General features: G+C 42.3%; 2 protein-coding genes and 1 pseudogene across 8 annotated transcripts; 1 reads left to right on the forward strand and 2 right to left on the reverse strand.

Annotated features, from left to right (window-relative positions):
- Nucleotides 1–13700: 13700 nt before the first annotated feature.
- HCFC2 (host cell factor C2) lies at nucleotides 13701–48159 on the forward strand. Its single transcript, XM_026013009.2, has 15 exons — nucleotides 13701–13942; nucleotides 15789–15937; nucleotides 17321–17481; nucleotides 23504–23712; nucleotides 24511–24595; nucleotides 26672–26778; nucleotides 26883–27071; nucleotides 32670–32837; nucleotides 33338–33390; nucleotides 34875–35046; nucleotides 38468–38671; nucleotides 39232–39305; nucleotides 41613–41750; nucleotides 43478–43663; nucleotides 44574–48159. The coding sequence occupies exons 1-15, from the start codon at nucleotides 13780–13782 to the stop codon at nucleotides 44886–44888; spliced, it is 2373 nt and encodes a 790-aa protein (XP_025868794.1). The 5' UTR covers nucleotides 13701–13779; the 3' UTR covers nucleotides 44889–48159.
- Nucleotides 48160–59860: 11701 nt separating this feature from the next.
- On the reverse strand, nucleotides 59861–80436 carry NFYB (nuclear transcription factor Y subunit beta). Of its 7 annotated transcripts, none has more exons than XM_026013049.2 (9): nucleotides 80256–80436; nucleotides 77666–77752; nucleotides 70999–71054; nucleotides 69253–69346; nucleotides 67371–67501; nucleotides 64491–64688; nucleotides 63135–63216; nucleotides 61937–62016; nucleotides 59861–61030 (listed from the first exon to the last, which is right to left on the reverse strand). In XM_026013049.2, exons 4-9 carry the CDS (start codon nucleotides 69344–69346, stop codon nucleotides 60998–61000), a joined length of 618 nt encoding a protein of 205 aa, XP_025868834.1. In that variant the 5' UTR covers nucleotides 70999–71054; nucleotides 77666–77752; nucleotides 80256–80436; the 3' UTR covers nucleotides 59861–60997. The 7 variants fall into 7 exon arrangements, 6 of the variants coding, with proteins under 6 accessions (XP_025868834.1, XP_025868833.1, XP_025868835.1 ...); XM_026013048.2 differs by lacking the exon at nucleotides 80256–80436 and adding an exon at nucleotides 79151–79697; XM_026013050.2 differs by lacking the exon at nucleotides 80256–80436 and adding an exon at nucleotides 79455–79650.
- Nucleotides 80437–82337: 1901 nt separating this feature from the next.
- LOC112930743 (U4 spliceosomal RNA) lies at nucleotides 82338–82452 on the reverse strand (annotated as a pseudogene).
- Between the last annotated feature and the right edge of the window lie 61727 nt (nucleotides 82453–144179).

Raw genomic sequence — 144179 nt, forward strand, 5'->3', positions numbered from 1 at the left:
TGAGCCAGAACATGAAAAGGAATCAGTCAGGGAATGAACCCCACCCAGCTCTGGGCTGTTCTGTTTCTGCTATTGATTCTCAGAAACCCAGGAAATGGTGCCAGCACATTGCCTGGGATCATGGAATTTATTTCTGCAACCTCTCTCTTAACTCCTATAAGGAAATGAGGATCCCTCTGCTCACTGGCTTTTTCTAAAGTGGTGTTTCCCAATAGAAATATAATGCAGGCCACTCTGTAATTTTAAATTTTCTAGTAGTCATTTTAAGATAAGTACAAAGAGGGATCCCTGGGTGGCGCAGCGGTTTAGCGCCTGCCTTTGGCCCCGGGGCGCGATCCTGGAGACCTGGGATCGAATCCCACGTCGGGCTCCTGGTGCATGGAGCCTGCTTCTCCCTCTGCCTGTGTCTCTCTCTGCCTCTCTCTCTCTCTCTCTGTGACTATCATAAATAAATAAAAATTAAAAAAAAAAAAGATAAGTACAAAGATAAGTACCTAGCTGGCTCTGTCAGAAGAGCATTCAGGTTATGAGTTTGAGCCCCACATAGGGTACAGAGATTACTGAAATAAATAAATAGATAAATTTTTGAAGAGCGAGGGGGAGAGAGGGAGAGAAGGAGAGGAAGACAGAGAGAGAGAGAGAGAGAGAATGAGAATAACTCTGCACCAGGCACTGGGCTGAGCATTAAATTAAAAAAAAAAAAAGGTCTAAAGAGGTAAAATTAATTTTAATGATATATTTTACTTAACCCAATATATACAAAATATTATTTCAACATGGAATTAATACAAAATATTATAACAAGATATTTTACATTCTTTTTTGTATTAAGTCTGGTGTGTGTCTTACATTTGTGGAAATCTGGTGTGTGTCTTACATTTGTGGCACATCTCAATTCAAACACTAAATTTCATCAGAAACAACTGGTATGTATTTATATTTCATATAATTTACAGATTAACAATTAGGCTCACATACTCAGGTTGTTCCAAGCATACTTAAAAGCTTTCCAATAACTGAATCAAGTATCAGTTTTTCAACCTAAATTCATTAACATGAAGTACAATTTAAAAGTCAGTTCCTGGGCAGCCCGGGTGGCTCAGCAGTTTAGCACTACCTTCAGCCCAGGGCATGATCCTGGAGTCCCAGGATTGAGTCCCCCGTCAGGCTCCCTGCATGGAACCTGCTTCTTACCTCTGCCTGTGTCTTTGAGCCTCTCTCTCTCTCTCACGAATAAATAAAGTTTTAAATAAATAAATAAATGAAAAGTCAGTTCCTTGGTTGCACTAGTCACCTATTACATGCAGAGCAGCAGTATGAGTAGTGGCCACTGTACTGGACGGTGCAGCTCTAAAGGGTGGGTTGATTGTTTTTTTCAGACTTGAACTTGGAGAGTGGGAATGTCTGAATACCTTCCCTTTGTACAGGACTTTGAACACTGACAAAGCATCTTCACATTTTCTATTTCATTTTCTTCTTATAACATTCCCATAAGGTAGGCTGAACAGAGATGTTGTTCACCAATTTGCAGATCAGCAAATTGAGGTCTTGGGCATGTTAAAGTCCTAAGTTCCAAAGTAAGATGGTGGATAAAGCCAGGACTGGAATTCCTCTCAGTAGGTCTCTCACCCTTTTCTCCCTTGAGGCACATGATTCAAAAATGAGGATTTTTGGCTGCAACTCTAAGGGTTAAACTGCATTCAGGGCTTTCGCATTCTTCAGTATCCAGTCAGGGTGCAGATGGAGTTGTCTGTTGCCCTGGTGGTGTTCCCTCACATACTCCTATCCTAAGGCCCTCATACGATCCAGCAAGAATGCCGTTTTTCTTTGGAGCAGGCTTGATATTATGCTATTCTTCTTTTCTCTTTACTTCCAGGAGGTGTGCTGTATCTTAAAGCACAACTTTACTCAACGTTTGAGCTAACAGACATGGTTGTGAAGTATTCATCTTTGGTTGCAGCAGGGGCACCTGACACATGGATAGCATGCAGGAAGTGAGAAGGCCCAGCAGCAGCACAGACAACTGTACCCTGAGCACTCCTGCTCCAGTCCTCCTGGCCCTCACGTGAGCAAAAATACCACCACTTCTTGGCTCAGGGCTTGCTGCTACCCTTCCAGAATCATGTGCTATCAGGAGCGGCAGGACGGTCAGTCAGATATGTCCCAAAGTATCATTGGGGGAAAGCCCTCAAGCTGACCCCTGTCTACTCCAGTTTCCTCCAAAGGCTGGGGCTCCCCTCCCACCACCTTTGCATCTCTCATCCACCTAGCAGAATGCCTGACCCAGTGTGAGACCCAGTAGCTAAGTAGGTTCAGAGAGGATGACAACCAAAGTACTCCAGAGGGGGGCTCACAACTGAAATGGTTCTGTTGTTTTCATAGACTCTGCTTGCTATTCATATTGGCTTCCATCTGGACCTAAATCTCTCTGCTCACTGTTCTTTGTACACTTTCTCTTTGATGCCCTACTGTCTCCAACTGGGGATTCTCTCTCCTTTATTTCTAGTGGACCATGTCCTGAGGATGCAAGAGGCTTATTACCTATGACCTAGATTTCTGCATTGTGGGCACATGTATCCTTTTCTGGGGAAGAAAAGAGGAGAAAAGAAAGAGACAGGTTTTAAGGGATACTCCGGTAAGTGCAGTGGCTGCCAGCATGGGCTCTGGGGATGGACAGACCCGACTGTTAGCTCAGATGTTATACTGCACACATCACTCAGAATCTCACCTGTGGTTTCCTCAGCTGTAGTGTCAGGAGCCTCCTAGTGAGCACTGAGTAAGGGAAGTACATGGAAGTCATCACAGTCATCCCTCCTTGTCTTCCGGGAGTCTGCTCCCAGACCCCCAGGGGGTGCATGAAACCATGGAGAGTTCCAAAACTCTATGTATACTATTGTTTTTGCTATACATATAAACCTACAGTAAGGGGTGATCTATGCATTAGGCACAGAAATTAACAACCATAATGATAAAGTTGAACAATTATAACAATATACTGTAAGAAAAGCTATGTGAATGTAGTTTCTCTCTCTCTCTCAAAAGATCTTATTGTACTGTTCTCACCCTTCTTGTGATGATGTGAGATGACAAAATGCCTGCGTGATGACATGAAGTGGACAAAGTGACACGAATGACGCCGGCATTATGACGCAGTGTTCGGCTACATCGTCTTCTGACCATCCATTGTCAGAAGGCAGATATTCCACTTCCTGACTATGGCTGACCAAGGGTAACAGAATCCTCAGAAGCGAAACTGCCAAAAAGGGCGGGGGGGGGGGGGTACTACTGTATTTTTACTGTTGGATGAAGACAACCCTCTTCAAGGTATAAACTAGGAAAAGGAATTATAACAGTAAGTTATTTGTAACTTTTTCTTAAAAAGTCCAAAAGAGTGATATGATGTTGCGAACGCCACCAGTAGCCTACTTAATAACCCTCTCTGCTTCCTCCTTTGAAATAGAAACACTCTTTCGTGTGGGGGCAGCAATTTCCCAGTTAAAAACACTTACCTCCTCAGACATCCTGCATCTAGGGTGGCACATGAGCAGAAAGAAGTCAGCCATCTGTGACTTCCTAAAAAGCTATTGTGTTCCTGGCAAAGAGCCGTTAGGGGCTTCTTGCCATTTCTTCCTGTCTGAAATCCAACCTTGATGCCTGGAGGTGAACTCTCCATCTTGCAGCTCTGGAGATAAAAGGTCCACACTGTACTTCTGCACATGGCCACACCAGCCATGCACAGATTAGTGTTGAACTGTCAGGGTCCTGGCAGGATACAGATGGCTCACTCCAGAAGGTTAATGGTGGAGACTCTGAAAAAAGGCACTATTTGAAAAGGTCAGTATTAAGGAAACACAGTAGCGTGGAATTAGCAACTGCAGGAATTAGCAGGTTGTAACCTGGAAGGATAAGGCAAGGGAGTGGCTACTAGGACTGGGAAAGTAGGTACATGGACAAGGCTACCCAACAGGAGCAGCCTGTGTTGACTAACAAAAGGGACCAGGGGACTAGTTACCCTAAGTTACCTCCAATCTCCTGTTAGTGGTGCCTTCCACTGGCTAAACCATACTGGAAGTCAGAGAGCAGGGGAGCTCAAGAGACATAATATCTTTAAGTCAGCCTCTCAGGGCTGTTCAACATGTTCAGTGAACATGTTGAAGAAGATTGGAGGGTGGATCTGTATAAGCAAATAGGAAATACCCTTGCACAACGTGCACAGGGTCCCCTGGTAGCCCTGCGCGTGTTAAGGAGGGCAGAGCAAGAACACAGGAGGAGCCTAATTCCCTGCTGGCACTGGGAGTCACCAGAGCAGCAATGAACTAAGTATTCTGAAACACCTAACCATGTGAGGAAAACAAACCATCACGTGGGCATGTCACTCTGGTCAGATTTCAGTTGTGTGTCTGAGTGCAGTTCTATGGGATTTATATGCATCTTCTTTTTGTGGTATCATCAGCTGACACGATGTATATCTGAGTTTATTTTTTTATTAGTTGAGAGTCAAATGTTCATCCTTACTTCTTACCCAATAGGCCTGCCTTGGCTGAGTGTACTACTTTGTAGATAAGACCTTAGATAAAATCTATTAAGGCTGATAAATGGACTAGAAGTAAGGAAGCAGCTTAGTATAGCAGCAATGAATCACTACACTGGGTCTGGCTGATGGCCTCGATTATCGCCTCGTCTTTCAGGGCTGGGCTCCAAGATCACCCACCTGGGGTAGGACGTATAACTAGAGGAGCCTCAGTTCCTCTCTTTTTCCTGATGGGACTCAATGACTGGTCATCTTTTCGTCCCATGCTGAGGCGCTCAGGACTCTTTCCTGCTACCCCCTAAGCTGCAGCAGTTGTGCCTGCACCTGCCTCTCTACCTGTTGGCCCTCTTTCTCACTCCAATGAAGTATTTTTCTTCCTTGATTCTGAGTTCCCTGTTTTGGGAACTGATGTAGGCTCTCTCTGGCTTAGAGTCCTGGCTTGCTCTTGCCTGCTGCCTTTGCCATGCCTTGGCCACATCTCTAGCCAAGACACATGGCCAGAGCCCTGTGATCTGTGAATAGGCCTCTCAGACACCATCTGCTTCTTTTAACTCAGGAGCACTGCCTGCCCCACCTCTCTGCTGTTGAGTCCTGCCCCCCTGCCGCCACTCCCTAAAACTCCCTCCTAAACCTCTGCCAATAAGACCTTGGCCTGAATCCTTAGTTGAAACGAAGGTATCCCTTGGACATGGCAATTTACACTCTTGGCTGAAAACACAGCCGTCTGCCACCTCCCGGTACCAGCCTCTTCCTCTCCAGCCAACTCCTCAGTGGCTCAGAAGGAAGAGCAGAAACAATAGTGATGTAATGAGAACGACAAAGATGACACAGGTGAGATAGCCTACTACCTACTAAGTGCTAACTACCTGCCAGGCATCACCTCGTGCAGCCTAGCCCTGGCTTTGTGTGGCAACGGCACAAACACCAGTTTTCATGGTTCAGGTCAATGACATCAGGCCCTCTGCATAGTTCACAGTTTGCATCTGTTACCATAGTACATTAACAGTGAGTACTTGCCCAAGGACAAACTTTGCTGCTAGCTTTTAGTCCATGAAATTACTATGCAAATAACAGACCCAAATCCTGATCCATAACCAATCATGTCGCTTCCATCAGTTAGCCAGTGGTTGGTCACTGGACATTTGCTATTCGGTTTATGTACAAAGCATGTGGTCATGTCACCTCCTTAATTCCTGGTGATAAACTCTTGCGATGTTTACAAAAATGAATAATAGAGAGAATTGGCCAACAAAGATAATAGGGTAGCAAATAAACAAAAAGTGATAATGACTAGAGTGGAGTTCAAATCAAAGGTAAATGGAGGTAGAGAAGAAATAGCTGGCTGTGGGATGACACTGTCACCAGGCAATTCTGGACATGCAGCCAGAAGAATTGAGTAAAGGTAACTTTATGAACATGAATGCAGAAACTGGTTGTGTAGAAAAGGATGAAGATGTTCCCAGGGAAGAGACATGGATAAAAAATTCATCTTAAAGGAGCTCTCAAAGATATTTCACGACATTGAAAGTGCAAAGAATAAAATATGGGAAGCTAACCCAAAGCTGGAAAAGAGTATGACAATTTGTCAAGGCACAGAAAAGATGCTCATTCTGTACAGTAAGTTTTATGATGGTAAGGCAAGCACTACTCAAACTACTCTTGATAAGTTTTATTTCTTTTTTAAAGATTGTAGCTATTTATTTGAGAGAGATAGCAAGCGAGGGAGGGAGTCCGATGTGGGACTCGATCCCAGGACCCCAGGATCATGACCTGAGCTAAAGGCAGACACTCAACCAAGTGAGCCCCCAAGGTGCCCCACTCTTGATAAGTTTTAAACAAACAAAAGTCCAAAAAACCCAAAAATGTAACTCTCAATGTTTCTAATGATTCAAATTATAGTAAAGTAAATAAATACTAGGTCTACTAATTTTATCATTTCCCTAGGCATTTAAAACCAACAGTAAGAGTATTAAATACTTTTATGAAAATGTTTAAAGATCACAGCACAGGGGTGCCTAGGTGGCTCAGTGAGTTAAGCATCTGCCTTGAGCTCAGGCTGTGATCTTAGAGCCCTGGGATTGAGCCCCACATCTGGCTTCCTGCAGAGCAAGGAAATCTGCTCCCTTCCCCATCCCCCACTCATGCTCTCTCTCTCTCAAACAAATAAATAAAATCTTAAAAAAAAAAATAAAAATCACAGCACAATTGCAATCTTTCCCATTGAGATTTAAGATCCCTTTGCAACTTATATGGTCATTTTACAGAACTACACTACTGGTGCGCCTGCATGGCTCAGTCAGTTGGGTGTTTGACTCTTGGTTTTGGTTCAAGTTTTGATCTCATGGGCTATGGGATGGAGCCCCACACCAGGCTCCAAGATCTGAGCTTAAGTGGGGGAGTTTGCTTAGAGGTTCTCTCCCTCTGCCCCTCCCCTTACTCTCTCTCTCTCAAATAAATAAAATCTTAAAAAAAAAAAAATACAATAGCCAAACTGTGGAAGGAGCCTCGGTGTCCATCGAAAGATGAATGGATAAAGAAGCTGTGGTCTATGTATACAAAGGAATATTCCTCAGCCATTAGAAATGACAAATACCCACCATTTGCTTCAACATGGATGGAACTGGAGGGTATTATGCTGAGTGAAATAAGTCAATCGGAGAAGGACAAACATTGTATGTTCTCATTCATTTGGGGAATATAAATAATAGTGAAAGGGAATATAAGGGAAGGGAGAAGAAATGTGTGGGAAATATCAGAAAGGGAGACAGAACATAAAGACTCCTAACTCTGGGAAATGAACTAGGGGTGGTGGAAGGGGAGGAGGGTGGGGGGTGGGGGTGAATGGGTGACAGGCACTGAGGGGGGCATTGACGGGATGAGCACTGGGTGTTATTCTGTATGTTGGTAAATTGAACACCAATAAAAAATAAATTTATTAAAAAATAAATAAATAAATAAATAAAACAAACTATATTCTATGAAAAAAATAAAATGCAAGGATGAAAAATGAAAAAAAAAATAAATAAAGAGCTACACTACCATGCAAACCAAGGACTGCTTGTACTTTACATATGCTATCTCATTTGGTCTGCAAAACAACTTTAATAGATGCTATTATTATCCCCATCTTATAGACAAAGAATCTGAGACTCAAAGAGGATAAATAATTTGACCAAGACCACACGGCTAGTAAATGGCTACCTCCACTGAATTCTAAATCCCATGATCTTAATTCCTGCTATGTGGCAAGTCCAGATACATGATGGGTGTTTGATATGGGAGAGCAGGAGTGAAGGAGAAAAAGTAGCGTGGGATGAAGGGACCTTCTCTAAGGGAATCTTGAAAGGCTAGAGCAGCACCATCCACTAGAGCTTTCTGTTTTCCACGTACACTTACACAATAGAAATAATTATGTAATCTAGAATCTATAGCACAGAAATACAATATATTAACCCTTGTGCATATGTAAATCTTTTTTTTAATAAATTAATTTTTATTGGTGTTCAATTTACCAACATACAGAATAACACCCAGTGCTCATCCCGTCAAGTGCCCACCTCAGTGCCCGTCACTCATTCCTCCCCATTCCCCCGCCCTCCTCCCCTTCCACCACCCCTAGTTCGTTTCTCAGAGTTAGGAGTCTTTATGTTCTGTCTCCCTTTCTGATATTTCCCACACATTTCTTCTCCCTTCCTTTATATTCCCTTTCACTATTATTTATATTCCCCAAATGAATGAGAACATACACTGTTTGTCCTTCTCTGATTGACTTACTGCACTCAGCATAATACCCTCCAGTTCCATCCACGTTGAAGCTAATGGTGGCTATTTGTCGTTTCTAATGGCTGAGTAATATTCCATTGTATACATAAACCACATCTTCTTTATCCATTCATCTTTCGATGGACACCGAGGCTCCTTCCACAGTTTGGCTATTGTGGCCATTGCTGATAGAAACATCGGGGTGCAGGTGTCCCGGCGTTTCATTGCATCTGCATCTTTGGGGTAAATCCCCAACAGTGCAATTGCTGGGTCGTAGGGCAGGTCTATTTTTAACTCTTTGAGGAACCTCCACACAGTTTTCCAGAGTGGCTGCACCAGTTCACATTCCCACCAACAGTGTAAGAGGGTTCCCTTTTCTCCGCATCCCCTCCAACATTTGTTGTTTCCTGCCTTGTTAATTTTCCCCATTCTCACTGGTGTGAGGTGGTATCTCATTGTGGTTTTGATTTGTATTTCCCTGATGGCAAGTGATGCAGAGCATTTTCTCATGTGCATGTTGGCCATGTCCATGTCTTCCTCTGTGAGATTTCTCTTCATGTCTTTTGCCCATTTCATGATTGGATTGTTTGTTTCTTTGGTGTTGAGTTTAATAAGTTCTTTATAGATTTTGGAAACTAGCCCTTTATCTGATACGTCATTTGCAAATATCTTCTCCCATTCTGTAGGTTGTCTTTTAGTTTTGTTGACTGTATCCTTTGCTGTGCAAAAGCTTCTTATCTTGATGAAGTCCCAATAGTTCATTTTTGCTTTTGTTTCTTTTGCCTTTGTGGATGTATCTTGCAAGAAGTTATGTGGCCGAGTTCAAAGAGGGTGTTGCCTGTGTTCTCCTCTAGGATTTTGATGGAATCTTGTCTCACATTTAGATCTCTCATCCATTTTGAGTTTATCTTTGTGTATGGTGAAAGAGAGTGGTCCAGTTTCATTCTTCTGCATGTGGATGTCCAATTTTCCCAACACCATTTATTGAAGAGACTGTCTTTCTTCCAATGGATAGTCTTTCCTCCTTTATCGAATATTAGTTGACCATAAAGTTCAGGGTCCACTTCTGGGTTCTCTATTTTGTTCCATTGATCTCTGTGTCTGTTTTTGTGCCAGTACCACACTGTCTTGATGACCACAGCTTTGTAGTACAACCTGAAATCTGGCATTGTCATGCCCCCAGCTATGGTTTTCTTTTTAAAATTCCCCTGGCTATTCGGGGTCTTTACTGATTCCATACAAATCTTAAAATAATTTGTTCTAACTCTCTGAAGAAAGTCCATGGTATTTTGATAGGGATTGCATTAAACGTGTAAATTGCCCTGGGTAACATTGACATTTTCACAATATTAATTCTGCCAATCCATGAGCATGGAATATTTTTCCATCTCTTTGTGTCTTCCTCAATTTCTTTCAGAAGTGTTCTATAGTTTTTAGGGTATAGATCCTTTACCTCTTTGGTTAGGTTTATTCCTAGGTATCTTACGCTTTTGGGTGCAATTGTAAATGGGATTGACTCCTTAATTTCTCTTTCTTCAGTCTCATTGTTAGTGTATAGAAATGCCATTGATTTCTGGGCATAGATTTTGTATCCTGCCATGCTACCAAATTGCTGTATGAGTTCTAGCAATCTTGGGGTGGAGGCTTTTGGGTTTTCTATGTAGAGTATCATGTCATCGGCGAAGAGGGAGAGTTTGACTTCTTCTTTGCCAATTTGAATGCCTTTAATGTCTTTTTGTTGTCTGATTGCTGAGGCGAGGACTTCCAGTACTATGTTGAATAGCAGTGGTGCGAGTGGACATCCCTGTCTTGTTCCTGATCTTAGGGGAAAGGCTCCCAGTCCTTCCCCATTGAGAATGATATTTGCTGTGGGCTTTTCGTAGATGTCTTTTAAGATGTCGAAGAAAGTTCCCTCTATCCCAACACTCTGAAGTGTTTTGATCAGGAATGGATGCTGTATTTTGTCAAATGCTTTCTCTGCATCTAATGAGAGGATCATATGGTTCTTGGTTTTTCTCTTGCTGATATGATGAATCACATTGGTTGTTTTACGAGTGTTGAACCAGCCTTGTGTCCCGGGGATAAATCCTACTTGGTCATGGTGAATAATTTTCTTAATGTGTTGTTGGATCCTATTGGCTAGTATGCATATGTAAATCTATGTGTACTTCTGAATCCACCTTTCCTTGATCCTTCAGGATCTTGCTCCAACAAGTGTGAATTCTCCTCCAGGTAGGCCTCGTTGTTTAGCTCAAGTAACTCTCATTTCCAACCTTATTCTCCCTTCCCTCCTTCTTATTATTGAGGCTGAAAACAAACAAACACAACTACTTTCCCAGACTTCTGTAGCCACCCTCCTGAAGATGAACCCCAATGTCTGTTCTCCTTTCTCTGTAGCAGAAACTTGAACATTAGCTGGGGACATGGCCATTCTAAATAAAAACATGTCCCATACTTTCTTTCTTTTTTAAAGATTTTATTTATTTATTCCTGAGAGACAGAGAAAGAGAGGCAGAGACACAGGCAGACGGAGAAGTAGGCTCCCTGCGGGGAACCCAATGTGGGACTCGATCCTGGGACCCCAGGATCATGCCCTGAGCCGAAGGCAGATGCTCAACCACTGAGCCACTCAGATGCCCTGTCCCAGACTTTCTTCAACTAACTGTGGCCTTGTGACTAACTTCTGGCTAATGGGATGTAAACAGAAATAATATATATAATTCCAGAATGTGTTCTGGAGAAGGGAACATTCTTTTCCCTTACTCTTTCCTGTTGGCTGGAATGTAGATGCAATAGTTAGAGCTGAAGCAGCCATCTCAGACCATGAGTTGGAAAGAGGAAATTTTTTTAAAAGATTTATTTATTTACTCCTGAGAGGCACAGAGAGAGAGGCAGAGACACAGGCAGAGGGAGAAGCAGGCTCCATACAGGGAGCCGGACGTGGGACTGGATCCCAGGTCTCCAGGATCACGCCCTGGGCTGAAGGCTGCGCTAAACCACTGAGCCACCTGGTCTGCCTGGCTTTTACTTTGATAACCACTTCCACTTCTGTGAAATTCCTTTCACCTGTGGCTTCTTAATCTCACCTGCTTCCCTTTCAACCTCTCTGGCTCCTCATTCTCTGTTTCTTTCATTAGTGCCTCCTTCTGTTTTTACCTCTTAAGTGTTGGGTTCTTCAGGGTGCTCTTCTGCCTCACTCTTCTCTTTCTACATTCTCCTCCTAGGTGGTAACTTCCATTCCTAGAGTTTCAAAGATTGAGAATCAGAGACCTATTCTAAATTCCTCACTAAGGGGGATCCCTGGGTGGCGCAGCGGTTTAGCGCCTGCCTTTGGCCCAGGGCACGATCCTGGAGACCCGGGATCGAGTCCCACGTCAGGCTCCCAGTGTATGGAGCCTGCTTCTCCCTCTGCCTATGTCTCTGCCTCTCTCTCTCTCTCTCTCTCTCTCTCTCACTGTGTGCCTATCATAAATAAGTAAATTCCTCACTAAGCAGAATTAAGCCAAAGCTGCTGTGGTAAAATAGCATCGCCCTCCGCCCCTCTTTTTTTAAAAGAATTTATTTACTTATTCATGAGAGACAGAGAGAGGCAGAGACACAGGCAGAGGGAGAAGCAGGCTCCCTGCAGGGAGCCCGATGTGGGACCCGGGACTCCAGAATCATGCCCTGGGCCAAAGGCAGATGCTCAATCACTGAGCCACCCAGGTGTCCCTGGATCCATCCTTTCTTTTTTTTATTTTTATTTTTATTTATTATTTATTTATTTATGATAGTCACAGAGAGAGAGGCAGAGACACAGGCAGAGGGAGAGGGAGAAGAAGCAGGCTCCATGCACCAGGAGCCCCATGTGGGATTCGATCCCGGGTCTCCAGGATCGCACCCTGGGCCAAAGGCAGGTGCTAAACCGCTGCGCCACCCAGGAATCCCTGGATCCATCCTTTCTAACGGAAACATTTATCTTTGTGACAAAGAAGCATTAATACATAAATATTCATAGACTCCTTTGTTTCCAGCCATCTTCCCTCTCTTTTCCAAAATTCTCTTTGACCATATTGCAAAATTGGGGTAATCAGTGACAGGATGAACTTGAGAAGCAGCAGCTGAAAGAACAGTGAGAATTGGGCACCTGGGTGGCTCAGTAGTTGAGCATCTGCCTTTGGCTCAGGGCATGATCCTGGGATCTAGTCCTACATCTGGTTCCCTGCAGGGAACCTGCTTCTCCCTCTGCCTATGTCTCTGCCTCTCTCTGTGTCCCTTATGAATAAATAAATCTAAACATATATATAAATAAAAATTAAAAAGGTAGAGAATCACTTCTGAAAGGAAAAGTTTAGAGGGATGAGGAGGTGGAGAGGCAGGCTCATGGCTGAGGGAGCTGGGGTACAGGGGATGATACAGCCATAGCAGAGAAATTGCAAATGATAAGAGTTGAGGAATTTTAGGAAATTTGCTGTATGTTGTGTGTATTTCCTCTCCCGTACCTTCTTAAGAGTGTGAGATAGATTTAAATTGCTTTCAAAAAAATTTTTTTTCTTCTGGAATTGTTTCTCTTCGAGTGTCTTTATAGGACCAGATGATAAGGCAGCTGTTAGCCCTACCAGAATTACATATATGACTGTGAGCAGAGGAGCCTTGTGTTTGATTCCTGGTCCCAATCTGCTTCTGCTGTGTCCATGGGAGAACTAGTCTACGTCTCTGTGCCTCACTCCCCCGGGCACGATGGGGAGACACCAGCATCCACGTCACTGGAGTGTTGGGATTATCACGACTTATACACACGGCGAGGAGGGCAGCGTTCGGCGACGGCAGACGTCCGCCAGCAACCAAACCACAGCTTCCCGCCTGCTGAAACAAACAAACAAACAAACAAAACGCCTTTCGCGGCGGGCTGTTGCTAAACTTCCTGGCACGACTCCCAACACAGCGTCCAGGGTCTGATGTGCCTCAGCAGGGTCAGCTCCGAGCGTCCCGAGGCGCGGGCGCCGGGCCCCCTTTGCAGTCCTGCCTCCTCGTCCCTCCCGTCCATTCGCCGGCGTCCTCGGCGCCCGCGGCCCAGGCTCTCGGCCTCCTCCCCGCGCTCCCGGTACTCCGAACCTCCACAAGAAGCGGTTCTCCCCGCGGCGCTGTAGCTGTTCCGGGGCTGACTGGCCCGCACATCCTCGGTGCTCAGTTAAAGTGGCCGTAAGGGAAAACGCTGAACCTTCTCCAGCAATACGACCCGGGGGGCCCTGGGTGGGGAGGGGAGACTCGGTTGGTCGAGGCTTTACACCCGAAGGCCCGTGGCCAAAGGCGCTCGGTCCGGACACCGCGCCCCGGGGTGAGGGCGAGGCGACCCTACCGGCACCCCGCGGCTCCGCGCCCCGGCGCCCGCGGTCACGTGACCCCGTCCCCGGCGCACAGCGGGAGGCGGGTCCCCGCCCGCCCCGGGAGCCGCGGCGCCGGAGCGGGCGCGGTGCATTGTGGGCAGAGGGGCGGGGGTTGGGAAAATGGCGGCTCCCAGCCTCCTCAACTGGAGGCGGGTTTCCTCCTTCACGGGGCCGGTCCCCCGCGCCCGGCACGGACACCGGGCCGTGGCCATCCGGGAACTGATGATCATCTTTGGAGGGGGCAATGAGGGCATTGCGGACGAGCTGCACGTCTACAACACGGGTAGGCGCGGCGGCCGCTCTACGGCCCCGCCTGTGGGAGCCGCGGAGGGGGAGGGGAGGCGAGGCGGCGGCCGAGGCCCTGACAGCTGTCACCGCCGGGTCACTGCCTCTTCGGGCGGGCAGCGGGGACTGCGGCTCAGCCGGGCGGCCGGGGTTCCGCAGCGTCCTGGGTGGCAGCTCCGTCTCCCCAGGGCCCGCGGGGTGGAACCGGGCCCAGAGCGGGGAGCGCCGGCCCTCAGGCGGGCCGCCCCGGACCCCCCCCCCCCCCCCCCGCCCAGGCCCTCGGGCGGACGTAGGCGAGGGAGAGACGGTTTCCACCCGCCTGGGCCTCTCCCCGAAGGCTCGCTCACTCCGGGGGCCGGGATCCCTCCCCTGTCAAAAACCCAAACCAACTCCAAACCCAAGCTGCTCTGGGCCTGTGTCGCCTTTGCCTGCGGTCTTTCCTTTGGAGGAAATGAATCAGGGCTGGGGGGGGGGGTGGCTGGGGGCCGGTGAGGCCTGGTACTTTCACCCCAAATACAACAGCGTATCTGGCAGGTGGGAGCCAAGATTTTTCCTCCACTGCTGACCCTCCTAACTGGCGGGGAAGTGGTTGGCGAGACCGGCGCCTGCTCCCTGCATAGGTTTGTGTGCTGAAGCTCAGCTGGGCGGCGCTCGCGGGAGGGGGCCTGTCCGCCTGAGCACCGCTGCAGTCACTAGTGCCTTCGAGGCCTCCGAGGCCTCCGGATCAAAGGAGGGTGGAATGTCATGCTCCCCAGCTTGTGGCCGGGCCAGCTATCAACAGGGAGCTGTTTCCTCGGTGTAAGGCTAATGGCCGAGTTTTGGGTCTATGTCATGATCAGTGACTTTGACCAAATAGCTTAATCATAGTGGTCATTTAAAGGTTAACGAAATAGTGCCGTAGGAGAAAGTTTATTTTTTTTTCCCCCCGTCTCCTCCTCTTGGCACTCTAATATATAGTTTAAAAGTTATTTGGCAATTCGGTATAGTGTAAAAATCCTGGCTTTGGAATAAGTTAGACCTGGTTTTAGTTTTGCTCTGCCAGTTGCCCAGGATCAGCGCTCAAGTTACCAGACTTAAACTTTTTTTTTTTTTAATTTTTATTTATTTATGATAGTCACAGAGAGAGAGAGAGAGAGAGGCAGAGACACAGGCAGAGGGAGAAGCAGGCTCCGTGCACCGGGAGCCCGACGTGGGACTCGATCCCGGGTCTCCAGGATCGCGCCCTGGGCCAAAGGCAGGCGCCAAACCGCTGCGCCCCACCCAGGGATCCCTAAAGTTACCAGACTTAAAATGTCAGATGTTCACTTGTAAAATGGAGATGATGATACTCAAAAAGTAGGATTTTGGTAAGAATTAAATTGTATAGGTCAGGATTGTTCAACAGCAGCACTATTGCCACTTGTAACCAGAGAATTGTTATCAGAGCGTGCACTGTACATTGTAAGATCTTGGGATCCCTGGATGGCTCATCAGGTTAGAGCCCGCCTTTGGCCCAGGGCCTGATCCTGGAGTCCAGGGATTGAGTCCCACATCGGGCTCCCCGCATGGAGCCTGCTTCTGCTCTCTCTCTCTCTCTCAATAAATACATAAAGCCTTTAAAAATAAAAAAAAAATAAAAAATAAATAAATAAATAAAAAAGATCTTTGGCACCATCTCTCGACTCTACCCACTAGCGTCTCTCCCCTCCCTCCAGAGAGACAACTACACATTTTTAGTTTGCTCCTGGGGGAAAAATCATCTCCAATCTCCAATAATCACTGATACAGATGATACATATAAAGTACATAGTCATAGTTTGTGATGACTTTATTATAATTGGTTTTAATTTTATTTTGGCAACTAGTTACAAATCAGTGGTTCCTACCAGCTGTTAGAGGAGACATCCCTCCAGGTTGCGCTGCCCATGGATTTGTCTGTGATGGTACCAGAATATTAGTATTTGGGGGAATGGTTGAATATGGAAGATACAGCAATGAGTTATATGAGTTGCAGGTAAGTGTATTTCAAATTTATTTCAATCTGTGGCTTTAATAATAATATTGCTCCTAATTCTTTGAAAGATCGCAAAATATTTCATTAACATATTTAAAATAGTATGAGCTTCACATTTTATAGTTTCAAAGAAAATGTTTCCACTGCACTAAAAAGTCAAAGTGTCTAATGTAAGTCTTTTTCTCCTACCCAGTGTAACAGTTGTAACATTAAGATATGTTACTTAGCATCAGTTATACATGTTACTGGTTTAGATTTTTTGTATCTTAGTGTCCTAGTTCTTCAATTTTAGCAGCAGCAGAAGCATTGGAGGGCTTGTGAAAACAGATCCCTGTGCCCTGCCCCCCAGAGTTTTTCTGAATGGGTATTGTCTGGTGTGGGGCCTCAACACTGGCATTCCTACCGAGTTCCCATGTGTTGCTGCTGGTCCCCAGACCATACTTTGAAAACCTCTGCCTTCGTTGTAGAGTTTGTTACCCTCAAACTAATAAACACTATTTTTTTTTTTACTGGCAAGACATACAAAAAAAAAAGGGTACAGTTTCACATATCCTTTATAAATGTGATTCTACTAAGCCACACTCAGAGCCCTCTCTGACAGCTGTGCATATGTTCATAGGGCTGCTATCATGAGCTGCTAATCGACAGATATAGGTGAATTATACCTACTTAAAAGCAAATAGTTTTGGTAATAGAGCCTCCATAGAGCATAAGTTTTGGAGTTTGGTTTATTAAATGATCTTTATTTATGCTTATTTAAAGGTTGAAATATATATTATCTATGGACTACCTAGTTTCAGAAAAGAGTATATAAATTTCATTTAATCTTCAAGTGATATATATTTAATTTTTCATGTGGTAAATATTTGGGAACTATTAGTGTTTATTATTATTTGCTTAGGTTTGCTGTTGAGGAAAGCTGTGAATATGAAAAACTAGACTGAATTCATTCATTCTTTCTTTCTCTCTTTCTTTCTTTTTTTCTTTCTTTCTCTTTTCTTTCTCTCTTGTGGAATTGGGGGGCAGAGAGGCAGAGAGAGGAAGAGAGAGAATCTCGAACAGACTCCAGGTCCAATGTGGAGCTCAATGCAATGCTGGGCTCGCTCTCATGTCCCTGAGATCATGACATGAGCCGAAATCCAGCGCTAACCACTTAACCGCTTAACCAACTGAGCCACCCAGGTGCCCCAGGAAGACTAGACTGAATTTCTATTGCAGTGTTTATTTTAGTTCCAGAAGTTACCTGTTTCCTTCTCATTTGTCCTCAGAATAGCTTATTGGAGCCTTCTGATTGGATTTTGATTAAAATATATTGATACGATGTTATACTATTGGCAATATAGGAATGCTTTCTTCATTTTATCTGATTGTGCTTTTTTTTAGGCAAGTCGTTGGTTATGGAAAAAAGTGAAACCCCACCCCCCTTCTTCTGGTTTACCTCCTTGCCCTCGGCTTGGACATAGCTTCTCTTTATATGGTAACAAATGCTATTTGTTTGGTGGTCTGGCAAATGAAAGTGAAGATTCAAACAATAATGTTCCCAGGTATGTTGATTCTTTTTCGAACCAAATGTTTAAGACTTAGATTAAGAAAATTTAATTTCTACCAGTTATTAAAAAGATAAAACTTAGCCTTTTGCATTTAAATCTAACAATAAACAAATTTGTGAGCAGTTGTGTTTTCCTTAGTCCCTGGAATGTGTGTTTTCATAACTATGCCTTTTCTAATCAGAAATCATCTTATTAAATGATATCAACATAATTGTTTATAGCAACCTATTTGTATATATTGAACCATAGTGTATTTTACTTGTCATAAATGATAATGAAAATAACAAATGATTATTTTCAAATTAGATGTCTCTGGGAATTTGGTGACAAAAATGTCACTATAAAATAAAGGCTATCATATCCACTTTTCATACAGGAAGTTGTTATGGTAGTTCACACAAGCAAATACTTTTTGAAACAATCCTCTCCCCCTTTTTCCAAACAGAACTAATCACTACCTCTTTTTGTATAGTGTTTTGATCACATTGTCATTTTGGCACTCAAGTTTTGGAGATTTAGAATCTGAAAGACTTTTCTAATTCACTACTTACCATGGGTGTCCTTTTGTGGATTTATTTTTATTTTTTAAAAACTAGTAATGAGTGTGACAACTGGGTGGCTCAGTCAGTTAAATGTGCAGCTCTTGATTTTGGCTCAGGTCATGATCTCAGGAGCATGAGATCCAGCCTCATGTTGGGCTGCAGGCTCAGTGCGGAGTCTGCTTGTCCTTTCCCTCTCCCACTACATCTCCCCATACATGTTCATGCACACTCTTGCTTGCTCTCATAAATAAACAAACAAACAAATAAATAAATAAAAATCTTAATAAATACTGATAATGAGCTTGATTATGCTTATCGGACATTTGCAATTCCTTTTATGAAATTGTTCATATCTTTATTTTTCCTTTTTGAATAGTTAAAACATAAACTTTATATGATAAAATTCATCCTTTTTATACATACAATTCTGTGATTTTAGTCAGTTCATTATGTTGTGTATCCATCACCATAATCCATAATTTTTCAAGTCTTCTATTTGCCTTTTTTAAAAAGTGTTTTCATTTTTGTTTTGTCAGGTTTGACAGTATTTTTCTTTAATTGCTTTGTGCTTTAGGAAGATTCTTCTACCCCAAAATTATTCAGTGCATTCATAGCTTTGTCTTTATGTTTAAAATATTAATATATTTAGAATATATCTTTGTGACTATTATGAGGATTTTTACTTTTTCTTCCTAATGGATTTCCAATTCTCTACCACCATTTATTAAATAAACCATTTATTTCTTCACTGAAGTCCCATCTCTATCATATCTTAATCCTCATATAAATGGGTCTTTTTCTAGGCTTTCTAGACCAGGGGTTATGAACTATGCTCTGTCTTTGTTAATAAAGCCTTATTGGAACACAGTCATTCCTATTCATTTACATGTTGTTTCTGGCTGCTTTCATATTAAAAGAGGAAAGTTGAGTAGTTGTGACTTGCATACTGTAAAATATTTACTGTCTGGCTTTTTACAAAAAAAATGTCAACTCTTGTTCAAGACTCTATTCTGTTTTATTAATATATTTACATTTCTGTCATTAATTGTGATGTTTGCTATAGGTTTCTAATATTTGCCTTTGATCAGATTAAGAAAGTTTTAAAAGATTTCTAGTTTTCTAATTAGTTTTTTTCTCTCTCATTTTAACCAAAGGCGGATGTTCATATTCATTTCTGACATGGAAATGAACTTACTTTTTCTTTTCTTTAGTCCATTGGTTGTGTGAATTATTAAGTTTTGAAATATAAGCCATCTTAAATTTGTAGTTAAACCCCAATTTGTTGGATTACAGTGTTATTTTCATACTTTGCTGAATTCATTTGCTAACATTTATATATTCTCTATAGTCTCTAGTGATTTTTCGTATATTGACTTTATTTAGGGTAGTGGTGTCCTATTCTAATCTGATTTGAGTATCAGAATTCTCTTATTCTCAGGAACACAGTCAGGGCTCTGTTCTGAGGTTTCAGGAAGCCTTCTATCTTATGCTTAAATAACACAATTTCTTGAATATTTAGTAGAAATTTCCCATAATTGAGATTGGTCTAATTTAGGAAGATGATCTTTGACTACCTTTTCAATATCTCTTATAGTTATTGATCTATTTAGATTTTCTACTTTCTTTTGAGTCATTTGGTAATTTATGTTTTCCTTGAAAAACACCCATTTTATTTAGATATTTATATTTATTGATAAAAATTAAAAGACAGTTTTCTGTATATTTTTAAAATCTCTATCTGTAGTCACAATCTCTTTTCTCATTTATAAATTTTGTTTTGTCTTTTCTCTAATCAGGCTCATAAGTGGTTTGGTGTTTTCAAAGAACCATTTTTCAGTTTTGTTAGTGATTTATTTTTATTTTTCACTTTTTTCTTTATTCCATTTCTTTAATTTTTTTTATAACTTCTTTTAAAAATTTTCTTTAAGATTTTATTTCTCTATTTGAGAGAGAGAGAGTGAGCACAAGAGCTCCCACCTGAGGGGGCAAGTGGGGCAAAGGAAGATGCACAGAAGCAGACTCCCTTGCTGAGCAGGGAGCTAGACGTGGTTGGGAGTGGGATGTGGTGGAGGTTCAATCCCAGGACCCAGGGATCATGACCTGAGCCAAAAGAAGACACTTAAGCGACGAGCCACCCAAGTGCCCCTCTTTTAAACTTTTAATAGTTTTGATGTTTTTTTCTAACTTTTTTCTAATTTCTAGTAATTTGAATGCCTATTCATATATTTTTTGTTTTATTTTCTATTAATTGCTACAAATTTTCCTCTGCTTATGGCTTTGGCCATATTCCATAGGTTTAGGTGTATAATACTCTTATTGTTACTACTTTTCATTAACTCTTTAACCCAAAAGTAATTTGACATAAATTTGTAAAACTTTCCAAAGGGAAAGTTTTGTTATTGTTGCTAATATGTAGTTTTATTATATTGTATTAAAAAATATGTGACCTGTTGGATTTCTCTTTTTTGGAGATTGTTTTTGTGGTGTATGTCAGTTTTTGTGATTACTCCATAGGTGTTCATAAAGATTTTAAGTTCCTGATTGATTGAGTACAAGGTTCTTTATTAAATCACTGTTTTACATTATTATTCAAAGCTTTTTTATTTTGTGAGTCTGGATTGTATCAGCTTCTGAATGACATGTTCAAACCTCCTAATATGATTGTGAATTTACTGTTTGTACCATCTATATCTACTTTTCAACCTGTGTGTATGATTTTGTTGTAGACTTATCTTTTGTAAATAGGAATAACCATTGATCACTATGAGCTAGTATAGCTTACTGGCTGGCATCCATTCTGATCTGTGTCAGTCTATGCCACATCAGTGGCATAGTATTAAAATAGTATTGTATTATCCTTGCTGTTAATTGGTTATAGCTGGTTTCAGGGTTCTTTTATTTTGTTTTCCTTATATACTTCATGCCCTTGAGAGAAGTGTTTTTTCTTACCTTTGTTTTTTGTTTTCCATTTATTCTGTTTGTTGTTGCTTCTCTACCTCCAACCCCCTGCCTTTTCCTGCATTTGCTGATTTTAAAAAATTAAAATGAGGTGAATATTTGTGTATGTATTTGTGTTTGTTTGTGTTATATACAACTTTTATTTCTCATTCTGTGAACTGTCAGTTTATGTCCTTTTATTTATCTGTTGTGTGATTGTTTGTAATCTTGATCTTGTAGGAACTTGTTACATTAAGAAAATTTTGCCTTTTTCTGTGATATGTACCAAATTTTTTTTTTACAGAGTGTCTTTCTTTTGACATTGTTTTATAATATTTTTCCCCTAACCATCTTATTAACTGCTTTCCATAGACTATGCTTTGGTTATGTTTCATTTTCCTTTTTCTTGATTTACTGTTTTTTTCTTCTAATGATTTGAAAGCTAAACATGCTAATTCCGTGCTTGCCTTAGTAGTTGCTCAGAAATTATCACATACATTTAAACTGAAAAGATCTTGTCATCTTTGAGAATAGATTAGTCTTTACTGTCTTTTGCTTATCCCCTTTTCCCATATGTTCCTTGTATTCTTGAGTCTTATTCCAGATTATAATAACTCTAAGAAGTTAATTTTTTGGTCAGTCTTTATTAATGATTATTTAGACCTCACAACCATACTTATAAGCATCAGTTTAAGCATATTACAAATTACTGGTTTCTTTGTACTACAATTTCTCTTATTTCAGTGTGTTCTTTCTTGGATTTCTTTTTATTTTTCTGGAATAATATCTAGAAAAATCATTTTCTCCCAAAACAATTTTATGGCTAAATTCTGAGTTTTTTTTTTTTTTTTTAAGATTTCTTTATTTATTTTGGGGGAGAGGGGCAGAAGGAGAGGGAGAGTCTAAAGCAGACTTGGTGCTGAGCAGGGAGCCCAACACAGACCCAATCCCATGACCCAGAGATCGTGACCTGAGCTGAAATTGAGAGTCAGACGCTTAACCAGTTGTGCCACCCAGGGACCCCTAAACTTTGAAACTTTATATGTCCTAAAGTGTTTTAATTTTGCCCTCATATTTGAGTAATAAATTGATAGGAAATATATTCCTGTAAAAGTTATTTTGCTCAAAACATTGGAAACATCCATGTCACAGATGAAAAAAAAATTTTTTTAATTTTAAATTTTACTTATTTTTCATGAGACAGGGAGAGAGAAAGAGAGACAAAGACACAGGCAGAGGGAGAAGCAAGCTCCATGCAGGGAGCCCGATGTGGGACTCGATCTGGGGTCTCCAGGATCACACCCTGGGCCGAAGGCGGCGCTAAACCGCTGCACCACCGGGGCTGCCCCACAGATGAAAAATTTAATGCCAGTTTCTAGAGTTTAAAAAAAAAAGCTACAGGGATCCCTGGGTGGCACAGCGGTTTGGCGCCTGCCTTTGGCCCAGGGCGCGATCCTGGAGACCCGGGATCGAATCCCACGTCGGGCTCCCGGTGCATGGAGCCTGCTTCTCCCTCTGCCTGTGTCTCTGGCTCTGTCTCTGCCTGTGTCTTTGGCTCTGTCTCTCCTTCTATCTCTCAAGAATAAATAAATAAAATCTTAAAAAAAAAATAAATAAAATAAAATTAAAAAAAGCTACGTAGAGCTTTGCTACATTATAGTGTGAATGTTTTAAAAGAAAAAAAGTTACAAAGGAACATTTGTAATATATCTCACTTATATATATGTGGATGTCGAAAGAGAGAGAGAGGTCAGAGGATATTTAGCAATTATTGCCAATAGTGATTGTCCTAGTTATCTAGTACCATGTAGTCAACTCCCCCAAAAGTTAGTGATGCAAAATGACAACAATTTATTATGTTCGGAGACTCTGCATTAAGCATTCAGACAGGACACAGCAGTGATGGCTAGGCCGAAGATGTAAAGGCCTAATGGTCACTCCCACATCTGGTGCCTCCACTGAGATGACTGAAGGCTGAACTGAACTGGGGCTGTCATCCTAGGACACTTCCACTCCACTTGCACATATTAACACCACTTGGTGTTTTTGTGGGAGTTGGACTTACGTGGTGCTTCAGGATCCCAAAACCAAGTGTCTAGAGTGAAGCTGCCTTCTGTGACCAAGCTTTGGAAGTCACCTAGTGTCATTTCACCATACTCTAGTTGAAGCAGTCACAGGCTTGCCCAGAATGGAGAGTGAGGATGGACACATAGACCCTACCTCCTGATGGGAAGAGTGTCAGAGAATTTGCAGCTATGTTTTGAAACTATCACAGCTGTAATAGACAAGAGTGTTGGTTAAAGGATGACAGGAATGTTTTTAAAAATTTCTTCTATTCACTACTGATTACCCCAGAAGAGTAGTGTTTGATAAATATGTGTTGAATGAATGAGGAAAGGAGTTTTTGCTCTCTCAATGCTTTTCTGTACTATATGAATTTTTCACAATAAGCATATATGATCTTTATAAATAGAAACAAAAATCATATAAAAGGTATATATTATGTTAATGTTTTAATTTATTTCATGATATCCTAGATATTTGAATGATTTCTATGAGTTGGAGCTACAGCATGGTTCTGGTGTTGTGGGTTGGAGCATTCCAGTGACCAAAGGGATTGTGCCTTCTCCAAGAGAATCCCACACAGCTGTCATATATTGCAAAAAAGATTCTGGAAGTCCTAAAATGTATGTCTTTGGTGGAATGTGTGGTGCTCGCCTAGATGATCTATGGCAACTTGACTTAGGTAAGCTTACCTTGATTTAGGCTCAGGAATTGGTTATGATTGATAAAGGCAAATACAAAAATTGCTATGGAAAAAAAATTTTTGATTGCAGTGTTTATTGAGTTACATTTAGATTTATAGAAGGCACTTGTGGCCAGCTCTGGAACAACAGAGATATGATGCAAATGGTTGCTGGTCAATGAAGTTAAACAAATGAATGTTTGGCTTATGACAGTAACTCTCCTGTGCTCCTTATAAGTAGGGTCTCCATATGTAATGGTTTGCCTGAGATGGCTCTGATTTATGCTTATTGTCCTGTGTAATTTTCAGTAGTACCAATTATCACTCTGTAAAGTGTCCCTCTTGGGGATGATCAAATTTATATGGTTACTGTGTCTCCAGGAAATGTAGCATTAATAACATTATGGCTGGTCCATAAAAAAAAACATGGCTAGCTTTTTTTAAAGAGATCCTAGAAGTGAGTGAGTGGAGGGTAGGTGTGTCTCACTTTTGACTACCTTCTACACAGTATGTTCTTACTTAAAATGTTAAAATCCCTAGTCTGGTTATAATTCAAAGTTGGTGGCACCCTAAACACACTTCTCCTTTACAAATACTAACATTCAAATATAAATAGATTACTATAATTGGCTATTTATGTCAGCTGGAAATGTTTATTTTAAGATGAAGTTCATGTAATGGTTTTGAAACACTTTTGCTTCTTTTTGATAAGTCCCTTTTTATTTTTTTAAATTCTTCAAGGTGAGGTAAATTGCTATTATTAAACCAAATTGCTAATATACTTATTTTTACTTCTAGAAACTATGTCTTGGTCAAAACCAGAAACTAAAGGGACAGTGCCACTTCCACGAAGCCTTCATACAGCCAGTGTTATAGGAAACAAGTATGGTTTTTGTTTTCCACTTTTTTTTTAAACCAACTCAAGAAAGATACAAAGAGCAGTGCTACCAATTTCTTAGCAATAGATTATTGAATTTAATAATATTTTATTGTGTTTACTAAAGCTAAAATTATAAGCCTATAGAAGCTAAAATATTTACTGTGCCAATTTCTTATCCTGCTGCCTCTTATATTTCTGTATATTTCTTACAGTGCCTTGCTCAGAGTAGGTAGTAAATGTGAGGCAGAGTGTTCTGACACTGATCTGTCCTCCATTGCCAGGTTTGACACACCAAACTCAGTGTTTCATTTTATTTATTTTTGGTAATGCTTGATTTGTATTCAGATGTGTACTCAGTATGTATGTTTGATGATTGAACTTGGGATGTCGCTATGGTTGGAATGTAAACTCTGTAACCAGATTGCCTGAATTCAAGTCTCCAGTTTTGGTACTTGTCATATATGATCTGGGGCAAGGAAATTTAATCTGTCTGCACCTCAATTTCCTCACATATAAAATATAGATAATAATAAAACCTATTCCACAAGGTTGTCTTGAAGATTAAATGGATTAATACATATGAAATGCTTCAGATGGTGTCTGGTACATAATGAGCACTCCATAAAGGTATTACTGTCATCAACAAGTTCCCTATTTGTGCATTATTGTGTAAATAGAATTTAATTAAATATTTTCCTTGTGTAGGGACTTTTTCTTATAAGTAATGTTTTAGGAAACAACTAGAACCTCATTAGTTCTTTTTTAAGAATAGAGTGCCTGGGCAGCCTGGGTGGCTCAGCGGTTTAGCACTGCCTTCCGCCCAGGGCCTGATCCTGGAGACTCAGAATTGAGTCCCACATCAGGCTCCCTGTATGGAGTCTGCTTCTCCCTCTGCCTGTCTCTGCCTCTCTCTCTCTCTCTCTCTCTCTCTCTCTCTCTCTGTCTCTCGTGAATAAATTAAAAAAAAAAAACAAACTTTAAAAACAAAAAAAGAGGGGTAGCCCCAGTGGCTCAGCGGTTTAGCTCCGCCTTCACCCCCGGGGCTGGATCCTGGAGACCAGGGATCGAGTCCCACGTCGGACTCCCTGTATGGAGCCTGCTTCTCTCTCTGTCTGTCATAAATAAATAAAATCTTTTTTAAAAAATAATAAAAATAAAATAAAATAAAAACAAAAAAAGAATAGGGCGCCTGGGTGGCTCATTCAGTTAAGTATCTGCCTTCAGTTCAGGTCATGAACCCAGGGTCCTGGAATCAAGCCTCGGATTGGCCTCCTCACTTAGCAGGGAGTCTGCTTCTCCCTCTCCATGTTTTTGGTCCCTTTCTCTTTCTTTCTCAAATAAATACATCTTTGGGGGAAAAAAAAAAGGAATACTCTACTTTGTTTAAAAAAATAGCCATAAAAAAATCTTAGTAAGATACAGTTTTTATTTTTTTTTATTTTTTTTTTAAGATACAGTTTTAGAATATCAGAACCCTTTTATAAAATGTAGTTTTTCCATTGGAACTCTAATATGTTAAATAGAAAGAAAATAGAGCTTCTCTTGTTGGCATAAGGTCACATGGGCCCTAAGCTCTACCTGATGAACCTTTCTCCTTTAGCAGCCATTAGGCATGTCTCAAGAACCCTTAGGGCCCTGAGGGACATAGTTTAAAGTATTTTATTTGAGTGATATCAGTGACCAAAGTTATAAGAGACTTAATCCTCTTTGGGTACTGTATGCATACAACTCCAAATTTGATTTTAGGTGTCATAGATCATTTGACTGTCTTTCTGACTGAGGTATACTGAGTATATTATACATAATGATTTTCAAAATAAGTGAAATATTCCCCATTTTAACTTGCTGGAGAGAAATAATTTGATTCTGTATTGCTTCATGAAATTGTAAACTTTTCAGAGGAGACCTCTTTATTCATTATCTTATTCCCATTATCTTGATCATGATAAGTGAGTAGTCCTGAAGCTTTGAGTCAACAAATAAGAAATTTAAGTCTATTGTTAGTATTTTAAATCTTAAAAAAATTAAAGCTTTAGTAAAAAAGTCAACCACTTTATGTTCTCTCTTTTTGTTGTTCAGGATGTACATTTTTGGTGGATGGGTTCCACATAAGGGGGAGAATATTGAGACTTCACCTCATGATTGTGAGTGGAGATGTACTAGTTCATTTTCTTACCTAAATCTTGGTGAGTATTTTAAGAGTTACTTACTGAAATATATTAATAAAATCATTTTTGTTACTTTATTTTTTAAGAACAATAGAGTAGTCATGGATATTTCTATCTTATAGATACAGCAGAGTGGACCACCCTGGTATCAGATTCTCAGGAAGATAAAAAAAATTCAAGACCAAGACCAAGAGCTGGACACTGTGCTGTTGCAATTGGCACTCGATTGTATTTTTGGAGTGGAAGAGATGGCTACAAAAAAGCACTGAATAGTCAAGTTTGCTGCAAGGATCTTTGGTATCTTGATACTGGTAGGTAAGAGTATTCAATAAATAAAAATTTTTCCTTCAGGTAAATAAATACTTGAGCACTACATGTCTCTTGAGATTTAGTGTAAATGCTACTGCGTCTCTCTTCCATAATTAAAAATGAATGGAAGAAATATTATATGTAGATACTTCCCACTCCAGGAGAGTTTCTTAATTTTCCTGTCCTTGAGTGTAAAGGACAGGATTTAGTGACTCTCTTCCAAAGCACAGAACATGAAAAGGGACCAATAGTAACTTAACAGTGGAAAGACCTGGAAAACACCAGCTTGATCGAGTAGTCAGTCTTAATAAAACTGGTGATAGTCACGTTGAATCATTTACCCCTGCCTCTAATATCATGTGAGAAGAAACTTCACTTCTGTGTTACCCCAAAACCCATAACCTTACTCTCACTGTGAGAACATACCAACACACCCAAATTGAGGAACATCCTAGACATTCTACAGAGTATGTGAACCATACTTTCCAAAAATTTAAAAGTGATGAAACATAAGGAGAGTGAGAAATAGTCACAAATCAGAGGAGACGAAGGAGACATAATGACTAAATGCAGGGTGGTACCCTAGATTGGATTGGAACCAAAAAAACCCCACATTAATTAGAAAACTGGTGAAATATGAGTAGTCTGTAGTTAATAGTATTACTCCAGTGTTAATTTCTTAACTTTGACAAATGTGTTAACATTAGAGGAAACTAAAGAGTATATGGGAACTCTGCATTTTTTTTTCTGTAAATCTAAAAGTACTCCAAAATAAAAAGATTTTTAAGAAAGATTTAGTTAGGGGTGCCTGGATAGCTCAGTTGGTTAGGAGTCTGCCTTCTGCTTGGGTCATAATCCCAGAGTCCCAGGATCAAGCCCTGCAACAGACTCCCTGCTCAGTGGGAAGTCTGCTTCTCCCTCTGCCCCTCACCCCTCTCATGCATTCTCTCTCTCTAAATAAATAAATAAAATCTTTCTTTAAAGGATTTATTTATTTATTTTTAAAAAGCATGAGAGAGCATGGGGTGGGGTAGAGAGAGGGAGAGAGAGAATCCGAAGCAGACTCCTGGCTGAGTGGTTGAGCCCCAAGATAGGGTTGTGTTCACAACCACAGCCAAAATCAAGAGTCAGATCCTCAACCAATGAGCTCCCTGTTAAAAGGGATTTCTGTAAAAGTGTTAGAACATGAAAGAATTTTAAATACAGAACTTATCCATTTTTCAAGAAATATTTACTGATTGACACCTATCAGGAATTGTTCTAAATTGTTTTACATGCTGAGATGTGAAATGCTACAGCAATGAGAGACTGATAATGTCCCTGATGTTAAGAATGTATATTCTTAGAATGTGGGCAGCAGGATGACAGGCACTAATCAGACAAATTAATAAAATAAGTTCCGTTTCTGGTAAGCATGGGAAGATAGTAAGATAGAACAGTGAGATAGTGATGAGAAGTACTGGAATGGAGAAATGAGGTTAACTTCAGAGTAGGTATATATGAGATGGCATTTGGGTTATAATCCAAATGGAGAGAAGACGCTATCCATGGAGAAAGCTGGGAGAGAAACACTGTAGGAAGAGTCAACAGCAAGGACAGGGCCCTGCGTTAGGAATATATGGCACATTTGGGAACAGATTTGAGCTGATTGAAAAAGGAGAACATAGGAATGGAGGTTAGAGAAGTGACCACAGGACAGATCATGTAAGGCCATGAACATTGTGGTAGAGTTTAGGTTATGAAGTACAAAGATAGTTTATTTATTAGTTTGAAGGAGACGTGTTGTGATCTGATGTACATTTTGGAATGGCCACTGCAGTTGTGTGGAAAATAAATTGAAGGTGGGCAAGAGTGCACACAGGGAGACCAGTTAGGAGACTTTCACAGGAGCCAGAGAAGTCTTAGACTACAGCAGTGCCAGTGGAGATGGGTAGAAGTGGATAAATTCAGAATATGTTTTGGAGTTCTTGAAAGAACCGACTGATGAATTGGGTGTGACATATGGTACAAAGAGAAGAATGGAGGATGAAGTTTTTAGCTTGAGTAATTTGGTGGTATTTCCATTTACTGAGATGGGGAAGACTGAGGAGAAAACCAGTTTGTGGAGAAAAGAGTTCCATTTAGACTATACTAATTTTGAAATAAGGAGATCAAAAACATAGTCAATGAATAAAGAAATCTGGAGACCAGTAGAGAAATCAAATCTGGAGGTGTAATGTGCGTTGTTAATGAGAAGAGAAGATTATAAAACATACTTATGAGTCCAGGTTTTTTTTTAAGGGTATAAACAGAAAAATCTGGAAGGATACATTGTGTACCAAAGTTTTATCTAAAAGGTGAGATTTAAAAAATAATAATAAAAAAATAAAAGGTGAGATTAAACATTTTCTGAAAGGTTTTTCTTTAATCTGTATTTCCTATAGGAGCATGTATTGCTTTGGTAATGTAAAAACAGTTTAATTTTAAAATTAATTTAAAAAGTAATAAATGGAACAACTAAGTTAGAGACTAAAATATCTTCTATGGAAGAAGCGCATACTAGCAAGCAGGAAAGAAATCTAGAAAATCCACCTTACTGATGCATCTTTGAAATTGAGAGTTATTTCCTGAAGTCCGAGGATAAACTTCAGTCTCTGAGATTGAAAGAAAAATGTGCGTGTATAAATTTTTCTTGGCAGAGAATACATCACTTTCAGCAGATTGTCTAAGGGATCTGTAACTTTTAGAAGGTTAAAAATTATAGACTGGCCAGTTTTCCCATAAACCTTTTCTTTAGAAATGAATATCTATCTAAAAGTAATCATGGCCACAATCATAAGGTCAAAATTTAGATTTTGCTTCTCGGTAAATTAACATTAATTTGGGGGATTGGAGAAATGAAGGCTCTTCATCTTGCTTTTTTTCCCACTTTATTTAATCTTTGTATATTTGATAACATTTAAAAGAGTGATTAATTCCATAAGGCTTTTTTTGAAAAATAGCAGTCCTTTGCTCCCACCTTCCTCTCATTTTCCTTGCTTCACAAGCATCTACTTTCAACTCCATTAAACAATTATTTTGGTATTTACTTCCATCTTTCCATATAACATGCATATATTGTTATCTTGATTTTTTTCAGTTTAGGCATAAAATGCTCACTTTTTACTATGGAAATTAAGGATTTATCTCTTCTTTCCACCATTCCTCACCTCTCTCCTATACACCTCTCCTACCCCCATTCTCTCAATATGGTTATACCATAATTTTGTTAGATGAGTATTCATTGTTTACCTTATGACCATATAAACACTGTTCACAGGTGAGCCATGTAGAATTTTGTGAAACTTTTTTTGTATAACTTTTTATTTACCATAGATTAATAATTGTCACTTTTGTTTATTATAGACTTGTATGTATCTACCACTAATTCAATCCATACTGTGTTATTTGTTTAAATCTTCTCTCATTATGGTTAGATGCATCAGATATTCTATCAGATTTCATCGTCTTGAAGAAATTTCTCCTGCTCCAATCTGGGATGGTTGTCCTCCACAAATCAAGCCCAGCTATCATCTTGGAGTCTCCCTTCATCATCTTCCTGGCGATATCTTTTGCCTCTCACCTGTGCCGGATTCCCGGTTTCCTGGATCCCATATTTTTCCCGTCCTTAGTTTACTGTTTCATTTCTTGTGGAACACATCCCAGGAAAAGGGTGCATAGGTGATAAATTTATTTTGAGATTTCACATTGTCTGGAAATATGTTCCATCTTTCTTACACTTGGCCATTTGCATAGAAATAGAATTCTACTTTGGAAGTCATTACCCTTCAGGATTTTGAAAGCATTGTTAAACTGTATTCAAGCTTCCATTTTTTTGTTAAGAAACCCAAACCACGGGGATCCCTGGGTGGCTCAGTTGTTTAGCGCCTGCCATTGGCTCAGGGCGTGATCCTGGAGGGCGTGATCCTGGAGTCCCGGGATCAAGTCCGGCATCAGGCTCCCTGCATGGAGCCTGCTTCTCCCTCTGCCTCTCTCTCTCTCTCTCTCTCTCTCATGAATAAATAAATAAATAAAATCTTAAAAACAAAAAAGAAAAGAAACCCAAACCACTTCTAATTTTTGTTCCTTTTAAATGTGATCTTCCCTCTCACCCTTGATAGCTTTCAGGATTTTTTTTTTTTTTTTTTGCTCCCACTATTCTTAAATTTCATGGTGATGTGCCTTGTGCATCTATTTTTAACCCATTGTGTTGAGTACTCAGTGAGTCCTTTCAATCTGGAAACTCATGTTCTTTAGTTCTGGAAATTTTCTTAATTTATTGCATTGATTTGCACCCTTCTGTTTTCTCTATTTTCTCTTCATGTAAATTCTGTTATGTGGGTGGTGTACCTCTTGGACTTGTCTTCTTGTTTGCTTGTATGGGCTGTCTTACTTTAAGAAACATAAACTGGACTATGAATAGGATTATGGAGAAATCCAAATGGGGAATAGTTGAAGGAACTGTGTTTACTTATCTTCTAAAACACAGTCATCAAATTTTTTCTGTAAAGAGCCAGGTAGTAAGTATTTTTGACTTTCTAGACCATATAGTCTTCATTATAACTATGCAATTCTGCTGTTGTAGACGAAAGCAATCATAACTAATACATAAACAAATGATCACAGCTGTGTTTCAATAAAACTTTATTTACAAAAACAGCCCATAAGCTAGCCAGTTTGCTGACCCCTTCTCTAAAAGATACAGAGATAGGTATTAGACTAGTTCTATAAGAATTACATTATAGCTTATAGATAATCAACTCATTAGAAGAATTACTTTTCTTATATAACTGTCTAAAGATGGAATGTACTCCTCTAGGAATTGTGAGTTCCCTGAGTTGGTAGGTAAACAAAAAGACAACAAGGATATTGTAGAAATAATTTTAGGTTAATTTCTTTTTCCCAGTTCTAAAAGTCTATGATTGGTATTTGTTTTGGAATTTTGGAAATGTTGGTAATATTTAATACCAAAGTAATTATTTGTTTGGGGTAGTACAAGTTTTGATAAGAGTGTAGGGGGGCACTTGATGGGATGAGCATGGGGTGTTATGCTATATGTTGACAAATTGAACTCCAATAAAAAAATATACAAAAAAAAAAAGTGTACTAACTTGAAGAAGTTATGTTTTTCCTAAATATCATGTCCAAATTATCTTTGGTAACATTGACAGTGTTTCTAACATGTATGCTATTGTCTGAAAATTGGTTCATAAAATTAAAAACTTACAAAGAAGGTAAAATAATGTAGCTTTAACTATAAAATACTTGGTTCCCTTCTCCCCCTCACTGCTATGATTAAACATTTCTTTCTGATTCTAATAACTCAAATAGCTTGGAACCAGATTGTTTTGTTTGTAGAACTATTTGTATAAGGAATTAAATAAATAAATAGAATCAGAACCCCAAACTGTTTTCATTTGACCTACGATAGCTATGTTTATCTGAGTAAATTTTCTCTCTCTTGGTAAACAGATGAAATACTCATTGCTAACATTTTCCAAGCCCCAGGCCCACACAAACTATATAGGCAAACTGTTGATACATTTGAAACACCAATGTTTAATATCAATATTGTTCTTTAGAGAAACCACCGGCACCATCACAAGTACAACTGATCAAAGCCACTACCAACTCTTTCCATGTCAAATGGGATGAAGTGCCTACAGTTGAGGGCTATCTTTTGCAGCTGAATACAGACTTGCCGTACCAAGCTGCATCATCAGATTCTTCAGCAGCACCAAATATGCAAGGTAACATAATTTCACCTTAAAGCATGCATGCTCATGCTTTTTTTAAAAAGTTACTGCAGGAAAACCAGTGATTATGGCCTAATTTAAAAAATCAAATAGGTTGCATTTCAACTCTGAAGCTTACCTGTCTTACCATTATAATGTGGTAGAATGCATAGATATGTAGGATGGAATGTTTTTTTCTACAGTTCATTCTGATGTACTTTCTTAATTTGACATACTACTTGACTTCAGGAGATGGTTTTAATTAGCTTTCATTAGTATTTCAGCTTTTTTCAAAAGTGTTTTTGTATAGTAACAGGCACTTAGTAAAAACATTTGATTTTACATGTACTTTTAGGATTGTAGTCAACTATTAAGCAAGCTATTAAAATAAACTTTGATAAAGATACTACTTTTTAACCTTTAATACATAACTTTTTAGAAATCCTTAATTGTAATATATTTTATTGAAGCTAATTTAGAGCGTCGTGTCAGTCTGAACTTTCTTATCCCTACAGGAGTCAGAATGGACCCTCACAGACAAGGCAGTAATAGCACCATTCCTAACAGTGTAAGTTAAAAAAAAATTATGATGGCAAATGAATGTTTATGGTTAGAATCCCAATTTTTATTAATATTTTTAGTATATTACCCTAGGACAGAGGTTCTCAACCCTGTCTGCATGTAGAATCACCTCTGAGATTAAAAAACAAACACACACAGAATCCTAAGCCTTTCCCCAGATTTAGTGAAGCAGAATCTTTAGGATGATGCCCAGGTAACTCTGGTTTTAAGGAACATTCCATAGATCACTATGACAGTAGCCTATATTAAGAACCCCTAACCAAGAGATTAAAGTCAACCCTCATTACACAGCATCAGAGGCTAATCCATTATAGTTTATACTTACAGTATCTTGAAATCTGTATCTTGACATTTGTAAATATCATACACATTTTAAATTTTCCATATCCATTGAAATATGGAATGTGAAATATATTTCTTTACTATGTACTTTGTTGACCAAAGAATGAGTTGCTAAGTTGAGCATTGATGTTCGTGAGGTTATTTTTTGTTTATGAAGTGCTTCACAATAGGTATTTGTAGAGACTAATGAACAAGCTTCCTAAAATTTACACTGGTTTTATATGGCAAACTGCTATTTAAATATACAGTAGATTCTTTTCAAGGAAAATGATAGGTATAAGTGCATGTGTTCTGAATATGCCTGTTATGGACAAGTGTCTTTAAGGCCATAAGAAGTTATAACTGACTCTAGAGTTCTAATTGATAATTAAGATAGAGATAAAAAAGTAACAAAAACAGGTAGGTAAAAAGGGGGCCACATATTGGGGTTTTTGAATGAAGCCAGATCACTTTTATGGCTCAGTAGAACCCTAAATATTGCTATATAGTAACTGATATTCACACTGATAACTTGAATTATCAAAAAGTTTAAATGTATTCATTATAGTGTATATAAGAAGACAGAAACAGAGTTAGAAGATTCCTATCTAAAATGTTTAATGGTAAAGAATATTGGTATGTGTATGTATTAAATAGTAATCTCTCTTTGGAAAACTTAGTCATACAGAATAGTTCATTTGCTTGAACTGAGATTTTATTTTTAGGAGTCATCAGATCTTTAATACCCATATTGACCTTGTTAAGAAAATTTGACAAAAATGTTAAGCTTGTTAGCTTTGATGTTGTCTCCTTTGTTACATACATATTTACTTGAATATTAACTACCACTTATAAAAATGTTGTGGTTTTTTTTTTGTTTTTGTTTTTTCTCAAAATATACCCTCTCATTCCCCTTCAGAACTGGTGTTTTGAGAATAGAGATTAAGTGAAGAAATTGTTCTCTTAAACTATTGTAAAATTTAAAGAATAGCCCTATACAAATTAAGAGTATAATTTAAACTGTTTTATATTTTGGTAAATTTATTTTCAAAAGCATTTAAGTTGTAAATTATTTTCTTGTTTTTTTTTATATGTATTTCAATTTAATTGAACATTGCTTGCTACAGTAAGCTATTTTATTTCTTATAGGTCAGTGATAACAGTGCAAAAACTGAACACACAGCTCTGAAAGGAACTTCTGTGAAAAACAGACCAGATCTCAAAGCATCAAGTGATTCTAATGCCACTTTGCATTCATCTTTGGCAGCTAATGCTTCTAATCATAATAGTTGTGTCGTGGATGTGCTAAGGAAAAATGAAGGTATAAGGATGGCGTTTTAAATAAAGCTAAAGCTTTTTATAATAATAGGGAATTTTAGTCTTTGGAGAAATAAATGTCACATGGTTTTGATCCATTTTCAAAATAATAATAAACCTACTGTATTGACCCTCGTTAAAATGATGTCAGGGTACTAAGGAACCACTTAACCTGAATAGAAATGCTTAGTTAATGAGCTATGGAATTCAGGCGAGGCAAGCTCTTGTGTGACATTTGTTGTATGACATTTGAAGTTGGCCAGTGTGTTCATTGTCCCTCTCCAATTACTGTATTTTCTTAGCACTTAGAACTATCTGAAATCATTGGGCAGGGATTTTCTTGTTCATCTTTATTTCCTTAGCACCCAGATCCATGTCTGGTTAATAGTAGCCACTTAGTAAATATTTGTTTCTCAAGTAACTGGATTATTCTCAGAAAGATAGTTCATTTATAAGAACTGTTGGTTACATTCATGGGACAGCTTGTAATTCAGTGAACCCTATGTTTAAAATGAGTTCATTTGAGTATCCTCATGCCATTTGAGATACATTAAGCATTATGCCTGATTTTAATATATGAAATTTATATAAAAATTTATATAAATTTTATAAATCTCATTGTGATAGATATATCTGTGACATAGAAACATGTGTTTGTATTCTTTTTTGAAGATTCTATTTATTTATTTGACAGAGAGAGAGAGCACAAGCAGGGGGAATAACAGAGGGAGAAGGAGAGGCAGGCTCTCTGCTGAGCCAGGAGCCCGACACAGGCTTGATCCCAGGACTCTGGGATCATGACCTGAGCTGAAGGCAGAAGCTCAACTGACTGAGCCACCCAGGCACCCCTGATTGTATTTTTAATTTGATAAAATCTTGACAGCTGATATAAATCTAAATCCTCTTCAATGATGGAAACTTAACATGATGAATATTATTTCACGTGAATATTTTTCCTCATTTCATTATATGTAGAAAAGGAGAAGTGTTGTTTTCTTGATTTTCTGATAGAATCATTTGGTCAAAATTATAAAAGCCTGGTCCTGGGCCTCCGCTTATCTTCCTTCTTCCCTCCCTTTCTTCCTTCAAACAGAGAGAGAGTATAAGCAACAGGAGTGGCAAGAACAGGGGAGAAGCAGACTTCCTGCTGAGTGGGGAGCCCAATACAGGGCTTGATCCCATGATCCCTAGATTGTGACTTGAGACGAAGGCAGATGCTTAACTGACTGAGCCACTCCAGGCACCTACTTCTTATAATGATTTTTTTTACGTCTGTCTTATAAAGAAGTTTATACTCTTAAAAACAAAAGGAGCTTTGAGATTTCAGAATCTTAATGTACTCTAAATCCTAGATCGGAAAGCAGTTTGGATAAAATTAGTACTAAGCAAATGTGAAAACTAGAGTGGTTGTACAGTGATAGTATCTGGCAGATCAAAGACATTCAAATATGTGAAAGAATGGCTACCCAATCTCAGGTTAACAGGAGATTGGACTTTTTCTCTGTAGTTTGAAAAGCTATATGTTTCCAAAGTGGGAGAGTGACATGAGTAGTTGTTTAGAAAGAAACTCTGGCCTCACTATCAGAAGAACTATAGTAGGAAATGATTGGGGGACCTGTTAAAGTGTTCTTTTAGGACTGTAAGAGACACAGAGACTAAAGCAGTGGGTAGGATGGAGAGGAGAGAATATATTATTTCTCAGGCTTTTAGAACCTAGCATCTCTTATTAGCCTTGGAAACTAGTTGGATGTGTGAAATAAAAATGAGTTGACCATGACTCCCAGTTTTGGGGTTGGAAGGTCAGTGGATGACGGTACTCTTTATCAAGATGAAATGTAAGAGCAAGAACAGACGTGGGGGAAAGGTAAGTTCAACTTTGAACTTAGTGTTTTTGAGGCACTTGAAGACCATATTGGTAAAGATTTCTAATAGGCAGTTGGATACTTAGGTGTAGACTCTAGGTGGTAGCTTTGGCTGGAAGTACAACTTAGAAGTTAAAGGCACCTGGGTGGCTCAGTGGTTGAGAATCTGCCTTTGGCTCAGGGTGTGATCCTGGAGTCCTGGGATCGAGTCCTGGATTGGGTTCCTTGCGGGGAGCCTGCTTCTCCCTCTGCCTATGTCTCTGTTTCTCTCTGTGTCTCTCATGAGTAAATAAATAAAATCTTAAAAAAAAAAAAAAAGTTAAGAGTATCTAAAATATAAGCTCCACAAGAGCAGGGACCTTGTCTGACTTGTTCACTGTGAGATTCCTAGTGCCTGGCACAATGCCCAGGACATATGTATTTGAGAGATATATGATTTGTGAATGGTAGTTAAAGCAAAGGAAAATGTGTCAATGAAGATAAGAGAGGGCTTGGGAATACCTGCATTTAAAGAGTCATTTGAAGAGAAGAAACCAGCTAAAGAGATTGAAAAGGGGTTGCTAGGAGGTCAGGAAAAGAACCAGAGATTGGTGTCCTGTTTCTTCCAGGCATCACAGATTGTGACTATATATTTATTGTGTTTGCATGTCTGTCTCTACCACATCATTATAAGTTGATGAAGTATTAACCATGCCGCTTTGTTTCAGCATTGTAGAGACAAGTACAGTATCTGTAAATAGTAAATCTTCAGTATTGTGGAATGAGTAATTATAAGTCATAGAAAGAAACGGCTTCAAAAAGGAGTATGTGGTCAGCATTGTTTACATTGCAAAAAAGGTCAAGTAAATAGAAATCAAAAGGCATCCCCTAGAAACCATTGACATTTGCCAGAGCCGTTTCATTAACCTAGTGGGTTAGAGACCAAGTTTGAGGAGGCCAAGGAAGTAGAGACTGCTCTGAAGGGAATCAGTGAGGGGCAAAGGTAATGGGAGATTTGTGGAGTCAAAGAAGTTGTGTGTTTGTTTGCTTGAGAGACTTGATAATGTTTATGGATTAAAGGCCAAAAACTACTAATGAAAAAGAATCTGGAAACCTTGAGAGAGAGGACTGATTGATGAAAGAGGGTCCCAAAATATGGGGAAGAAATGAGACCAAGAGCACAGGAGGATAGATTATCCTTTCTCAACAGAGAGGTCAGTTCATCCTCTGAAATGGAAGAAAAGACAGAAAGTTTGGGCATAATCACAGACATGTGACTTCTATATTTTTCCCTAAAATGGTAAGTAAAATATTTGATCTACGATTTAGGGAAAGTCCGAGAGCAATGATTCAGTGTTTAGAGTGGACAAAAGAGCTGAGAAATTGGACATCTGTTATCTATGTAGTGCACTTTATTTTTCTAAACATTTTATGGCTGGTGGTTAATTCATGCAAATGACATTAGTGGTACTCATGTTTATAATTTTAAAATTGAAAATACGAAGAATTGTATGACAAGAACCATAAGATGGCACATTTATTGAGGTATTATGTTAATAATTGATCTTTTCACTTTAATTTTAGGTCCTCATACTTCAGCATATATAGGTGTTCTAAGTAGTTGCCTGGACTTAAGAACAGTAGTCCCTGAAACTTCTGTATCCAGTTCTGTTTCCAGCGCACAAACTATGGTAACCCAGCAGACCATTAAAACTGAATCATCCAGTACAAATGGGGCAGTTGTTAAAGATGAAACTTCACTAACAACATTCAGTACCAAATCTGAAGGTTTGAAATGTATTTCGCATACTGTATTTTGAACCATTTTTGTATATAAATTCATCAGGCTTATTTGTTTGGATGGGGATTGCATTTCATCTTGGATTGAATTATATATAAACAGATAAAACACTTAATTAAAATTATTCTGTAATATACTCTGCCGCCTTCCACAAAATATTTAAAGCAACACACACTGAAATACATTCAGAATGTATTCTCCTACCATGAATATATTCAGCAAATTTTTTTCCCCATAGAAAAGATTCATTCTTTAGACTATGGAGTAACAATTCTCCCAGCTTGATTTCTGTTTTTGTAAATTCTCATTTCATTCTTTTGGAGTAGGACTTGTGTTTCATCTTTGGTAAACGTTCTCTGCAGTTCTAGCTAGTCATCAAACCCTTGAGAAATGAACTTTGTAGATTAGTTCGAGTTAGAGGGTTCATATCTAATTATTGTGCCTTTCTCCTTCTGGCTATTTTTTGTATGTTTATAAATTATATTTTAATGTGTCTGTTTGGTAAGTGATTACATAAGTCTTACATGATGAATTGTTTGGTTTTTAGTTGATGAAGCATGTGCGCTGCCTGCAACTAAGATCAGCCGTGTAGAAGCACATGCTACAGCGATGCCGTTTTCTGTAAGTATATGACCTGAAGATCATATGTGTTTACAGGTGGAATTCTGAGCAACTTCAGCATGAATTCATGAAAAGATTCTTTGGTGTCCTCTAGTAATGACTTGCCAGAGATTGAGAAATGAAGGCTTGAATAGGGAAATGTTTACAATATAATGTTAAGTGAAAAAGGTGCATAAAAAATTATACACATATACACATATATATACACTGTGGTCCCAATTTTATTAAAAAATACACGTGATACATTCTCTTTTTTTTCTTTTTTTAAGATTTTATTTATTCATGAGAGACAGAGAGAGAGAGAGGCAGAGACACAGGCAGAGGGAGAAGCAGGCTCCCTGCAGAAAGCCCGATGTGGGACTCAATCCCAGGACCCCAGGATCATGTCCTGAGCCCAAGGCAGACGCTCAACCACTGAGCCACCCGGGCGTCCTGATACATACATTCTCACTCTCATGTGAGTCCACACATAATTCACACTACAATACCAGATAACTCTCTGCAGGCTGTGCGGCCACAGATAAGTTTTACTTTCCTCTCTAGACCTTCAGTATTTTTGTATAGTTAAATGTGCTCTTTCATAATCAGAAATACATGTCTGTGTGTGTGTGTACATATATATGTATATACACAAATTACGTTAATGAGTAAAAGGACACGTTACAGAATATAAAACTCTAATGACCCTATTGCTAGCTACTTATTAGGAGAACAGTAGAATATTGCAGTATGGGGTTAGATATACCTACAGGGTAGCCCAGTAATCTCTGACTTTGGGTTGTTTTATGAAAGGCCAAAATTGGTCTGCATGGCACCAAATTTAAAATGCTCAGTATGTACCTCACAAATATACCACAGTTGTTATAGTGAGGTAAATATAAGGGTCATACATATGTGTATATATACTTTTTAATTTATTTAAAAATTATCAGTCATTTCAACTTTATTGCTATGAGCAAGAGTTTTTATTTGACTTAATATTTACCTCTTAGAGACACCTAACTCTGGAAAATGAACAAGGGGTAGTGGAAAGAGAGGTGGGTGGGGGGTTGGGGTGACTTGGTGATGGGCAGTGAGGGGGGCACCTGGTGGGATGAGCACTGGGTGTTATGCTATATGTTGGCAAATTGAACTCCAATAAAAAAGTAAAGAAATAAAATAAATAGTAATAGAATCTTCAGGAATTGTCTGTAGTTTTAATTTTCTTTCAATCATTATTTTATGGATTTTGATCATATATTTACCTTATTCAGCATTCATCTTTCCAGAATGTTAAGTCCTAGTGTTCTTAGACTCTCCTCAGGGAGGAATTATTAAAGGGAACTTTTTTCTCCTAAATCTATTTTGCAACACATCAGCCAGAATGGTATTTGTTATTTCAGTTGGAGCCAGTTGTTTTATAAAAATTGTTGAAGAGAGTTTTTACAACTTTAAAAATGAAAAGTTTAAAGATATTCCTTTAAAAAAAAAAAACCTTAAAAGACTTTTCTAGTTAGCTCACTTTGTCATATGTGATAGCTTAAATAACAAATAATGTGAATTATAAGCATGTACCTCTGCTATTATATATTTAAGACAGAAATAAATAACTGAAGTGCACATTTGTTTTGAGCTTCTGGAAACAGTGTCTCATTTATAAAGAAGATGGCTTAAAAAGGTTAGTTCCAGGGATAAGTATTCCCTTATCACTAAAAGTAGCTTAAGGTAGAGGAAGTTTATTTGTTTTAAAGCAAGGTAAAAAATGTAAAACTGTTTAATCTGCTCCTCTTTAGTATATACTAAAGTATATTCAAATTGCATTTTAGTTTTGAACATTTTTTCTCCTTTTAGGTTTGGAGAATCCCAGGTATTTCAAGTGCAAAGATCACTGAATTTCTGCTAGTTGTTTTTGAATCTAGAAATAAGCCAGCTTGGAATGAATTTTTCCTTATTTGCTCCTTCTGGAGCAAGGTATAATGTCACACTAAAGGGATTACATTTTCTGAGAGAGTCTCTGAAATGACAATGTTCTATAAAACAGCTGGCATTTTAACATATCACTGATTGGAAAGCATGCTAACTCCAGCTAGGTTGATAGTACAGAGCTACTGACTTGGAGAATGCCTGTCACTCCCTGTGTTTGAATTGGCATCCCTGTTTCACTGTCAGTTGACCTAATCTGTTAAGAGTTTATTTACTTATGAGCTATTAATGTTGTGGTGTTTACCCATATACCTACTTGTAAATCACTGCATGGATTTATTAAATCTTGAAGTGTCTTATATGCACAATAAGAGTCCTGACAAATTTTTCTTTCTCTGAAATTAGAAGGAGACTCCTTCAAATCCAGTGGCCACAATGAAAGCAGGAGAACGACAGTGGTGTGATGTAGGAATTTTTAAAAATAATACAGCTTTGGTGAGCCAGTTTTATTTGCTGCCAAAAGGAAAGCAAAGCATCTCAAAGGTAGCTATTGATATATTTCCCACGCTGTGGGTTATAAGTTTCACGAATTAGATCTTTTTTTAAAACCCTGATTCAAATCGCTTGAATGCATGAAATTGGGATCTGTTTACAATCTATAATTGAGAATTTTATATGCCTCATTATCTTGTATTCCTTTTTAAGGCACTTCTTATGGAACATATCATAAGCAGGTCACTTAAAAAACCTTATACAATCACTGGGCTGGATTCTGAGTCATAAATTATATGGCCTAGCCAGTATAGATAAGGATTTTCAAAAATATCTCTAATTTTGTAACCTGGTGTGTTTAGAGGATGGGGCATTTTTTTCTTACTAAGAAATTTTTTTAAAAAAAGATTTATTTATTTTAGAGAGAGAAAGAGCATGTGTGCAAGTGTGCACATCAGGGGAAGAGCAGAGGGAGAGAAGCGGACTCCCCACGGAACGTGGAGCCTCTATCTGAAGACCCTGAGATCTGATGTTATGACCTGAGTAGAAATCAAGAGTTGGACGCTTAACCATAAACTGAGCTACCCAGGCATCCCTTTACTGAGAATTTTTTAAATTCTCGATCTCACAATTTAAAAAATGTAAAAGCCCTTGTATGTTATTGAATACAATCTAATTTCTCTTAATTCTGAAACCCCTTAAAGAAGAACTCACATATATAAAAGAGACGTTAACCCTTAGAATTATGAAAGAGGTGACAGCTCCAAAGCACTTTGAACTAATTTCTTTTTGGCATGGGATATTTCAGAGAGTGAATTGCTTAGACCTGGACAAATGAAGAACTTACCATTTGTCGTTACATTTTAGTTTCTCCAGTATTACTTTTGATATCTTTTTCATACAGAATTCTTCCAATTCTTGACAAAAATAGAAATCCTGGTAAATAATTCATTAGTATTATACCTAATGAAATTTCTGGCTGTAGTTTAATTTCACATATAAGGAAATAACATATCTAAGGACTAATAACTACTTGTTTTTCCCCAAAAGAAAAACAGAGCATTAAATTTAAAACCAGTAAACTTTGGTTTGAATTATTAGTTCCTGTGCTCAACAGTGTGACTTTGGACAAGTCATCTATTTAACCTCTCTGAGACTCAGTTACCTCATCTATAAAATAAAAATGATATAGCTCCCTTAAAAATGGGAATGATGCATTAGCACTACCAGTCTCATGGTGGTACAGTGAGAGTTAGGGAGAACATGTAAACATTGTTTGAAAGTTGTCAATGTTATGAACTTCCTACCCAGAGTATGCAGTCCAGTAATTTAACATTTATTCAGCATTTACTGAATATTAATTTTTAAAATGATATATACTACATGCTAGTCACTTTTCTGTCATTGTTCCTGGTTAGACTATTTGAGAGTAATTCTTCTGAGATCTGTACTCTAATTAAGTTTACATGGATAGTTGTTACTTTGTTTATAGTGGTTGTCAGTGTTTTTCTACCTTCATATTCTTCATGTGCAGAATACGCTTACATTTCTCTTTATAATCAGTGGTTTTTAACTGGAAAGAGCACTTTTTCCTCTGGGTAAGAATCACCAGTTTATGGGCTTAGTTGCTTTTGGATTGGAAGGATTATTCCATGTGTAAAAAATGGATATAAAAGTGATTTAGAACCTTAAAACAAAATTCATTCTTTTAAAGTGTTCTTGTTTAATGAAAAAATGATTAATTGCACCTTTTGACTTTTGCATATATTACATTTTAGATAGGAAATGCAGACGTACCTGACTACAGTTTACTTAAGAAACAAGACCTTGTTCCAGGCACAGGATACAGATTCAGGGTTGCTGCCATCAATGGTTGTGGAATAGGCCCTTTCAGCAAAATCAGTGAATTTAAAACTTGTATTCCCGGTTTTCCTGGAGCTCCTTCTGCAGTCAGAATTTCAAAGGTGAGATGTCAGGTCAAGCCATGGTGATTTAATTATTGATATTTTGTACATGAAGTGAAACTGTCAGTTTAGAGATTCTTGTTAATATCTGATGAGAGATATCTAAAAGGGATGGATTAATGTACACCTGAAACAAATGTAATATGTGTCAACAGTACTTCAATTAAAAAAAAAAAAAAGTTAAGTCTTAAAAAAATAAATAAATGGCATGGAATTAAAAGTTTAAAAAGGGCAGCCCCGGTGGCTCAGTGGTTTAGCGCTGCCTTCGGCCCAGGGCGTGATCCTGGAGTTCCGGGATCGAGTCCCACATCGGGCTCCCTGCATGGGGCCTGCTTCTCCCTCTGCCTGTGTCTCTGCCTCTCTATCTCTGTGTCTCTCATGAATAAATAAATAAAATCTTTAAAAAAAATAAAGGTTTAAAAAATGTTGTTTGGTAATCATTCATAATTTTAAGGACCAAATTTCAAGCAGAATTACAGCATCCAAATTATAGAAAGTTAGGCAAATATATTTCATATTAACTTTGTTCATGTTGTATGGAACCAAAGAGTTTGTGCTGGAGAATTTTAATAGAACACATGAAATTGAATTATATTTTATCCTAAGGTCCTGCCCCTCTTTAGAGAAGAAAAGATCTGCTTTCAGGTAAGAAAAGTCCCTTTCTTAGGATGGTACAGGCAGACATTTCAGCCTAGTTATAATATTGAAATGTGAGCATGAATTTAAACATTGTAGGTCCAATTGAGGTAGGTTTTTAAAAATCATTAATAAAAGTTCTAGTACCTAATGAAGTTACTTTAGCAGAAAACAGTATTTTGTGTTCTAGAGCTAAACTCAACATTATACGTGATATTAGAGAAAATTTCAGAACTTTTACCTCGTTTTGTTTTGTTTTTCTCCTCTCTTCAAGAATGTTGAAGGTATCCATCTCTCCTGGGAACCTCCGACTTCCCCTTCTGGAAATATTTTGGAATATTCAGCCTACTTGGCTATCCGCACAGCACAAATACAAGATAATCCAAGTCAGCTTGTGTTTATGAGGATTTATTGTGGTCTTAAGACATCATGTATAGTAACTGCCGGGCAACTTGCAAATGCACATATCGATTATACATCCAGGCCTGCCATTGTGTTCAGGATATCAGCAAAGAATGAAAAGGGATATGGACCAGCTACGCAAGTTCGATGGCTTCAAGGTAACAATAAAAAAGCACCTTTAAATTGAATTTTTTTTTTTTTTTACTGAAGCTATTGTGATGATTATTTATTAGTAACTGGTTATGAAGATTTGTCATTTAAAAGAGTATTCTCTGTATTTCTAGCACTTATGAGTTTGAGTTTGTAAGTTGTTCTTAAAATGTATTTGCTCAATTTTAGATTCAAATAAACATAGAAAAGAAGCAAAGACTCTCTGAAAATCAGTATATGGATTCGTCCTTACAGTTATATAATTGCTTTTCTATAAAAGAAAATAGTAAAATTAAGATAAAAGCTAGAAGGCTTTATTACCCCAATATCTTTTCTAAAGGCCATGTAACTCAGTCATCCTAGAGTTATTGAGATGATTCTAGTAACTGGCTGTTGTACACTGTGCTGTCTTAAATAGTAGTAGATGTTCTCTCCATTGTAAAAGGCCCCGTCTTTGAGTACTCCCTCTAACTTTATTATTCTAGATAAGCAGCAGTCCTCTTAACAACTGTCTTCTACTGAATAATATTTGTGATACTAATTTTAATAAGCCGCTATTTGATTCATTTCTTTGTCTATAGTTAGCAAAGAGCTTAAGAAATTACAAAAGAAAGAAAGAGGTGAGTTTAGAAACTCTGGTTTTGAATTTTTATTATTGTCCAAGAATCATAGCAAAATACAAAAAGAATAATGGGTTTTCTTGATTTATACCTGATATATTGGAATATATTTTTTGGCCAAAGCACTTAACTTACCTGGTTCTCGATTTCCTCATTAATAGAAGAGAGAGTTAAAAGAATTTACACTTAAGGTTTCTTTCAGCACTAAAACTCTCTATTTTCATCAGAAGCAAAGTGTATCTGTGAACATTTTAACATCTTTCTTAATGGCTCTAACTTTGCTTTTGCTGAAATTAATAAAATGTTCGAAATTTAAAATTTGAAATTGAAGTATTTATGTCCTTCTTATTGCAGAAAGAAAGAAGCACCTTAACAGGACACAAATTTTGAAATAGTGTTTTAAACATTTGTAAGATTTTTGTAAATGCTCTAAATGTTTTATTTTTGCATTGTTTTTACCTCAAAATTGTATAAACTTTTTTACAACCGAAATATAAGCATTAGACAGCTCACTCAGGTCCCATTGCAACCTTAAAGATATAGATAGGCATTATGAATCCTCTGCCACGGGTAGCTTGTTTTGAACCTTTTCGGAATGTCACGGTTCCACTGCCTGTTCAGATCTGGATTGGAAATACAGAGCAATAACTTCACATAAAGTATTTCACACTAGGAGCTGCAATAACTGCACAGGCCCAGGCCTATCTCTTTTATATCATGTAACCTTATGCCAGTTTAAGTTGACTGAGTAGCTGTGTCCTCGAGCTTCACATAGAATACTCCCAGCCAAGATGGATTTAATTGTGCAGAATTGATATATATGTATGTTCCAGTTACTAATTTAAAGTGTATAGAATATTTTAATATATAATTTTTGTAAAGAACTGGGATTTTTATACTACAGTATTTGTAATTAATGTGTCTCACTAATTAAGTTTCTCTTGAAGAAAATATGCAAACTGTTAGACACATGATGAGTGATTTCCAAACTCTAAAGGTAAAATAAATGCACTACTATGGTGTTGTTAGAATACCTTTTTTGTGGCTGTATGAATCTTTAATCTTTAAATGTGTATTTTTTAAACAATGTTTACAAGGAGCTTCTCTGGTTTGTTATGTCAGCATCTCCCTTGGTGAGAGCTTCATTCTGCATTTGTTAAATTCATATGCTTTGCTTTTAGCATATGCTTGCTTTTTGCACTAGTAGAATTTTAACTTACCTCATTATTATGTTTGTAATCATTTGTATAGCTTCCATAATATGTCTGATATAGGCTAAACAAATACTTAACCAAAGTTAAAATAAATGGTAAGCAATTTTGCACATATTAAATGCTAGGATTTGTTTTGTATATGTGTGTGTTTAGTTATAAAAAGAGTAAGAATGGAAAAAAAAGAGTAAGAATGGAAAGGGATAGTATATGTTTCAAGTCCAATTATTTTAATGATCTGTTGGCTTTATTAGAAAAAGGTCTCACTTTTAACTCCTTATTCTCTGCATTAATTAACAATTTGCATCTTGAAGCACTTCTCTCAATGACAAGGACGAAGTTGACTTTAAGCAAAGAATAGAATATTTGTTTGAGTGTGCACATTTATACCTATTTAGTATCTGGTTGTTTACTTTGCTTACATGCCTCAACTGTGCTGTGAACCTGTAGTTCTAACATACAGCTAATTTTCTAGTGAGAAAGGCAGTCTTTCTGTACCAAGGGATTTGTGAAAATAACAAATGTTTTTTACTTTGAGAACTAGCCCAGATTCTGTCACAATTTTTTGGCATTTGTACATGAAGCACTGGTCACATTTAGTGGTGACTGAAAAATGCCATTGAGAAATCTCTGTGGCCGGACATTCATAGTTAATAACAGAGCTTTGAGCTGCATGTTCATGAATAAAATGGACTAGCATAAATAATAAGAGAAGTACATTTGGCTTCCTATGATTGGCACATTTTCTAAGTGAGGCTACCTGAGTAGCAGTGGGCTAGATCATGCAGATATCTTTCTTAAGAGGATTTATGCTGAGTTAAAGGACTTTCTCTACTCCTCCCTGCTGGATAAGCAATTCAGATGTACAAGCCTTTGTGCCACAGTCCTCTCCCTGGGCTCTAAAACTTTGGTTCACATAGGTAGTAAGATTTTGATGTTGCATGCTCTTAGAATTACATTTTCTAAAGAATTGTATTGGCTTCATTTTAGTTTAGTAAACTGTTTTGGTAATTTAACTAGAAGTAGAGTATTATAAACTCACTTTTATCTGCATTAAAAAAAAAAAACAGAAATAATCTGATCGCATGTATGAGGCCCCCTTACCCTGTAACCCATTTATATAAATACAATCATCTATAAGAGGGTAACACCGTTGATCTATTATTTCAAAGACTTGTAGCGTCACAGAGATTTGTTCTGCTTAGAGATATGGTCTATAACTGAAGGTATTTTTATTTTGAAAAATTGCAGCACTTGTAGCATAAAAATCATTTGTAACATTGGCTATGAAGAGACAATTAGTATTTAAAGTTACTGTAGTAATATGACCATGAATGAAATAGGTTGCAAAATAGACTTGGTCTCTGACTGCTTAAGGTATAACTGACAGTTAAGTTTTCCAAGACTGATTTTAGACAGTTTTATGTATCATGTACCAATGATGTGTAAAATAAAGCACCTTTCCTATTATAACCAATTACAGGTGTTATTATTTTGAGCTATATGAGAGAAAAATTAGTGATGGCAGAGTAAATCTGTAGAAATGTTGATTTTATGTTGTTCACTTAAAAGAACATAGGCAGTCTCGTAAAAAATAGACTGTGTCCCAAAACTTTTCATGTCAGTGGATTGTGTTTGGAGTCATATTCTCATAGAAATGTAAGGCAATATATTCCTAACCCTTATTGTGGCTGAGTTAGTAAATGAAAAGGCACATGGCTCCAGGAAACCAATCTGAACTGTTGTCACCTCTTTTTTGTTCTTTATTCACTCTTAATCTTTGGTCTTTATGCTTACCCATTTTAATTTACAGCAGTGAGATTTCTGTCGTGCTTCTCCATCAAAATGGCTCTAGCAAATGTCAGGGATAACTTCTCATTTCCCAAATCCAGTGATTACTCTTGTCTGTCATAACTTAACCACTCCCTGGACACTTGGACATTTTCTTGGTTTCTGTGATACCGCTTGCTCTCTCTGTACCTTCTCCTGTCTGTGGTCCCCTTTTCCACTTGCACCTGCCTCCATTTTTTCAAGAGTCCTGTCCTTTTTCAAGATTTCACTATGAAGCCTTTCCTGACATCCTCCAAATCTAGGTAGATTTGACCACTTCTTGTGCTCCCACTACTCTTTGTCGAGCCTTCTGTCATAGCAGCCTAAAAAACATTGTATCTGTACTTGTTATTGCTTTCTCCCTCTCCCAGAATGGTAGGTCTTTGAGGCAGAGACTGGGTCTTTATATTGCTTACATATCAGCCATTTTAGCTGATACTTAAATAAGTTAACACATAATTAAAGGGAATTGTCACCTTTACATCTCTACATATTCTCCCTCTCCTCTCTCAAATTGGGGTCAAAATGGGAGGGAGGCTCTGATAGGGAAAGAGATTTTTGCAGACTTAGTAAGCCTCTGGAGGAAATACTAACTCCAGCTTTGTCTTATCCTACCCTGCTCTTACTTAGGTTCCTAAGAGAAGTTCTGGGATAAATAAATGATGTGTCACATTGTGCCTGGCTAAAAGAGATGTAATATAGGTATGTATAGATCTCAGGCAAAAGTGTTTTATCTAAAAAGATCTGAGCATTTAGTGAGATTGGTGCATGTTGCTGGGATTATGATTTTTAACATTGGATGATCCAGAAAATGAGCTAAATATATTTCCAAATTATTTCCTTGTAGCAAAGCCATGGGCAATTGTCTAACATTAGAAAAAACCACGTACCTACTTAATGTTTAAGCATGGGGATTGCTGCAAGACATGGGACACCAGCATTAGTACGTATCAAGTCAGAACACTATTGTCACCTCTGAGCTTATAGAACAAAGGATTCTTACCCTACTAGAAAACAACATGACACTGGCATAACTTCCTTACACATTTCCCAGTTACAGTTGGGAGTCCCTGTAGCATTTCTATAACTCAGAAAGACTTTTTTTTTTTTTTAAATCATGCCTGGAAAAACATGAACTATCACATTCTGGGGAGAAAAAAATTCTATGAACTGAATGAAAAAAAGAAAAGGCTGTAAAATCCAAGGATACCAGCCTCCTTCAAGATAGATTCCTGTATCTCATTAGTGTCTCTTTGCTTCTTTCCTGTCCTCTGAGGAACTAAAATTTTAAAAATGTCTACTTGTGAGATTGTTAATTTCAGCAAGGTCATCTGAAACTGTGTGAGGTTCTTTTGTGTATTTAGTATCTTGGATGAATTGAATTGAGCAGCCTGGAACTTAAAGGTCATCATATTCGTAGTCTGATGACCACTGCTGCCATGAACCTCACATCCACATCTTGAGAATACAGGGTTATAAGGCATTTGGCCTTAAATAGAAAGCAGGCTTGGAGGTTATAGGTATGAGAGATGGAAGCAATGGAAGGATTCGTTACTTCCTAATTAGATTTCTCTGGTTCAACCAAAAGTCTTTGCAGAGTATTTAGAGATATCAGAGTGTTTACCCCTGAAGATAAAAGTGTAAAAAGTATGAGTTGATGGCATATCAGATATGAAAGCAATTGCAGAGAAGGAAATGGTCCCCTTTCTACCCACTCCCCCTTTTTGGTCTCCTTACCATTCAGAGACAAGAAAGCTAAAGGAGGGATCCTTGGGTGGCTCAGCGGTTTAGCGCCTTCCTTTGGCCCAGGGCGTGATCCTGGAGTCCCGGGATCGAGTCCCACGTCAGGCTCCCTGCATGGAGCCTGCTTCTCCCTCTGCCTGTGTCTCTGCCGCTTGCTCTCTCTCTGTGTCTCTCATGAATAAATAAAAATCTTTAAAAAAAAAAGCTAAAGGATCCATTGTTCCTCAGTGTGAGCAGTGAGGAAAGCAAAGGAGAACCTGCTGTGTCTGAGCATATACAGGTTAAAATTTTGTAAAAGGTAGGAGCTGGTGTTTGTTCTTGAACATGGAATAATTCTATCCACTAGTATAAATCATGGTCTAGTAAATGTCCAGCTCTGATCTAAAGGATTATTCATTCCTTGTATCTGAGAAGATAGAGTGGAAATTCCTTAAGAACTTGAGAAAGGTGCCCTCCTAATTTCTCTGTTTCTTACTGCAGAGGGAGGAAAAAGCTGCAGATCCAATACTGGCCTTCCAGAATAATAAAAGTGCAGATGTCCCACGTATAGGGCAGCATAGCATGTGAGACAGTGGGCAGCGTCCTGAAGGTCTGACTTTGTGACCCTGAGCGCTCCCGCTGCCTCTGGGGGTCCAAGATGGTGGAGTAGCAGCACCCTAACTCACTGTGTCCTGTGTTTACAAAGGTGTCTTGCCACCAGTTGCAGTATAGCACCCCTGGTGGCCTTGTCCCTTCCAGTTTAAAGATGGGTGAGATTTTAGGTCTTGTAGCAGCTGCCTCTGGGACTTTAAAAATAGCTACAGCAATGTCTGGAACTTTCTGATGAGTTGGCACACCTGTGTTAGATTAGACCCAGCTGGGGAGTTGGGACCTGGAGAATACTTTTTGACTTCCCCATTTCCTGGGAATGGGTTGCAGGCCTTTTGTTGCCAGGCCTAGTCAACCTCTTGAAAACAACTGCCTCACCCAAGATAATAACTGTAGCTTGCCCTGTTTGGGTAAAGGGGCTGGATCAAATGTTTCAAGATCTTTTGTTTTCTTTTTTCTTCTTTTCAAATTTTGAAATTGTATACCAAATTAATAATTATTTTCCTGAATCAGGAAAAATTGCACCTTAACTGTGTCTTATTTAATCTGCACGATGGCACTGCTAGCAATGAGCCTGGCAAAGACATGATTGCAAAATTGTTCTGACATTTGTGTGACAAACCTAACACCTGTTATTGATCAATGTGGAGAAACAATAACTACCATGCACTTTCTGTATTTTTGGATTACTTTGTATGTAAGCACACTATTAGGAGAATGTGCCAAAGGGAATCTGTATTATTGAAAGTCAACAGAATTCAGTAAAGAGGCAGGGTCTTTGTCCATTATTTTGGAATTTGCATCACCTGTCTTTTTTCTCTGCTTTATACAAATGATTATATCCAGTGAACAAAGTAACCAGTTAACCAGAATCAGACTAGTGACTGATTCAACTTGGCAGAGCAGTCCTGTAATGCTGCCATCTTGTGGGATCCTGACCTTTGGGAGCCTAGTTAACTTCTGTAAGGAATAGCCCATACTCGTTCCTCTTTTCCTATTATCGGCTACTTCTCCCCATCAGTTGAAATAATTAGCTGATAATCAGTACACAGCAGTGGCTAAAATATGGGGAGATATTCCCTTTGTTGATGAAATTATGTGGTAAATAATCGTATCTTTTTTCTTTTAAAATATTTCTTGCAAAAAAAATATTTCTTGCAAAATAAAGACATGTGTTCAACTTTCAGCATAAGAACTAGAACATTCTCAGATACCCAGAATCCTCCCATTTGTCCTTCCCCATACATCACACAAGGCAAACATTTTTCTGGATTTTTTTGTTAATAATTCCCATGTTTTTATTTATGGCTCTACCATCTCTATATGTATCCCTAATAGTATATTGTTTAGACTTACCCGATTTTGAACTTTCATGTAAATGCTTTCATGCTGCATTATATCCTTCCGTGACTTTTCTGACATTGTTTTTGAGATTCCTATCCCTGTTTATGCATGTAACTGTATTTCACTTGTTTTCACTGTTGTGTAGCATTCCATTGTATGCTAAACCACGGTTTGTTTATCTGTTCCTCTGTTTGTGGGGTTTTGGATGGTTTTCCATTTTGGGCTATCAAACAATGCTGCTCTGAACATTCTGCCAATTACAGTGTAAGCTCCATGAGGGTGAGGATTTTGTCTATTTTGTTTGATCTTGTCTGTTGAGACATTCACAATGTCTGGAACAATGCAGAGCACATGGTAGATGCTCAAAAAATATTTGAGGAATGAATGAGTTCTTGTATATGTCTCCTGGTGCACATGTACAAGATTTGCTCCAGGGCACTTGTTTTCAAAGTGTGGTTGAGGTACCCTTAGGTTCCCTGAGACCCTTCTAGGGGGTTTGTGAGGACAAAAATATTTTCATGAAAATACTAAAACATTTGTCCTTTTCACTCTCATTTTTCATGAGTTTAAATATTTTCCAGATATGATGACATCTTTACTCTGAGAACTAATCAAGTGCATTCTTGTGTATAACTGTGTTTTGAAAATGCCTCTGGGGAGATCCCTGGGTGGCTCAGCATTTTGGTGCCTGCCTTTGGCCCAGGGCGAGTACCAGGATCGAGTCCCACATCGGGCTGAGCTCCCTGCATGGAGCCTGCTTCTCCCTCTGCCTGTGTCTCTGCCTCTCTCTCTCTCTCTCTCTCTCTCTCTCTCTCTCTCACTGTGTCTCTCATGAATAAATAAAATCTTTAAAAAAAAAAAAAAAGAAAATGCCTCGGTTTTAGTTTCTAATATGGTAAAAACGGATAAATAACCCATGGGAAAAACATCTCTTTGAAGTCCTCAGTACTTTTTAAGGATATAAGGAAACCTCCTTGCTTGAGACCAAGCATTTGAGAACCACTGCTCTAAGAAGCAGGTTTTACTTGGTCATGCTAAACTGTTTCTTAAAGCATTTGTACCAGTTGGTATTCCCTTGGCGATGGTTGAGCTCCATTGCCCCATATCTTAGCAAACACTTGGTCTTGACTCTCTTTTATATTTGCCAATTGGGTGGTGATTACATTGTGTCTTACTGTGGGTTTAATTTGCATTTCCCTGATTACTAATGAAATCGAGTGGGTTTTTTTTTCATATATGAATGTGTTTTCTCTTATGTGAAATATTTATTCATATCTCTTCCCCATTTTTCTGTTAGGTGTGTGTCTTTTTTTCATTGATTCATATGATTTCTTTATACATTCTGGATACCAGCCAGTCCTTTGTCATGTATATATCTTCTCCCAGTTTATGTATTACCTTTTGTGATTATATCGAATCTGTTGATCAGCCTGGAGAATATTGGTATCTTTCCAACAATGTCATCTTAACCAAAAACACTGTTTCCATTTATTTGGTCTTCTTTTAATAACTCTCAATAAACTTTAATGATTTTTCTCCACAAAGGCCTTCTTGTATTATATTAAATTTATTCCTAGGAATTTTATGTATTTTTAATGCTATAGTAAATTTTTTTAAATTATAATTTCTGTTCTAACTGGTCGTTATTAACATAATGTTGCTATGTGTTGATTTTGAATCCAGCAACCATGATAAATTTTTATTTATTTTAATAATGTATCTAGATGTTCTTTTGAGTTTTTTTATGTAGTTATTATCAGCAAATAGTGACAGTTTTCTTCCTTTCTGATCCTTCTACCTTTTAAAAAATTTCTTCTTTCATTTCTGCACTGGCTATAACCTGTAGTGCAATGTTGAAAGGAACTGATAGTGAACATCCTTGTTTTAGCCCCAATTTTAAGGGAGTACTTTCAGATGTCAACTCAGTATTTTTTCATAAATGGTCTTTATCAGTTAAGATTCTGTTTCTGGTTTGCTAATAGTTTTATTTTGAATGGATGTTACATTTTATTGAATGCTTTTTTCTCATCTATTTAAATGGTTTAATGTTTTTTAATGTTATGTATTAAATTATGGTGATTGACTTTTTAATATTGAACTAGCCTTTAATTCTAGGATAAACCCAAGTTGGTTGTAGTATGTTTTATAATACATTGCTAGACTCAATTTGTCAATATTTTGTGTAGGATTTTTGCTTCTGCATTTATTAGTAAAACTAGCTTTATAAGTACTCTACTTTTTATATCCTGTCCTGGTCTAGATTCAGTATTCTAGCCTCCTGAAATGAGTTTTTTGATTGTCTGGAAGAGTTTAAGATTGGAACTAGTCTTTAAAACCATTTGATCATTAAGAGATTTTTAACTGTTGATTCCATTTCTTTAGAGAGCACAGGAACATTAGAATTTTATATTCTTGAGTCAATTTTGTTAAATTTAATAAATTTTGCTGAAGATTTCACCACTTCATTAAATTTTTTTTGATATGAAGTTATCCATTTTACTTTTGTTTTTAGTTTCCACAGCATGTGTAGTTATGACCTGTTTTCACTCCTACTTATTTTGTAAAGTGCCTTCTCACTTGATTAATCCTTCTAGACGGTTGAATATTTAACCCATTGTTATTTTAAAAGTAGATTTCTAAGTGTTAAGGTGGCTTATGCTGTCTTAATCTTTATATTTTGCCAGAGAATATGAGCTACAGTATTTTAATTTTCTGAAATTTGAGACTAGCTTTATGATTTATGTGATCAGTTTTCATATATGCTCCATGTACACTTGAAAAGAGTACATATGTATGTATGTATTCCCCAGTTGAGAACTTTATTCTAGATTTTATAGAAGTTATAGGATCTCATTATGATAGCTAGATTTCTCAATTTCTCTTTAAGTTACATTTGCTTTTTCTTTGCCATTATTATTAGATGCCTAAATTTAGAACTTTTGGATCGTCCATGGTGAATTAAACCTCTAAGAATTACGTAGTGATTCTTATCTCTATGAATACTTGTTGCCTTCATCTTCGTTGTTACTTACTGTAGAAATATTTGGTTAGTTTTAATCTGAATATCCGAGATCTTTCTTTGGCCTTATGTTTTGAGTTTGCAAGAGACACATGCAAAGATAAGGCCAAAGAAAACCTGCCTTTTTAACTAGATAAGTACATTTGTATCTATAGTGATTACAAACATAAGTTGGATTTATTTCTAGGTCCCTGTTGTCAAAATGTCTTGTTTTGTTTTGCCCATTCCCCACTTCTGCCTTTTCTTTTTTCATTTTCTTATTCTTTTTTTCCCTCCTCTATATTTGTTGGTTTATTTTCAATTCTTATTTTTTCTTACGAGTTCTATCTGGGTTATAAATCTTGCTTGTCCTCTGTGTATTCTTTTGTTCCCTATTCATATTTTGCATGCTTCTTTCTATTCCTTTACTTATAATCAGTTTTCCTGTGTTGATTCCAATATTTTTAAAAATATTTTATTTATTAATGAGAGACACAGAGACAGACATAGGCAGAAAAGAAGCAGGCTCCTTGTGCTCCTCACGGGAAGCCTGATGATGCAGGACTCAATCCCAGGACCCCAGATCACAACCTGAGCCAAAGGCACTCAACCACTGAGCCCCCAGGTGCCCCTGTTGATACCAATATGAAGAGTCTTTGTGGGCATTTCTATTGTCTATTGTATAAGCTGTGTTTTTCCCCATTCATGGTGCCATTTTACTTTAAACTTACTTTCGATAGAAAATAGGGATTTTTTTTTTTTTAAGTATGGGCTAAAATTGACACCCATAAGAGAATGTTTGCTCTGCCAGACACCCAAGGACTACCAACCTGAGTGCACTTTGTTATCAACTGGAAGGTCTGGGATTTCAGATCATGAACCTTGAGGGCTGGCCTGTGATTATGAATTTGAGGGAGGTGGTTATTTATCCTCCTCCACCCAGCACCGAAATTGAGATTGGCAATATTCCTTGCTGCCCACTTCTGTGGTGGCCCTGCCAGACTCCAGCCTAAGCTTTATGTCCAGTCCACCACCCAACTACTGCTAGTTTAGTCTCCAGAGTTCAACAGAACCCTTCGGGCAAAAGCAGGCTTTGGTGTGATGACTTACCTCACAGGTTTCCTATTTTCACTTCATTTTTATGGATTTTTGCCTTACTTTCATAAAGTGTTGTATTTTAAATATTTTATACTACTTAATGGCATGTTTTATTCAGCATCTGTTTTTTGTTGTTTTTAGCATCTGGTTTTTTGAACCAGGCCTTATCGAGCGTGTCTAGACCACTTTACTCTCAGAAAAGTAGGCTAAGTTAAAATTTGTGGCCTCTGTGTGGCTCAGTTAAGCGGGACACTTGGTTGTGAGATGGAGCCCATGTTGGGCTCAACACTGCCAGTGGAGCCTGTTTAAAATTCTTTCTCCTCCCTCTGCTCCTCCCCTGTCTCTCCCCGCCTCTAAAAATTAAAATTTGTTTTACTTTGCCCTTGACATGAGTATTCCTACTCATGTGGGAGTCTGTAGTCTATAAAAAATTATAGGATGCTTAGTTCTGCCTTTTGTGCTGTCCTGCAAGGTAGCACTCCTATGCTGTGGGCACTGCTACTTGCAAGGTTAGAATGTACACAAAGAAACCATATTTTTAAAGTTATACTTTTCCTCTGCCATTTTCTTAAATGTCAGCCCAAATATATTCCTTTGTGTTCTTTGATTAGTGATTGCTTTGGTCTGAAAAAAGGATTTGGTCTTGGTTTCTTGCAAATCAAACATTGGGCATTGGGCATCTAGAATGATGCATGAATAGGCCTCTTGGCATAGCTGCTCTGGCTGTAAGGCACTGTTTATAATGGTTCGTCTTTGCCTAGCTGTGTATTTTCAACCAAGTACCTAGTGCTTAAGGTTCTGAAATCTCTTTCATTCAGATGTACTCTGAAATTGTGCCCTGGAAAATAGGTGAAGACTTACTATTTGCTCTTAGAGGATGCTCAAGGAAGACTCAAATTATACCTGGAAAAGACAAAGTTTATGCTGCAGTGTCAGAATATTTTAATCTTCAGTATTGTTGTGCAAGATGGAGGAATTACTTATCAACTTGTAATTTCCACCCCTAAAACTAATACATAGCCATTAGGTTTCTACAGACAAAGCCAGCACATGTTGACTATTTGGCAAGCTTGCTGGCATTCACCTTGGCAAAGGAGGGTTTACAGTAAGGTGCCTTGCATAGATATCTACTTTGCAGCGCAGAAGGAAACGTAACTGTGTCACGAGGCAAGTTTACATTCTTTAAAGGTAATGGCTAGAAGCCAGAGAAAAGCATCCATCCCAGTGCCATCTGTGGCCATGATTTGAAGAGATTCTGCCTTATGGTTTTAAAATCCCTAAAATCAGGTATAAAGAGAAATGTAATCTTGAAAGAAATTTCTGAGGGGCTGTGGCAGCCAGCAAATACTGTGTACAAACCTACTCAGGTTTAGGTGGTGACATTTTCCTGTATTTGGTAATTAGTATGAAACAAAAGTTTTAAAGGCTTTCCTGATGAAGCTTAAACTAAAACCTGAAGGATGAGCGAGACTTAGCCAGGCATAGGAAAAGAAACCATGTTCTAGGCAGAGGGAAGAATACGTGGGTAGAGGAGGCAAAGAACATGGCAGAAGGAGCCAAGAGATTGGGGTGATTAGAGCATAACAAGCAAGAGAAAGCTAAACTTGATGAAGAAAGCAGAGGAACATTTCCAGCTTTAAAAGAAACCATGAATTAAAACTAAACATTTTTCAGGCAATATAGTATACTTCTTTAAGAAATAAAATTAGCTGAGATTATTCTATTTTTTACTCATGAACACATCATGACTTTATACTGAGCTTAAGATCAATATACATAAATTGTTACATAAACATAAATAAGTTGCCTAATTCAGAGAAACCAAAAATATACATTTAGGATAGCTCAGCTATTGGTATAGATCTTACCTGATATCATTTGAATGATTCAGAAATGTACTTTATCACCTAAAGCAACATATATTGTCTTGTTTTGGACTGTTGTAAAATAACTTTCCCTAAAGAGAAAATATATAGATGTTTAAAACCTTCTACTATAAGACTTTATTCCTGGCAAATGGGAGAAGCTATTTAGTTTATCATGCTTAACTTCTACCACTGCAGAAATCTTTTAGTTGGGCCCTCAGAACTGTGTTCAGTTAGTATCAGTAGAACTGATACTCCTTTAAATCACTAAGGCAATCTAGAAAACAGACAATAAGGCATATTTTTGAAGAAAGGAAAATACTGCATAGATATTACACTGTAGAAGGAAAAGAAATACAAACAGCTTAACACATCATCATACCCAAATGTATGACACTGGGAAGGTAGCATTAAAAAATAATAATTCTCTCTAGACTAAAGCATCTGTTACAAGGTAGTGAGGGGAGACAGGAGCTATTCAAGTCCTGTTACGACTTAGTCACTGAAGCCCATTTCTCAGATACTCAGAAAAGCAGTAGCTACAAAGTTATAAAGAAAACACTTTTAGGTTATTGTAGGAGTTTATCTACTTAAGTTCTAGAGGAAGAAAACATGACATTTAATGAAATGTAACACAGGCCACGTAAAAAGGTGACAGTACCTCCCAGATGCATAAAAGGAGAGCATGTGTGTGACACATGCAGAATGTCAGTGTTCTTTCCTAGGACAAAGGCCATATAACCCAAAGTTGACCTGATTTCACCTAAGGTTTTATTACTACCATCAAATTATTAAATTTAGAAATTTGTTTCAGTTTATATTGATAATTAAACATAGTGCAATCTTTAATTTTAGAGAAAGAATCTGGTAACCAAACACCAAATGCTTTTATCAGTTATGTACTGGATCAAATGGAAACTATTTCAGAAATACACTACTATGGAATTATCAAAAGCATTAAAATTTTGTGTGTCTGTTAACCTTAGCAATTCTATTTCTAAGAATTTAAGAAAATAGTCATGGATGTACACATGATTCAGTGAAGTATTTTTAACTGTGAAAAGATGCATATAGTCAAAATGTCCAATAGAGGATTAAATAAATTATAGTTCAGCCATACTAACAGAATAATAAATGAATAAAAATAAAAGACTATGTAATGACCTGGGAAAGATGTTTACAATATATTGTTAAGTGAAAAAAAGCAGGTTACAAAACAGTAAGCAAGTATGAGCCCATTTTTATAAAAATATACATATTTAGCAAAGTAAGAGGACAAGTGATATTTACCAAAATATTAACATTGGTTATTTCAGCATAGTAGGATGATAGTTGATTTTGCTTAATGCCCCCTCCCCCTTTTTTGCCTATTTGAATTTTCTATACTGAAATTAAATGGGAGGGTATTGAGGAAGTTATTAACCTCAGATTAGCCCAAATATGTGCCCCAAAGTCTCCCTCTGACAAGGTAAATATTTCTGTTCAGCCCATATCTGTGAAATTGCTTCTATCTTATAAATTTGAGTGTCCTTCCAGGATGACATTTAAATCGTCTTTTAGGCAAACTATTATACAATAGCAATTGTTGATATTAAATAAAAAAAAAAAAACCCAAAACAGGTTAATCATCACCAAAAAAACCAGATGAGAATATACAAATCCTCATTTTAAAAAAGGAACAACCCAAGTACATACTACTAAATTATACAAAGTTACATTATCTAAGTTTAGTTTATTGCAAAGATCAAGACAGCACTAGAAGTTGGGGCTTCTGTTTCACACCATCTGTAGCACACACTCTGTTCTCCACTGCATTCACTCACCCATGTAGAGAAAGGTCTGTACACACACAATGATGTCTGACGTTTCTTGGTTCCCATAGTATAATTAGGAAACTTGACATATCAATTAAAAAGGTAAAACGAGGACATTTACCATCAGACTATAAAATTCCTCTTCTGGAAGAGGATACTTTAGTATTTGAAGATATGCTTTGGAAAAATCATATAAAAATGAAAATGGCACCATTTCAAGAGCACTAGGACTACATTAAGCTTTTTTTTTTTTTTTTGGACTACATTAAGCTTAAATGAATTCCAACACTCATAATAATGTAACTCAAAAACAAATCTGATCTTAACAAAAGCTCCAATAAACTGAAACTATCTTAACAGGCACAATGAACAGTGTAAACACTGTTAACGGGCACCAAGTTTTTAATAGGGCAGACAATGTTTGCTTCTGCATTCACACTTGATTTTTCAATTACATTTTTAAAAAATGGTGCTGCTTAAGCTATGAATGTTTTACAAAAAATTAATTTTAATAAATATGGCAAATGCTAAAAATCTAGCTAGGTTACCATGCAAGATATTATATAACCAAGACAAACTCAAATTTATAATAAAGGCAACTTGCATTCAAAATGAACTCTACCCTTATATTTTATTAAAAGGGCAAACATCATGAATTAACCCAGCTGCTTACTTGAATTACAAAAGTAACATGATTCAATATGAAAATAAGAAACTGTCTACAAATCTCTGACAGTAATAAATTGCAATATACAATGCATACAGGAGTCATACAGAGCAACAAACTCTCGTACAAAACAAAAATATTTTAATACCTTTAAAATCCAAATTTTTCTTTAAAATCATTCATGAAAAAAGATTCTCAAGTCAGAATTAACACCTCAATTAGTCAAGCATCAGGAAGCTACATTACAGCTATTTAATATACAAAGAGACATCTTTTCCCCAATCACTTCCTTATAAGGTCTCTGTTTCCAGAATCATACAGACTCTTTTGCTTCTTCTCTCCACTCCCCATGCCACCATTTCTTCAGATCATGAAAACTGAATTTGTTGAACACCAGAAATCTAAGAGCAGAAAATTTAAATTGAGCAGAATTAAAGAAAAAAATATTTTAAAATAACATATATATTTTTTAAAAATAACATATATTGTAGATATTCAAATAAAAGCAATAGACAATGGAAAATAAATCCACTTCTCACCCCCAAATCTCCATTCTGTCTACCCAAGGGAGCTACTTTAATAATTTATGTATCTCTCTAGAAATCTATGCAAATATGAGTATATGTGTACATATTTTTAATCAATAAGAGAATATATAATTTTATGTTTTGAGAAAGCAATTTTCAATAACGTTCTTTATTAGGTCCTTTTTTTTTTTTTTTTAAAGATTTTATCTATTCATGACAGACACAGAGAGAGGCAGAGACACAGGCAGAGGGAGAAGCAGGCTCCATGCAGGGAGCCCGATGCGGGACTCGATCCTGGGACTCCAGCATCACGCCCTGGGCTGAAGGCAGGTGCTAAACCACTGAGCCACCCAGGGATCCCCTATCAGGTCCTTAATACAGATGATCCTTGAATGACACTAGGGTTCGGGGCACCAACCTCTGCAGCTGAAAATCCTCACACAACTTTTCCCTCTCCAAAATCTTAATAGCCTCCTATTGACCAAAAGCCTTACCAATAACATAGTCAATTAACACGTTTTGTATGCTTTATGTATTATATACTGTATTCTTCCAACAAAACTAGCTAGAAAAAGTAAATGTTATTAAGAAAATCATAAGGAAGAGAAAAACACATCTATAATACTATTAAAAAATCCACATATAAGTGGACCTGTGCAATTCAAACCCATGTTGTTCATGGGTCCACCATAATGTGCTGCAATTAACTACCTGTAATAAAAATCAATGACTACAATCAATTTTTTAGATAACTTAAAATACAAAGAAGGTTGTATTTACCTGTTGATATGATGTTGTATAAACCATAACATTTTGCTGTTGACCATCTGCAGTTATTAACCCAGCTGGTAACTGGTTAGCTATAAGACAAAAGTTAAAGCAGGAAGATATTGCATTGACTTTGGGTCTGAACCCTAAGGTTGTGCCATTAGTCTCATTACAATTCTGCCACTAATCAATGTAATCTTGGACAAAAATCATAAACCCCCAAATTTAGCATTTTAAAAAAAGTTCCCTAAAAAAACATTTTTCCTCATACAGTTTTCAGTTTTCTGAATCTTCGTTTCTCTAAAATGTAGCTGAGCTAACTGCCTGTGTGTACAAATCTGCAGAGAGACTAGATGGGGTTTCTAATTCATAGGCAGACCTATATCACGAGGCTTAGCTGGGAGCAACACTTACATTAACTAAGCAGCATGTATTTTACATATGAGAAATACAAAATATATACCTATAAATTTTATATGAGAAGTAGAATCACCATAGACCTTTTATTTCACCAATGACAATATTGCTTTTTTTTTTTTTTTAAGATTTTTTATTTTTAAATAATCTCTACACCCAATGGGTGGAGGTCAAACTCAAATTCCAAGATCAAGAGTTACATACTCCTCCAACCAGCCAGGCACCCCATTCAGTTTTTTTATTTTTAAATCCTTCAGTTCAATTTATTTAAATCACAAGATTTTTTTATTACAAGCTACAATTCTCAATATTCCTATCTCATGTGAATCTTTTATTATTAAAAGATTTTATTTATTTATTCATGAGAGACACAGAGAGAGGGAGAGAGGCAGAGACACAGGCAGACACAGAAGCAGGCTCCACGCAGGGAGCCTGATGTGGGACTTGATCCCGTGACTCCAGGATCAGGCCCTGGGCTGAAGGCAGTGCTAAACCGCTGAGCCACCCGGGCTGCCCTCATGTGAATCTTAAACCAAAAACTAGAAGCTATGGAAATCAGAACTATGGGTAAAAGATTATAATGTCTGCAGAATTTAAATTTCTATACTTATCCCTCACTGACTTCAACTAGAAGATCATGAACTAGTAAGAACTAATCAAAATAGTATTATGTCAAAATAGTCGGGGCTGATATTCCAAAAGTACCATTACATTTAGTATTAATAACTGCTAACAAACTACAGGACTTATAAGAACAAATTTAGTTGCATAAATGTATCGTAACACTGCTTACTAAATGCCTCCTCTGTAAGTTCTTCACTTAGCCCATCTGTAGCTGTGACTGTTCCACCAATTCCTTTCTCTCCTTTCATAGCCTGGGGAAGGAAAAATTTAACAAGTAATCACTGGTATTCAAAAGAAACTGTTTTCTAGATGAAAATGCTTGTTTCCTAAAATTAGGAGCTTCTATTATTACAAACACTGCATGAAATATTTATTTACACTTATGGTTAATTATATATGAAGAGGTCCTTCAAAATGCTAACTTTTTATATAAGCAGTATTCATCACAAGACAGTGTTAGTAATGGCCTAGAAAATCTAAAATATTTATGGATAAAAATAAAATTATTCTAATTCCACACTACATCAAAAGGAAAATAGAAATCTACTTACAGATGAAGTAGTCTGCAAAATACTATAAATGTTCAGCTCATAAATCTACTATAAATGATCCAAATTATCATTTAACTATATATATATAGAGAGAGAGCTCTCAGCCAAGTGGGCAGTACTATAACAGCAAGTTTAAAAGTCTTAATTCCTAAATCAAAAATATAGTTTGGACCAAAAAGCTCTAAGTTTCCATTCATTCACTCTAAGATTCTATGATGAAAAAATTTGGAAAAGTACTGTGAAGAATTTTTACATTCTCTTCATACTTTAATCATTTGATGCATAGATCACTAATTTAATGGGATTCTAACATTAAAGCTAATAAAGTATTTTGAAAGCAACGTGAATCTGACACCCAAGTTGGAGTGTAGAAATAAATATGCTGATCTCAATTTATCTCCACAAAATTCATACCATGGGCAAAGATAAATCCAAAAGGAAATGCAAAAGAATTTAACTAAAAACAAAAAAAAAAGAGAGAGAGATAGTTATAATTCCTTTTTTCTTATCTAGAAGGCCCCAAGCTTTAAGATGCTACCTCTTTTAAATTAATAATAACCACAGCATGTTTTACCATTACTGAGTGCTCACTATATGCCAAGCTAAGGGCTGTACATAGATTATTTTACTTAGTTCACTCATTAACCCTGAGAGATAGGTACTATTAGTAACCTCACTTTACAGACCAGGAAACTACAGCCTAATGTATTAAATAATCTGCCTGATGTCACATGTGGAGCTGGGACTCAGCCTCAGGTGGTTGTAATCCAGAGTCCAATGCTCTCAATCATTACCCAACTATGATGTCATTAGTAACAAAGGGAAAAAGAAAGGACATACTATTTACTTTTTTGACATACTATTTAAATGATTAAATGATTACATGCTTCTTCTGATGGATGATACATTTAAAAAATTAAAGTAAATAGTATATCTTAGTTTCTTAAAAGCATAATGGAAATCATCTTACTTACCTCTCTGAATTTCTGAAGGTATAATTTTAGAGGTTCTACATAACTGTCAAAGCCTAAGGTTGACATGGCAAAGAGAATATCTTCTCCATTGATTGTCTTCCGTTTTTCTTGATGACATCTTTCACTTGCTTCAGATGTTATAAAGCTGATGAACTCACTCACACATTCCTGAACACATTCTTTGGCATCTTTTGCAATCTGAAGAGAAAAATCACAGGTAAATTTGAAGGGAATATAACCATCCCATTCATAACAACCTACAAAAATAAAAAGCTATTTAGAAGAATACAGATTTTAGTTCATGGCTGTTGACATTTCATCTTTGAAATAACATGCTAATTACATTGACAAAATGTGTACTATCAAAATCCCAACCCTCGGAGTGAGAATAAAAACTCAAATGCCAGTGAAAGAAGCCACTGTAACAACTATTCACAGAAAACAGGTAAGTTTAGGTTATAAAAGCAACCACTGGGGATTGCCTGGGTGGCTCAGTGGTTGAGCGTCTGCCTTTGGTCAGGGCGTGATCCCAAGATCCGGAATCTAGTCCCACATTGGGCTCTTCACAGGGAGCCTGCTTCTCCCTCTGCCTATGTCTCTGCCTCTCTGTGACTCTCATGAATAAATAAATACATCTTTTAAAAAAAAAAAGCAACCACTGGATGTCCCTACCATCCCGTAAAAATGAAATCTTACTAACCAAGTACCCCAAGAGAATCAATCCCATAGTGTATATAGTATAGTGTGGGCTAGATGCAGGTATCACCTCCTTGCCCTAGCACTTCCACAAATAAGGACAAGAGAAAATTTTTAAAAGATAAAACAATGAATTCATGTAAGGCTTACAGGGAGTGAAATAATGACATCTTGTGACATTTTTATTACTGAAGATATTAAGTGTCAGGTACAGATTTTGAATTTATTAAAAAGCAGCATACACCTGCCACTTTACTATAAAAGCAATTCTTCTCTTAAAGGTGTGGGGTTTCAAAGTTAAACTAATGAATTAAATCATGCAATTCCAAAGCCATTTATTTATTTATTTATTTATTTATTTTCTTCCTTTCTTTTCTCCCTCCTTCTTTCCTTCCTTTCCTTCCTTTTCTTTCTTCCTTCTTTCCTTCTTTCTTTCTTTTCTTTTCTTTTTTCTTTTCTTTATATTGGAGTTCAATTTGCCAACATATAGCATAACACCCAGTGCTCATCCCATCAAGTGCCCCCCTCAGTGCCTGTCACCCAGTCACCCCCACCCCCATCCACCTCCCTTTCTACCACCCCTGTTCGTTTCCCAGAGTTAGGAGTCTCTCATGTTCTGTCTCCCTTTCTGATATTTCCCACTCATTTTTTCTCCTTTCCCCTTTATTCCCTTTCACTATTTTTTATATTCCCCAAATGAATGAGACCATATAATGTTTGTCCTTCTCCAACTGACTTATTTCACTCAGCATAATACCCTCCAGTTCCATCCACATCGAAGCAAATGGTGGGTATTTGTCATTTCTAATTGCTAATATTCCATTGTATACATATACCACATCTTCTTTATCCATTCGTCTTCCAAAGCCACTTCTAACAGGAACAATAAAAGCCTTGCTGAAACGTACTGTCTTCTACCTCCTTGCCCATTTTACATCCAGAGAAAAGTAAAGAAGAGCTGCATAAATGCAGGTGGGCAAGATAATATGCTAGCTGTACACACAACTTTAGATTTTCTAGTAGCTATGTTTAAAAAAAGGTGAATTTTAATAATTATTTTAACCCAATAAATCAAAATAAACACAATCTATTTTAAAATTATTTTCCTTTTTTTCATACTAAGCCTCTACAATCTGAAGTATGTTTTACATTTACAGCACATCTTAATTCAGACTTACCACATTTCAAGTGCTCAATAACTGCATTTGGCTGGTGGCCTGAGGTACTAGACAACACAGGCCTAGCCACAGAAACAGTAATCAGCAGTTGTGCTTTATTTCCCTTTAGAACATAAGGAGAACCTCTCATATTGGAATTTCTAGGCTTAGCTATGTATTTTAATAATATATTTCTTTGTGAGCTTTATTACTTTTGTAAGTACTTTATAAGCTACAATGAGAAAAAGTTTATTGTGCAATATAAAATATTAAAAATGTGGATTGTAATTCAGAACAATTGATGAGTAGAGTGACGAGTTTTTGTAAGTTGGTATAAATGTCTATATGGTTATCTCAAGACAGAACTACTTTTTAAAAAAATCATGCCAGTTAAATTTAAATGTATGTTAATATTTATGATTATATAAAAATAGCTGATTCCAAATCTAAGGATTTTTTCATTAGACCAAAGTGACCCAATTTTGCTGCAACATCATAGAAGCTACAACTCCATATACCCAAACCTGATAGTTCTCATAATGCACCTATTTTAAAGGAGATTCTTAATTTTGTTTTATCAGCTTCAAGTCAGGAAGGGGACACAGTGTTGTTTGGGGTGGGGGTGGGGGGGCACGGGTGTGAGAACTGCAAACAGAACTGCTCAGTAACTAAGTGTGTAGAACTGGGGCAGCCCAGGTGGCTCAGTGGTTTAGCACCGCCTTCAGCCCAGGGCCTGATCCTGGAGACCCGGGATCAAGTCCCACGTCACGCTCCCTGCATGGAACCTGCTTTCCCCTCTGCCTGTGTCTCTGCCTCTCTCTCTCGTTCTGTGTGTCTCTCATGAAGAAAAATAAAATCTTTAAAATAGAAAAAAAGTGTGCAGAACTGTAGGAGCTACTGGACTTGCTGGAGGGCTGAATGGCTGAAATCTACAACTGACCGTATTCAGGAACTACACACCCATGTAGGTCTATGTTCCCCTCTTCCCTGGAAAAGGAAACTGGGTAAAATGTGTCCTCTGCATTACCTTTCCCGTTTGAGGTATGGCATTTTTCATTATCCTTGCTACATTTGCAATTGGAAGATAGATATCTTGTTCTCTGAAACTTTCTTTTGAACCATTTGTGTCTTCATGATCATTCATGCTGTCCTCAGTATCTAAAGAAACAAAAAGGACTTGGTTTAAAGTTTCTCATCATCTTCACTTCAAGATAGAGAAGACTACCTGAAACTAAGAACCATTCTGGCTAATTTCCTAATCACTTTTGGGGAGGACAATAGTAGTTCTTTTCACATTCTCACAGCCATAACCAAACCTAGTTATTAGTTTCAAACCCGTGGCCTCAAGTCCTTTTATCCTCAGCTCAGCCTGCTAAAACCTTACGTATCTGTTCTCCAGAAAGCTCAAAAACATCTCCACAGCACCTTCAGAAGTGATCTCTCCTTTCAAAGAATATCACAAAGTGCTTCTCTGAGCCTTTTCTGACATATTTTATAATTCCTTTTATTTCTCATCCTCCCTATTAGATGTTTACTATCTGAGGCCAGGGACCAGCTCTATATACTTCCCAGAACTTGGTAGATTATCTTCCACAGAAGAGGTACTCATAAATATTTGTTACATAGCTTAACTAGAAAACTTACAGACTATGACCTATGGTTCCTTGCAAATTGCCAGATTATGAGATTATATGTTTATGCAAAACCAAGTTTATATAGAATGGAAAAAGTGGACTTGAATATTACCCAATTGGATAAAACTAATGTAAGTTTCTGAACAAAGCTGTAGTCTGATCCAATGTTTATATAAAAAGCGAATCCTCAAATTATACAGACTTAGATATAACTGCAGCTTTCACAGTACCACTAATATCCTCTTATAATGAAATATAGTATCCTGTAAGTAAATTTCCCACTCTTTGTATGTATTAAAAAAAGAAAGGCACTTATGCTGATTTGAGCTACTTTTTTTTTTTTTTTTTTTTTTGCGTTACATTTTTATGTGTGTCTCTGTTTCAGGATGAAGTAACTAATTACCCACTTCCAACTTCCTCCTAAAAAATATATCTTCGGGGTGGCTGGCTAAGTGGCTCAGTTCAGTTAAGCATCAAACTCTTGATATCAGCTCAGGTCTTGATCTTATCATGAGATCTGACCCCAAGTTGGGCTCCACTCTGAGCATGGAGCCTGCTTGGTATTCTCTCTCCCTTTGCCCCTCTCCCAACTCACACACAAGCTCTCGCTAAAAAAAAAAAAAAAATTAAAAAAAAATTTTTAAAAATGTATACATCTTTCTCTCAAAAACAAACATCTCTCTCACATTTTTTTAATATTACACATCAGAATGACACTGAAGTACATCATTTCTCATAGGCCAACATTCTGCCATTCTAATACCTAACATAGTTCAAACTTAATATTGAATAAACCCCAAAAATAGTCTGTTCATAAGTACTAGAAATACAATAGCTAGGAACTCACCCTCTGAAGAACTATTTACTCTACCAATTAAGTAAGAATTTGTCATACTTAATACTTAAACAGGACATCAGTAACAAATCTTAAACTGTGCCAATTTTAAGTATGCCCAGCATGGAGCCCAATGAGGGGCTTGAACTCAAACCGTGAGATCAAGATCTGAGCTGATATCAAGATTGGATGCTTAACTGACTGAGCCACCCAGGTGCCCCCAAAACATACTTTAATAGAATTCTTTTCTAGACTTCATCTCTCTTTTGATGACTATTTCTAATAAAAACAGTATGGTACATCTTTTTAGACTATCACTGAACTTTGACACAAGACTGCTAATTTTCCTGTAAAGATAAAAGTAACCTGGAGCATCACATTAATATAATTCCCACTAAGTTGTTTCTGCTAGTGAATGTCTTTAACCGTGGCTTTCTTACCATCATGAGGCTGTATAACATAGTGGCTTCCTCCGATGTAGTCTGCAGAGATGCCTAGTTGAGAAGCATCTGTGGTAGCACTGTCGCCATCCATCTACGAGGAAAGAAACTTTATAATACTCTTCAATAAAACGTCTAAAAAAGCGTAATAGATTCAATGCTCATAACTGTCATAGGATGGGTCAATTAGTTTTCAAGACATTAAGCTTACTAAAAGAAAACATATCTCTTGATTTGGAAACCTTTTGATAATTTTCCAGTGATTCAAGATTCCCCTATCTACATACACTCTCTAAGTGATAGGCATAAGACCAACAAGGAAACAAAATGAATCTAAAACACACACCTCTTTCTTTTCAACTGCATACTCATCATAAGTGCAGACAACCCTGACTTACAACCTAGCTTGTCCCTGGAGTGACAAGCAAAGCCAAAGTCAGCTTAGCAGTCACCTAAAAGTTACCCATTTCCAACACTTTCTGCTGTCTTGCTAAAGCATGACAGTCCTATGCAAATACTTTGCTCCTGCTGCAAACTTTCTCTGATGTCTCACAAAAGCTCCACGAGAGGCAATGCCTTGGTTCAAACTGTTGTTTGGTATGGGATGCATATGGATTCCTTGGACAAATCTGTGCCCATGCAACCCAAAAGCACACTAATACTTTAAATGAGCCTATCACCTCTAATTCTACTCAACAGTCCTACCCCTGTCCTCAAACTTCAGATTCTTTAAAGAAAAAAGAAAAGGGGCTGCCTGAGTGGCTCAGCAGTTTAGCGCCTGCCTTCAGCCCAGGGCATGATTCTGGAGACCCAGGATCAAGTCCCACATTGGGCTCCCTGCATGGAGCTTGTTTCTCCCTCTGCCTGTGTCTCTGCCTCTCTCAATGTGTCTCTCATGAATAAATAATTAAAATTAGAAAAAAAAAAAAAGGCAGGGTCAGGGAGATTGAAGATCTACATATGAAAACAATAAAATTATAACCATAGACAAGAATGGGAATTAAAATGACTATTTTAAAAGAAGTCTGCTAGGGATGCCTGAGTGCCTCAGTCAGTTGGGTGTCTGTCAGGTCATGATCTGGGGAATCCTGGGATAGAGCCCCACATCGGGCTGCTGGCTCAGCAGAGAGTCTGCTTCTTCCTCTCTCTCTGCTGTTCCCCTTTGTGTGCTCTCTCTGTTAAATAAATAAAATCTTTAACAACGAAAAGAAAGAAGCCTGATTAAGTTTGCTTAGAGCTAAAAGAATTCTAAGAGGGAAAATCTAGAGAAAACAACCATAAGCCCTGAACTGTCTCCATTCCATTTCACCAACATGGCAAATCCTGGAAGTCTTTCTGCTTTGCAAATACTACTATACAAAACAATAAGGGACTAGCTATTTGTAGGTGGAAAAATTGTAAATGCATTACCTGAATAAAAAGAGTAGTAAGATTAAGTACAATCTATACATGTTTTCAGGCCAAATCAAAAAAACACTTGACCCTAAATGTTTATCCAGGCCCAGGACCTTGATAACAAGTTTAATGTTATTAACTGCACTATTTAAGTCCTTGTGTAACATGTCCTTCTCTGGCTGTTGGGATTTTCATCTACTAGGAAAACAGCAGGCTAGTTTCCAAGTCTTCAATAACATGGCATTTCTTTGATACATCTGTTGACTGCAGTGTCTAATTTAATTGTTGATAAAGATACATTTCCATAATCTACATAGTTTTCTAAGAGGCTAGAGAATAGAGTTTACCTACCTTTAATAATTTGCACAAGTAGAGGGTATCTATTTATTGATACTTCTTAGTGGCTTCTAAAAGGTAATAAACAACAGTTAGTGAGCTCTGATACTGACTCTCCAGCTGATCCCTGAAAACAGCATCCCTACCTGTTAAGTGTATTTCTATATAAAATGGAAATAGTATCACCTTCCCCATATTAAACAGCTAATGTGAAACATTACCCAAAAATAAAATGCCATTTTAATCCTAAAATATCAACAAGATACTAGAAGAGTGCTCTTTGATTTGATGATGGATTTATTAACCATAAAAGCTCAATTAGGATAGCTGTGAACTGACTAGTTTTTACAATGCCCTAAGGGAGATTAGAGAGATCAAGGTTCAAGAGACAGGACCAAAGCGGCTGTTTCAGAATCTACAACTGGAAACAAATCTTTGTTGGGGTGGGGTGGGTGGGTATCTGGGAGATTTTTTTTTTTTAAGATTTTATTTATTCATGAGAGAGACAGAGAGAGAGAGAGAGAGAGAGAGGCAGAGACACAGGCAGAGGGAGAAGCAGGCTCCATGCCAGGAGCCCGACGTGGGACTCGATCCTAGGACTCCCGGATCAGGCCCTGGGCTGAAGGCGGCGCTAAACCGCTGAGCCACCCAGGCTGCCCCTGGGAGATTTATTAATTTATAAATAGAACACTAAAAAAGTATTAAAGGTAAAAAGTTCAAATCACATTACCTTTGTCATACACTGGAATTAGTAGCAAGATTATCATTTGGATTCACAGCATTAGCCTCGAAACCTCAGTCTTCTAAGACATACTCTGCAAGTATTTGTTGTCAGAATGAAAGAAAGGGAACCTGCTCAAGAGCTATGTTTGGTGCGTAGTGTACCCGGGAGACAGCAATCCCATCCTCCCTCCCTGAGGATAAGCTGCACATAGCAGGCTTAGCTGTGTGTTTCTTTAGGTCTACAAGTCATAGCTCCTCTTGTCGTTTCACCCCATCTCTGTCTTCCTCTCCTCTATCTTTCTACCATTAAAATCCTGCCATTAATCCCAGTGTTCTCCCATCCTCCTGAAATCTTTGATTTACTCCATCCTGCAAGTCCAAAATTAGTGTTCCCTTCTTTGAATCCCCAAGGATTAGTACCTTCCATTCAACAAATTGGCCTCATCTTTTATGTTTACAATAGCTAGCCACTCAAACATCTGAGGGGGGAAATGAGGCAGGGAAACTTGCTAGATACATCCCGAAGGCTTTTACAAGGTCTAAACTTCCTATTAAAATATTCAAAATAGGGACGCCTGGGTGGCTCAGCGGTTGAACATCTGCCTTTGGCTCAGGGGTGATCCTGGGTCTGGGGATTGAGTCCCACATCAGGCCCTCTGCAAGAAGCCTGCTTCTCTCTCTCTGCCTATGTCTCTGCCTCTCTCTCTCTCATGAATAAATAAATATTTAAAAAGTTTAAAAAATATTCAAAATAAACTGGAGATTGTAAGCCAGATTGTAAGTAAGCCAGTTAACAAATATTTACCAAGTAAGCACCTGGTATTTATCAGGTCCGTGCTATGTGCTGGGGATGTAGCAGTCAACAGCATAGACAAAATCTCTGTCCTCATCTTGCAGGGAAGACAGGTATTATGCAAACTAGTGGCAGGGGAAAGGAGTGGGGAGTGTAGTCTATTAATATTTCCACAGCACAGGCTCTGGAATCTTATCACCTGGTTTGAATTCCTTCCTACCTACTTGGCATGAGACCTTGAGCGAGACGGGACTCCCCATGGAAAGACAGCACAGTATTAACAGGAATACCCAGTAAACGTTATGTATATAGCTATTAAATAATTACAACTGACTAATTGCTAGTGCCAAGTGTTAAGGGAAACAAGTGTTTTGTTGTATGCTTTGAGAGCTTATTGCAAAAGGGGCCACATTTGTCTGGGGAGTCAAGGAAGTGGTCACGGGAAATGACATTTAAACTGAGATTCAAAGACAGAAATTGGTCAGGCAAGGAAAAAATGGGAAAACAATGTTCCAGACCAAGGAAACAGAAATCTACTACTGGTGGACCGGAATGGACAAAGTAGAGACTAGATCAAGCAGTGCCTTGTGCATAAGAACAAATCAAAGGGAAGTTTTTGCATAACTGTGCAAAAAAGATTTTTTGAAAAGATCACTCTGGCTACAGTCCAGTGTCTAAATAGGCAGAACAGGGCAAGAATGGGGGCAGAAGACCACAAAGGACCATGAGGCCATAGTCAGAGCATGAATTCTGGCAAGATGATAACACTCCCCAGATGCTGTCCAGCAAAACGGCAGTAGGGATCAAGGGGACTGATGAAAGAGCCTTTCAGGAGGTCAGATGAGCAGGCGTGGGCACTGAGTAAAAACAAAGCAGACAAGGATGGAGGGGACGCTGCTGGGGTTCCTGCAGCTGGAGACAGAATGGGAACACTGGGCAGTGCGAAGAGCTGAGCAGGAGCTGACGACCACAAATGCACAATGGCACCAGCATGGCCAGGCGTCACACATGTACCCGGTTTGAGAGTAGAGAAGCTACAGTGTCAGGTTTTATCCAGACAATGAAGAGGAAGGGCATGTAGGAGAATGACAAGACAGTAGGTGAACTAATGAATCATTAGATGCAATCCCTATCAAAATACCATGGACTTTCTTCAGAGAGTTAGAACAAATTATTTTAAGATTTGTGTGGAATCAGAAAAGACCCCGAATAGCCAGGGGAATTTTAAAAAAGAAAACCATAGCTGGGGGCATCACAATGCCAGATTTCAAGTTGTACTACAAAGCTGTGGTCATCAAAACAGTGTGGTACTGGCACAAAAACAGACACATAGATCAATGGAACACAACAGAGAATCCAGAAGTGGACCCTGAACTTTACGGTCAACTAATATTCGATAAAGGAGGAAAGATTATCCACTGGAAGAAAGTCTCTTCAATAAATGATGCTGAGAAAATTGGACATCCACATGCAGAAGAATTAAACTAGACCACTCTCTTTCACCATACACAAAGATAAACTCAAAATGGATGAAAGATCTAAATGTGAGACAAGATTCCATCCAAATCCTAGAGGAGAACACAGGCAACACCCTTTTTGAACTTGGCCACAGTAACTTCTTGTAAGATACATCCATGAAGGCAAAAGAAACAAAAGCAAAAATGAACTATTGGGACTTCATCAAGATAAGAAGCTTTTGCACAGCAAAAGAAAGAGTCAACAAAACTAAAAGACAACCTACAGAATGGGAGAAGATATTTGCAAATGACGTATCAGATAAAGGGCTAGTATCCAAGATCTATAAAGAACTTATTAAACTCAACAGCAAAGAAACAAACAATCCAATCATGAAATGGGCAAAAGACATGAAGAGAAATCTCACAGAGGAAGACATAGACATGACCAACACGCACACGAGAAAATGCTCTGCATCACTTGCCATCAGGGAAATACAAATCAAAACCACAATGAGATACCACCTCACACCAGTGAGAATGGGGAAAATTAACAAGGCAGGAAACCACAAATGTTGGAGAGGATGTGGAGAAAAGGGAACCCTCTTGCACTGTTGGTGGGAATGTGAACTGGTGCAGCCACTCTGGAAAACTGTGTGGAGGTTCCTCAAAGAGTTAAAAATAGACCTGCCCTACGACCCAGCAATTGCACTGCTGGGGATTTACCCCAAAGATGCAGATGCAATGAAATGCCGGGACACCTGCACCCCGATGTTTCTAGCAGCAATGTCCACAATAGCCAAACTGTGGAAGGAGCCTCAGTGTCCATCAAAAGATGAATGGATAAAGAAGATGTGGTTTATGTATACAATGGAATATTACTCAGCCATTAGAAATAACAAATACCCACCATTTGCTTCGAGGTGGATGGAACTGGAGGGTATTATGCTGAGTGAAATAAGTCAATTGGAGAAGGACAAACATTATATGGTCTCATTCATTTGGGGAATATAAATAATAGTGAAAAGGAATAGAAGGGAAGGGAGAAGAAATGGGTAGGAAATTTCAGAAAGGGAGACAGAACATGAAGACTCTTAACTCTGGGAAACGAACTAGGGGTGGTGGAAGGGGAGGAGGGTGGGGGGTGGGGGGAATGGGTGACGGGCACTGAGGGGGGTACTTGATGGGATCAGTACTAGGTGTTATTCTTTATGTTGGCAAATTGAACACCAATAAAAAAATAAATTATTAAAAAAAAAGATCCAAGAGAACTGGTAAGAATGGACAAAGAGTAGTTCAATCGCATTTAATTAATGTTTAATGACTATTCTGATTACTTAGTTGAACTGATACTATTCTCTAAAATATTATGTGAAAGGAATGGTCAGCTGGCTAATATATTTTTATTCTACAATTCTGTGATGTAGCAGTTTTTAAATTATGTTAATAAGTTGTTGCCCAAATGGAGGAAACAGTTCCCTCTTTAACATGTTTAACATTTATTGAACACTTTCTAAATATCTCATGCAATGTTCATGACCCCATGAAGCAATGAGAGAACTGAGGTTACAAAAGGCTAATGACTTGCCCAAGGTGGCAGAGTAAATGAGATTTAAATCCAAGGTGTCAGATGCCAAGTACTTTACAGCATTTCTTCCTAATAATTTTTCCTATAGTCCATCAGCCTAAATGTTTATACTTTGCCCTCTCTAAATTCTGGGTCTACTGGTTGTATATTAAAAACATGTAAAGTTGCTTCTCAAGTAAGGACACTATGTGTGAGATGTAAGCAAGGCACCTGGTTTCGGTTCAGGATCAGGAACACTGGCCCTTAGGACGGACTACCCCGGTTGGTCTTGACTTACTCTTCTCTTGGTGCCTCGGCTTCCCCATTTTTAAAATGGAGTTGCAATGAGAAGTGAAGCTATTCTATAAAAAGTACTTAGCAAAGTACACGATACATAATAAGAACTCAACAAATGTAACCTAATATTATTTTTGTCCCTTCAAATGCAGTTCTCACCTTTATTTTCAGGCATAGTTTTCTCTCTCACATAACCCCTTCACCTGTCGTCTGGACCAATTCTTTTTTATCTCTTTGAGGATAAGAACATAAAGGTCCCTCACCTCTACTGGATCTTCTGTGCCCCCCTCCCCCACCAGCTGCTTCACTCTTTTTTCAACATGTTTAGGCTCCCTCACTGAACACACACAAGTACACACAGACCTGTAAAACCACAATTCTGCTCCACACCCTTGTCTAGCTATCACTGTCACCCCGACAGTCCTCATACACATTTTCATCCCCATTTGACTCCTGGCATGCGCTTCTCTACCCCATCAGGTACTGAAACTCTTCTTAGAAGCTGCCAGTAATCTTGCCTTCATCCTACCTGACTGCTCTTGGTAATCAGACCCCACACTTACACATGGAATTCCCTTCTCCCTTGATTTCAAAAGCTACATCATTCCCTGGTTTATTTTTTCCTCCAAGGTTATCCTTCCCTCTTTCTTCCCTCACTCTTAATGGATTCGTTAAATACCACTTCTATGCTTAGAAGTCCTAAACCTACAACCATATCCTGCCTGTAAACATGTCTGATATCCCATCACTGCCAACTTAGGATTCTGGAAAATGAAACTCACCCTCCCCATTCTTGCAAGGAGGCAAAAGATGAGAGCTCCTGATCTCCTTTTCAAATACTGCAATCCCACCCTCCCAGGCTAATTATACCAGTATCAGTATTATACCAGATACTTAGAATCTTCTATCTCCTCTAAGTTCTACCTAAGCTGTTACCTCTTTTAGTAAGTTTCCTGGATATGCCCTTCCTTTTTTTACTACCACTGCATTACTACCCAACCTACCAGGGTGCACACTGTTTTAAGACAGGGCTCACTAAAACACCATTTGTATGGCTCTTGAACCTAGAATGGTTCTCAAAGTCTTTAGCAACAAACCAAAACCTAGTTTTTCACAGCTTTTCATCAGTGGATCCCCCACTTAACCTAACTGAACTTGTTTCCAACTCTGTTTTCAGGGCTGATAAAAATCTTAGTGCTAGCATGTACCTGTTTAAGGATCACCAGATACAGCTCTTTTATTTTAGGAGTGAGGCATGATTCCTGGCTCAATGAAGCTGTAACATGCCTGACATCACAAATATAGTAGCAGATCCAGAACTAAGTATCCGGACAGGGCAAGCGGTATCTCTCACTAAATTACCCTATGAAATCTCCACTTGGACGATGTAGATCTACTTCTCATCCCTTAAACAAATCAGTTACTCATCCCTCCCTCCAGGCTTTTGTTTCGGCAATACCTTCCACCTATCCACATCCCACTCATCCTTCAAGGCTAAATCCACAACATTCCCAACTACCCGGGCCTACCACACCACTGGTCTCTTCACCTCTGCTACCCTTAGAACCAGCATTTCCCATTTGGTGCTCAACTAAAGTCCTAGCAAAAGAGACAAACTGTTAAGAGCTGGGACAAGCTTTTTATCTTGTAGTTTCCACAGCTCTTAGGAACCCACAACAATACGTGCAAGTCACTAAAAAGAAAGAAGCAACAAGAATGAGTAGAGATACTGTCTGTCTAGACTTGAAGAGCATTCATCCTACTTGGGATCTCCAATATACATTACTTATAATTTTGTTTCCAGCTAATTACTGTTTAATTGACAACCAAAATGATAAGCATACTTACTGTCATGAAATACTGTCAGAACTGTGTTGTCAGTGGTGTTCAGGAACACCTTTTTAAAAAGGGGTCCAATCTTCACCCAATTTCAACCTAGAAGATAAACAACTATTAGTAGTAACAACGTATAGCCTACAGGCTTTCTTCCTAGTAAAAATTTAAAAGGCATCTATTCTGATTCAACAGAGTGCAAAAAAGCAGGCACCCAGTCAAAGTTTCTTAAATTGGTAGATATATTTTGGAGACCTTGCAAAACAAGTTAATTCTATGGCAGGAAGGAACTGCTTTTCCAACATAACCCTGAATTTAGTCATGTTCATCATAAATATTCATCACAACATCCCAAATTATATGCACGAGACTAAAATTTACACATCTAAATTATTCAATTAAGACACAAACACCCCAATTTAATTTTTCGGTGATGATTTTCTTAATGTTTTAGAGTGAGATTTAGGAGTTCAAAAGCTCAAAAGGGGAGAAGAGTATCTCAGAATACAATGCTTTTAAATTAAGCACCTCAGATTATACTGAAAAGAAGATAGCTGCTGCCAAGAGAACATACATGGAACATAATCAATTAGGACCTTTATTTATCATTTTAAAGCACCACCATTTTGGACTAAAATTGCATCTGAATAGCACTTCATTTTCGCTGTAAGGCATAAATAGCTGAATAAATTGGTATCAATTACAATGTTACAATCTCCATTTTTCATTTGCTCCTTTCCTTCTTTTCAAGTGAAGCAATTAAATTGGGGGGAGGGGCAAAACAAAAACATATCCTTTCAGTGTTAATTTTAAAGGAAAATGATATGCATTCAAGCATGAAATCTAGTAAACAGAAAAAAAAAGTATAGCCATGAATTGAATTTTTTAAATGTCAGTCGGGGCAGCACAGACTGGCTGACATTGTCTACTCTGCTATAATCTTAAAAGCAATGTCTAATTTTTTTTTAAATATTCTCATCTAACCCCAAAACTGCCCAGAAGATTCCTTCCTTGTTTTTTAAAGTGTGTCTTTGAAAATGGAAATCCTCAGTACACTTAAATAATGGAGCTATATGTATTTATATATTTTGTTTGGGGGGGTTGGGGTGGGCACACCTCACCACACACTCTCGCCCAAATAGTTGACTCAGTATATATTTAAATTCAATATATTAAGGATAAACACTGTCACCTCATATGGTATACATTTTCCTAAAGGCAGGTTATGATATATGTGAAAGCTCAAGGGAATGCATACATCTGTTTAATGTTTGAAGAAATGCAAATTTGTATCCAAGAAAAGCAGCAGACCCTTCCTCCACCCTCCATTCTTTGGCATCAACAACCAGAGTTTTGCATCAATAGAATCCTTAAATTAAGCTACAGGAGCAGTGCGGGGAAGGAATAATTGCCTTTTAAGGAATTCTGGTTAAACTTTCAACACTTTACAAATAAAACCCTTATTTACTAATGCCACTAATATCGATCAGTTTATCTTACCACTTTATTTTGCCGATGAGTTTCCATACTAAGAACGCCCAAACCGCCCAGTGATTCATTCGTGGCCCGAACCAGGGCGCCGCGGACTGCGTGCGGGCTGGTGGGATGCTATGTCTTTTTAAGGTCGTACGCTACCTAACCTCGCTTAAATCATCCTGCTACAGGACTTTGGGCAAGATCACGACTTGTGGGTGCTCTGTAATTCTTTGTTCTCGGAGACTACCGCTCCTCGGGGCTGGCAGATCCTCCCCGCCTCCCACCGAGGATTAAAGCCTCAGTCCAACCCGAAAGGCTTCCTTCCCACCTTCGGGGCAAGTCCAGGGGCCGCAGGCCGCCAGATGGCTGCATTCTTTACGTGTAAGCCAGACTGCGGGGAGACCAAACGCGCTCCTTCCTCCCGGGGGCCTCGCTTCCTCCCCACGAAGGTGCGCGGGCTGGTCCCGGCCCCACCGCCCGGCCCGGCCGACTGTCAGTCCCGCGGGTGCGGGGCGGCCGCCCCCGGCGCGCGTCCCTCGACTCGCCCGCCCAGGCCCCGGGCCCGCGCCCAACGCCCGCCGCCCGCCGCCCGCCGCCCGCCCGAGGCGCCGGGGCAGACAAAGCGGCCCGGCCCCGCCATGCCCCCGCGGGCCGGCGGGCGGGAGGGAGGTGCCCCCGGGGACTCCGCGCGGCCGCCCGGTCAAGGGCGCAGGGTCGGGGCCGTGCCCCCCGCCCGGTTCCCCGCACAAAATGGAGCCGGCCGGGACGCCGCCGCGACGGGCCTGACGGTGCCCCTGCGCCCCCTCCTCGGCCTCGGGCCGGAGCTCGGCGGCGGCGAGCAGGAGGCGGCCTGGCCCGCGGCCCGCCGCTCCTCGGCCCGGCGCACAAAGAGCCGCTCCCCGGCCGGGCCCGCAGCGGGAGCGGCCTCGCAGGCGCCGGCCCGGCCCGGCCCGGCCCCGGCCCCGGCCCCGGCCCCGGCCCCGGGCGGGAGGGCGCGCGGGAGGGAGGCGAGTTGCCCCGGCCGCGGCGGCGTTGGCGGCGGGGACGGCGCCGGGAGGAGACGGACATTTCATTCGAGCTAAAGTGGAGTCGGTTTAGGAGCGATCATTGGCCGAAGCGAGACACAAACCTCCAATGCAGCCCTGGTTGGCTCCCGTCTCCAATCGGCTGTTTGGTTGGACAGAAAATGGCTGCGAAGGAACCAGTCCCAGCGCGGAGCTCCGCTTCCAGGACTCGGCCTCCCCTCCCTCCGCCGCGGGCCGCTTCCCTCGGCGCGACACCCTCCCTCCGCGCCTCCCGCGAGCCCGCCCGCCGCGGCCCCGCCCCCGCCCCCGGCCCCGCCCCCGGCCCCGCCCCGCCCCGCCCCGCCCCGCCTCCGCCGGGTGTGCTGAGCTACTGCAGTGGCTGGAGCCTGCAGAGCGGGGAGCGGGGAGCGGGCTGCGGGCCGCGGGGAGCGGGGAGCGGCGGGCGGGTCCTGCAGGGGCTGCTCGGCGGGGGCTTCTCGGGGCCGGGACCCCGGCACGCTCGTGAGGTCTGTGCGGGCTTTCAACCCCCGGTGTTTGCCCGGGCCCGGGCGAAGCGTGGTTTCTCAAGCTTCCCTCTCTTTTCAGCCCCCTCCCTCCCCACGGGAGAGCGTCCGCCCGCGGGAGCGCAGCCTGCCTGCGCCCCGGCTCTTTAGAAGGGGACCCCCAGGGCAGAGACCGCCCGCCGGGGCGGCCCCGGAGCCGCGGGGCGGCCTTGACCGACGGCTCTCCCGGAGCGGCTCCAGCACCGCGTGTTCGCCGTGTGTGCCTGAAAACGTTGCCAAATGCACAAGCGGCTCCCGCTCGGTCGTTGTTGAGATTTCATCTAAAGATACAATCGTCTCCTTCAGGTTTAACAGGTTGGCCAGTCTGGCCAGCCTTCACCCTGAGTTTAAAATGCTGCATTTCCTGTCTTCCCCCCCCCCCCGCCACGCCCCCCCCTGCCCCTCACTCCCCGTAGTTGCTCCCTGACTTGTGGCTTTTCCCAACCCGATGATCATTTGGGCCGCAAGAATCCACGGCCGGTTCCTGCCTCTGCAGCCAGGCTCCCCCGCCGTCCTTCCCTGGCTGCAGTGTGGGTCGGACTTCCCTGGGCCGCGACCATCGCAGATGGGCGGGGAGCCAGGCACCGCTTGCTGCAAAGGGCGGCAGGATTTCTGCCTGGGAGCCAGCGATCGCCCTCCCTTTACTTCCACTAAACAAGTGGCCCGGTGCCACATTAAACTTTCCAGCTTTAATCATTTAAAAATATATAGACATGTTTTATTTATAGAGCTCCTACTGTTTCTCCGCATATTTTAACATTTCAAGAGCAAACAAGGAAGCAAAGACAAGTGAGAGCCTCCAAGTTATTCCAAGAGTTAGAGTAAGTGGCAGTGCCACTGTGGAATCAAACAACCTGATCTGAAGTCCAGCTCTTCCTTGTCCTGGCTTGTGACCTTAGCCAAATTGCTTTGCCCACTCCGTGATGGTTTCCACACCTCTGTAATGACAGTAATAGTAGCTTCTTAGGATTGTTTGGAATTAAAGAAAATGCACATAGAAAGCCCTAAAAAGAAAAAAAAAAGTTGGCCAACTATCTTAAGATCTTTATATGATATGAATTTCAACATCCATCAAACTTTTAAAAACCGTTATTCGCTAAAAAGGAGTAAAATTGGCCTGCATTGGACTTCTCCCTTTATGATTACGCATAAGAGTGGGGTTTTCAGAGTGAAATGATGTGCTCAAAAGACAGGAAATACAAAAAAGGAAGTAGTAGGATTGAGAGAAATATGACTAATCCACACACTGGATGATGAACCAAGCGCTACAAGATGCCTGCTTCCCTGAGTTAATATGCTCTTACTTCAGTACTGTCCATCTAAATGACATATGCTTCATCCAGATTCATCAAAAAGGTGACTCAGCTCCCACTATTTACCTGGGGCAGTGCCAGGTGCCCCAGGGCCACAAAGGTGGATAAGGCACTCTCCTTATCCTTGGAGCTAATGCTAGAAGACGGGAGACCTGGTCAACATGCCTCTGATGTTGAACAACCTGTGTTCTCTGTGCCTTTTAAACCTGCATTCAGGAAGCCCCCCAGTAAATGTTAACCCCATTTTTCATGATCACATGGTAGAAGACATGGATCACAGTTTAGTTGTGGAAAAGACATTATCTAGACTAATCCAGACTTTCCTTTTTCCGCCTCTTGGCTGTTCAAATGTTTTATTATTTCTAGGCTAATCTGGACTTTTCAATTAGCAATGATCGTGCCTCGGATAAACCTCATTGGCTACGATACTGCCACTGTGCAAAGCTTAATCTGGACTTTTCATTAAAGGTTAGAGGACAGGTGATTGTCTCTTTTACTAGTCCACACACCATAGCTGCCCCATAGCTTGTACCATTATTTATATGAGTCATAATTCAGTAGACAACAAAGCAGAATCTTTGGCATGACAAAGACTTCCCAGTTGGATTTTACTTTATTATTTTGATGAGGCCTCATAGAATTTCCATAATGACAGTGTCTAGTATAGAACAGTCTCTGTTTCCAAATTCCTGATTCTATTCTTGCCCCTCTCTTCTCAGTCCATTCTATGCACTCAAGGCCTGGAAGGATCTGGCTTCTGCTTTTTTCTCCCTCGCTGATTTTTAACTCTCCCCCTACCCCCTTCCACCTTCTACTTGCACTGGTCTTGGCTCTGACAGGTACTCTCTCTCTTTCACACACACACACACACACACACACACACACACACACAAGTGCGCTCCTGCGGCTCTTGCCTTAAGGTCCTAGCTGGTTTTCCCACACCCCTCCTCAAGGAGCCCCACCTGGTTGCTCTGTAATGTCTTCTACCATATCACCTCGTGTGAAGGTAAATATTATTCTCTTCACTCCAATAATATTTAGCCGAATTGGATTATCTTCTCTATTTGTAACTATATCTAAAGTGGGGGCCCTTCTCATTGCCCCCCATTACTACCCTCATGGCTGAAGCCACATCTCCTCTCACCAGGATGACTGCCGTGACCTTTTTAACTGATCCCCCTTGCTTCTGCCCTTGCCCACACAGCAGCCAGAGTGATCCTCTGAAAATGTCAATTAGATCCTGTCACCCGTCTGCTCGGAAATCCTCTGGAACCTCCCCGCTTCCCTCCAAGTAGAAGACAAAGACTTTACAGTGACCTGGCAAAGCACAGAGTGACAAGTTTGTTCATTCTAAGTTGGACAAAGGAAAAGACTCATTGTTCTTTGGTCCGAGAATAAGTAACAGCCAGAATCTTTTAATCAATCAGCGACAACCTCTCACTCAGAGACAGCTCATCACTATAGAAAGTCAGCCAATCAGCCGCAGCCCCGCTTCGGTAATCCTGTTTCCTTAGCTAAAGGTCAGCTCATCCCCAAACAGTCCAGCTTCTGCAAGTGTGAATCTCTGAGCCTACACTTCCCAAAACACTATGTAAGACCACAGCTTTCTTTGTTCACAGGCTTTGCTTACAATGCAGCCATCCTTTGCTTAGCAAGAAATACATTCAGCACTTTTTATTTGTTTCTCTCAGAAACGAATGGTGGCCTTTTCACCGGGCCAGGCCCTTAGGGATCTATGATCTACCCCCTCTGCTTTCCCATTATAACTTGGACTTTTTCCTTTGCTCGCTCCACTTCTTGTTCTTATTTCTATCAGGAATGCTCCTGCCTCAGGGCCTTTGCATTTGCTGTTCCATCTGCCTTGGACATTCTTCCCTCAGAAATCCACATAGCTCACTCTCTCAACTCCTTCCATTTCTCAATGAGACTGACCCTGATCACTTATCTAGAAGTTGCAGTTCTAGCTCCCTCTTCCCACTCTCCTTTAACTGCTTTGCTTTATTTTTCAATGACACTCATCACCTTTAATAAACTGTAGAGTTGCCTCATTTATTTTGTTCATGATTTATTGTCTGTCTTCCCACTAGAATGTAAGCTCTATGAAGACAAGGATGTTTGTTTTGTTTATGCATCCCGAGCACCTAGTAGGTACTCAATAAATATTTTTTACATTAATAGATTTTTAATATTTCACGTTATTAGGATATAAACTCTCTGAGTGCAAAGACCTTGTGTTTGCCACTATATACTTGGTGCCTGGAACAGTGCCTGGCACATAATGGGAGCTTTCTAGACACGTATGGAATTGAATGCATAAGCAGGCATTGGATAAAACTGTATTTTAATTGATAATATAAATGACCCTGAAATTACTAAAGCCTGATATGTCATCTCTCTCTGGAGAAACAGTTAATAAACATATTTAAAATTCTTCAAGTTATTATGAAGTGTTAATCACAATATTCAAAACATATTCATCACTATTTCCTCATGGATTAGTGAGTTAATTAAATATCTTTGAAAATATCTTTGATCAATCTGAAAAATCAACAAGATCACTCCTTTCTGGGGCTGCTCAGGCCATGAACTAGAGGAAAACTTGTCTTGAATAGGAAAGAAGGCCAGAAAACTTCCTTTTGGCTTCAACTGCTGGGGATCCTCTGAACTGGTGGCCTTGTCTGCAATCTCTCCTTAATCTACTTCATATAATAACATGGCCAGATTTATCTTCCTGAAACACAGTTCTTATCATGTTGTTACCTTTACAGATCATGAAAAGAGCTCCAATCTATTGCATGTTTACTGTGTATCAGGTGCTTTGCTAAATCCTACATGTCTGTTTTCTCATTTCAGCCATGCATGCGGTGACCTCACGAAATAGGTATTATTATTATCCTCATCTAATAAAGACTCGCAAACAGGCTAAGATCTTCAGAAACCCAGAAATCACACAGCTAGAAGTTGGGGGAATGAAGTCTTAAACCTACAACTCTGTCTTGATCTCACCCCACCGCAGGTTCATTCTGGTCCCAATCCCTCCCATAAAATCCATCCCATTCCTGGGATCTGAACAGACATTTCTCTGAGAAGATATACAGATAGCCCATAAGCACGTGAAAAGAGGCTCAACATCATTAACCATAAGGGAAACCCAAATGAAAACCACAATAAGATACTATTTCATACTCATTAGTTTAGCTATAATAGAAAAGATAAACAGTCGCTGAGGACATGGAGAAATCAGAACCCTCATATGCCACTGGCGGGAACACGGTATGGTGCAAGCCATTGTAGGAAAGGGTCTGGCAGTTCCTCAAACAGTGCAACATAGAGTCACCAATTGACCCAACAATTCCAACTCCTAGGTATGCCCTGGAGGAAAATGAAAAAAATATATATCCACACAAAACTTACATGTGAAGGTTCATGGTAGTATTATTCCTATAGCCAAAAAGTGAAAATCACTCAAATGTCTCTCAACTAATGAATGGATAAACAAAGCAACGTCTATCTGTACAATGAAATATTATTCAGTCATATAAAGGAGTGAAGTTCTGATATATGCTCCACATGGATGAACCTTGAAAACATGATGCAAGTTCTTTCGAAGCTGGACACAAGATCACAGAGCACGTGATTTCATTTATATTAAATGCCTAGAAAAGGGGCTTCTGGGCAGCTCAGTCAGTTGAGTGTTCTGCTCTGGTCATGATCTCAGGATCCTGGGATTGAGCCCTGTTTGGGGCTCCACACTCAGTGGGGAGTCGGCTTCGTTCCCTTTCTCTCTCCCTCTCCCTCCACCTCCCCCACTGCTCACACTTTCTCTCTCTCTCTCTCAAATAAATAAATAAATAATTTTAAAAAGGTGTTCTTACCTTTCTAGTCAATAAATGTATCATAAGGAAATGATATGTAATGCAGGTAATAAGGTATTCAGAAGAGCATGTTAGCAGTAGAAAAATTGGGGGGAAACCTATGTGGTAGGCAGACTCCAGTATGGCCCCCATGATCCCCACCTCCTGTAGTCACAGTTTTGTGCAATCCCCTCCCCTAGAGTGCGGGCTGGACTTACTGACTCACCTCTAATGAATAGAGTACAGCATGCACAATTAGATTATAAGAAGACCCTGAATTCTTGAGTAGCCTTCCTCACTTTCTCTTTATAGATAGGCAGATGTCTCCTGATACCAAGATACCTACTGACATCTACCTATTGAGAGTGGGAGAAAGGAACTGATGTCTCCAACCAGCAGCCAGCAGGGAACCGAATTCTACCAACAGCCGAGTAAGCTTGGAAATGGGTCTTCCCCAGTTTGAACCTCAAGATGACCGCAGCCCACCCAGCATCTTGGTTGTGTCTTTGAGAAGCCCTGAGCCAAAGCCACTCGCAGATTTTCACCCTACAGAAACTTAAAACTTGTTTCGAGCTGTCTTGTTTAGGGGGGAATCTGTCACACAGAAATAGATAACTGATACAAACTAACTGTCTAACAACTTGAAAATGGTTAAAATATGTCATGAGCTAGAATAGAATACTACTATTTCAAATACATTTTTTTTAATACTACTTTTTATACTACTTAAAAAAAAGACTCTGTTTTGGTGTAACTTATTTCTTGATGATATCGTCTTGTGGTTTCTTCTATGGTGGCAGCACTAGAGACAGAGAGGTGGAGAGTAGGAATGCCTGGGTGGCTCAGTGGTTGAACATCTGCCTTCTGCTCAGGGTGTGACCCAGGGTCCTGGGATTGAGTCCTGCATTGGGCTCCCCTCAGGGAGCCTGCTTCTCCCTCTGCCTGTGTCTCTGCCTCTCTCTGTATGTCTCTCATGAATAAATAAGTAAAATCTTGAGAGAGAGAGAGAGAGAGAGAGAGATATGAAGAGTAGTACATAGACCGGCAATACATTTTAGAGGTAGAACATTTTTGTTCCAAAAATGGAATAGTTGAAGAAATGGGGTTTCCTCTCAAGGAATTAGCTTGGCTAACCTGAATGGAGGACTCTAGAACTAGACTTCTTTGTATGACATCCTGGAGTGGTCAACCGCCAGTGGGGGACCTTGTGTCCCTGGACCACACAGTCTCTGCTGCCTCAGTCTCCGTACCTGCAAATCAATGCTTTTCCTCAACTGTTTTGGAGATAACACTGTCATGCAAGGTTGTGGGGAGACATGCATTAGTATAAAGTGCTTAGAAGAGTGTCTGAAAATTGAAAATGGAAACATCAAAAAAGGGCCCAGATTGTTAGCCATTGTTACTATGGTTATAATTATTGAGATGAGGACAACTGAATAAAAAAATCAAAACCAAGGATGACATGATAGCCATCAATACTTCTTTATTATAGTCGAATCTTCCATCTTTTTTTTTTTTTTTAAGATTTTATTCATTCTTGAGACACAGAGAGAGAGAGAGAGAAGAAAGAGAGACAGAGACAGAGACACAGGCAGAGGGAGCAGCAGGCTCCATGCCGGGAGCCCGATGTAGGACTCGATTCCAGGACTCCAGGATCACGCCCTGGGCTGAAAGCAAGTGCTAAACCACTGAGCCCCCCAGGGATCCCCAATCTTGCCATCTTTAAAGGTTATCTGGTTTACCTAGTTATAGTCATTTATATGCTATGTCATCATTAACACCATCATCACTGTGGATTAGAGGTGTCTGGGGGAGGAATAAAAGGGCAATAAATTTTAATAGGGACTCTAGGGAATGGTCCTACCAGTGAGGGGTGATGAGGCAGGTTGAGCAGCAGGAAGGAACTGCTGACAGAGGTACCTGAAGGGGAGGAAACTGGAGGCCACATATCTCCCTCCCACTTCTGGGTCCAGGATGCTCCTAATGAGCTCCATTAGTGGCTCTAAGCACTGAAAGGATTATGATGGTGCCATGTCTCCCATATATGATTTAAAACAAAAAGGATGCTTCACTGTAAAATACATGGAGAAAGTCCCCAAAAGTTTTGGCTTTCTCCAAAAAATGGACACCTTGATACCTTGATATGTTTTTCAATATCAGATTCTTCCTCCCAAATATTTTCCCATTTTTTGTATCTATATATATATATATATATACTCCTGCTTTATTGCTATCTAAGCTCATTCTTGGTTTGCATAATAGGTAATTCCGCCTGGAAGGTTCTGGCCACTGACAAGGACCTGAGCAAAGTTATCTGGCAGGTTCTGTGGAGGTTATGATCACCTGCCTCAGGACTCTTACACTTCCCCTTGTCTCGGAGTCGGAGACCAGGCCACCACCCTACCTTTGTCTTGACACAGATTGAGTCCAATGAGAGCCCTAACCAATCAAAGGATACAAATTATAAGCACAGATTGAATTTACATGACTGAATTTTCCGAGCCTAGAGTGATAGTCTTTTTAAAAGGCATTTATGACCTCGCTTTGAGAAGTTGCTGAGTTTTACAAAACACAAAGGATGTCCCTCCCAACTTGGCATCCCCCGCCTTAATTATCTTTCTTAATTAGCATTGTCCTACCTGAAAAGGCCTCTCCCACCTTGGTTTGCTTACTGAAAATGTCACAGATTCATTTGCTGAATTGCGAAGAAAGGCCTGAAATCTTTTAGCTCAAAGGTTATGAACTCCTACCCAGCCAGTGCGGTCTTTGGAGGCAGCACACATATTTTTATTTGACCTCTAGAAGGGTTGGCGTGGAGAGTGAAGAATTTAAGTCATTTGGGAGTGATGGTTTCCTTCATTTGCCCCAGACCCCAACCCCTGGCTTCCAGCAGGCTATTCCTCGCATTTCTGTGAACTGACTGCCCCCCTGATGACAGAGCTGAGTTTTGTCCACTGTTGCTGGTTATACCTCCAACTACCCCAAGTAAAAACCCTTCCTTACCCAGGACTGTAAACTTGACACCAAGGAGAGCGGGGTGGGTGTCAGTCCATCTCTGGTCCAAGGGGGAGGAGCCTTCTCTGGCCTGGCCACCAGCCCTAGGGAGAGAGCCAACACACACACACAGAGAAGCAGAGAGGAGAAACAGAAGAGAGTCTGGTCTCTCTGGTTCTTCATCTAAGCCAATCCAAGTTGAGTTTCCCTCTCTTAAAAAGAAGTGTTGAGTAACATCACATGTCTAGTCCCTCCCAGGAATAATAACCACAAAGGGGAAGTTAATTTTGTCCATTGTGATGCTGCTTGCCATCTCCTTTTGTCTGCATGAATACACATACCCACCTCTTCACCAGCATTGTGGGTGATACACAATGCAAAAGAAGTCATTACAGAGCTTAGAATGAGGGAGATGAGGGAGACACACTGGCTTGCATCCGAGAGAGCCAAGGAAGGTAGCACGCAGACAGTGGGAGATGCCCTGAAAGGAATCAAGAAGGGGAGAACTGTGAATTGGACTCTCATTTCAGACATTTAATAATAACAGCTCTGGTTACCCATGAGGCAAGCATCCTCTCCATCAGAGAGCTGGCACTCAGAGACAAAGTGACAGGGTTTGACTCCAGTCTGGGTGACTTCAAAGTTTCATCTTCATTTCACCAACTAGGGTATGTTCCTGGCAAGAAAGGGAAAGCTTCCTATAACATAACATTTTCTCAGGAAAATGGAAATCCAGATGTTGGAGCTGGCAATCCTGCCTGCTCCCTTCTCAGAGTGGCTGGTCAGCTTCATACACCCTCTTTCTTGACATCAATAGGAATTTGAGCTGAATCTACTGACTCATTTCATTCCTGGTTCTCTGAAAGAGGTCCAGCTGCTTATCAGTCAGAAGGCAGACCTGGGCAAAGGCCCATTCAAATAGATACATCAAACCTATCTGAAAGCAAAATGATGAAAACATTCTTAAATGTCTAGGGCAGGGGTTGGCAAACTATGGCCTGCAGGCCCGTCGCCTATTTTTATAAAGAAAGTTGTGTTGGAACACAGACACACCATTCATTCAAGTATTATCTGTGGCTGCTTCCCCATGACCGGGGCAATTGAGGAGTTGTGTTGCAGACCTCTAAAATACCTGCCACCTGACCCTTTAAGAAAATGTTTGTTGGTCTAGGGCAATGCTTGAAACCTACAGAAGTACAGAAGTACAGAAGTCCAGGGCCTATACAGGAGTTTTTAAGCCACTTTTCCCCAAGCTGAACTGCCCTTTGGATCTGCCCCTCAGACAATATCCTGGTGCTCAGAGAGCAAATGTTATCACATCTAAATCAGCCGTATGTTTTGTTCCCACTCCCACCTTCTCTGCCACTCACTTTAATATTTCCTTCATTTGAATTTTCCACATCCACAGCCTACACAATAAATCTTACCTCTGCCTCCTACTCCTTAAATCACATACTCTCCTTTGCCCAGGCCTGTTTCCACCACCTTCTTCCAACTGTGAAACTCAAGCTCAGAGTTTGGTCAACAAGGGAGGTATCAGCAGAGAAGAGTGGGCTGTTGTATTTATTTCCTCTGTTATTTCCTGTTGGAAGCTGTGGGTTTGCGGCTTCCTCCTATCAAAGTACAGTCCTGTCTGGGCAGCCCCTTCCATTCAGCTACTCTCCATAGATTCTGGAACTATTCAGTCTCCTTGCTCCTTGAGACCTCTGGGTACTAATGGTTTCCTGATGTTGTAAATGTAGGGGAAATACAGTCTCCTATGGGTTTTCCTAAACCCCGCTCACATCTTTGGCCCTCTGTATATCTTTGGATAAATGTCTCTTTGGATCCTTTGCACATTTTTTAAATTGGGTTATTTATCCTTTTTATTGAGTGGTAAGAATTCTTTATATATTCTGGGTATAAATCCGCCATCAGATACAGGATTTGCAAATACCTTTTTTTCATTCTATGGGTGGTTGTTTTTTTGTTTCTGTTTTTTTTTTTTTTTTTAAGATTTTATTTATTTATTAGAGAGAGAGAGAGAGGGAGGAAGGCAGAGAGACAGGAGGGGAGAAGCAGGCTCCACACAGGGAGCCCAAGGGGAACTCGATCCCAGGTTTCCAGGATCAGGCCCTGGGCTGAAGGCCAGGCTCAACCGCTGAGCCACCGGGACTGTCCTCTTCTGTGCTTTCCTCTTCTGTGCTTTTGAAGGACATCATCAAGAAAGTAAAAAAACAAATATAGGCTTGGGCACCCCGGGTGGCTCAGTGGTTTAGCCTGGCCTTCAGCCCAGGGCCTGATCCTGGAAACCTGGGATCGAGTCCCACGTTGGGCTCCCTGTGTGGAGCCTGCTTCTCCCCTGCCTGTCTCTCTGCCTCCCTCTCTCTCTCTCTCTCTCTCTCTCTGTGTGTGTGTGTCTTGAATGAATGAATAAATAAATAAAATCTTTTTTAAAAAAGCATAGATTTTCATTTTCATGAAATACAGTTAAATTTATTTTTTCTCTAATGCTTTTGGTGCTGTATCTAAGAAGACCTTGCCTAACCCAATGTTTCAAAATTTGCTCCTGTGTTTTCTTCTAAGAATAGCTTTTACGTTTAGGAGAGTTTGGAGTTGATTTTTGGGAATGGTGTAAGGAGGGATCTAGCTTCATTCTTTTACATGTGAATATCCAGTTGTTACAGCACTGTTTGTTGAAAAGAGTAGTATTTCGTCATTGAACTGTCTTGGCACAGAAACAACAAACAGAAAATCAATTAACCATAAACATGAGGGTTTATTTTTGGACTTTCAATTCTGTTCCACTCATCTATATGTCTTTCTTTATGGCAGTATCACACTGACTTAGTAATCCATTCTTTTAAAAGATTTTATTTATTTATTCATGAGAGAGACACACACACACACAGAGAAAGGCAGAGACAAAGGCAAAGGGAGAAGCAGACTCCATGCAGGGAGCCTGACGTGGGACTTGATCCCAGGTCTCCAGGATCACACCCTGGGCCGCAGGCAGCGCTAAACCGCTGCGCCACCGGGGCTGCCCTAGTAATCCATTTTTAATCTATTTTGCAATGGTATCAATTCACAGTGGATTGAAAAAGAGAAACCCCACTGTGTGTGTGTGTGTGTTTTCCCCCAACACCAACAAGCAATTCTCCAACAACAGCTGAATATCACAATTCAACTGAATTCTGAACCTATCTCCCTGAAGATAGTGTCAGAGGCCACAGGTCAAGGGCTCAATCCCACAAGACTGTCTGTACTCCCTTCAAGTTGCCAGCCAGAAGTCCATGTTGTCACTTGCACTTCTGACCATGGATTATAGGTTGGAGATTTCCACGACCCCCTCCTTGGGTTCAATTAATTCGCTAGAACAGCTCACAGAACTCAGAGAAACATTTACTTACATTGACCAGTTTATTATAAAGGATATTATAAAGGAAACAGATGAACAGAGCGAGGAGAAGCCTAGGGCAAGCTGTGTCCGATGGGGCACAGAGCTTCTGTGGCCTCCCTAGAGGCTCCACTCCCAGCACTTCCCCATATTTGCCAACCTGGAAGCTCTCCACACCCAGACCTACTGGGGTTTTATGAGGCTTCATTACATAGGCATGATTGATTAAATTTTGGCCACTGGTGATTGAACTCAATCTCCAGCTCCTCTCTCCTCTCTGAAGGTGGGGGAGAGTCCAATTCTCTAATTATCTGGTTGGTTCTCCGGGCAATCAGCTCCCATCCTTTGTGGCTTTCCAAAGTCACTCAATGACATAAACTTGGATGTGTTTGAAAGGGGTTTGTTAAAAACATCAAGACACTTTTATCCTCTTCTTACTTAAAAAATTCTAAGGGTTTTAGGAAGACCAAATACCTATTTCTTATACTAAACCTGGGGCACCTGGGTGCTTCAGTGGTTGAGCGTCTGCCTTTGGCTCAGGTCGTGATCCCCAGGTCCCAGGATTGAGTCCCACATCGGGCTCCCCACAGGGAGCCTGCTTTTTCCCCTCTGCCTCTGTCTCTGCCTCTCTCTGTGTCTCTCATGAATAAATAAATAAAATCTTAAAAAAAAAAAATCATGAAACCTAACTGGATCCTCACCACAAATAGCTTGAGACACCTGTCAGGTGAATTCTCCCTGCCTCCTCCCAACTGATCTAGATGCGACTGTGAGTGATGCAGCATGAGGCAGCACATGCTCGTACCCTTATACAGCCTTCCCAGTAGCACTGTAATTGTGTAGCATTCTGTCTTCTTATCTTCACCATGAATTCTTGGAAGGCTAGGGCATCTTTTGTTATTCCTAGCATAGGAACAAATATAGACACTCCATAAGTGTTAGTTAAATGAATATATAAATGAATAAAATGATTTTTTTCCCCATGGGCAAACTAAGAAAACAGCCTTCACATTTGGATTTGAGGATTGTGAACAGAGCTTGGTTTACACACATCGAGATGCCCTGATAGAGTGTTTCTTAAGCATCTGTAGAAATGCTATGTTAGCCAAAACAGGGAGAGAAGGGAGAATCCTATGCTCCAATGAGATTGAAAAATCTGAGTTCAAAAGTAAGTGGGGAAAAAAATTATTTTAATTGCAGGGCTTTTTAGAGCTTGTATTATATAATGTGCATCATGACTCTCTAATTTGCTTGCAGCATTTCCCTTTTCTGGAAAAATATTCCTCTGGGACTACTGTTCTGTGGGCCACATTTTAGGAAATGCTTATCTTATCTCCATATTTAAATTTAAAAGAAGATGAAACCATCCTTTGCATTCAGTGAAGTTCAACAAACATTTACTGAGTGCCTACCCTGTGTCCTAGGACCCAGATGGTGCACTGCACAATGCCGAGGAGCACCACTCACTGAGACTCTAACGAATGGGATCCTCTGGAGTTGTGCAACATGTTGGCTCACCCCACTTCCTACACCTGTCATATCTCATTTTCCATTTTAACTCATTCCCCACCGTACCATACCACCACCACGCTCAGAGTGTGCCTAGCACACTCGACTATTTCACATCATAAGAACTGTAGAAAACTTAATTTGTGCACCAGTCCTCTCTCATTTGGAATGAGCGAATCACACCATAAATATTTACAAGATAAAATGCAGTCTGGCTTTGTCCTTTTCTTGTTTTTCTTCTTGGTGATATCAGGCTGTGTTTCTAGTGCTGAGTCCTATTTGCCTTCGGCCATTTTAAAATTGCCTAAGCTAGATAGGACTGAGCAGGCCAACTGTTGAATTCCAGAGACCTCTTAAGGTTCTAAGGGCAGTGCAGCGACCATAGAGGCAATTCAGGCAGGAGCCACTTACTTACTCACTAACGAAGGAAAGAACCAATGCTGGAAGGCCTGAGCCTTTGGAGTTGTCAATACACTTGCATATGAGATCACAAAACCAAAGTCCTTCAGGCTTGCTATCAATACAGATTTTTAAATACATATTTTGGAGGAAAAACTGATCTGTGGGGATGCTTGGGTGGCTCAGCTTGGGTGGCTTTAGCGCCTGCCTTTGGCCCAGGGCGTGATCCTAGAGTCCCTGGATGGAGTCCCACATTAGGCTCCCTGTGTGGAGCCTGCTTCTCCCTCTGCCTATGTCTCTGGCTCTCTCTGGCTCTCTCTCTCTCTCTCTCTCTCTCTCATGAGTAAATAAATAAAATCTTTTAAAAAAACCTGATCTGCAAATTCAAAGTTTCCCTGTTCTTTTGATCTTTAAGTCAGTCTATGTTTATCTTTTTTATTTTTTGGTTCATTACAGAATTCTCATTAAATCCTGCTTAGAATGCACTCTTATCCCATTTTCAGAGTTACCTTTCAGGAGGGTTCACAGCTAGTAGCTCTCCCTGGCCAGTGAGGGCCCAGGGAAGATTTTACCCTGTCCCTTCCTCCTAGCTCAAAACACTGTAGATTAGCTGATAATAAAACCAATGCACAGGATGGCCCCAAGTGGAAGATAAGACATCACAAGATGATGGAGGGGCATGAGGGAGTCCGGGGGCCCCTGGCCTGCCTGCCTGCCTGCAGTGTTTGAAGAATCCATGGGCAGACCATGGGCAGGCCTTTCAGTTTTTCTAATGCCCACTGGTTGAACTATTGCCATACCCAGGTGGTCACGACACAGAAGCTAGATCTAGGAATCCCACTGAATAGAATCCCACTGAATAGAATCCCACTGAATAGTCCCCAGTGGGGACTGGGAAGAAGGTTTGAAGTGAGATGTGTTTGGACCTTCTTGTGGCCTTTCTCTGGGCCACATGCTATATGAATTCTGACCAAAGGGTGGCCAGGCAGCCTGTGAGCCATGGTGGTGGGGGTGGGGGGTGTGGAGGAGGGAGGACGGGAAAGCCAAAACGCATTCTCTAAGTGCAAACCAATAGTAGCTGTTCAAAACAGAATCCACTATCAGAACAGACTGGAGTCCACTTAAGAAGGTGAGTTGTGGATATACTAAAGGAGGCTGATGGAAGCAATCCAGGATGTTGAAAGTTGACAAAACCTAGAGATCTGCAGGACAAGAGGATTAGGCTTAAGTACACCAGATAATTCATCAATTTCTGCCCTAGGTTTTGGGCTGCCTTGTATACTGGGCAGAAGAGGCTCTGGGCATAGAGCTTGTGACATACTTGGGCCTATGAAAATATTTGGGACCTTGCAAAAAAATATTGCTCTAAAATGCAAAGAAAAAAGCTCGAAAAGTTAATAAATGTTAAATAAATGTGTGCGAAGTATCACATTTGTCAACTTTGTAAGTTGTTCAATCTAGTGTTCATAAACATGTTCTTCTACAGGAAAATAATTCACAGGTTAACATAATAGTTAAGAGCATAGGCTATAGAACCAAATTGTCTGTATTCAAATCCTGACTCCTCCATTTACTGTGTGACTTTCATCGAGTTACTCAATCTCTCTGAGCTTCAAGTTTTCTCCTTCTTTGTAGTCCTATGTAAAAAATGGGAAAATTATGCCACCAACCTCAAAGACTGTCAACAAGATTTAATGAGCAAGGCACTTAGTTTGGTACATTCTAACTACTAGATATGTACTAATTGCTGTTATTACCATTATTTTTCCACTTGGACAGCATTCCAAAATATGAATGGATTTCTAACAAATCATAGCTAAATTAAATGAGCTACTCAAGTAATTTCAAAACAAAATTCTAAAAACTCTTTCCAAAGGATTTCTTAAAACATTTTAGCAATGAAATTTCCAAGCAAATACAAATGTAAAGAAAATAGTATATAATGAACCTCTGGACCTTTCACTCAGCTTCAACAGTTATCAACTCATAGATACTCTTGTTTCACCTATACCTTTACCCCTTCCCCTGCCCCTCAACCCAGGATCATTTTGAAAAAAAAAAAAAAAAAAAAAGTCAGACACCCTATCATTTCATTTGTAAATATTTCAACTAAAATGTAAAACCCAAAACCCAAAAATAACATAAAAAAGTAATACCATCAAATATCTAGCCAGTGTTAAAACTTTTGTGCTTATTTATAGAATTGATTTTTTTAATAGTGTCTTTGAATCAGGATCCAAATAAAGTCAATTCATTGCAAATGACTATCTCAAGTACTCTTAATCTATAAGTTTTTGCCTTCATCTCCCTTTTACTTACAGTTTTTCTTGTTGAATAAATCAGGTTGATTGTCTTCTGGAATTTACTATAGTCTGGATTTTGCTATTTGGCACCTCATGGCATCATTTAACATGTCCTTCTAAGACTGTACCTACTTGTAACTAATAACAGTCTAGTTAGTTACTTGATTGGATTTAGATGCAGGTATTTTGAAGCCTCCTTCAGAGGTGCATCCATTAGGGCCACACCACATCTGGTTGTTGTTCTTTTTGAGATATTTGCGACCATTGGTGATCTTTGCTTAGATCCATTAATTCATTAAAAGTTGTAAAATGGTGATATTTTAATTTTATCATTCCTTTAATAGTTGGGATACTATAAAAAGAAAATACCCCGTCATCAATTATTTGGTTATCCTGAAGTGGAGTTTGTGTAGAAAAGGCAAGAGAAATGTTTGATTCTTTCCTTTTACTTACTAGTTTTCAAAATCATGACTTGGTGACTAGTACCTTTTGATGGTGCCCCAAGAGTGTCGGTGGTTATCTTGGTCTTAGTTCTTCACAGTGTGGTTATGCTGGCAATGAAAAAGTTCACATGCAGTATTAGATATTGCTTCTTTATCATTTAGTTCTTTTTATAATTACATAAAATATTACATGGTTCCTTGAATCTACAAAACAAAGTATATTCAAAGAAGTGTAGCTTTTATTTCTGTTCTATTTTGTTTCTTCCCTTTTTCTATAGAAAATTGCTTGTTGGGGAGCCTGGGTGGCTCATTCAGTTAAGCATCTCAGGTCATGATCCCAGGGTCCTGGGATGGAACCCCGGTTCAGGCTCCCTGCTCAGTGGGAAGCCTGCTTCTCCCTCTGCCTCTCCCTCTGCTTGTGCTATCTCTGTCAAATAAAGAAATAAAATCTTAAAAACAACAACAACAACAAAAACTGTTCCTTTTGATGATGGTATGTAGTTCCAGTGCCCTTTCCTGTTCCAAATAAGTAAATATACACATTTATCGCTGTATCCTCCTCTGGTTATAGAAACATTGGTATAATCTGCTCACTTGTCTCCATTTTGATCAAATAACAGTTACAGCAAAACCCAAAAAGTATATTTAATGTGTGATGTGGTTGGGTGCTATTCTAATTTTGCCATAACAGGTAGGCAGGCCTACAACAGTTCAGAAAAAGTCAAGCCAGCTGCTTTTATCTTCCCACCCAGACAAAATCTACCTCAAAGTCAGGCCAGTTTGAGGTCAAAAGAGGGACTGCAATCAGCTGGCTGAACGTGGGAAGCATCCTGGAAGGGCAAGGAAGTGCAGCTCTTCCCAGAAGCAGTTCCTTTGAGGGTCAGGGCGCAGAGTTGAGTCTTCAACAACAGACCTTTGTGATGGGTTAAGAATTGAGGAGCCTCCCAACTCTCAGAAGGTAAGGTGGAGGCTCCCCTTAGGGGAACCACACTGGCTATTTGTCTCTGATAATAACAGCACGTTAGAATGAATACTTCCGGGTAATCTTGTTTTGTTTTTTTGTTTGTTTACAGACTCAAAACAATCCCATCTAAAGCTATTAGGGATAAGCACTGAGTGTTATACTATATGTTGGCAAATTGAATTTGAATTAAAAAAAATGTAAAAAACAAAAGCGATTAGGGGTGTGGATTATCAGAGCTGGAGATGGTCGTTCCTTGTAGTGAACAGGAGGCGGGTGGGGGCAGGCGCAGCTGGAGGCCCGCAGGGCTGGGGTCAGGTGGCCTGTCTCGCAGGTCGGACCTTTACCTTACCGGGTCCCAGCCAGCTCATCTCAGCCTCTTCCAGCCAGACGTTTTGTCTGGCTAAGCCAGCTCACTCCCCACCTCCCTCTGGGCCCTCAGAAAGCTGAGAAGGAGGCCAGGTCAACGGAGCAGAGCCAAGGAAGGGAAGGGGAAGGGGCAGGAGGAGAGCTAGAATAGTCTGGAGAATAGCCCTTTTCTGCAGTCTCAGGCTGCATCTTTGTGACCAGGCCTTGCTGGGAGATCTTGTCTTCTACAAAACATCTGCCCTCTCTTGTTCTAAAATCTGATTTATTTGCTCAGACTACCTTTGGTCTTCACTTAAAAGTGTATTTCCCCTGCTTTAAATATGACCCCATTTCTAATGAGAAGAGAAGAACATGGTAATTTGACTGTAGATAAGGCTCTGCCAGTGGGTCTCTCCCTGTGTCTTTTGCTGAAGAAAAAGGGTACAAGATAAATGATTATGGACAAAAGCACATGGATTAGGGCATATCCTATGTGGAATTCTATGTGGCCATGAAAAAGATGAAGGAAGACCTATATGTAATGATGTGGAAGGATATACATGGTATATTAATGGTTACAAAATAAATCAAGTTGCAAAATGGTATGTATGTTGGTAAATGTACTAGTAAGGCTCATAGTGAACTGTTATCAAAAGTTCTTTCTGGGAAGTGGGATTGGAGGGTAACTCTATCAGTGGCAATGCTTTCTGCTGCAAGTAAAGAAAATCCCAACTCGGTGGCTCATGTGATAAGGGAATTTATTATCTTGTAAAACAAGAAGTCCATGGAGAGAGGAATACTGGGGTTTACTAACTCAGCTGCTCAGGAGATCACTGGAGACCCCGGTTCTTTCCATCTTTTGGCATTGCCATTGTCAGCAATTAGGCTTTGTTCTCAGGCAGCTCCCCTCTTGGGGGAGAGGTACAGTAGTTTCAGGAGAAACACTCAAACTCTACGTCCCTGGCAGAGAAGGTCAAAGTCATCTGCAGAGGAGCCCCAGGTCTCCCAGAAACAAGCTTGTCTCAGTATCCCCGTCACACTCCCTCATGCCTGGAATCAGCCCCTTGGAAGCAGTGGCTCAGAGGCTCAGACACTGCAGCAACCTTCATTCACTCATGCTCCCTGTAGCTGCAGATCTGAGAGGACATTCTCATGACATCCACAAGCACTCTCTTTTAACACATGCTGCAGCTGATGTCTCCTATATGTCACATACGTCACACGTCCCTGTCTCAGCCAACAAGACCACTATGATTGATTTAAAAATAAATCAATCAGAACCACACCTTAGACTCAGCTAGTGCCCAGCTCCCTGGAATCATTTGGCTATCATTCTTATCGGAGGATAAGAAACTGAAAAAAATTGTTCTTATCGGAGGATAAGAAACTGAAAAAAAAAAAATCCAGGCTTTTCCTAATTAGGCTTCTTCCTAATCCAGGTTAGGAAGAAGGAAATGGGGAATGAATATTAGGTAAGAAACCTGTAGTGCCTGCTACAATGAGGGGGAACTTTTAAATCTGTATATTTCTGTGTAGTTTGGATTTCTATGAGTTTATCTTACTTATATAATAGTTATTTTGGTTGGGTCAGTTGAGACTGAGACTTGGCACCAGAAAGAAAAATATTTGATTACATGTCTATGATTTATAATCTGTAATCTTGGGCAAGTAATTTAACATCTTCAAATCTTTATTATTAAGAAAGTTTAAAGTAATTCTCAAGTTGCAAAAAAAGGACAGAAAGCATTAAAGAGATATGGGTTTCTCTTATGTCTTGGGAAGCAAATTATTTCCTATCTGTAAAGACTTAGAAATATATGTGTTAGATTAACCTACTTGAGGTTTGTTATTGTTTTAGTATTTCAGAGAACTGGAAAAATGCAGTCCTTCTTTAAGCATGTTAAAGAAAGTCAAAATGACTTCCTTTTAACAAGTTGAGTAAAATGTCCTTCTATTTCCTCTCAACTAGTTTGTTGTTTGGAATGATAAAATAATATTTTTCCCAAAAAGTTAGGAGATTTGGGTATGACATTGCACAGCGATTTTTTTTAGGTTTGTTTATTTATACATGTATTTATTTATTTAAATTCAACTTAATTAACATACAGTGTGTTAGTGATGCTTGGGTGGCTCAGAGGTTGAGTGTCTGCCTTTGGCTCAGGGCATGATCTGGGAATCCTGGCATTGAGTCCCACATCAGGCTCCCTGGGAGCCTGCTTCTCCTTCTGCCTATGTCTCTGCCTCTCTCTCTCTGTGTCTCTCATGAATAAATAAATAAAATCTTTTAAAAAACCATAGAATGGGTTGGAGGTCCCTGGGTGGGCTCAGCGGTTTGGCACCTGCCTTGGGCCCAGGGTGTGATCCTGGAGACCTGGGATCGGGTCCCACATCAGGCTCCCTGCATGGAGCCTGCTTTTCCCTCTGCCTGTGTCTCTGCCTCTCTCTCTCTCTCTCTCTCTCTCTCTCTCTGTGTGTGTGTGTGTCTCTCATGAGTAAATAAATAAAATATTTTTTAAAAAAACCATAAAGTGTATTATTAGTTTCAGAAGTAGAATTTGGTGATTCATCAGTTGCACATAACACCTAGTCTTCATTTCATCTTGTACCCTCCTAAACTCTATCCCCCAGTTACCTCGTCCTCCCACTCCCCTCCCCTCCAGCAACCCTCAGTTTGTTTCCTAGAATTAAGAGTCCCTTATGGTTTGTCTCCTTCTCTGTTTTCATCTTATCTTTCCTTCCCTTCCCATATGTTTATCTGGTTTATTTCTTAAATTTCACATATGAGTGAAATCATATATTTATCTTTCTCTGACTGACTTACTTCACTTAGTATAATATGCTCTAGTTTCATCCACATCATTGCAAATGACACGATTTTGGTGTTTTTTGATGGCTGAGTAATATTCCATTGTTATATATATATATATATATATATATATATATATATATATATACCATCTCTTCTTTATCCATTTATCTCTTGATGGACATCTGGTTCTTTCCATATTTTGGCTATTCTTGATAATGCTGCTATAAATATTGGGGGTGGCTGCATGGCTATTTTGAAAATGATCAGTTTAGTTTTATTTATTAATATACTTATATCTAATCTTGGTTCTTAATCATTTAAGATTGAATGAAAGCCCATTCTTTTAATATCACTTTGAGTTACCTTCTAAGAAAACTGGAAAGTTAGAGATCTATCATTAAATAGTAGATTAAGGTTTGGATATCTTCTTTTTTTTTTTTTTTTTTTTAAATTTTATTTACTTATGATAGTCACAGAGAGAGAGAGAGAGAGAGAGAGAGAGAGACAGAGACACAGGCTGAGGGAGAAGCAGGCTCCATGCACTGGGAGCCCGATGTGGGACTCGATCCCGAGTCTCCAGGATGGCGCCCTGGGCCAAAGGCAGGCGCTAAACCGCTGCGCCACCTAGGGATCCCCAAGGTTTGGATATCTTCTGAGAGATGTGGAAGTTGCAGAGATATAGTGGTCTTTAGTCTAGGAAGTGATGTAAGAATTCAGATCTACCCCCAAATTGTGGTGAGATCTTCAGAGTAATTTACCTTTCCTGCTTTTAAGTTTCCTCATTTGCAAAACAAAAATAGTTAAACTGTTTGAGGATTACACCCTATCAGTTATCTATTGATGCATAAAAAACTACCCTAAAATGTAGTGGCTCAAAACAGCAATCCTTTAATTTGCTCAGAGATTCTTTGTGTTAGTAATTTAGACTGAGTTCAGCTAGACAGATTTTCTGAACTAGGTAGTCTTTCTGCTGGGTTCATCTGATGTCACTCTTGTCGGTTGGCTGGGAGCTGATTGACCTAGGAGACCATGCTGGGATGCTCATCTCTGCTCCTTAATTTCCAGTAAACTAGTTTAGGATTCCTCACATGCCTTGCTTTGAGAGCAAGAGAAGAGACAGCAAGCCCAGTGGTCAAGGGCTGCATCATGTCTCCTAATGTCCCATTGCTCAAAGCAAGTCACGGGGCTACACGAAAGATCAGTGTGGGAGGGGTCTACCCATGAGGTTGGCTACAGGAAAACCTCCCTGAGTGAGAGCCACTGTGTTGTAGCAATCTACCACTGGGATATCACATAAGTCAATCAGCAGGTATGAAGATACATATTGTAAACTTTAAAATACCAAGTGAGTTATAGTCATAACCCCTTGATGCCAAAACAAGTGTTGTTACTCAGGGTGCAAATACTTGGGGAAAAGAGTGATTTGTGAACTCACAATGAAGCTTATCAATATATCAAAATTTTTGTTACTTTGAAAATGCTCTCCCCAGAGGAAGGAGCTGTGAACAGTCCCACTTATTTTTTTAAAAAAGATTTTATTTATTTATTCATGACAGACAGAGGCAGAGATACAGGCAGAGAGAGAAGAAGCCTCCATGCAAGGAGCCAGATGTGGAACTCGATCCAGGGACTCCAGGGTCATGCCCTGGGCCAAAGGCAGGTGCGAGACCGCTGAGCCACCCAGAGATCCCCGAACAGTCCCACTTAGAATCCAACTTCAGTTTGACCCCTCTTCCTAGGAAGTTCTCTGCTCCCTATCTCTTCATTTCTTCTCATTGCGCCCGAATCAATTGCCTTCATACACTTAATACCGTTTATAAAGTTTAACGATACACGTTTGTCATCCTTCTGCCCCAGGACGGTATATGGAAAGCTGCTTGATGACAGGACCGATGCTGGTTCCATCCCCCCCTTATGCCCGGCATCCAACACAGGAGCTGGCACACAATAGGAGCCTAATAAATATTTGTGGAGAAGTGAATGAAATGAAAAGCTACACTTACACAACAAGTATCTTCTGATGTTGTTTCCCAGGGTCAGGCTTCTTCTGAGAACACAATGAACTTTGTCTCTTATGGATGATTCATTCTATCAATAATTTGCCAGGGGTTGCAACTCATGTCTCTACCTCCCTCTTCTGTAAATCAGTTCTTCCCTCAGCTGTGGCAGAACCAGATCCCGTGGATTTTACCTGAGCTCGCCTCTGGAATCCCACTCTTAATTCCCGCTGTCTTAGGGGTCTCTGTCACTCCTTACTGGGATTCCCACCCTGGATTGCTAACTGGGCTCCTTGCCAACAGTCTTTCCCAATCCTGCCTCACCTCCCCCTTAGCTGTTCCAGAGATCATGGTGAAAATATTTGAAAAACCAATTCAGGGGTTAAAGACCTCCCCTGCTCTCCTGAACCTAGAGATAAGGTCAAGTTCAAATAATTTGGCATGAGGTTCAAGGAGTCTCCCCTGGGGCCCCTCCTCAGGCTCCTCTCCTGCGACCTCTCTTCCCCCCATGCAGCCTCTGCCCAGAAGGTTCCAGTACTGAATGAACATGCTTCCCCTGCTGCAACACCATAATTTGATGCCAGGCATCTCCTGTACAGGGCCTGTCTTCACCGTGCCCCCTGCAGCCAGCAGTCTCCCTCCTGACTCAAGATCTCATTCTCCAGAAGCCAGTCTCCATAGTTCCTATCGCTATTAAAATCTTCATCTTTACGTGTCCAAAGTCCACAGTCACAGCCTCTGATGCTGCTGTTTCCAGCAAGGGAGGAGTATTGTTGGGAGAGATGAGGGAAGGAAGGAGGAAAGGAAAAAATTGGAAGAAAAAAAAATTGCGTCCCACCGTTGGCACCCCATCCCTGACTTCCTTCCGTCTGCCCCCCTGTTCCACTAAGTTCCTCTGAAAGGCCTTTGGTGGGAATTATCTGTTGTGTTTTTCTGCCTGACATTCCTTCTGTCTCTGGAAATGGCATTCTTCTTCCTTTCTTTTTCCATTGGAAATCTGCCCTGTATAGTTTGAGCGGCTTTGGTTATAGCCACTTCCCAAGGAACTCCATGCCCTTGGACATTATGAATGGAAAAATTGGACACATGACCCAAGCCATACCATTCACATCCCTCCATTTTTTTGCCAAAGAAATTTGGGGAGATGCTCTCCATTCTTGGAGAATGCTAAGCTGGTAGGATGTAAATCTAGGTTTCCAGTAATCATTGTGATCTCCAGTAGCGAAGCCTTGTAGAGGGAGTCCTGATTACATCATTTGAGCTCCTGGATCAAGTTGTGCCTGAAGCCAACTAATTTTCTTTCCCATAAGCCAAGAATTGTCTTTTCATTTAATCTAGTTAGTTTGGAGTTTCTTCCAGTTGCACCTGAAGGAGTCCCCAATGCCTAGACCTTTAAAACAAAAAAATGCTTCATTATTATCTTAGGTTTACTCAGAGTAGGTGTGGATTAGACATGAAAAGTAAGGCCCTGGCCCCACAGCATGGTGAAGGAAATGTGCCTGAGGCAGAACCTTTGGATGAGGAAACTGTGTATCTCTTCAGCCTTTCTTGAGCCAGTCTCTCACAGAGCAGCTTCATCCTGTCTGGATATGTGGCAAGGAAGTAACCAGAAATCAGGCAAACCCATTTCCAAATATAAGTAACAAATGCAGGATACCTGGGTGGCTCAGTTGATTAAGGATCTGCCTTTAGCTCAGGTAGTAATCCCAGGGTGCTGGGATCGAGCCCTGTGTCGGGCTCCCTGCTCAGCCAGAAGCCTGCTTCTCCCTCTGCCTCTGCCTACTGCTCCCCTTGCTTGTGCTCTCTCTCTGTCAAATAGATAAAATAAAATCTTATTTAAAAAAAAATGCATTCCTTTGCCCAAGATAAACTCTTTAGTTTAGTTCTCTTTTGCATTACTAACACCTTAATTATTATTATTGTTACAAATGCTATCTGTGCAGCTGTTTTAAAAGGGTTGGGTTAAGAAACCTGGCGCTTGTTTTCCAAGCACTAAATCTAGGGGCATTTCCACTCCTCACCCTCAGTAATTTCAGGGAAACATTGAGTTCATTCTTATGTATGCTCAGAAAAAATCCAAAATGAACACTTAGTTTCCAGGTCTTTCTGTCAAAGCCCATCTCAAGCACAAAACGTGTTCCATGGCTACCGAATAGAAATAAAAAGAATCTTGAGAACCACCTCACAGATTGGAGAGTCATTGGCATTTAAGGAAGATAAAAGGAGAGAAGCCCAAGAAATGGAGGCACTTTAAAATCTCTTTATGTATAGGACCTCAAAAGATATTCTTTTAAGTGGAGAATTTCTCTGTTTAGAGGTTTTTAGGGCAAAGCAAAATTATGGACCATTTTGGGAAAAGGGAAATTGTTAAAAAGGCAGGACTGACAAGAATAAACTAGTAGGGAAAAAAAATCTGCTTTTAAACCATTATTGGCAGTTCAAAAAAGGTCAGTGACCCCATACGGTGATGTTGAGAAAGGAGCATGGGTGAGATATCTGTGAGAATAAAATCAGTTGGGCTCTCTCACCAAGAGTCAGCCTCAGGACAACTTAATAAGTTCAGGACAACTTGTCTAAAAGGATCCACGAGAAGCTCTCCTTAGAAAGGTGTGTCCAGGGGGCATCAGGGTGGCTCAGGTGGTTAGGCATCAGACTCTTGATTTTGACTGTGGTTATGGTCTCGGAGTCATGAGCCTGCTTAAGATTCTCTCTCTGCCTCTCCCTCTGCCCCTCTCACCCCCAGCCCTCTATCTCTCAACGAGAAAGGTATGTCCAGGAGGCCTGGGAAAAGATAACCTTTATACAGTTTACTTGTTGACCTTGCTTTCTTTTGTTCTGTAGCACCTTGAGATCATTGCTGAGTCCAAGTAAATAGAACATTTTATTTCTTCTTACATTTACTTGCTCATGTACTCATTTGACAAAGATAATTTCTATCATGGACTAGGCCCCGATGAGCAGACTTGTGTGACTCAGTGGGGAGCAGAAGGAGCTGGCTGGTAGAACTCCTGTCCCCACTCTCCCTCCTCACCACCTCTAACCTGTGCTGTTCAACAAATATTTATGATACAAGCATATTTTACGCTGGGCACCAGGAAACCATAGAACCAGTCATTCCCCTTTGCCATCATGGTGGCAGTTAGGGGTTGATCCCTAAAGAAGCTTAATAGGACACCCAATGACAACATTGCAGGAAAAGGCTAAAATGTAGCAATAGCATTAAAGTCAGGTCATGCATAGGGAGTAGCCAAAGTCTGCATCACAACAAAGGGTCTGGAGATGCCAGATGTGGGCACCATCGTCCTTTCTTTGCAAGGCTGAACAGATGTACTTTCTCTTTTGGATCAAGAACCACCAACATGTACACTCCACATCTTAGAATCAGTGTCCAAACTGCATGTGCAGGGTGGGCTTCTTAAACCCTGCTGGTCGCACAGGAGATTCTTGCTCTGGAACCATCCCAAAGGCAGAGCCCAGAGTGGGGAGTTCATTGAGACCAGGTGTACATCACCAGTCTCACCAGTATCAATCAGCAATGCTGACAAGCTGGTACCAAGTGCCCTGAAACTTGCTTTGGATCCATGGTACATTTTTTTGTCTTGGCCAGAGACCAGTGCTATGCACATCCATTTCTTACTTTAGCAACTCATCCAGGCCCACAGGAGTTAACTCTGGAATCCCTCCTTTGTTCATGCTGCATCTGGTGAGTTTTAAGAAAATAAAATAAAACCTAGTCTGAAAAAAAACAACAGCAGAAAATAATAAGTGTTAGCAAGGATGTGGAGAAATTGCACCCTTGTACACTGTTGGTGGGAATGCAAAATGGTGCGGCCACTTTGAGAAATAGTGTGGAGATTTCTGTTTCTGCTGTTACCAGAGGAAGGGACTCCTGGATGTTGCAGTAGCCTCTGCAAGGACAGTGGCTGGTCCTAACTAGGTTTTCTACAATTTTAATTTTTGTTCTTTCCCTGACCTATTTTCCGTCCCTACTCCTGACCGCAACCTTTCATACACATCCTTTGAGAGGTAAACCTTCCTCCACCTGGTCCACAGAGACTAGTTACCCAATCTCTCTCATAACCTAAAGCCCTATAGGAGAATTCTATATCACGCATGATACCTTAAATACTGAATGGTGGCTATTTCTCCCTGACTCTAGGCCATACCCACCTGCCATTCTAAGCACACCACTAATAGGAGAAGGCCGAGCTGGTAACGGATGGTGTGCCTGGTGAATTTGCACACCTCTCCAGCCACACACACCTAGATGATCATATATACATTCTTTGTAGTCCCAACATTTCCCCCTAGATATCAACAATAAGACCAAATTTCATGCAACAGCTGCCTTTCTGTCTTCTTTTTCTCCTTGCTCTGTCCCCACTCACCGTGACCTTCCTTGGGCTGTAACTTTTTTTAAGTTTCTTCCTCTTTATTAATATGCTTTGCATCCATATGGTTCAAAAGTCAAAAGGTACCAAAAGGTGCATGCAGCAAAAGTTACTCTCATCTGTCTCCAGTTACCTAATCTCTTACCAGAAGTGAGAGATTACTTTTACTAGTTTATAAATGCTTTCAGAGATATTATCTATATTTATAAGTAAGTATATAGGGCAGCCCTGGTGGTGCAGCGGTTTGGCGCCGCCTGCAGCCTTGGGTGTGATCCTGGAGACTGGGGATCAAGTCCCACATCGGGGTCCCTACATGGAGCCTGCTTCCCCCTCTCCCTGTGTCTCTGCCTCTCTCTCTCTCTCTCTCTCTCTCTGTGTCTATGAATAAATAAATAAAAAATCTTAAAAAAAAAAAGTATATATGTAGATTCTTCTTCTCTTTTAAAACTTTCTTTTTATTTTTTAAATATTTTATTTATTTGAGAGGGAGAGAGCACAAGCCAGGCTCGGAGAGGCAAAGGGAGGAGGAGAAGCAGACTCCTCACTGATCAGAGAGCCTGATATCAGGACCCCGGGATCATGACCTGAGCTGAAGGCAGATGCTTAACTGACTGAGACAGCCAGGCAATCCCCTTCCCTTTTTAAAAAATGATAGTATGTTTTGCATATGGCTACATGCTGTGCTCTGGCTCTATTGTATTTAAGGACTATTTTAGAGAATGTGCACATCAGTACCTAAGAGCTTGCTCATTTTCATTATGGGGTCCTAGCCTTCCATTTTATGGATATGCCATAATTTATTTAACCAGTCCCCTCTTGCTGGGTGCTATTCACTGAATGTTTGTGTATCCCTCCTTTGCCCTAAATTCACATGTTAAATCTTAATGCCCAAAGTGATAATATTAGGAGGTTGGCCTTTGGGAGGTGATTAGGTTGTGAGGGTGGAACCCCCAGGAATGGAATTAATGCCCTTATAAAGGAGATCCCCCCAGAGCATCCCAGAGCATCACTAGGTGAGGGTACAGCAAGAAGATGGCTCTCTATGAACCAGAAAGCTGATGTATACCAGACACCAAATTTGCTGGCACCTTGATCTGGAACTTCCAGCTCCTAGAAACGTGAAAATAAATTTACATTGTTTATAAACTGCCCAGTTTATGGTATTTTGTCATAGGAGCCCCAATGGGATGAAAACATTGGACATTTAGATTGTTTTTAATCTTTTGTTGCAAAAAACCTCATTATTACAAAGAACTCATTATCACTTTGTACCTGTGGGATTCCATCTACAGGATATGATGTGTTTAGAAGCAGAATTGAAGAGTTAGAGATTAAGGACATTTGTTGTTTTGAGGACAATTTCTATGTTGCATTCGTTTACTCTCCTCGGCAATGTGTGAGAGCGGCCACTCCCACCCCCCCCATGGTGTACCCCTGCTGTCACACTCCTAAGGGCCTGTTACAGTGAGCAGAGCTGGCCAGGCTTCTTTTGCATAGAAATAGAAAAAAGTGTTTGGGGCACACCGGGCAAAAAGCAGTGAAACTCCTGCTCAGGTGAAGCTGGGGGTAGGTGATTTCTAAGCTGCGGAGCTCATGGCTGATGGTGATGGCTAATTCCACTGGGAGCAGGTCAAACAACTGACCTTGCCGGGGAAGGGATGGCATCTCAATGCATGGAGACGCCTGGAAACAGGGTAGCCTCAGGGACTCTGTCCTAAGGTGGTAATTTACATATTGAAAAAGCTTTAAAAGCACTGTCTTGGTCTCCTTGGGCTGCCACACCAAACAAAATACCGTAGACTGGACAGCTTAAACAGAAATTAATTTTCTTATCATTCTGGAGGCTGGAGTTCTGAGATCAGGGTCAATTTCCGGTGAAGACCCCCTTCCTGGCTTGCAGAAAAGCTGCCCTCTCACTATGGGCTCACCTGGCAGAGAAGGAGAGACAGAGACTGCGAGAGAGGTTGGTCCTGTGCTCTTTGGTGTCTCTTTTTAGACAGGAACTAATCCCATGAGAGCCCCACCCTCATGATCTCATCTAACTCTAATTGCCTCCCTAAAGCCCCATCTCCAGGTACCATCACATTGGGGTTTAGGCTACAACATGTGGATTTGGGGGGCCACAGTCATTCAGCCCAAACCACCCAAAGTTGTTTATCTAACCTAAGCATCTAGCAAAATTAATCTAAGTGCACTGAGGTACAGACCTGAGATGGAAGCTCATGTAGCCATCAAAAACTCAGTTTAAAAAAAAAAATTGACAGCTTAGGTTTATCAGCTAAGGTCTGTTGATTGTCTTTGGCCCACTTGAGCAAGAGAGGACTTGTGGAAAGATATTAGAGGCTGAGGCCGCCCAAAAGCAAAGTGAAGCTGGAGACCCAGTGGAAATTGGGCCGGAATAAAGATGGTTCCAGAGTTGTGGGCAACAAGGATCTCCCTGCCCAGTGGTCTCTCATGAGAACCCTGAAGCGGCAGTGAGCAACCTGAGAATAACCCTTCCCTCTTTGCCTCATGCACCTGGGAGATGCTGCCAGCCTGCACTGAAAGACACCAAATTGCTCTGAGTACTTGTCTTTGGGAGGTGCAGTGTCAGTGTTTCATCCTCTACTTTTCTGTATTTTCCCCATTTTTTCTAGTACACCAAATCTGTACTTCTTTATTTTAAAATATCTGTGTGAGGGGATCCCTGGGTGGCTCAGCGGTTTGGCGCCTGCCTTTGACCCAGGGCGCGATCCTGGAGTCCCAGGATCAAGTCCCATGTCGGGCTCCCTGCATGGAGCCTGCTTTTCCCTCCTCCTGTGTCTTTGCCTCTCTCTCTCTCTCTGTCTATGATAAATAAATAAATAAATCTTTAAAAATAAATAAATAAAATAAAATAAAGTAAAATAAAATAATAAAATAAAATATCTGTGTGAACAGTTTGAATGCACTGCTTCCAGGGAAAAATACAATTTAGGACTGGCACCAGGTAACACTGCAAGGGGGCTTTCTGGAAAGCTAACTGGGTTTCAGGCAACCAAGAACTTCACCTTTCCCTCTGTTGACCTGCCACTTTCTCTCTATCAAAACCTCCTCTCAAAAGATGGTATGATAGGGGGATCCCTGGGTGGCTCAGCGGTTTGGCGCCTGCCTTTGGCCCAGGGCGCAATCCTGGAGTCCCGGGATCCGGTCTGCATTGGGCTCCCAGTGTGGAAACTGCTTCTCCCTCCTCCTGTGTCTCTGCCTCTCTCTTTATCTATCATGAATAAATAAATAAATAAATAAATCTTAAAAAAAAAAAAAAAAGGTGACATGATGTCAGTTACCTTCAGGAAATTCAACAGGAATAACATAATAACAATAAATCCTGCTAACAGTTGTTGCCCGGGACTAAATTGTGTGCCCTCCCTAATCCCCGCCCCCCCCCCCCCCCCCCGCCGGGAATTCAAACATTGAAGCCCAACTGCCAGTCAGTGAGACTGGGTGGGGGCCTAATCCTACAGGATTGGTGGCTTTCTAAGAAAAGGAACTGAGATCTCTCTCTTTCCTTCTCCTCCTCCTCCTCCTCCTCTCCATCTCTCTGTCTTTGTCTCTCTCTCTCTCTCTCCCTTCCCCTCTCTCTCCTTCTCTTTCCCTCCCTCTCTCTCCCTCCCTCTACCTCTCCCCCCACCTCCCCAGTGTCATCTCCTCTACCTCTGTCTCTCTTTATCTCTCTCTCTCTCTCCTCACATATGCCCAGAGGAAAGGCCATATGAACAGAGGGAGAGGCGGTCCTCAGGAAGCCAGGAGGAGGGTTCTCACCAGAATCTAGCCCTGCTGGCACCCTGATCTCACACTTCCAGCCTCCAGAATTGTGAGAATGTAAATTTCTGTAGTTGAAGACACCCATTTTATGGTATTTTTTTTACAGCAGCCCAAGCAGACTGATATACTTACTGTATTCTCAGTGTTTTACATGTATTAACTTAGTCTCATAAACACCCTAGAAAGTAAGCACTTATTATTACACCCATTCTTCAAATGTGGAAATTTGAAGCACAGAGGTACTACAAAGCTCACCTAAAGTCAACACAACCAATCTGTGCCAGCGCAGCAATGAGGATCTGAATCAAAGCAGGCCGGCTGGTGCCAGTCCATGCCTACCATGTACTGAGCATTTACATGCATTATCTTGTTGGGTACTTAAAACTCTATGACTGGGGTATTATTCTCCTCATTTTCCAGTTAAGGAAACTGAGCCTGAGACAGGTTAAGAAATGGGCCAACTTGACACAGCTAGAAAGTTGAGGCTGGTCCCAAACAACTTCACATCAGCATCAGAGCCCTGCTCTTAAACACAAGTAAATTCCAGAGGGATTTTTTTTTTTTTTTTTTTTTTTTTTTTTTTGCATGTTGTCTTGTCTCTATGGCCCACCATATAGGAGTTGATATGATTCTAAGAAATTTTCTTGCTGCATTTAACTTCAGAACACCGCACCCAACTATTACCCATAGATTCTTTTACAACATATTTGATAGTCCTAGTATTCTACAAGTAATTTTAATCAGAAAGATAATGCAAGTTAGAATCAGATAATTTCAAATGATCCAGCAGGATGAATGAACACCCTAGGAAAAATCATAAACTCTCAACTTCGCAGAGTTGAGTGTTTGCTTCTTGGTTTAGGCTTGCTCTAAAAATCTATTTAAAATTGTACCCCTTTGGGACGCCTGGATGGCTCAGTGGTTAAGCATCTGCCTCCAGCTCAGGGCATGATACCGGGGTCCTAGAATCAAGTCCCACATCAGGCTTCCTGCATGGAGCCTGCTTCTCCCTCTGCCTGTGTCTCTGCCTCTCTCTCTCTGTCTCTCATGAATACATAAATAAAATTTTATTTTATTTTATTTAAAAAAAAATTGTACCCCTTTCGGGCACTTGGCAGGGCTCAGTCAGTGAAGCGTCTGCCTTCAGCTCAGTCATGATCCTGGGGTCCTGGGATCAAGCCCACGTCAGGCTCCCTGCTCAGCAGGAAGCCTGCTTCTCTATCTCCCCCTGCCCCCTGCTCATGTTCTCTCTCTTTCTGTCAAATAATTTATGTGATAAATAAAAATAAATATTTTGATAAATAAAATCTTTAAAAAATAAATAAAATTGTACCCCTTTATTGCTCCCTCATCCCCTCATTACTCAAACCTCCTTAATCCAGCTCAATTCCTTTTATTTATAGCTCTTATCACCTTCTAACTTGCTGTATGTTTTACCTGATTATTATTTGCATGTCCCCTGCACTGTGGGCCTGGCACTGTGTGGTGCTCAGTTTTCAGTATTTTTCTCCAAGGACTTATTTGTTGTATCTTAAGTTAAAATGCCTGCCCAAAACAAACTTTGGAGGAAATAGAGGCAAAATTGTTTATTTTCCTTTGGAATTCTTTTTAATAAGTCCTATATTCAAGTGGTTCAAAATGCAGAAGTTATACCAGGTTGGATAGTGAAAAGTCAAATCTCCATCCTGTTTTCCTTTTTAAATTTTATTGTTTGTTTCCCTGGACACAGTGTTATCGATTTCTTTTGTAAATACATATATTTATGTAGATCCTATCTTCTCTTAAACATTACCCCATATTTATATGTATACACTGTAATATAGGTGGCCTTTTTAAAATTTTTTTAAATTTTTATTTATTTATGATAGTCACACGCAGAGAGAGAGAGAGAGGCAGAGACATAGGCAGAGGGAGAAGCAGGCTCCATGCACCGGGAGCCCGACGTGGGATTCGATCCCGGGTCTCCAGGATCAGGCCCTGGGCCGAAGGCAGGCGCCAAACCGCTGCGCCACCCAGGGATCCCTGCTGGGGGCCTTTTTAAAAAAAAAAAGAACTCAACAATATAAGGTAACTAAGGAGGAATTAAATACTTTCCAAAATGTGTTCTTCACTAATCTAATTATGTGTGAGCATTTAGTATGTGCGTGGGGAAAAAAATGCCAGGAATCTTGTGTTTTGGTCATTTCTTCTTGCCATCTTGATTAAATGAAGTGACATATCACACTGCTAACTCAGCTGTCCCTGGTGATGTGCCCCAAAGGGGCTAGGGTGAATTTGCTCACAGGAGTCATAGGTGGGTATGGCACCTAAAGGGTGCATACTGAGCATTTCTAAGATTATAGACACTTCCAGATTGGTTTTTAATGCATGTTCATATATGTTGTGTTAGTGTTCTCCAGATAAATGGAACCAAATAGGTAGGATGTATATATGTATATGAGTGTGTGTGTGTGTGTGTGTGTGTGTGTGTGTGTGTGTATACAGGGAGAGAGAGAGGGAGGGAGAGAGAGAGAGAGATTTAAGGAATTTATAAAGACTTGGCTCATGCAATTATGAAGGCTGGCAAGGCAGGCTCAAGACCCAGGAGAGCTGATAATGCTGATGAAATTCAAAGAAATCTCCTCATTTTGCAACACGAGGAAAAGTTCTGGAAATGGATGATAGTGATGGTTGCACAGCAATGTGAATGTACTTAATGCCACTGGATTGTACACCTAAAAAGGATTAGGGAGGTAAATTTTATGTGTATTTTACCATGATTAAAAATAAGTTAAAAATTTTAACAACAAATTAAAAAAATTTTTTTTAATCATCTCGCTATTTGTGTGGGTCAGAAATTGAGGAGCAGCTTAGCTAGGTGGTTCTGGCTCAGGGCCTCATAAAGTTGTAATTGGATGTTGGCTGGGGCCATAGTCACCTGACTATCCAGAGGCTTAACTGGGGCGGGAGTGTCTGTTTCCAAGATGGCCATTACGTGGCTGCTGGCTGGAGATCTTCATTCCACACCTCAATTGAGGCAGGGAGCCTCAATTTCCCACACATTGACCTTTCCTCAGGGCTGCTTGAGTGTTCTCATAACATGGCAGCTGGCATCCCCCAGAGCAAGCCATGTCATGGGAGAGAGAGAAAGAGGAGCCACGTGTTGTTTATGATCTAGCCACACATTCATCATCATGACACACTCTCATCATTTATGCAACGTCTTCTTTGATAGTAGTGAGTCACTGAGTCCAGCTCATACTCAGGAGAGGGATATTAATCTGTACCTTTTGAAGAAACTAGTGTTCAAGTCTTTGTAGACTTTTTTTTTTTTTTTTTAGATTTTCTTTATTTATTTGAGAGTGAATGAGTGAGTGAGCGAGAGAGCACAAACAAGGAGGAGGGGCAAGGGCAGAGGGAGAAAGCAGACTCCTTGCTGAGTAGGGAGCCCGACACGGGGCTCGACCCCAGGACCCTGGGATCATGACCTGGGTTGAAGGCAGATGCTTACCTGACTGAAGCACCCAGGCGCCCTGTAAACATATTTTAAAAACACTCTACCATTTGACCTTACATTGGAACAAATTCTAATGAAAACTACTTAATTTTTCCAAGCTTCTGTTTACTCAAATGACCCTGACGAGAGTGGTGGCATATGTGGCCTGGTCTGGGTTTCCCTGAACTGCATGGTATAGATGGCTCCACCAAAAGAAAAGGATGCTGTTTGCAGAAGGATGGGGAAGGGGTGCAGGGCAGTCAGATGTGTCCAGATGCCTGCTGCACAATCACTTTGGTTTCAGCACGTGGCAACATGAACAGACTCCAGCAGAGGCATTGCTCGTTACTTGTCTCAGTATTACAGGAGTCTCAGCATGTTTTCATTTGACTTGTTTTCATTTGCAATTTTTAAAACCTGTGGTAAAATACACATAACAAACTTCGCTACTTGCACCATTTTTAAGTGCACGTTTCAGTGGCACGAAGCATATTCCCTTTGTTGTGCAGCCATCACAGCCCCCATCTAGACCCTGTCTCCACTGGGCCATACCTTGCTACCTCCCCCTCCCTGCAGCGCCTCCAAAACCACCACTCTACTCCGTATCTCTGTGAATCTGTCTGCTTTGGTTACATCCCACAGGTGGACCCTTACTGTATTTGTCCTTCCATAACTGGCTTATTTCACTTGTCATAATGTCCTCAGTGTTCATCCATGTTGTGCCACATGTCAGATTTTTCTTCCCTTTTAAGGCTGAATAATATTGCACTGTAGGTGTGCATCGCATCATATTATCCAGCCATCTAGGCCTGGACGGGGGTTGCCTCCACCTTCTGCCTCTTGTGAATCATACTGCTGTGAACATGGACGTGGAGTCTCAGCATCACATCAGTAATTCACCTGAGTAGTTGAAGAGTTTGTTCTAGGGTGTAGATCCTGGACTCTGAGAGCTTCAGTCACGTCGAGGAAAGAGCACACTGTGCTGGCAGAAGAGGTGGCTTGAGGTCGGTGTTCCGCTATGTGTCAGCTACATGCTCTCTGACCCCAGGGCTTCTGGGAAGCTCAGATGAAATGACAAAAATGAAGTGGCTGGAAAAACAGTTAAAGAAGGAAGCAGAAATGACAAATGTGTGGTTGCCTAACTCCTTTTCCCAGCTCCTGGCCTACCCTGCACCTGAAGATTCCTCAGGGCAATGTTTCCGGAGGGCACACGATATTGGTTCTAAATGGAAGCTCGTCACTGGAGCATTTGTCCATGGGACACCCAGGTCCAGAAGCTCAGAGCTGAAAGGCCACTTTAATGAAATAAAAATCCATTCTCTTCCCAAAATGGTTGGCCTTTGGGTAGCCTTTATCCTCAGTATTCTTTCGGGCTAATCTGATTCTTCCCCCCAGAAGTTGACTGACTTGCAGTATCATTGACACTAATTCCTCATTTTCCTAATATACAAAAACTCCTCAATTCCCATCTTACAGCTGTGCCCTGGTTATAAATGCAAAGATTCCTTCTGGAAGGATCCACAAGAAACTAACAGTAGTTGCCTTTAGGCAGGGAGATTTGGGGCTTGGGCTGGTGTGACCGAGAACCTATCTTTTAGTGTAAACTTTTCCGTATTTTTTTCAGAGGACGATTTTATTTTATTTTATTTTATTTTATTTTATTTTATTTTATTTTATTTTATTTTATTTTATTTTTAGTTTATTTATTTTATTTTATTAAGATTTTATTTATTTATTTATTCATGAAAGACACAGAGAGAGAGAGAGAGAGGCAGAGACACAGGCAGAGGGAGAAGCAGGCTCCATGCAGGGAGCCCGACGTGGGACTCGATCCCGGGACTCCAGGATCGCGCCCTGGGTCAACGGCAGGCGCCAAACCGCTAAGCCACCCAGGGATTCCCAGGGGACGATATTATATTGTGTTTCACTTTAAAAAATAAAAACAGGGATCCCTGGGTGGCACAGTGGTTTGGCGCCTGCCTTTGGCCCAGGGCACGATCCTGGAGACCCGGGATCGAATCCCACGTCGGGCTCCCGGTGCATGGAGCCTGCTTCTCCCTCTGCCTGTGTCTCTGCCTCTCTCTCTCTCTCTCTCTGTGACTATCATAAAAAAATAAAAATAAAATAAAATAAAATAAAATAAAAACATTATTCTTGAAGCAAGAACACATACTGTGTGTTCATTCAACCGAGTCATTGCAGGTGGTGGGGAGGAAGACTAAAATGGAAAAGGAAACAGTTCCTGAGTCAGAAACTGAAGCCAGCCCAAAGAAAATTATAAATCAGTTGAAGGTGCCTTAGAGGCAACAGCGTGTAAGATCTGTCAACAAACAGGATGGGAATCAGATAGAATTGGGAGCAAATTCTAGTTTTGCCACTTTGTAGCAGAGTGACCTGTCTGACCCTTTCAAGTTTCTGTTGCTCTGTGCACAGAATGGGCATTGTAATGTCCGTCCCTTCTTACCAACTTTGTAGGGGTATTTGGTATTTTTCTGAGGGGAATTTTGAAAACCACAGGTCCCCAAGGAGGAGAGGAAATTTCACTTGTCTGCTGTGTGCTGATGATCACGCTGAGTGTTTACTTGTATTTTATTTAATCTTCACAACTATCGTGCCATGTGGGTACTGTAATCATCCTTGTTTACAGAGAGGGGGAAGCTTGGAGAAGTTCAGGAACGTGTTCAGAACCCCCCAACTAAGAGTGGCAGAGCGGGATTTGAATGCAGGTCTGTCTGGTAACAAAGCCCAGTTCTCCACTCTCCTCACTTGGACTTCAGTCCCCAGGACAGACATATGGAGACTTTTTTTTTTTTAACTTTTTAAAAAAATTTTTATTTATTTATGATAGTCACAGAGAGAGAGAGAGAGGCAGAGACACAGGCAGAGGGAGAAGCAGGCTCCATGCACCAGGAGCCCGACGTGGGATTCGATCCCGGGTCTCCAGGATCGCGCCCTGGGCAGGCGCCAAACCGCTGCGCCACCCAGGGATCCCCATATGGAGACTTTTAAGGCAAGTAGCACTCCGACTGAATGCCCCGGGGGGAGTATGGGCTATGTCTCCCGATGACCTGCCCCAGGTAGGTTTCCATCCAGAGCACAACCAGCACTCACTTGATCTCCCCTGGCGTTTGCCTGGCCTGGTGTAGTTCACTGTCAGGTGGACAGATGGTCCTACAATGGGGACAGCTTGGTTCTCAGGGTGACATGTGGCACATTTCATGGAGCCGCCCAGCTACTGTTGGGTACACCCTACCTCCCCACTTGAGGGGGTAGGTGAGAGCTGCATTCAAGGAACCCTTGTCGTAGGAGGTACCCCTCACGCTGCTCTCACCTCTCCCTTCCGCTACCCCCAACCCAACATGTAATCCTGCCCTACTCCAACACCTACACTTAACCTAGGCTGGGCCTTACCCCTCCCTTCACCTAACTCCACCCCTTCCACCCCCAATGCTACTCCTTACCAACCCTTACCCCTACCCTTAACCAGATCCCTACCCCAACCTCACTCCTACCCCTATACCTACCCCTATCCCTACACCTACCCCTAACCCTACACCTCCCCTGACCCTATCCCTACTCCTAAACTTACACTTACTCTTACACACACACCTACCCCTACTCCTACGCCTATCCTGAATACTACCACTAACCCTACCCCTGCACATACCCCTAACATTCTCCCCCACCCCTAACCCTACACTCACCCCTACCCCTACTCCTATTCCTACCCCTACCACTTCACCTACCCTTACTCCTACCCCTACCCCTAATCCTATCCCTATCTCTAACTCTACCCTGGACCCTAATCCTCTTACTACCCCTACCCTTAGCCTTAACCCTTTACCACTACACCTCCCCCAACCCCTAAACCTACCCCTACCCTAAACACTACACCTCCCTCTACACTACGATTACCCCAACGCTTCCCCTCCCCCATCACTACCTCTATCCCTACCCCTAACTGTACACCCAAGCCTAGCCCTAAACCAACCCTAACACCAACCCTAAGCCTACTTAGTCCTACCCCTACTACTACCCCTAACCTCACCTCTATACCTACCCTAAACCTACTCCTAACACTAACCATACTTATAACCATAGCCATACTCCTACCCCTACTTTACCCATATCCCTAACCCTACCCCTTCTCCTACCCTACCCATAATCCTACACCTTCTCCAACACCTACCCCTACTCCTACCCCTAACCATATTCTACTCAAAAACCCTAACCCTAACCCTACCCCTATGCCTAAATGTAGCCATACCACTACACTTACCCCTACCCCTAACCGTACCCCTACTCCAACCCCTAATTCTACCCTCCCCCTCCCCAATCACTATCCCTATCACTATCTAAGCTTACCTCTACCTCTAACCCTAACTGCAACCCCTAAACCTACCAATACCCCTAAACTTATCCTTACCCCAACCCCTACGCCTAACCAAACTCCATCTCTACCCCTACACTACCTATAAGACTACCCCAATCCCACCCCTACCCATACCACTAACCCTATCATATACAACTCCTACTCCTACCTTTACCACTACCCCACATATAACCCTACTCCTACCATACCACTTCCCTTACCCCAAACACATCCCCTATAACTACCCCTACTTCTACACCGACGCCTCCTCTTCCCCCTATCCCTAACCCATATGCTAACACACTAAACCAACCCTAAATGTACCCCTAAACCTACATGTCCCTAAATCTACTCTATGCCTATCCCTAACTCACCACTATCCATACCCCTAGTCATACCCTTACAATCTAAGAAATAAGGGCTCCATGAACGCAGCTTTCGATAGTACAACAGTACTATTGTAATAACTTTGTACGGAGACAGACGGTGATTACACTTCTCTTGGTAAGAGCTGAGTAATGTACAGAATTGTTGAATCATTAAGTTGTAGCTCTGAAACTAATGTAACATTGAGTATACTTGAATAAATATTAAAAAATAGGGGTGTCTGATACAAATCACGGTTGGTCCATGAAAGGCATTTACACGCCATTATACATATGAAGGCACCTCTGCAGAGATGATAAATATTTCTCAAATGTCTTCAATGTTAATTTTTAAAAGATTTATTAGAGTGTTCAGTGGGGAGGGGCAGAGGGAGAGGGAGAATCTGAAGCAGATTCCTCACCCAGCAGGAGCCTGAGCCCCACGTGAGGCTCTATGCTACAACCTCGAGATCCTGACCTGAGCCAAAATCAAGAGTTGACGTTTAACTGACTGAACGACCCAAGGGCCCCTCAAATGTTTTTAAGTGCAAAACCCATGCTGTGAACCTTTGGGGGTGGGAGGACATCTGTGACCCCCAGTCTGCCTAGAAGGACAGGAGGCCTGGAGGGCCTGAGGATGTGAACTAAGGATGCATCCCCTTCTCACCTGGCGTGGTGACAGGACCCTCCCCCAGGACCCTTGGCCTTCAGGGTGAAGGACTAAGTGCTTACTGGACCCCGCTGACCTACAGTGATGATGTGGGACCCCATTGTGGGTGGAACTGTGGTACCCCATGGTTCCACCACTGCCCGGCATTCACTCTGAGTCCACAGGCTGTTGGAGGCACTCATCCTCTGGATCTGGCTCACAGTGACTAAACTATCCCACTCTCCCCAGTATTCCAGTGCATAAAGAGAAGGTGCTCACACAGCGACTTGTCACAGGTGAGTGGCAGCTGCTCCCTGCTCCCCGCAGGCCACTGTGGGGCTGTGGGACCGGGTGGGGGTGCTGGGGATCTTTTTCCATTCATCTGTCCGAGAACATCGTGGCTCCTCCCACAGTGTAGCTATTGTGGACACTGCTCCCAGCCTGGGGTCGAGAACATCCTGAACCTCATGCGATGACCATGAGGCAGCTCCTGCAGCCCTTCCACAGCTCCATGGGGTGAGGGCTGCCACCCTGCACCCAGTCCAGGGAAGGAGGCTGCGGTCGGAGCTCGGGCAGCTCACCCGGGACCCTCACTCCCCTGTAAGCCCTGTGCTGTGCAGGGGAGACCCAAGCCATGACCTTTCCAGCCCATCCTAGGTGCATGGACCCCAACATGTGATGACACCCCCTCCCCACCCTGTGATCTGGGGTGGACGGTCAGGGCTCTCTGGATCCTCCTGGCCCATGAGCAGGCTTGTTCTTCATGAACTGGAACATGGAGTCCCTTGTGCTCCCTCCAGCCCCCCCTTCAGGCTATTCCCAAATCGTTGAATTTAGGGTGAATAGTTTAATCACACTCTTGCTGGCATCAGTTTTGTTTTTTTTTTTGTTTTTTTTTGGCTGGCATCAGTTTTTAATTTTGATGAAGTCCAGTTCGTTGCTTTTTCTCTTTGGTTGTTGTGCTTGTGGAATCTAAGAGAAACCTTTGATCCCCCCCCAAGCCTGCGGGAACACTCGCTGGCCGGCCCATCCACCACCATCTCAGCACTGGCCCCGGGCTGGGAGATGTCACCCCAAGCATCAGGTGGGCAGTTCCCTGGAGCCTCCTGGGCACCCCCGTGTGCTCCTGATAACAGGGTGGGAGAACTCTGTCATCTCAGCATGACAGCGTGTCCTGGGACCGTGAGTGCCCGTGTGTGATCCTCCAGCCACGCATGTCCCCCTCAGAGCTATATGGTTGTCTCCATGCTCCGATCAGACAGATGGGGATCTGCCAACAGGGAGCACACAGAAACATGTGTCCTCTGAAGGTTTTCATGTGGTGTCATTCTTGGATGTGTTCGGTTTGCAGCACCGTGTAAGAGGACCTGGAGACCCTGCTGGCCTTGATAAGGGCTGATAGCATAGCCAAATACCATCAGGTGAGGCCCAGACAGGTACCATAGATGCTAGAGCACCCACTAGAGGTGGGGACCATACCTGCAAGAGCAGGTGAGGCCCAGGAGATCAGAGCCAAGGATGAGCCAGGTAAAGCCAAACAAGGACCATAGTCATCAGGAACAAGTGAGACCCTGGGGAGGTCCTGGGCTCAGTAGCAAGTGAGGGTCCATCCTGGATCCTAGTCATTGGTAGCCGATGAGCCCAGGTGGGGACCATAGTCACCAGGTCCAGGTGAGGCCCAGGTGGGAATTGTTGCTGGTAGAAGCAGGTAATGCTGTCAGGCTGCTCCCACTGGGCATACAGGCCCTTCCTCTCGTGCCTGGCCAATCTCAAAGAGTCCTGGGCTCCCTTGGGGTTTAGGGGAGAGAGGAGCCATTCTGCTCCTTTCTTTCCCCATGTCCCTGGCTCTGATCGGTCCCCACCAGGGGGCCCCCTCTGTTTCAGGCAGGCCAAGCAAGGTCTCCACAGGACCCTTGGGATGATGCTGACCTGTCACTGTGGAAGCTCACGGGCCATCAGGGATTTTGCAGTGAGTCCCCTGGACACTCCTTCATCCATATCAGGGGTGGAACGCCCGAGGAACGCCTCTCTGGAAGCTGACCCATGCTCCGAGGTCAGGACCTCATCCCCTGGAGCCCTCTGAGGGCCATGTCTGCCCTGGGCTGACGCTGAGAGACCCAGGAGGCAAACCCGGGAAGTGGGTAGGAAGGGAGCTGGGCCTGGCGGCAGGTCCCTGGGTACTCAGAAGAGTGGCCTCCATGTCTGCCTCCTGCATCCAGGGGGTGGGGGATGAGGGAAGTGTCCAGTCCCTTTGGCCAGGGTTCCTGAGAGTGAGGGGCTCTGGGACAGTGGCGTGCTTTCTGTAGGAGGACGGTATGGTCTACGGCGAGGTCAGAGGGGTGCTCCTCACTCACACCCCCCAGGCCAGGGCCTCCACATACCTGAAAGCTTCTGTGCAGCTGCAGGTAGATGCCAGGGACAAGGTAAGTTCAGGGAGGGAGGGTGGGCAGCAGAGGGAGAGGCCGACCAGCTTGAGCAAGAGGAGGGAAGAGGAGGAAGAGGCTGCCTTGGGGTGGGAATGAGGGAAGGGGCTAAGGGAAGAGGGACAGCCCAGTGGCCTTGGTTGGAGGGGAGGAGGCTTCTGGGTCAACGGCCCCACAAGAACATCAAGGAGGCTAGAGGCTCCATGTGGGGTCAACAGGGCTGCTCCCGGCCCCCTCAGCCTTGCTCCCTGCCCAGTGGCTGCTTGGATGAATCAGGAGTGGGTTGTGCTCAGGAGCTCTGACAAGATAAGAGGTAAAAATGGGCCAGAGTGGCAGAGGTGACAGCAAGAGGGGTGGAGTCAGGGGACAGCAGGGGGATGGCTAGGGTGCAGGGGAGGCCAACTAGACGCTGGGCAGTCAGGCCCCGGGAAGGTGGGGGGACCTCAGCCAGATAGTCATGGGGGTACCTGGGCCACACTGACAGCTCTCAGGCAGGTCCATCCCAGGACAGGGGCATGTCACTTCCTGGGAGTGCTGAGGGGCACCTGCCCAGGCCACCACCAGCAACAACCCTTCTCAGACTCCCCAGAATGCTGCCCCTGCCCAACCACAGGCAGCTGGCAGCCCCTCCCCTCCCAAGTCCCATGGGCCCAGATGTGGGGGCTGTGGGGCCATGGCCTGGGCCTCAGGGCTCTGTATCTCTTGCCTTCCAGGGAGAAGGAGCTGCCCGCTCCAGCCCCCATGAGGCCAAAGTGAGAGGCCATCCAGGGCACCTGGCAGGATGTGGATGGTAGACTTAGGGCCAGCTGTCCGCAAACCCTGTCCCCCAAGACGTCTCCAGGGGTATCTCCCCAAACCCCTATCCCAGCACTGCACAGGCTGCTGGGAACATGCCCCAGACCCAGAACCATGGTCAGCATGAGTGGCCCTGTGCCTTTCTGGCTCCTCTGAGTCCCCACAGGGCGACTGGATGTGGCACCTACCTCCCATGGCTGGAGGCTCATCTGTGCCCCCATTTGTCCTTTTCCAGAAACATCACCAGGAGACCCGGTGCGACTACAAGTGACTAACAATGCTCAGGAAATGGGGCCACTACCATCAGAGTGAGAAGGTGGGGTGCTGGGTACCCCCCGAGGGCACTATGTCCTGATGGAGCTGGGGAGCCGCCCACAGTCTCCTCCTGCCCCGTCCCTGGGAGAGTCCCCTGCCTGGGGAGAGTCTGCTGCCAGAGCTGAAGCCTCCCCAGGCCCAAGGGTGGTGGTGGGGGAGCGTCAGTTCAGAGCCATGGTCCCCTGCTCTTTGTGGGGGACGGGGCCTAGCTCTAGGGAGACCCAGCCTCTCCGGAGACACCGTGGAGCCAAAGCCAGAATCTTCTAGATACCTCCTACTCCCTGGACTTGAAGATGCCACCCTTGGCCCATCTCACCAGCACTGCCTTCCTTTCTGCAGCTGCATCACTGGGTCTACAAGGGGTCCCACCCCAGGTGCAGGGACAGGTGTGGTTGTGTTTGCTTGACATCGAGAAGGTTAAAGTCAGGAACCCAGGGAAAAAAAAAAGAAAAAAAAAAAAAAAGGAACCCAGGGAAATACCAGGTAGGGCCTTTCCACTCCTGGCAGATGCATGGCCCTGAGGGGAGGCCTGGGCAGGAGCTGAGGGGAACCTGGGGAGACGGGGGGAGGTCACCTGCCTGGGGACCCAGGGTGGCCCCAGCATCTCCTGGTGTCTCTCTGACATGAGGGCCCCGTCCACCTCTCTGCTGCCCCCACCTCAGTCCCACTGTCCCTGGAGCAGGGTGGCCCAGGGTCCAGAGAGGGACAGGGCTGCGGGGCTCTGAGCTCCTCCTGGGCAGGGTGATGGGAGCTGGCACCCTGGATAGGCCTGGAGCCTCAAGTGGGGCTGAACAGGTGGGCTGGTGCCAAGTTCCTGCTGGACGAAGCAGGATGAGCTCTCTGGTGGGGATGGGAAGGGGAGGACATTTGGCCTGTGCTGTGCCCCACCTGGGGTGGGGGAGACTAGGACTCAGGAGGGCACCAGGAACAGAGGCCCCCCTGACCCTCCCAGTCTCCTCAGGTGCCCTGAGAGGGGTTGGAGCCCTGGAGCAGGTTTCAGGGAGCAGCCTCCCTGGGGGCAAGCTCAGGGCACAGCCTGGGGCTGTCCTGAACAGGCTCTGCTGGGGGAGGGGAGGAGCCTTGGGCTGACCACTGGAAGCCCCTACCCACCCAGGGCTGACCCCCATGTCCCCTCCCTGTCTGGGGCTGACTCCCTGTGTCCTCCCCCACCCACGGCAGCTGAGCACAGGCCCTCAGGTAGGCCCCATGGGCACAGTGGGCAGTTGTGTTGTCCCTGGCTTCACAGGGGAAGGAAGGAGGTTTCTGCAGGACACACTCACATGGTGGCCAGCAGTGCTCCCTGCTTAGGATGGCAGTTGGTGACAGTTTGGGTTCTGTGTTCCTGATGCTGGCTCCTCCTCCCTGATTCTCCCCACAGGAAATGAAGGAGGAGGCCCAGGTCTCCTCCCAGGACATCAAACAAATAGATCTAGATATCAACAGAACCTTCCGCAACCATATCATGTTCTGGGACCGCTATGGGGTTGGGTGAGGCTGCTGGGCAAACAGGGTTCCGGGAGCCCCAGGGGCCTTCTGGGTAGGGAACATGGGGTCTCTGAAGCCAGGGGGAATGATGGCAGCAAAAAAACAAAAACAAAAACTAAAACAAAAAAACCTCAAAACACTGCTGCATGGTAAAGTTTTTGGGATGACCCACGTGCCGCCCGCCCCCCCCGGGGTCTTGGGGATGGGGAGGCCACCAGGATGGCGCCTCCAGGTGTCACTGTGTGAGCTGAACCCCAAGGGGATGTGGAGCTGCCCCGTGAAGAGGAGGGGGCAGGGGTGGGGGCTGTGGAGGGGCAGTAAGGGGACCTGGGGTCCAGGCAACACAGCCGCGGCTGGACCAGGACACAAATGGACTGAATGAAGGTTGGATGGGTCAAAGTGACACCCACCCTCAGTGTTTTTATGTATTTCTGAATTTTGTGCATTTTATCTTAGACAGTTTGCACTGTCTGTAAACATACATAGTATGATGACGAGCCAGATGCCGCCCCTGGTCCAGCCAGGGTCCTGCGCTAACCACACGGGTCCCCAGCAGCAAATGTGTCACAGCAAACCCCAGACCTGGGGTAGAATTTATCTGTAAACCTGTCTGCATGTGTCTTAGAGAATGGGGATGCCCTGTGTCTACATGCCCCCCATGCCAGCACCCCCCCCACCATACCCCTCACTCCACCCCCCCACCATCACCCAACACTATTATCCCCCACACCATTCCCCCCATGCCACTGCCCCCCATGCCATCATCCTACTCCACCACCCCCCATGACATCATCCTACACCTACACCCCCTGCGCTATTGCCCTCCACACCATCTCCCCCACACCATTGCCCCCACACCATTGACCCCTGCAGCTGCTTAGTGTGGGACATGTTCACACTTCTCTGGCCACCTTGGGGTTCTCTGGACAGTCTGTTCCCATCAGAAGCCCAGGTGTCCCATAGAGTCCCCAGGGGCCGCGCGGAGGGAGGGGAAGGCAGTGTGCCCCCAGACAGGGTCGGTGCAGGTAGATGGAGCAGAGGATGGAGCTCTGTCTGTGTGCAGTGGCTGGGGACACAGAGGGGCTGACCTGCAGGGGTGCCAGGGATGGGGCTTAGGAGCCACAGGCAGAGGTGCACTGGGGCTTCCTGGAGGCCGCTCAGACCGTCTCACCACGAGAGGTCGATGCTCCTCCCTGCAAGGAGCCTGGTGACCCCTGTGTCTCCCTTGGCCCTCAGAGTGCAGCTGGGTAGAGCTGACCTGTGACCCCTGGCCCAGGGGAGCCGGCCTCCAGCGGCCCTGGCACAGGAGCAGTGGGTGCTGGGGGTGCAGACTCAGGCAGCCTTGCAAAAAGGCAGATGGGTGGCTTCTGGCAGAGCTGAGCGGGGTCTCACCCCTGTATACCCCAAAGTGCTCATAGTGACCAAAGTGGTTTGAATCCTTGTATCTGTCAAACCTGCATGAACGTTCCCTGCTCCCTTTGTGATAGCTCAAACCTGGAAGCACCTCTGGGATGAGCAGGCACGGGGTCCCCCACACAGAATCCACTTCAGGGACACATAGGAAGGCGCTGTGGATGCACTCAGTGCCACGGAGGCACCGGCTGTGTTTGCTCAGCGCAGGGGCCAGATAGTGGCTGGTGGTGTTCACAGCACACAGGGAACAAGCCAGAGCAGGGGGAGAGGTGTCAGGAGCTGCCAGGAGCAGGGGCAGTGGGAGCTCCTGGCTCCCAGGGGGGCGTTCAGGGTGCGGGGCTGCTCCAGGGCTGGAGGGGGTGCTGGCAGCTCTGGGAGAGCCCAGGAGCTGCACACCCCACCCCGGGAGTTCTAATGGAGGCACACAGAAAACCCCAGAATGCAGACAAACCCACTGTATGTATGAGATTGCTGCCTGTCACCATGTGCAGACCTGACCCCAGAGAATCATCCCCCACTGAGGTGCCCTGAAGACCGCAGGGTCTGCATGGCTGGTGTCTGCACCTCGCTGGCCTTACTGGGTGGGGGCCAGACTGAGCAGAGCACCCTGGTGTTCCCCCTTCTAGGCAGCAAGCCCTGTTCCATGTGCTGTTGGCCTATTCTGTGTATAACATCGTGAGTGTCCCTGCCCTCAGGCCTCCTGCCCCGCGCATGTCCTTGTCCTAAGTATTGGTGACCAACAGGACTCATAGTTAGGACCCCAGATACCACTGTCCCAAGATGCAAGGGAGGGTCTTTCTCTTCTAGGACCCAGGCAGGGGACTAGGGTGCAGACCTCCCTGTGGGAAGGAGGGTGCCTGAGTGCCCCATTGCTGGGGCTGCCTGGGGCCCTCGCGTGCACCACTGCTATCCTCAAACTCAGGTCTGGACCCTGAAGAGATAGGACTACTAATCAGAACCTGGGCAGGAGGAAGGCTCCCATTCCCCTGAAGTGCATGAGGCCATGGCTGACCAGGAGGCTGCTCCCCTTCCGTGGCACTTTGCAGAAGGGTCCCCTGAGGAGCCCCAGCTCAGATGCTCCATGGCTCCATGATGGTGTCTTAGTCCTACTACCCCTGTGGGACCTCTCAGAGGCCACAGTCAGGCCCACAACCTGCACTAATGGTGGGGTATCCAGACCTGGCTGGTCCCCTTCAGCCTGGCATACCTCATGGAGGCCCCTCCTCCTGGTCTGAAGAAGGGGGCCCTGGCATGGTAGCCATAGGGTTCGGTATCAGGGCCACATGGTGCTGGCACCTGAGCTGGTCTGGGTGGCCCTGCACCCTGCTCTCCTCACCTCTGGGAGCCCCCTCTGGGATCCTGGGCTGTGAGGGAGCCATGGGAGCCTGATGCCCAAGTAGGGAGGGCTCAGAGGGGGGCCTCAGGGGTGGACACCCTCCATGGGGCTCTGGCTCTTGCAGGAGGTGGGCTACTGCCAGGGCATGAGCCAGATCGTAGCCATCCTGCTAATGTTCCTGACTGAGGAGGATGTCTTCTGGTCACTGGCCCAGCTGATGACCAATGAGAGGCACGCCGTGCACTGTAGGGGCTGGCCTGGCCGCTGGTTGGGATTGGAGCTTAGGAGAGCCTCCCTGCAGGGCAGCTGTAGCCATGGGGCAGGTGGGGACTCCCACCCAGCCCACTTCCCCACCGGCAAGGGCACCACCTCCATAGGTGGCCCTCGGGGTCCTGGAGCCAGGGCCACTGGCCTCACAAATGCAGACCAGTCTTGCACTCCTGCAGCCTCCTGTCTGGCTGCCTTCTTGCCCCCTAGGCCATCCTGTCAGCCCACAGCCAGACGAAGCCCAGGTGGCAGCGTCTCTCCCCTACTGTATGCCCCCAGCTTGACTCCCAAGCCCCAGAAATGGCCGTGCACACCCATCACCCTCCCCGTGGCCTGGACTCACTGCCCCTTGGTGCTGGGGACCCGCCTGCCCCCGTGGCGGCCACTGCAGGAAAGAGGGTGCTGCCAGTGAGAATGGGGAACATTAACAAGGCAGAAAACCACAAATGTTGGAGAGGATGCGGAGAAAAGGGAACCCTCCTGCACTGTTGGTGGGAATGTGAACTGGCGCAGCCACTCTGGAAAACTGTGGAGGTTCCTCAAAGAGTTAAAAATAGACCTGCCCTAAGACCCAGCAAATGCACTGTTGGGGATTTACCCCAAAGATTCAGATGCAATGAAACGTCGGGACACCTGCACCCCGATGTTTCTAGCAGCAATGTCCACAATAGCCAAACTGTGGAAGGAGCCTCGGTGTCCATCGGAAGATGATGGATAAAGAAGATGTGGTCTATGTATACAATGGAATATTCCTCAGCCATTAGAAATGACAAATACCCACCATTTGCTTCGACGTGGATGGAACTGGAGGGTATTATGCTGAGTGAAATAAGTCAATCGGAGAAGGACAAACATTATATGGTCTCATTCATTTGGGGAATATAGATAATAGTGAAAGGGAATATAAGGAAAGGGAGAAGAAATGTGTGGGAAATATCAGGAAGGGAGACAGAACATGAAGACTCCTAACTCGGGGAAACGAACTAGGGGTGGTGGAAGGGGAGGAGGGCGGGGGGTGGCGGTGAATGGGTGATGGGCACTGAGGGGGGCGCTTGACGGGATGAGCACTGGGTGTTATTCTGTATGTTGGTAAATTGAACACCAATAAAAAATAAATTCATTAAAAAAAAAAAAAAGGGAAGAAGGTGCTGGGTCAGACGGGCCTGATCCTCAGCCCAGGGCACCCACCCCACAGAGTCTCTGTGAGGATAAGGGTCCCTGGGCCCTGCCACCCCCGGCCTAGAAGGCAGTCCTGCTCTCTGGGAAGAGCAGGTCCAGTCAGGGATCAGAAGGCTGTGGGCACACTGGGGTCAGGGCATGGGGGAGGAGGCCCCTGCCAGGACATCCGCCCCTGGCCTTGTGCGGGAGGAGGCCCTGATCACTGGGGGCCTGGGGCCTTCTCAGGCTTCTTCATTCCATGGTTCCCCAAACTGCTGAGATTCCAGGCACATCTCGAATACATTTGAGACCAAGCTCTCCCCAAGCTGAAGAAGCACACGTAGATAGAAGCTCCCCAGAGGCTCCATCCCTGTGGCCGGGGCAGGGGTGGGGGCGGCACAGCCCTTCTGAGCTGCCCAGAGTTTGGTGTCAAGTTCCTCCTCCTGGGGGGGGGGGGGGGGCACTATCAGGGCTGGGCGGGGGCCGTGGGGAGTGTGTCCATCTGGCTCTACAGGGCCGCGGCGTGGGGCCTGAGCACATCCTGCCCTTCCGCCAGGACAAGGAACATATGTGCCCTGGCATTTATACCCCCAAGTGCTTCCTTCAGTGTTTCATTGACCAAGTAAGGCCACCTAAGGACCCCTGCTCCCTGACCTGCCCCCGGACCCCAGGGGAGGGCCAAGCTCAGCTCCACCCTCCAGACAAGCCAGACCCAACCTCGGGGCCCTAAGATTGAGGTTTGCAGCCCAGACCCATCCTGGAGAAGCCCAGAGGTTCCCTTGAGGAGGTTCTGGGGGGATGGGCTATCTGCCTCAGCTCCCCTCGGGGAAGGCCACGTCAGCCTGGGATGTGGACGAGCCCTCGGCCTATTCTGCAGCCAGCCTGGGGTCCCCTCGAGGCATGGTTTGTGGGTGGTGCTGGCCAGGGTCAGAAGTGGAGTGGCCTGGAGCCCTGATCTCCCTGGGAGGAGTGCATGCACAGGAGGGGCTGTGGGGCCTCGTCGGATGCAGCCAGGAGGGCAACATGGGCTGTGGGCAGTTGGGAGTCCCAGCCCGAGCTGAGACCCCCAGGGGCCCTGCTCAGGCCGCTCCTCCCATCTTGCTGTCCCTTAGACCCCCTTCTCACTCACCCTGGAGCTCTGGGATGCCTACATCCTGGACGAGGAGCAAGTGCTCACAGCCATGGTTTACACAATCCTCAAGGTGCACAGGAATAAGTGAGCCCCGGGAACCCAGGTGTGCCCAAGGAAGGTGGGGGCACTGCTGAGCCACACCCAGGCCTGGGGGTGGGGGGGATGGCTGGGCAGGCAGATTGAGGGGGGCTCCCTGAAAGGAGCAGGAGGGAAGGGCCTCCCCTGGCCATAGCACTGCCCACGCGCTCCTGGGCACAGCTGGACCCCCAGCCACTGCCCCTGTGAGGCACCTGGGGGCCACAGGGTGGGGCCCCTCTGGGTCTGACTCACACCTACTGCCCAGAACGCCTGCTGAAGCTGCCCCTGGAAGGTCTTAGGGAGTTTCTGCAGGACTTGCTGGCCCAGGCATGGGCCCTGGAGGATGAGGTGGTGCTCAGACACCTTCTGGCCTCCATGACCCAGCTCTGAAGGATGAAGTGTGACCTGCCCTCCCAGGTGGGCTCTATCCCCTCCCGATTCAGCCTCCTGGGGCTGCTCACAGTGGACAGAGCCCCCAGGGCCTTCCTCCTCATCTCTGGGCCTCTCTTCTTCTGCTCCAACCTCAGGGAAACCAGGCCAGGGCTGGGTGTGCCGGCACTCACTGCTGGGGCTGGGCACCGGCAGTGTGGAGGGCTGTGGACACGGTCAGGCTGGGGGGCCACGTGGGAGCCGTGAGGACCCCTGGGGCCCCCCATAGCCTGCTGGAGATGCTAACCCAGTCTGCCTCTTTCCAACGGGACCTTACGAGTTCCTCCACGAGGCCCCTGGGCCTGGAGTGAGTGTCTCCAGCCCGCGAGCCTCTCCTCCTTTCTCAAGGCTGAGGAGCCACTGCAGGAGGGAAGTTCCCCAGAGCCTACGGTGCACACCTATGTCCAGGAACACTGAGGGCTCCAGTTCTGGCCTGGCTGCCCCCAGCCCAGGACCCCTCACTGGCCCAGCTGCCCCCACAGCAATGGAACTCCCTCCTCATCCTTCGAGTGAACGAGGAGGGTGCAGGCTGGTGGCCCCTGGACATGGGCTTGAAGCCAGAACACTGGGTCCCCTTCCCTTTGGCACCTGCCTGGGTCACCCCAGAGGCTACACTACAGACCAGGCCCTGGAACCCCCACTGGGACTCCCATCACAGGGTCCACCCAGCCCACTAAAGACAATGCTGTAGGGCCCAGGACACCCTTCCTACCCTGTGGCCACTGTAGCTGAAGCCCCTCGCTGGGCAGTGATGGGCACAGCCAGGGCAGAGCTAGGGCAGTGCTGAGCCCGCTGCCCCAAGGCCTCGCACAGTCCCGGGACCCTCTGACCTCTGCATCCACAGGGAAGCTCAATGCTTGCAGGCCTCTGGAGCAAAGCGTGATGGTGAGTGTGGGGGCCCTGAGGCTCTGGCCAGCTGGCACCATGCCCTGCCTCATCTCACTGTCCTTCCTAGAGGGCAGCACCCCCCCCCCCCCCCCCACACACACACAGGACACAAGCCCCTGACCCAGAGGGATCTGGGCTGGCCTTTCCCTGGGTTCTGTGGGGGCAGGTTCAACATGAGCCTCCCCCAGGGCCAGAATGAAGACTGATGGGATCAAGCCCCCTGTGGCCCTAGCCAGTCCCGGATTCTGCCTCAAGGCTGAGCGAGCCCTCTCAGAGCAGTATGTGGCCTCCTGGGACCTGGGCATGTCCCACAGATCCAGGTTGCTGACCTAGGGCAGCGCTGGGAATAATAGGACATCTCAGGGCAGGGGCAGCAGGGGCAGGCCGGTGGGCCCCACCCTCACCCACACTAGAAGGCAGGCTTCTCCACATGCTGGGTCTCCAGCAGTCAGTCACCTGGCACCAGTGGCCAGAGGCTGGGGACCAGCTGACATGCTGGGACCAGCGCAGGAGCCCATAAGCTATAGGTCCAGGTCAGGTCTGCTGTCCTCAGAACTGGCAGGCCCCAACCTCAGGAAATGTGCCCCCATCTGGAGTCTGCACAGGCTCCAAGGTGGGGGGCTCTAGCACCTACACCCCTGTGTGATTTCTGCTTTCCCCTAAAAGACAGGAAGGTCTCCCTCCCCAGGGGAAGGCATGCACCCTGGGTTCTTAGCCCCTGTTTGCTGTTGAAAGTTCAATAAAGTGTTGTGTTAAAATGCATGGCCAGCCTGTTTCTGTGTCTCCCAGACCTCTGTGCAAGCAGCGTGGACAGACACCCAGAGAGGGGGAGGGCACCGTCCAGGCCCCTGACCAGCCCTTTCCTGTAGAGGGGCCCCCAGGCACACAAAGCTGACATTCCCACATGCCTTCCAAGGTCGGCCAGATGCCAGGGTCAGGACCATCACAGACTTTACTGTCACTCAGCCTGTGCCCCGCGAGCCATTTGGGGCTGGGAGAGAGTGACAACCAGGGGGGCCCGGTGGCCTCAGTTCACCATGGTCTATATAAAGTGGGAAGTCTGTGCTTCCTCTGTCCAGGGAGCCTGAGCTGGCTGGGCTCTGGGGGTGCTTCCTCCCTTCCTCACCCCATGCCTGTGTTCCTGGGGTACAGAGGGCCAGGGGAGCTATCAGCGTGGCCTTGGAAGGGACGCCAGGACAGCAGGCACTTGCAGCTCATGCAACCGGGGCCACCCTCACCGGGTAGGCTCAGCTTGTGCACCTTGTGCTGCTGGATCTCTCCAGCACGCTGAAGAAAAAGCCTTTTGAAGGAATCCCTTCAAAAGCACGCTGAAGGCATCCTTCATGCCCTAGCAAGTAGGGGCTGGGTGAGAATGGGGCTCGACCTGGGGGCCAGGCAGCAGAGGGGACCGAGGGACCCCAACCTCCTCCCCACCCCGACTCCCACACACAGGCAGCCCCAGGGCTCCCTCCATGGGCAGCTTGCTCCTCAGGAGCTCCCCCACAGGGTGGCCCTGAGGTCTGGCTCCCAGCTGGAGAGGCATCTAGGACAAGAGAAGCAGCTGGCGCTCAGCTGGGACCCACTGCCAGACATGTGAATGTGGCCAAGATGGACCTTCAAACTCAGCAGACCCTCCAGCGGAAAGTCACTGCATGAGTGAGCCCAAGGTCAACCAGGAAAACCCAACTAGCCACACAATGCCAGTACCAGAAATGATAAAGATTGTTGTTTCAAGCAATTTTGGTGTTAGGATGACACAGCCCGAGGATCAGCTGCACAGCGATAGATACACACACACCCCAAAACGAACAAAAGTCGGAATCCCCCTGAATGTTGTCAAACAGCAGCAGGATGGTTACATACACGATGCTTTAGTCACACGATAGAATAGATTGAAGATACTACAAATCACGACTGCAGAGAGGTGTTGGAGGCATGGAGATGTGCTTGCTGGGTTTGGACAATGAGCGAGGAGTGGTAGGAAATATCTTACAGAGGGTGGGCCCCCTCTTAGGAAGGACACCAGATTCCTTCAAAAGGCTACAGATGGTGAAATCTGTCCTTCTCTCTTTCAGCTTCTGTTTTTTCCCCCTATTTTGTTCTTCATAATTCTATTTCAGCCTCCACCCTTCATCCAAGCCAGTGACTAATGGGCTTTTTTATGACATTGGGTCCTAAAAGGAGGCAGAGCTCTGGCTACCAGGTTCAGGAAAGATTATTGCCTAGGTTTATGCTGATCCACCTAACTCGTGCCTTCACAGCTCTTCTCTCATTGCAGAACCAGGGGGAACACAGGTCTTACAATGAAAGAAGCCCATTCCCACTCAGGAGGGACCGTCACTTGTGGAAAATGTCATCTGGGCAAAGCAGTGAAAGCAAGGGCGATAAAGAATAAGTTGTAGGTTAGACATAGTCTGGTTTGACTTTTTTTCTGAAGCAAGCACTTACCTTTGATGTCATGTTGTTTTTTTTCATCCATATATTTTTAAAATATTTTCTTTTTATGTCATCTCTTTACCCAATGTGGAGTTCAAACTCACAATCCTGGGCAGCCTGGGTGGCTCAGTGGTTTAGCGCTGCCTTCAGCCCAGGGTGTGACCCTGGAGTCCCTGGATCCAGTCCCACATCGGGCTCCCTGCGTGGGGCCTGCTTCTCCCTCTGCTTGTGTCTCTCTCTGCCTCTCTCTCTCTTCTCTGTGTCTCTCATGAATAAATAAATAAAAATAAATAAAGTCTTTAAAAAAAAACCCTCACAATCCTGAGATCAAGATCCACTGACCAAGTCAGCCAGGCACCCCAGTGCCATGTTTTATATCTCTTTGCTTGCTTACCTATCTCTGCATCCAGCTGTAACACTGAGTCCATGAAGGGGGAGCATTAGCTACCTCTGAATCCTCGAACGTTCTTGTTATATCCCATTCCTAGAATGACATTTGCCACTGAATAGCACTTTAAATAAATCGTCAGTTAAATGAATACTAGTAAAGGAAATTGTCAACTTTTAACGTGTGTAGGCCCCACTCCCTGGGCTCCCGGGGAAGCTATGCTTTCTTTAACATTTATCAAGGTCCAAATGACTCCACCAAACCTCAAAGTGTGGGCTCAATTTCTGTCCTGACACATGCTGTATGTCTGCTTCAATTAATAGGTATCAATCAATCAAAGGAAGCCTGGCCAGCTCAGTGTGGTTGGTAAAAGCGTGCGACTCTTGATCCTGGGGTCGTGAGTTCAAGCCCCATGTTGGGTGTAGAGATTACAGAAAAACAAAGTCTTAAAAAAAATCAGTTGATCTCCTGCAGGGGCAGGGAGCCAGCTTACAGGTCTACGCACAGTATTATAAATAGCAGAGCACAAAATCAGAACTTTCAGAAGTCTGCTAGAGTGGGGGACACACCAGCCTTAACAGTGCTCAGGTGGTGAAGTGGGGGGCAGCCCCTGGAGCAACAGGGTGTGCTCAGGATCCCTGGGGTCACAAGGACGGTGGCTCCAACCATTCCCAGGCACAGGAGCAGGGAAACCAGCTGAGAGCAATGGGTAGGGGCCAGCTTTCTGCCCTGTGTGGCCATAAACTGCAAACCCCTGTGCAGTCCTGGGATGGCTTTCCTGGGACAGGCCAGCAAAGGGCAGAAGTGGGAGGAGACCCTCCAGGTAGGAAGAGCACAGTTCTCCATCAGGGGAGTTCCTAAAATTTGGAGTTTTGAAACCCAGTCACTTGCCTGAGATTAAAAAGAAAAAAAAGCTCAGACACAGGCAGGGTGAATGGAGGGTTCTGACCGAAACTGTGGGGACAAGAGGGCTTGATGGCTCTTCTGTGAAGGCTCATGCAGACTGGGGGGCGGGATGCTCAGCTCCAGAGCCAGAGAACCCAGTGGCCCCAGACTCACCCCTTCCATCAGTGCTGTCTTCAGGGAGCAGAACAGCGCCGCCTGGTGGAGGTTAGAGGTGCTTACACCGAGCCCCGCCTCTTGAGCACTGCGGACACATCTCCACTAAGGCAACCGCACACCTGACAATCTGGTGTGGGCTCAGTGGGCCCCTCCCCCAGAAGACCCACACAAACAGCTAAACAGCTTGCTCCCACCAAGTTTACTGATCAGAGGGCTGCAAAGCTTCAGCACTACAGGGACAGTAGGATCTAGCTTCCTTTTGTACTTTGTTCTTTATTTCTTTATTTTTTCATTTATTTTTTAAATTCTTTTTATTAATTATTTAATTTTAATTTTATTTTTATTTTTTATTTTATTTTTATTTTATTTTTTTTAATTTTTATTTATTTATGATAGTCACAGAGAGAGAGAGAGGCAGAGACACAGGCAGAGGGAGAAGCAGGCTCCATGCACCGGGAGCCCGACGTGGGATTCGATCCTGGGTCTCCAGAATCGCGCCCTGAGCCAAAGACAGGCGCTAAGCCGCTGCGCCACCCAGGGATCCCTTAATTTTAATTTTAATGTATATACTTTATTTCTTTGTTTACTTTCATTGTACTTTACTTTTTTTCTTTCTTATTTCGGGATTTAGATTCTTTTAACAAGCAGGCCAAAACACACCCAGGAGTTTTTGGGGGGTCTTGTTGTTATTGTTATTGTTTTTTTCTTATATTTTCTTTGTCTTTCTTTTCTGGACAAAATAATGAGATGGAGAAATTCATCCCCCCAAAAGAACATGAGGTAGTACTCACAGCTAGGGAGTTAATCAATACAAAAAAAAATCAATACAGATATAAGTAAGATGTCTGAACTAGAATTTAAAACAATGGTTAAAAGGATAGTACTGGGCTGGAAAAGAGCACAGAAGACACTAGAGAATCCCTTGCTGTAGAGATAAAAGAACTAAAATCTAGTCAGGCCAACATTAAAAATACTATAACTGAGATGCAGTCCCAAGGGGAAGCCATAAAAACAAGAAGGGTAATGGACCAGAGATGCAGACTTAGGAAACTCAGCAACTTATTAAAACAACATATCATATAAACAACATATCATATAAAACATCATATAACACTCATATTATAGGAGTCCCAGAAGAAAAAGAGGAGGGTGCAGTTTTATTTGAACAAATTATGTAAACTTCTCTAATCTGAGGAAGGACACAGACACCAAAACCAAGAGCACAGAAAACTCCCACTAAATTCAACTAAAGCTGACCGTCGCCAAGGCACATCATAGTCAAACTCACAAAATATACAGAAAAGGAAAGAATCCTGAAAGCGCTGGTGTGGGGTAGGGAGGTGGGGGAAGTTCTCAACTACAAGAGAAGGTGAATTAGATTCACAGCAGACCTGTCCACAGAAACTTGACAGGCCAAAAAGGAATAAAAGGAAATATTCAATATGCTGAATGGGAAATATGAAACCAGAAGTCTTTATCCAGCAAGGCTATCATTCAGGGTAGAAGGAGAGATAAAGAGTTTCCTGGACAGATAAAAATAAAGGAGTTCATAACCACTAAACCAGTGTGGCAAGAAATTTTAAGGGGGATTCTTAGTGGAGAAAAGAGAAGACCAAAAGCAACAAAGACTAGAAAGGACCAGAGAACATCACCAACTCTATTGGTAACACAAAACACTAAATTCATATCTTTCAATAATCACTCTGAATGTAGATGGACTAAATGCTCCAATCAAAAGATTCAGGGTATCAGAGCAGATTAAAAAACAAGATCTGGGATGCCTGGGTGGCTCAGCGGTTGAGTGTCTGCCTTTGGCTCATGGCATGATCCTGGAGTCTGGGATCGAGTCCCACATTGGGTTCCTTGTGGGGAGCCTGTTTCTCCCTCTGCCTATGTCTCTCAGACTCACTTTAGACCTACAGACACCTGCAGATTGAAAGTCAGGGGATGGAGGGCAGCCCCAGTGGTCTAGCGGTTTACCACCGCCTTCAGCCCGGGGTGTGATCCTGGAGACCAGGGATCGAGTTCCACATCGGGCTCCCTGCATGGAGCCTGCTTCTCCCTCTGCCTGTGTCTCTGCCTCTCTCTCTCTCTCTCTCTCTGTGCCTCTCATGAATAAGTAAAATAAAATCTTTAAAAAAAAGAAAAAGAAAGTCAGGGGATGGAAAATCATCTATCATGCTAATGGACATCAAAGAAAGCTAAAGGAGCCATACTTATATCAGACAAACTAGATTTGAAACCAAACACTGGGGACACCTGGGTGGATCATTGGTTGAGTGTCTGCCTTCGGCTCAGGGTGTGGTCCCAGGGTCCTGGGATCGAGTCCCACATCGGCCCCCCTTGGGGAGTCTGCTTCTCTCTCTGCCTAAGTTTCTACCTCTCCTTCTATCTGTGTATCCCTCATGAATAAATTTTTTTTCTTTTTTTTTTAAAGATTTATTTTTATTTATTTATGATAGTCACAGAGAGAGAGAGGCAGAGACACAGGCAGAGGGAGAAGCAGGCTCCATGCACCGGGAGCCGGACATGGGATTGGATCCCGGGTCTCCAGGATCGTGCCCTGGGCCAAAGGCAGGCACCAAACCGCTGCGCCACCCAGGGATCCCTCCCTCATGAATAAATAAATAAAATATTTTTTAAAAGGAGAAAGAACAAATACTGCAACAAGAGATGAAGGGCATTATTTCATAATTAAGGAGACTATCCATCAAGAAGATCAAACAATTGTAAATATTTATGCCCCCAACATGGGAGTCCCTAAATATATTAACCAGCTAACAGCAAACATACAGAAATTCACTGATAATAATACAATGACAGGGGATTTTAACACCCACTTACACCAATGGACAAATCATCTAAGCAGAAAATCAACAGGGAAACAATGGCTTTGATTGACACTCTGGACCAGAAGGACTCAACAAATATATTAAGAATATTTCATCTTAAAGCAGCAGAATACACATTCCTTTTAAGTGCACATGGGACATTCTCCAGAACAGATCACATAATGGGCAATCAATCAGCCCTCAACAGGTACAAGAAGACTGAAATCATGCCGTGTACATTTTCAAACCACAACACAATGAAATCTGAAGTCAACTGCAAGAAAAAGATTTAAAAGACCACAAATACATGGAGATTAAAGAACATCCCACTAGGGAATGAATGGGGCAACCAGGAAATTAAAGAAGAAATTTTAAAAATATATGGAAATGAATGAAAATGAAAACGTGTTTGTCCAAACCTCTGGGATGTAGCAAAGGCTGAGGTTTGGAGGAGAGCGTGGCAGAGGGGCTGAACGTGCCGTGCTCCATGTGGCTCTTCCGAGACCTGGTGAGCCTGCAGGTGCCGGAGGAACAGGTGCTGAATGCTGCACTGAAGGAGAAACTGGTGCTCCTGCCACCACAGGCCCGAGCCCCGCCCCCAAAGGAGCCACCTGGGCCAGGGCCAGACATGACCAAGCTTTGTGACCCAGAAACATTATTTTAGGAGTCTCCACACCTGACCCTGGATGGTCTGTCTCCTCTCCGTCTTCAACTCTGGCCCCGCCCTTCAGAGGATACTTTCCTCATGCACTGGAGTAATACAGGCCTACCTCAAGAAACAAGAAAAGCCTCCAATACACAACCTAACCCTACACCTAAAGGAGCTAGAAAAGGAACAGCAAACAAAACCTAAAGCCTGCAGAAGAAGGGAAATAAATTAAAGCAGAAATAAATGATAGAGAAACAACAACATCGGGGATCCCTGGGTGGCTCAACAGTTTAGCGCCTGCCTTGGGCCCAGGGTGTGATCCTAGAGTCCCAGGATGGAGTCCTACATCAGGCTTCCTATATGGAGCCTGCTTCTCCCTCAGCCTGTGTCTCTGCTTCTCTCTATGTGAGTGCCTCTCATAAATTAATAAATAAAATATTAAAAAAAAAGAAACAACAAAACAGTAGAATGGAATAATGAAACTAAGAGCTGGTTCTTCAAAATAATTAATAAAATTGATAAAACCCTAGCCAGACTTATCAAAAAGAGGAAAGACTCAAATAAATAAAATCACAAACAGAAGAGGAGAGATCACTAATCAACACCACAAAAATAAAACAACTGTAAGAGAACACCATGAAAAAGTATATACCAACAAACTGGGAGACCTGGAAGAAATGGACAAATCTCAAAAAATGTACAAACTACCAAAACTAAACCCCAAGAAATAGAAAATATAAACAGACCGATAACTAGCAAAAAACAGATTCAGCAATCAAAACCCTCCCAACAGGGCACCTGGGTGGCTCAGTGGTTGAGCGTCTGAGAGGATTAAGTCCCACATCGGGCTCACCTTAGGGAGTCTGCTTCTCCCTCTATCTCTGTCTCTCTCTGTGTGTGTCTCTCTGAATAAATAAATAAAATCTTAAAAAAAGAAAAAAGCCTCTCTCAACAAATGGAAGTCCAGGGCTGGATGGCTTCCCAGGGCAATTCTACTGGACATTTAAAGAAGAATTAATATCTATTCTTCTCAAACGTCTCCAAAAAATAGAAATGGAAAGAAAACTTCCAAACTCGTTCTATGAGGCCAGCATTACCTTAATCTCAAAACCAGACAAGGACCCCACTTTTTACAGACCAATACTCCTAATGAACATGGATGCAAAAATTATCAGTAAAATACTAGCAAATAAAATTCAGCGGTACATTAAAAGAATTATTCACCACAATCTAGTGGAATTTATTACTGGATTGCAAGGTTGGTTCAGCAATCACAAATCAATCAATGTGATACACCACATTAAAAAAAGAAAGGATAAGAACCATATGATCTGTCAATAGATGCAGAAAAAGCATTCAACAAAATACAGCATTCTTCCTTGGGGGGGAAAAAAAAACCTCTCTCAAGGTAGGGATAGAAAGAACATACCTCAGCATCATTAAGGCCATATACCAAGATCCATAGCCAATAACATGCTCAGTGGGGAAAAACAGTTTTTCTCCTACACTCAGAAACAAGACAAGGATGTCCACTCTCACCATTCCGATTTAACATAGTACTAGAAGTCTTGGCCTCAGTAACCTGACAACAAAAAGAAATAAAAGACATCCAAATAGGCAAGGAAGAAGTCAAACTTTCACTATTTGTAGACTACATGAAAGTCTATGTAGAAAACCCAAAAGAATCCACCAAAAAAATTGTTAGAAGTCAAACATGAATTTGAAAGAGTTGCAGGATATAAAATTAATGTGCAGAAATATGTTGCATTTCTATGTAACAATGAGACAGAAGAAAGAAAAATTACAGAATCAATCCCATTTATACTAGCACCAAAAAACAATAAGATACATAGGATTAAGCCTAGCCAAAGAGGTGAATGACCTGTAAATACCATAAAACATTTATGAAAGAAATTGAAGATGACACAAAGTGGAAGGACAGTTCATGCTCATGGATTAGAGCAAATATTGTTTAAAAAGGCTATACTACTCAAAGCAATCTATACATTTAATTATCTATACATTTAATTATCCCTATCAACATAGCAATAGCATTTTTCACAGAGCTGGAACAAATAATCCTAAAATATGTATGGAACCATGAAAGACTGAAAATAGCCAAAGCTATTTTTTCTTCTTGAAAAAGAAAACCAAAGCTGGGGGCATCACAATTTCAGACTTCAAGTTATATCACAGAGCTCTAGTGATCAAAAGAGTATGGTGCAGGCACAAGAAGCAGACACATAGATCAATAGAACAGAATGGAAAACTGAAATGAGATATGAACCGAGAATTCTATGTTCAATTACTCCTCAACAAAGCAGGAAAGAATATCCAATGGTTAAAAGAGAGTCTCTTTAGCAAACGATGTTGGGAAAACTAGACAGCCACATGCAGAAGAATGAAATTGGACCACTTTCTTATACCATATATAAAAAATAAATTCAAAATGGATTAAAGGCCTGAATGTGAGACCTGAAACCATAAAAAGAAGAAAAGATAGGCAGTAATGTCTTTGACTTGGTCATAGGATCTTCTTTCTAGATATGCCTCTGAGGCAAGGGAAACAAAAGCAAAAATAAACTATTGGGACTTCATCAAGATAAAGAGGTTCTGCACAGTGAAGGAAACAACCAAAGCTAAAAGGCAACATACAAAATGAGAGAAGATATTTGTAAATGACAAACCCAATAAAGAGTATCCAAAATATAAATCTCAATACCCAAAACATGAATTAGCCAATTGAAAATGGGCAGAAGACATGAATGGACATTGCCTCTAACAAGACATCCAGATGGCCACCAGACACATGGAAAGACACTCAACATCACCCATCATCAGGGAAATGCAAATCAAAACCATGAGATATCACCTGACACCTGTCATAATGGCTAAAATTAACAGCACAAGAAACAACAGGTATTGCTGAGGATGGGGAGAAAGGGGAACTCTCTTACACTGCTGGTGGGAATGCAAACAGGTGCAGCCACTGTGGAAAACAGTATGGAGGTTCCTCAAGAAGTTAATTATAGCCTTATAATTCAGGAATTGCACAATTGGTATTTACTCAGAGGGTACAAAAGTACAGATTTGAAGGGGCACATACACCCCAGTGTTTATAGCAGCATTATCAACAATAGCCAAACTATGGAAATGGCCAAGATATCCATCAACAGATGAATGGATAAAGGAGATTTGGTAAATATGCACACTGGAATATCCCTCAATTTTCAGAAAGGATGAAACGATGCCATTTACAACCTAAAAAGAATTATGCTAACTGAAGTAAATCAGTCAGAGAAAGATAAATACCATATGAATTGCATTCATATGTGGATTTTAAGAAACCAAACAAACTGGCAAAGGGTAGGGGGAATGAGAGAAGCAAACCAAGAAACACACTCTTAACTATAGAGAATAAACTAATAAAAACCTGAGGAAGGTGAGGGGGGTTGGGGAAAACAGGAGATGGGGATGAAGGAGGGCACCTGTGATTAGTACCAGGCATTGTATCCAAGTGTTGAATTACTATGTTGTACAACTGAAACTAATATTATACTGTGTTAACAAACAGGAATTTAAATAAAACTTTAAAAATAACAACTGTTAGTAGTGATGACAAAGGTGCACACATACAGATAAAAACAGAAAGTAAATTGAATATCCATATAAAGAGTACTTAGAGTCACAAATCCCCTCCTTAGCTCAGGAGATGCCTGTCATGTCTATTCTCATCCTAGCAGAAGCCTGGAAAGGGATTCTCTGGAGAGGCCTCTGAATTGGCAGAGCCAGGCCATCCTCAAAACAACAACCAGAATATACTGCTTAAATCTAACCCACCAAAGATACTGGGAGTCCCAGATACCAGGCACATACCGAGACATAAACTCACACTCTACACAAATAATATCCCTAACTCTAAACTTAACCCTAACCTTAACCTAACCATAATACTAGATGTATCATTAACAGAAAACCAAACACAAACTATAAGCTCCTAAGACATACAGCTGACCCAAATGCCACCCCTAACCATAACCCTAACCCCTAATGCCAACCCTAATCCTAACCCTAACCCTTTACCCCAACCTCGACCCTGACCTTACCCATAAACCAAACCCTAACCCTGACCCTTACCCTAACTCTGACCCTAACCCTAATTCTAACCCTAAACCATAACCCTAACCCTGACCCTAATCCTGATGCTAACCCTAACTGGACCCTGACCCCTGACCCTAACCCTAATTCTAACCCTAAACCATAACCCTAACCGTGACGCTAACCTTAAGGTGACCCTGACCCTAACTCTGACTCTAACCCTGACCCTAACCCGTAACCCCACCCTGATCCTAACCCTAACCTTACACCCTAACCTTAACCTTATCCCCTAACCACTAATCCTGACCCTGACCCTGATCCTGACCCTAACCCTAGAACACTAGTGTCTAAGTTAACGATATCAGTTTGTCACTGCATCTCCACATGAAAATTTTAGAAAGGTTCTAAATCATTCTGGTGATGGGCTAGTTGCAAGCTACAGGCAAGATTCTTTCAGTGTTCAACACCTGGCCTTTCCACTGAGCCAACACACCAAAGTATGGGCCTAGCTTCTAACGTCCCTCAGGTGTCAGTGCTTGTTGAAGTATACATCTGAGAAGGCTGGTTTCAAAGTGAAGCAGAACACCTTTCCACTGCCAGTAAACAACCTTTGAAGAGGGGTCTACCTTCTTTTTGAAGAGGCTAGCGGAAACCTACATTCAAATACCTGTGGCTTCTCAGAGGCCATCCAGCCCATACTTACTAGGCATCCAAAACTGCTGTAGATATAGGTTTGAACTTCCTTGATCGAGAAGCTGGCTGGCTAGGAGTGTCTGAGTCACAGTTACTGCCAGGTCATTTCCAATGCGCCTCCACAGCTGCTGGGAAGGTAAGGTCTAAATCTCCTTTAAGAGAGGCCTAGAAGCTGCTGGGAAGGTAAGGTCTAAATCTCCTTTAAGAGAGGCCTAGTGCAGCGCTTCCCTCAGGGAAAGCTTTGTCCTCGGGTGTAAGTAGACTGCTTA

The sequence above is a fragment of the Vulpes vulpes genome, chromosome 10 (genome assembly GCF_048418805.1).
Source record: "Vulpes vulpes isolate BD-2025 chromosome 10, VulVul3, whole genome shotgun sequence".
NCBI lineage: Eukaryota > Metazoa > Chordata > Mammalia > Carnivora > Canidae > Vulpes > Vulpes vulpes.

What these genes read in the sequence shown, in the direction of transcription:
- HCFC2 (XM_026013009.2), top strand. Translation starts at nt 13,780, where the DNA reads ATGGCGGCTCCCAGCCTCCTCAACTGGAGGCGGGTTTCCTCCTTCACG. An exon ending in GCCAGTGTTATAGGAAACAA is followed by an intron (nt 24,596 to 26,671) that starts GTATGGTTTTTG and finishes TTTGTTGTTCAG; the next exon opens with GATGTACATTTTTGGTGGAT. An exon ending in ATTCAGTACCAAATCTGAAG is followed by an intron (nt 38,672 to 39,231) that starts GTTTGAAATGTA and finishes TTTGGTTTTTAG; the next exon opens with TTGATGAAGCATGTGCGCTG.
- NFYB (XM_026013045.2), bottom strand. An exon ending in ACTTACAGAGGAGGCATTTA is followed by an intron (nt 62,017 to 63,134) that starts GTAAGCAGTGTT and finishes TTTGTCTTATAG; the next exon opens with CTAACCAGTTACCAGCTGGG. An exon ending in ATACAACATCATATCAACAG is followed by an intron (nt 61,031 to 61,936) that starts GTAAATACAACC and finishes TTCTGCTCTTAG; the next exon opens with ATTTCTGGTGTTCAACAAAT.